This window comes from Anolis carolinensis, chromosome 1 (genome assembly GCF_035594765.1).
Source record: "Anolis carolinensis isolate JA03-04 chromosome 1, rAnoCar3.1.pri, whole genome shotgun sequence".
Classification (NCBI taxonomy): Eukaryota; Metazoa; Chordata; class Lepidosauria; order Squamata; family Dactyloidae; genus Anolis; species Anolis carolinensis.
Window position 1 is genome coordinate 159,468,889 of NC_085841.1, and position 140,865 is coordinate 159,609,753.

Below are 140,865 nucleotides of genomic sequence, written 5' to 3' on the forward strand. Positions count from 1 at the left end.
CTCTTCTCCCTTATTTGCATCTTTACATTTTTGCTCTTGTTTTTTGCACTGTTGTAGGATTTAACAATGAATATTTCATGTGGCAGGATACAAATATTTAAACTGAACAAAAATACATGAAAATTCAATGGAAAGGCCTCTTCCATTGCCAGATCTATTTCCCCCACCTTTCCCCAGAAAATTGTTGAATTGTCATATTTCCAGTTGTGAATTGCTGTCATGCCATCTTGTACACACCACTCATGTCATTTATTGGTGTGTCCTCTCCTTTAAAGTTCAGATTATAACTTGGAATGGAGTTGCTATCCTACTTACATGGAAGCCACCAGCCACAATTGTTACAGTTATAACTCCAAATGCACCCAGTACTTAAATGATGCCACATTTAAGAAATAACTATTTGCTTTACAACTTGTCAAACATAATAAAAATAATTTTCAATTATAATGTGTCTGAGTGCTATAAATCACTTGTCTGTAGTACAAAATACATTGTTATCCCACCACCTTATTGTTGTTTCAACAACTACATGAGACCGCAGCGACAGGACAAAATACAACACAAGCTAACACTTAAACCACAAGATGATGTTTTTCCTTAATTATTTAGTTAGGCCACCTTGAATATGAAAATAATGCACACATTTCTGTTATGCTGCAAAAAAAATTAGATTAACTCTCATGACATTTTAATCACAGTGCAACTAAGTTATACTCTTGCTATTGGAAGTAAAAAAAAATCTGAATGCATAACCAGTTATTTGGAGCTATGTTTCCTAAAGATTTGAAAATGTTAATATGAGTGAATAAGAGTACAATACAACCCCTGTGTCTGTAGGGAATATGTTCTAACAGAGAAACACATGATATCTCAAACCATGGACAATAGAGAATCCTATATTTTAACTATACTTAGGCTATTTTAACTATACTCCAGTGGCTCAGTGTGTTAAAGCACTGAGCTACTGAACTTGCAGACCAAAAGGTCCCAGGTTCAAACCTGGAGTGAGCGCCTTCTGTTAGCTCCAGCTTCTGCCAACCTAGCATGCAAATGTGAGTAGATCAATAGGTACCGCTCCGGGGGGAAGGTAACGGCACTCCGTGCATTCATGCCAGCCACATGACCTGGAGATGTCTATAGACAACGCTGGCTCTTCGGCTTAGAAATGGACATGAGCACCAACCCGCAGAGTCGGACACGACTGGACTTAACGTCAGGGGAAACCTTTAGCTTTACCTAGGCTGGAAGTATAAAATTGAATCATACTGGAAGACTTAGAAGGGCCCACATATTCTTCCAGGGGGAATATTTTTGAAAATTATATTGTTGAAAATGGGACCCCAAAATGATGAACCCTAGAGTCCATGGCTCCATAGAGATTGATAGGGGAGCCACCATTTACCACATTCCTATTTTCCAGCCATTTTTCATTACCCCCTCAAATCCCTCCTTAAATTTGCATAAGTACCATACACAGCTCAGACCTCATGGAATGGCCACACATTAGTTTGCATAATCCCTTCATAATACCCTGATATGACATACCAAACACATAAAGGGCTTAAAAGGGCTTTCCTGATATGGTCTGATTCTATTCTTGGGAATGTTTCCTCACCTCTACTGTCAAATCTGACCCCATCCTTGAAGGCTCTGTTGAATTTGCCAATACCTTGAGCACCCTTTTTGTTTATTTGGATGAAACATTGTTTTGACCAAATTGAAAACATCAAACCCCATTTAAACCTATTATCTCTAGCCTAGCCACATTCCTTTCAACCCACACCATTCTCCTAGGTGGCACAAAAAACACACACAAGCCTTCAAATATAACAGTGACATTTTCTTAAAGTTACCTCAAACAACACATCCCAGCCAACCAGCTTGCAGGTCCTCGCCTGCCATGACCTGGACCAATTGACATTTAGGGTGGGAGGAATCCTTGGTTTCAAAATGCTGTTAAAGTCTTATAAATATTTTCACATGTTTGCATTGAGATATGTCAGTCTTTGGAACACAGACTCTGCTGACATCCACATTAGTCAAGGTGAATAAATAACTCTGATTTTGCTTTCAATCCATCTGTGTCTCATTTGATCCTTCGGTAGTTTGACACTCTGGGCCCTGAACCCAAGATTTTAGTGGAGCTGAAATCACAGACAGAGCCGGTCCAACAATGAGGCGAATTAAGCGGTCGCTTCAGGCGCAAAACATATGGGGGCGCAGTCGAGATGGCTGTTTCTGTTGATTTCTTGTAAAACATGATGTTTTGGTGCTTAATTTGTAAAACCTTAATGTAATTTGATATTTAATAGGCTTTTCCTTAATCCCTCCTTATTATCCAACATTTTCGCTTATCCAACACTTTTTTTCAGTGATTGGTTTGGGGGGGGTGCCAAAATTCTGTTTGCCTACACTTGAAAAATACCTAGGGCCGGCTCTGATCACAGAACAAGTAGGTCAGTGAAAGCATAGATATTGAATCTGTGTATATGGGGGTTATTTCCAAGTGAAATCAGCAACAGTTAATAATTCATGAACTTTATTTCAGGCTAACTGTCTTTAAAAAAACTTGTATTGTTGTGATGACTCATGGGCCTTGTAGTCCTGTTCCTAGTACTATTGTGGCAGACGAAGAGGAAAACATGGGGTTTTCGCCGGTTCAGCAAGAGCCGGAGTCCCTTCACCTGCAGGATGTTGATGTTTGCCCTCAAGAATTCAGCCAAACAGGCCTTGGGCAGAACTCCCCTCCGTTTCCCAGGAAGGAATCTTATTCCAGAGAAAGGGGAGTCAGAGAAGCCCAACGGAGGAGTTTACGCATCGCTGCCAAACAAATGGCTGATTAGGCCTGCTTCCCTTGGGAAATTCTAAGGAGTCACATATCTGGACAGAGTTGGGTTTCGCTTCTCATTCTCTAGGGAAAGAGTTCTGTTGGCGGGAAAACGAGACCCAATATAGGTGTTTGGCGCGAGGGATTCTTTGCGGAGTCAATTGATCAGCTTCAGGAGAGAGATCGTGTGTGGACTTCGTAATCCCAGTTCCTTGCTTCCCGGATCGAGTTTCAAGCCTTGCCCAGCCTTGCTGTTTTAACCACGAACCCTGCTCCATGCTTCACGTTTTGCCTTGTCTCCAGTCACGGACCTAGCCAAGAATCAAGTTTATTTCCAGCCTTGTTGTCAAGTTTCAATGGACTTCTAAGACTCTAACATTTCCCCACACTATTGCTTGGCAAAAGTGTGTGTTTCGGTCAAGTGGATTAAAACTTTGAACTCTAATATCATTTATTGGACAATACATTTTTGGACTATATTTGACCTCTTTTGAAAGGTCTGTTTCTGAACTATATTCTTCACTTGTTTTTATTGATTTTATATATTTCTTTAATAAAGATATTAGATAGAGACTGGCCTCTGTGTAAGGTTATTGGTGCCCAGCTGCCAGGGTTCTGACAATTGTCCCCATCACATAAATAAATCTGATAAACCCTTTGTTGATTACACTGTTACTAGGTGGAAAAAGAGTAGCTTTGCAACAAAAAAAGTATAATCGCCTGCCACATTTATGAGGGTTTGGTTCTGGAATCCACCATGGATGATCACACCCTATATTATTGAATGGCAGGAGTGTGAACACACACACTTTACCATGTTTCATCACTGTCATTTACTAAGGTAGGGTGTGATGATCCATTGTCAGTGTAAATTGTGGGTCCAGAGCCTGTAGCTCCAGAAGGCCCACCATATTGTAAGTGCTGCATTTGTGGAAAGCAGAAGAAATGTAAGATTTAGGAAGCTCGTAGGAAATGTTTTAGGGCCTTTGGAAGTTTCTTTCCTTTGCTGTTTCTACAAACTTCACAATGAGAACCTTTACCCAGCCATTTTCATTGCCTCTATGATATGCCACCCAACATTCCTGATAAAATCTTAACATTTTTAAGGGATTTTTTTTCTATTTTTAATCTTCTTCCAAAGGTTGTGAAAGATTTTTAATCTAAAGAGCATTGGAATCAAAGTGGAGATTTTAAGTAAACTATTATTCACTTTAAATGATAACCAGCTTTTACTTCATGAATAACTCACTAAAATCTATACAATGCACACAAAAGGCAGCCAAAAATATGATAGCAAGAATGTGTGTGTGCATGTGTTTTATATATATATATATATATATATATATATATATATATATATATATATAAACAGGGAAATATGTAAAAGAGACACATCCTTTATTTTAGAAACTAATCCACAAGTGCTTTTACACAGACACTATAATCCAGTTTGGAAATGAATTTAAAAAACTGGTTTCACTGTAAAGTGCCTACACAAACACCCCAGGAACTGGTTCAAGGCTGGGATGGTGGCCACAATATCTTCTGACTGCAGATTGAAATCAGAGACGCACCCAGGAATTGCAGCATCCCTGGCAAGACAGTTTCCAGAAAATTCCTTAATCAGTTCACTGAGATGCACTGATACACATATCCATGTTTCTTCAGGATCAGAGCTCAACCATGACAGTGCACAGGAAATGAGAACAAAGAGGTGGAAAGCAAAAACTCTCGTAGGAATTAAGTGGTTTCCTCTTCAGGGGAATTTTTTTTTTTACAATGTTTCAGCACTAAGGTTGTCCTGAGAAGAACTCCACATTTTTCAATCTCAGTTTCAAGCCCTGCATGCGATATGCTCTAATGAGCTGCAGCACCTATCTAGCTTATTACAGACGTTGTGGTGAGTTTTTTAAAAACACTGTCTCTGGCTTGATCTGTGCTACAGCATGCATTGGGGGTCTGCATTTTGTGGACAACCCACCCTCGGCTAGCCTCAAGCTGCACTATATGGTTTGTGTAGATGCATCCTTAATATAGCAAAACTGGGTTTATTATATCTTCATGTACTTATATAATGCCACTAAGATACAGCTCCTTTCTAAATAAAAAAGAAGGCAATAATCTAAATTTCAATATAGGATAACAAAGAAAGCGGTAAGGAAAGGAGATTCCACCTGAACATTAGGAAAAACTTCCTCACAGTGAGGGCTGTTTGGCAGTGGAACTCTCTCCCCCAGACTGTGGTGGAGGCTCCTTCTTTGGAGGCTTTTAAGCAGAGTGTGCCGTCGCACCTGGGGCTGTAAACTCTTAGTGAAAGAGGCATGGACGTGACATCTTTCCCCAGGGGATTGCTTCTTGCCCTCCTTTAGGGAAACTGGAACTCCCAAGGACCAAAACACTGTAGTTAACTCAAAAACTGGGTTTATTCTTCACAAAGGGGGTAAAAGAAAATATACATTACAGTCTTTGATTGTTTAAGTCCATGAAGCTTGTCCAGATCCCTCTTTCTCTGGCTGTGAATGCCGGAGCAAACTCAGCCTCAGTCCAATGACCTATATCTGAAGACAAGAGTCTTCCTCTGTTGCCAAAGGACTGATGTGAAGGCGCTTGAGACTCCTCAACGTTGTTCAGGTTGGCCCTGAACATGAAGTGTGAGTCCCAAGGGTAAGAACCTCAGAATTGGTGCTGAGAGGTAACTTTTGAAGGGCTTTTTGAGCCAAGCCTCTCTTTCACGTCCATCCGATAGAGAACTTGCTGATGGAATGAAAAGGAGGAAACACAGTCCTACTCCAGGAAGAGGTGGAGCCAAACAGTTTAGCTGAGTGAGCAATATAACAGGTACAAACAACATTGATTGACAGATATAAATAACCAATCCAACTACATTTACAGGGTAAGGGCAAAATCAGACATGATACAACAATTCAAATCTTGAAACTTATAGTTTGACATATAGATGGCGCCACTCGCGCCGTCACACTCCCGGCCTAGATTTCCGGACTTTCGGAAATCTAAACAAAATGGAGTTAAATACCTTTAACTCTTATAACTTTAGACTGTATGTCTTCTGAAAATAACACAACCATGTCGCTAATAGGCCTGTCAAACAAAGAAACCTTTTCGTTAGAGATGACCTTAACCTGGGCCTTATGCACTCTATTGTCAGAGCTAGGATATAATTTTGACACAATACCCTTAGCCCATTGGTATCTAGGAGCATCTTTGTTTAAGTAACACCAAATCCCCAACCTTTACGATCATTAACAAACCAAAACCCATAGTTTCTTAGGGCAGACTGAGTAATTGACCTTCCTTGGTGTTTGACTTTTGTGTGGAAATGCTGTGTCAACAGCAGAGCTATGTGGCTATGGTGTGGCAAAATAAAAGGATTTTTAACACAGGATCTAATCTTTGCTCTTTTTAGTCTACCTCCAACCCTAAGGAGACCCTCATTGTCCAGGAAGGGGTTCAAGTCCTTTAAACAACTATTTTTGGGCAAGGATGCTTTTCTTTCTAGACAAGCTATTTCTTCTGAAAAACACTGTCTTTGAGTGGATCTCAGGATGACCGTTGAGGCTTTCGAAAGATCTTGGGGCTGAATTGCACCACTGTTTTTTGTAGTGATGTAATGTATGAGCCTGGCAATGGCTGCCTGAAGTCTAGTCCATTTTGAAAATCTTTCAAACTTGGCTGGATTTAAACCTTGTCTTGATAAGTCTTGGCCATCGATGGTAGATTTGCAGGACTGAATTTCTGGCAACTCAGTGTCTTTGAGCACGGAGATGCTTTCTGGAAAGGAAGGATTTTGAAGACATTTGGGTCCAGTGATCCAGGATGACTTGGACAACTTTGCGGCTGATGTTCCTCGGGACGTCACATCTGCCGGATTTTCTGAAGTGGATATGTAATGCCACTGCTCTTCTCCCTCTGCACACACGCTGGCTGGTTCAGCGTAGTTGCTTCTGAAGAGGTCTTCCACAAACTGGGTGATCTGGGTCTTTACCTTCGGATCCTTTAGCGTCCTTCTTCTTAAGGACAGGAGACGATGAAGGGCAACATCTCTGTTGTTGGGTAGAGATGGTCTTTCCAGCTTGAAAGGTAAAGGTGCTATCCAATTACCTTCAGAGACTTGAGTGACTTGGCTGTTCATCATCTCAAGGAACTTCTGTTCATTTTTAGAGAAGGCTGTTTGCTCATCTCTCTCTGTGACTTCAAAGATGGAAGAGTAATCGGGCATTACTCCCTGGCAGCAAACTGAGATGTGGCTGGCACATCCTTGCATTAGTGAAGGCCTTTTAGTGACAGGCTGGAACATCTTGTTCAGGCAGACTGGGCCTAACACCGTCCATCCTAAAGGCAACTGCTGGGCCATGGGTGATCCCTTAGGACCTTCAATCTGGTTGCTAACACGGAACAGTGTAGGACAATTTGCACCGATAAGCATTACGATGTCTGTTTCTAAGTCCAAAGCTGGAATTAGGTCTTGAATACCTTTGAGATGAGGATGGGCTTGTACCACCTCCTTCGTGGCTATCTGTTCTTTGTTCCTGGGAATCAGGCTGCATTCTATAAGGTCAGGAAGATCGTATCTGACCTTTTGTCCGACAGGCGAGATTTTGAACTTTGTTGCAACTCTGCCATTCATCTTATTCTTTCCAGAACAAGTGGATATGGTGTATTCTATTGTCTCTGTATGAAGGTCGAACATGTCGAAGAACTCTGGGGTTGCAAGAGATGCGTCACTTTGGGCATCCAAGGTGACGTAGACCCTTTTCTTATCCCACGGCTGCTTGTCTGGATACACCTCTGCCAGGCAGATTGGGTGGCAAATCCTGGGCTTGTGGCTATTTTGACAAAGCTTGGTGCAGGCAACCGCAGGAGCCTTGAGGGCTACCTGAGGTTCTGTAGGCTTTTGGTTTTCTTTGGTTTCTTCTTTGGTAGGAGAATTTGACTTTGCTTTGAATTGAGGGGAATCGAAGTTGTGCATTGCAGAGCAATGCTTGATGCTGTTGCAGTGTTGGCATTTAACCTTTTCTTTGCAGTCTTTGGAGAAGTGAATAGTGGCGCCGCAGCATCTAAAGCACACCTTGGCCTTTTGAACTATTTGGAGTCGTTCTTTGTAAGGCTTCTTTGCGAACTCTCTGCATTCAGCTAGGCTGTGTGGCCTTTGATGAATGGGACAGGATATGGTGTTGTTGCTGACTGGTTGAGCAGAAGCTGCAGGAGTTGCGTCTGTCATCTTGACACTCAGGTTCCTTCTAAGATCTTTGCCCTGGGCTTTGTCTTCTTTGGAGGTCTTTTCAGGCTTTAGGTCTTGGTACAAAGCGAGAAGACCTGTTTGAGGGTCATTCCTCTCACGGGCTGCTCTAGTGACGAAATCCACCAAAAAGGTGAAGGGCGGGTATACATTTGCATTCTCCTCTTTGTACTTGAACACCTGTTTCCCCCAAGCTTCTCGAAGAGGAAAAGGAAGTTTGCAGAGGATGGCACTCTGCGACGTGTGCTGGTCCAGACATGCTAAACCTGGCAGCTCTGGATTTCCTTTGGCTGAAGCTAGCTCTAGTAAAAGATCACTAAAGTCCCAAAGCTGTTTGCAATCTTTCATCTTCAGTGATGGGAACCTGTTGAGTTGATCCATGAGGGATGCTTCTATCTCAGTGCTCGCACCGAAGCGCTGGTCCAAGCGAGACCACGCTGTGGACAAAGCTCTTTGGGGGTCTGCTACATGAGCAGCATAAAGTCTTTTTACTTGCTCAGCTGAGCTGGGTCCAAGCCACGCCATAAGAAGGGACAGTCCTTCATCCGCTTCTAGCTTGAAATCTCGAATGGCCGTCATGAAGGTGATTTTCCACAGAAGGTAGTCATCTGGTCAGTCAGTGAATTTCTGGACGCCTTTGTCTCTGATGTCTCTTCTTGGATTTCTCAAGAGGGAACCCAATTGAGACTCCAGTGTGTAAGGGTACATCTGAGGAGTGTGATGTGGCCCGACGAAGTCAATGTTCTTCGGTTGAACACATCTTGTCTCGATGGTAGGCGATGCTGGGTTCAGCAGATTGCTGGCAGGCAGCACCTCTGAAGCCTTCATCTTCAGCAATGGGAGAATTGACTTGGTATGCAGGGATGAATGTGGTGGTTCACTCCCGGCCATGCCTTGCCAATCTGAATGGACATCTGGATGTTGTTGAAAGACGTCATCCTTTCGTTCCCAAGTAGACAGGTGGTATCTCTGAGGCCTAAGTAGAGGGATGGACTCTGACAGAGATGATGGCACTCTCCCGGCCGTGCTTTGCTGTACTTCTGAGGAATGGGCAGGCCTTGAAGTTGCGAACACTGGAACAGGTGAGCAATCTTCAAGGTGGCGAAAGGAGATATGACTCTGCACTACAGGTGATTCCAGTTGCAGATGTGCTGAAACCTTTGCTGTAGGCTCTTGTGTTGGCAGGAAACTAAGGTTTTCTTGGGTTAGTTCCTGTGATAGGGCTTTGGCTAGAACGTTAGCTCTGACTATCTTTTGTGCTGTGTCTCTTTTTACTTGAAGCAGATCTAGATCCCATTGCAGCTCATCTTGCTTGGCTTCAGCCATTGCAAGCTCTATTTCTCTCTGGGCCCTGGCCTGTGCTAGAAGCAGTTTCTGCTTGGTTTTAGCCTGTTGAAGGAGGAGTTCCTCTTCATTGAAGGAAAGGTCTTGCTTAGCCATTTCTGCAGACGCCTGTGCTTCTAAAACCTCTTTTCTAATTTTCAAACGGACAGCCTCTCTGTTGTAGTGGGCTGCTTTGGAAGAAGTACTGATGAATGAATGTATGGATTGGGAGGAACTGCTATGCCTAGATGAATGCTTGGATTTATGGCTAGCATCATTAGATGGAATCTTGAGCAGACTAGATCTAAGGCTTACACATGGGGAGCCTTGAACCCTTTCTTCTGCACCTTTGAATAAGGAACTGGGCTCTGGTTCAGATAGAACCGCGCTGTAACGCCTCCTCTCTTCTTGTAGGCTAAAAGAAATTTCCTTAGCCCTATCTAAAGACTCTGGAGTGTTAATTTTTTTCAGTACATAGATTATTTCTTCTGCAATAGCACTCCCATAATTGAAGGCCTTTACAAATTCTTGCCTAAGAATTTCCTTTTCCTTTGGGCAAAAGGATGCCTTTATTGCATCAGCTATGGTTGGCAGGTTTTGCCAAGCTCTGTTAAACCTCGGCCTAAGCTGGCCTTCCTGCTGCAAAAGGCAGAGCATTGTTTTCTCTGTGAGGTGCCTTTCTCTGACTGGGTGGGGAGATTTGACCCTTGTTTGCAAAATCTCATTGCTATGACTTGACATTCTGTAATTCAAAAGGAAACTTATCCCAAGTTTCAAACAGTACAAAATGCAATACTATATAACTATACAATTAAAGGCACACAAAAGGGCAATGCAATACTTTAAACAAGACAATTAAAACAGCTGCTTAACTGAGAAGTTAAGCCTGGGCTTTCATAAACTTGCAGCAGGCTCTGAAGAAATGGCAGGAACTGCAGAAGGTTGGAAATTTATTGCTTTGCAAACTGAGTTCTGGAAGAGGCTTGGTTGAGCTGTAAAGGCTGGCTTCTGGAGAAATGTATCTGCTTTGCAAAAAGCTTGATCTTGTGCAGTTGAAGAGCTGAATGTAGCAATTAGCTGGCTAGCTTGGGAAACAGAAAAGGCGGGAAAGTTAGCAAATGTTTCAATTTTGCAAAGGCTAGGCTTCTAGCAAAATGTATCCACTTTGCAGAAGGCTTGAACTTGCTGCAGCTACAAGAGCTGAATGTAGCAATTTGCTGGTGGCTTGAGATGCAAAAAGAGCGGGAAAGCTTGCAAATGTCTCAATTTTGTGAAGGCTGGGCTTCCTTCTGGAGGCAAAGGCAGGCTTCTTTTGACTTCTTTATCTTTAGGAGACTATGGGCTTGGCAAATTCAAGGCCCTTCCTGGCTCCTTCTTTTCCCTTCTTAGCACTTCTGGAAGGCTTCTTTCAGCACTTCTGGAAAAGAAGGCTCCTCTCTCAGTACTTCTGGAAAAGAAGGCTTCTCTCAGCACTGTGCCGTCGCGCCTGGGGCTGTAAACTCTTAGTGAAAGAGGCATGGACGTGACATCTTTCCCCAGGGGATTGCTTCTTGCCCTCCTTTAGGGAAACTGGAACTCCCAAGGACCAAAACACTGTAGTTAACTCAAAAACTGGGTTTATTCTTCACAAAGGGGGTAAAAGAAAATATACATTACAGTCTTTGATTGTTTAAGTCCATGAAGCTTGTCCAGATCCCTCTTTCTCTGGCTGTGAATGCTGGAGCAAACTCAGCCTCAGTCCAGTGACCTATATCTGAAGACAAGAGTCTTCCTCTGTTGCCAAAGAACTGATGTGAAGGCGCTTGAGACTCCTCAACGTTGTTCAGGTTGGCCCTGAACATGAAGTGTGAGTCCCAAGGGTAAGAACCTCAGAATTGGTGCTGAGAGGTAACTTTTGAAGGGCTTTTTGAGCCAAGCCTCTCTTTCACGTCCATCCGATAGAGAACTTGCTGATGGAATGAAAAGGAGGAAACACAGTCCTACTCCAGGAAGAGGTGGAGCCAAACAGTTTAGCTGAGTGAGCAATATAACAGGTACAAACAACATTGATTGACAGATATAAATAACCAATCCAACTACATTTACAGGGTAAGGGCAAAATCAGACATGATACAACAATTCAAATCTTGAAACTTATAGTTTGACATATAGATGGCGCCACTCGCGCCGTCACACAGAGGCTGGATGACCATCTGCCGGGGGTGCTTTGAATGCAATTTTCCTGCTTCTTTGCAGGGGATTGAACTGGATGGCCCATGAGGTCTCTTCCAACTCTATGATCCTATGAAAGTAGAAAAAAATAGGGAAGTAAACTCATAGGTGCATAGGGAATGGGACTTGAGCCAAAGGCTTCACAAAAACCATATATACTTGTGTATAAGTTGGCTTCATGTATAAATCGAGGGCAGGTTTGGGGGCCAAAATTATGGATTTTAATATGACCCATGGATAGGTCAAGGGTCATTCCACAGAGAAAGGGAAGCATCAATACTGCGTCAGAGGGCCAGCCACCCTTGGCCACCACCACCATGTTCCTATCCAGGCATTCAAAAATACCAGAAGTGGCCCTGTGGTAGAGCCTGTAGAGGTGATCAGTACTTTCTTTAGGTCAGTGGTTCTCAACCTACCTAATGCCACAACCCCTTAATGTTGTGGTGACCCTCAACCATAAAATTATTTTCATTGCTACAGTAGAGTCTCACTTATCCAACACTCGCTTATCCAACGTTCTGGATTATCCAACGCATTTTTGTAGTCAATATTTGCAATACATCGTGATATTTTGGTGCTAAATTCGTAAATACAGTAATTACTACATGGCATTACTGCATATTGAACTACTTTTTCTGTCAAATTTGTTGTATAACATGATGTTTTGGTGCTTAATTTGTAAAATCATAACCTAATTTGATGTTTAATAGGCTTTTCCTTAATGCCTCTTTATTATCCAACATATTCGCTTATCCAACATTCTGCTGGCCCGTTTATGTTGGATAAGTGAGACTCTACTGTACTTCATAAATGTAATTTTGCTACTGTTACAAATCGTAATGTAAATATCAGATATGCAGGATGTATTTTCATTCAATGGACCAAATTTGGCACAAATACCCGATACATCGATGGAGTTGGGGGCGGGATTGATGTTGTCATTTGGGAGTTGTAGTTGCTGGGATTTATATTTCAGCTACAATCAAAGAGCATTCTGAAATGTGATGCGGTGGTGAAAAAAGCCTATGGGATTTTGGCATGCATAAATAGGGAAGTCATGCTCCCCCTCTATTCTGCCTTGGTCAGACCACACCTGGAATACTGTGTCCAATTCGGGGCACCACAGTTGAAGGGAGATGTTGACAAGCTGGAATGTGTCCAGAGGAGGGCGACTAAAATGATTAAGGGTCTGGAGAACAAGCCCTATGAGGAGCAACTTAAAGAGCTCGGCATGTTTAACCTGCAGCGGAGACATGATAGCCATGTACAAATACGTGAGGGGAAGTCATAGTTTTGGAGTTGTAGTTCACGTACATCCAGAGAGCACTGTGGACCCAAACAATGATGGATCTGGACCAAACTTGGCACAAATACTCAATATGCCCAAATGTGAAGACTTGTGGAATTTGGGGAAAATAGACCTTGACATTTGGGAGTTGTAGTTGCTGGGATTTATAGTTCACCTACGATCAAAGGCCATTCTTAATCCCACCAACAATAGAATTAGGCCAAACCTCCCACACAGAACCCCCCTGAAAGAGAGAGATCTTCAGCCTTCTCTGCCAAAGGGGTTTCTAAGACCATCAGAAATATGTGTTTACTTATGATCTTTGGCAATGACACCCCCCTTGCAACTCCCCCCCCCCCCCCGGGTTCTCTTAGGACAAGCTAAATTATTGCTTTTTGCTATTCTATTTGTAAAAAGTTAAGATTTATTTATTTCGTGTCAAAAGCATTGTACAACAAATACATTTCAAATAATGGAAATAAAAAAAAGAAATCACAAGCAGCTAAATAGTTTTGGACCAAAAGCAGGCAACAGCAACCGCATTGTCTGTAGCTTTAAACAACTCCTCCTCCGTACATGAAGCAGGGCATTGTGGGCAAGCATACATATGCTGAGTTGTTTGTTCAGCTCCACAGTCACACAAGGTGGAGGATTCCTCCAGGTAGTGCCACCTTGCCAAGTTGTCTTTTGATCTGCCCACTCCACTTCTGAGTCTGTTCAGGGACTTCCAAGTTGCCCATTCTTGGTTTGCCCCTGGAGGAAGACCCTCTTGGGGGGCCATCCAGTTAGAATTGCCAGGTTTAGCTGCCCAGAGGGACACCCTTGCTGTTGCTGGAGGAACATCAAGAGGAGTGGTGGTTCTCATGAAGCCCTTCCTTGATTTGAGTCTGGTGGGAGGAGGCTGATAGCCATGCAGTGGGTGGCTTTCACAATGTTCGACCTTTTTTCTCTCACCGTTAGCAGCAACTTCCCGTCGCACGTCAGGAGGGGCAATGCCAGCTAACTTGTAGAGTTAAGATAGACTGCTTAGATTGGCCAGTGGCTAAATCAAACCAGTTTTGGGATGTCAATTTCTTAGACTGAAATGTCTAGATGTATACATGTGTATACACAGTAAATAGGTTTTGAGCAAAGATTTGAAAGAAAAGCCAGGTCTTGTTTGATGTATGAAGAAGGACATACCTGGAGTCTAGCAGACCTCTCTGGCAAAAGCATTTGCCAAAGTTGGAGCCAATAGCAAGAAAGCCCTGCTTGGGCTAGACATGTATCAGTCTTCATTATTGTCCATAATACAAATACCACGAGCACAGAGTTAAGTACAATTCCATGTGTACAATTGGTTTTTCATAATAAATGTGCAGCTGCCAGATGTCAAATTGTGAAACTGTTTCTTGGTTTGGGACTCCTTGTTTTTTAAAAAGAAGAAAGTTACATGGAAATACTGCGTCCAACTACTTTGAACAGAATCTGACACAATAAAATCCTCTAAACAATTATTAATCCAAGACATGAAATTCACATTGGTTCCCCAGCCCTTGGACCATGCAGTCAGGAAAACATTTCCAGTCACCTGCTGTGGTTTGGAGGAAGGCTGTGCACCAATTTTTCTTTTGGCAGCCACAGTGAAACGGAAGGGCAGGAAGAGCCAAACCAAAAAGACATCCTGCTTTTGGTTTTTGCCACAGATTTCCTGAAGGATATCCTCCTCTTTCAAAGATACGCACACTGTCTTCTATGGGATGCTGCTCCATATGTGTGGTGTTTCACATGGTCTGCAATAGAGCAGACCACTACGTTCTAGAAAGCCTCACTTTTAGCTGTATATTCAGCTGTATATCCAGGCAATAGCTATTGATCCTTTTAAAAAAAAACTTGACACATTAACTACCACTGAGGGTGCTGGTATGGGGAAGACCCATATTTGAACAGCTTTTCAAGACTTCCTTATGTTAACATCACAAATGGTACTATTCAGGTCACTGTAAATATCCTAGTAATCATTTCCTCTCCTAATTACTGAAGAAACTAACAGGGAGTCTAAACCTCAGGGTGATATTTCTCTCTCTCTCTCTCTCTCTCTCTCGTCTTTTTTCGTAGAATTAATTCATACAGGTTTTTAAAATACAGTTGATCTTTTTTAATAGCAACACAGCTGAAGCATAAACACTGACTACCTGTAGCTGAAAATAGTACATGAACACAAAAACCCAATGTTTTAAGTTTCTGCCCTAACCAGGAAAATTAGTATGTGCCACTATTGCTGATTTTAGCAAGAAACCCAAGTGAAAGGTCTAAAAATATCATTGCATTTTAATTCCAAAATAGGCTGTTTGCTGAATACATACAATTTAGCTCTTCCAGCTGGTATATTATGCTAGTGGTCCACACACATCCATCTGGATGCTGTGGGGGGAAAAGGGACCCGCGATGAAACACTTGAGAAGCTGTGGGTGGTTCCCCAAACATGAGGCATATACATAAGTATGCATAACATGGGAAACACTTCTCTCCTTGAGCATGAGCTTGGCTTGGGAACTTTTTCTTAGTAGCTAGGAGGGTTTTTGGTTCCTTCTCCTCTTTCTTTGTTAACAAATGTCACTTTCAGAAGTCAAGAAACTCCCTCACAAACCACGGAGAGTTAAGATTAAATTTCACTTACTTCTAGTAAATAAAAAGATTTTAAATTTTGCATGATATATTTGTGTGATTGATCAAACCTCCCATCCTATTATGTGGTAATGCAAGTGATAAGGATCTCCCCTTTTGGGTAAGAATTATAGGAGTAAATAGCTGAGAGGCATTGTGGAAGTCATCAAGTCTCGTCCTCCAGACTGAAACTTATTTCCTTTGGAGACTCCCGCATGTGTTTCATTTGTTTTCTTTTGCTGTGCTCAAATGTAAAGGGTTAGAGAACTAGGCATTCCTTTCCTGCCCCACCATAACCCAGAGAATGTGACAGGGAATTTTACAGAGCTCCTGCAGCACCCATCCATCCATGGCTAACTCTGGAAGAGCCCACATCTCCTTGACTTTTGCATGGTAGATTCCTGATAATGCTCAATCTTATGAGAGTTTTCAAATAGTACATTCTTCAATATGGTACCTTGCCTTTTTCTTGCAAGACTCATTTTTATATGAGTTACAAAGTGTTGATTTCCTAGGAGATCTCTTACAGAAAAACAAAATTGACAATTACAATAAGATAGATAATATGAAACACACCATGCAGCAATGTTACCATAAGAGGAGAAAATTCAGTACATTCCCTTCTTGCAACATATTAATGGCTTTATCACATGAATTTGCTATTCCACTACAATCATGTTATCATTGATAGTGGAGACATATCACATTAAGCACTCTTGATGTCACACCTTCTCTTATTAGTGCAATTAGTGCATGTTTTCTCTTCAGCCAAACAAAAGGAGTAAAGTATTTTCCTTAACATTAATATGATTTCATGATAAATAATATTATTAACCAATAAGTGTAATTAATTGAAATTTCCCTTCTTTGGTGTTTCTAGGAGTTTATAAATACTAGCGTAAAGCATAGGTCTTCACAGACAGCTGGAAAAAAGTAGGAAGTCATGGATCCACAGGCAGTGAATTCAAGCAGATGTGTCAAATAGTTTCAATAGCCGCCTTAAGTCCCCCCCCGGGGTGGAGAAAGGCGGGATAGAAATGAAGTAAATAAATAAACAAATAAATAGCTCAGTCATCTCACCCACCTGCTCCACTCTGTATTTAATGTACTTCTCAGGGTTCTTGGTGAAAGGCACATTACCATTCCTGCTCAGGAAGGAAATTTTCCTTTTTTATAATATGATTTATTTTTAAAATAGTTTAATCATTAATTATACCTTTTCTTTGAAAGTGAGGTGTGAAAAACCTATCTGTGACCTGAAGACATTTAGCCTGTTTTAATTTTGGCACTTACCTACTGCCAAGTTGTGTGGGTCTGGTGTAGGCTCTTTTTGGAATAAACACTCAGTGACAACTCTGAGGTTACCTCTGCAACGTCATAAGTAGCTTAAGGACATTTGGGCTGGGAAAGTTTGTTCTCATTCAGGGATTGGGTGAGACAAGTGACAATAGGGAATACTCCTTTGGGCTCACTAAGGTTGGGATCTTGGGAAGGGAAATGGAAAGGAAAACAGGTTGCTGGGCATCATCATCATCATCAGGCAATGTTGACAAGAGCCAATTCATACATTGCTGTTGTGGTGTGGTCTGGTTAATACTTCCATACCCCATCATTAAAAGATGTGCACAGAAACCCTTGTGGATTGAGCAAATGACGTGGCTATCACCTACATCAGCAGCAGCACTCTGGGCAGGAGGGAGAGGGTCACAAAATACTTGCTAGAGCAGCAGCCCGGTCATCTGCCTATACCTGGTTGCTCCTGTTCACTGAAATGATCAATGCAATATGGGATTCTTGCTGGGCAGTGTGGCTGCTCTCTTTAAAATGCTTTACAAGGCTAAAATGCCCCATTTGGGTTTTGGTTTTGGTTTTTTGCTGCTCCCCTGCTCCCCACCCAATTCCTATCATGTCTATTATAGAACACTTGTTGTTTATACAATGGTCTAGATGCTTAGAGCAGGGGTAGATCTTTATGACATTCCAAATATCTTTTGTGCCACCCCTTCCATACTCCTTCTCCATTTACTTCTGGCTAGTTTGCCAAAACAGAGAGAAAATGTAGGAAAAGTCCATGTGATGATGTCCTAATTGAATTTTGTCAGATTTGTTCTTCCCAGACAGATTTTTAAATGACCAAACAGATGACTGTATACATGGAGCACATCTATACTGGCCACTAAGTCAGGGGGAAATCGCAGAGGACAAAGCAATTTTAAGATGTAGGTGATTACATCTGGATTACATCTAGGAACCCTGGAACCAGGTGGAGGCCTGGATAATGCTTATATACACCACAGAGTTGGCTTTAACCTGGTTCAGAATCCACAGGCTCCTCATTTTCACAGACATGGAGGATTCCGGGGTTTTTGCCCAACTCCACCCCAAATGGGCATGTATGGAGGACAGAGCACCTGTCCCTAAAGTACTTTCACTGTGTGATATGGTTTACATCAAAGCATGCTGATGCACATTGTGGATTCTATTTTGGAGTCTCTTCTATCTTTGCTTATCCCAGTTTAAAGCCTTTAATATGGATTGCTGTGCATGTTTGTGGTATATGTCATTTAGAATACCAGTCTCAAGTTACCTTCAAACAGTATTAAGTAGTCAATGTAGAGGTGCCCATAAACATCATATGATAGCTGATAGAAAAATCAAATTGACTAAATTTGGTGTTTTTGAAGCATCAAACAATTTTAAAAAACGGGTTAACATTTAAAACTAACCTTTTTATTTTCAGAAGTTAATACCTCTTTCTAATTTTGCTTTTATCCAGTCTTGTTTGGACTGTAATCATTGCTTTTTATTTAAATTAGGTTTTATTTTCTAAGCTTGTTGCCACATATATGTGGAAGCATGTCCTAGATGAATGAAAACAGCCTGTTATCGAAAGCTTTCATGTCAGGATCCTATTATTGGGTAGAATGATGCAAGCATCAAAGGCTGATTTGGGTCATAATCAAAAGACTGAAATTGTTTAGTTGGTTAATTTATTATTACTCTGTTTTTATTCTTTTGAAGGAAAAGAAGCACTTGTGGGATGTTTGCCCTGCATCACAGTAGAATTTCATTGGATATGAGTAGCATGCCTAGTTTTGGCTATCATTTAAAACTTTCTGACAAACAGGTATTTGGTCAGATGTTGCCCTTATCTGCTCACTGTTATGTCTAAAATAATGCTGTAAAAAGGGGGAAGCCTAGAGCAAACCAAGCGTAAACTTTCCCTAGAATCCAAGATGACTCAACTGAAGCTGTCATACCTGGACCACATCTTGAGAAGTCTGGGCTCACTAGAAAATACTGTAAAGCAGTGATTCTCAACCTGGGGTCCCCAGATGTTTTTGGCCTTCAACTCCCAGAAATCCTAGCAGCTGGTAAACTGACTGGGATTTCTGGGAGTTGTAGGCCAAAAGCATCTGGGGACCCCAGGCTGAAAACCACTGCTGTAATGCTTGATAAGAGAAAAGGCAGTAGGAAAAGATGAAGCACACATTCCAGATGGATAAAATCATTCTTGGGAGCCATGGCCCTAAGGACCTCATCAGATGGGTGGTTTTCCCGATCTCTTAATGCTGCCAGCACTTAATGCTGCTGGGACAAAGTCTGCCGGAGCCCATTAAATGATGCAGCACCACTTCCAGTGGGGCTCCATGACAGCAGCGTGCACAGAACTGGAGCCCTGAGGAGTCAGATGACTATCACAACTCCTCATAGAAGAAGCTGGGGACAGCATGGAAGGAAGCCAGGGGAAGCATCATGGGATGGCAGCCCATGACTCACACCATGCCATGGTTTCCCCCATTGTCCCCCACTGTCCCCCCAGCTTCTGAACCTCCATGTGATGAGGTCCTCAGTCTGCAAGACTTGCACAGGGCTATGGAGGATAGCATGGCCTGGGGTCCCTCATTCATGGGGTTGCCATAAATCAGAGTTGGCTTGACAGTTGTTAAGAGCAACAACACATCATAGAAGGGCTTAGTAGCCTAGAAACATCTCAAACATGCCCGGCATAAGTTAGCTGACTTCACAAACAGTATATAAAAAACTGTGTAACAGTTAATGATTCACAGTTTGGAACACAAATTATCATGCTCCGCAATCTCTTATGATGATGGTCTTCCACGCAGACTTATACACACTTTTTCTTCTCCATTGCTTTCTTTATAATTATACTTTAGAAATTCAACATAAAAATAAATGTATTAATTTAATATACATACTGTCTAAAGGACAGATCAACTAAGTGTTGGCTAATCTGCTAGGCCAAATAATAATAATTTAAAAATAAAAATTGTGCTGCTATTTTTGGCACTTGTGTGGGACCAGGTGGCCCATCTGGCCTGATTCACTTGGCCAGTTTTCCTTTCCATCTGGGAATTGTGACCCTCTTGCTTCCCGACTAATTGTATCACATTATCTTCTTTTTGTTTGCAATTTTCCTCTCCTCAAAAGGTTGCAAAAATCTCATGCGCTGTGTTAGAAAGTCTCAATTAACCTCTAACCTTGCTTTAATGCATGCAGCTTGGGTTATTTCTCACACCCAACCGTGGGCCCATTAACACGTTGTCATAAAACAAAAACTGTTTTGACGGGGCTGTAATTGTCGCTAAGTGATGCCGGACAAAGGGGCTCTTGTCCCTCCCCTAAATGGACAGTGTAAGCAGCTAAGGGGACCATTGTCATGGAACTGGTTGGGGCGAGAGGAGTTCTGTTGGAGGCAACTTGCAGCCCATGGCTTGTATCTCTTTAAGCACTTAAGGAACCCAGCTTTCTCGAGCTGTGAGATGATGAAGGCAACCATATTTTCAGTGACACGATGCTAATCTGACAACGCTGCATAAAGCATGAGTGACAACTCCCAGGGAGAACCACAGAAAGATTTTCCCTCTGCACTCCAAATATAATTAGTTTATGTTAGCTGCAAAAGGCCAGAGGTTAGAGAAGGCCAGGGCCCTTTTTGTTTTTAGGCAAGATAGTGAAATAATTGCTTGACGCTCAGATCTGCAGGTGCTTTATGAAACTCATTTGGACTTGGCAGCCTGCAGTGAAAGCTGATTTCCTCCCAAAAGTGCAGGATTCCATCTGACAGGGCCTATTTGCTAGGACAAGGGTGATGGCTCATTCATGCCACTCATCATTAAAGTACCTGTTACAGTCAACACTTTCCTCTGTAACTTTTTCAAATGGTTGCAAAGAGTTCTGTCCCGCTTACACTCCATATTTCAAAAACAAGTCTTTCAATTGAGAGAATGAAGAGAAACCTGGTTGAGGTACCACTTCAGAACAAATGGAAGAGAGGGCCAGGAAGATTTTTTTCTAAAGATTTCTAAAAACAACAACAGCACTCCAGTTACTGCTTCTTTTTTTGTTTTCCCAGAGATACTACCCCACCTAGTGATACTTTCTAGGAATGATTGAGGGAGCAGACTTATTTGCAGATAATAAGAACACCTTCTCTGGTTCTACAACCACATATATATATAAAACACCTTAAATTTGACTGGAATATAAATTCCAGGATATGCTACAGTTACAAAATGAATTACATTTCTTTTAGATAGTTTCTCCCACATCTGACAACATTTCAGAAATGAAAACTGTGACACATAAGGCCAAACAAGGTCAGAGTATATCCAAGATGGACAAAATAACTAATGAGGAAAAACACACAAACATGGAGAGGCTGCAACAGTTTGTTTTTTCCCAAGCTTGCTTGGAAAGACAAGACTTCAAGCAATTCTATACAGACACTACAATCAAGTTTGGAAGTGGATTAAAACAAATTCATTTTTCCATATGGCAACAACTCAAACACTCCAGGTACCAGTTGGATGCAAGGACAGTTGCCACAGTATCTGCTGATTGTAAATCAGAATGAGCTCCATGAACCACAGTGTCCATGGTGGGACAGCCATGGGAAAATGCGGACTTTTTTTCTCTTAAGCAGGCTACTGAAATGCACAAATATTCCCCAGATGATCAGAATATATCATAGAAACCGGAGTCCTCTTTCATTTATCTCTTTCCCTAAAATGTAGCCCTTCCAGAATCAAAGCTTTCAACCAGAGACCTTCCTTAACAAATGCCTTTAGATGACTTGAACATTCAATCAAACCTTGCTTCAGATAATATCCCTGCAAAGAGTGGTGCCTTTTTAGTAATGGCATTCCCATTATAAAATACAGGAAAAATTCATTACTGCCCCCCTTCCTGGTTTTAGAAAATCGACAAAGATTTTGTTAATATATCGAGACATACATAGTTGCAATTATTTACATTATTCACCTGGGTTAATTTGCAAATATTTATAGATTTCTTACATCCAAGCACAATCAGCTCTCTGTCATGGAGCCAGATCCCAGGGCTGAATTTCCAAGCCCTGAATCTGACTTCATAACATAAAACAACCCTGCGAGCACCTGGCGGGAGAAGATAAAATGAGCCTGGGAACTCAGAGTTAAAAGTATAAACAATTATAATTGCTGTAGTGTGTGGGAATAGAAATCATGGTAGAAATGTGATCCCGAAGGTGGGGTTTGATGATGATATTTGCGTGTGATATTACGTTGCATCAGAAGTGATAAAATTAGATGTATGTAAACATTAGGTCATTCTCGACTTTTCCAAAGTCATGTATTCTTCAATAAAGATTGAATTTGAGAGCAGCTATCTTTGATCTGCGTTCAGACTGATCCTTTGAAGTGAGCCTGACATTAAAGTCGAGAATCCATTTCTCACCCTCCTGCGGAATTCGCAGTGAAGTGATAATGAGTGAAGAAGGAGATCAAAGCCCAAATGGGGCAGAGAGGCCTTTGCAAGGGGCCCGGCCGAAGAGAGAAGAAACGCTGCAAGCCATAGCTTCCTCTACGGGGTACCCCAGGCCGAACGGCGTGACCCAGAGAATTCCCAGGGGAGGAAGAGGCGTCTCTGCGGCTGCAGAAACCAGTTGGGGATCTGGAGGAAGTATGCCGGAGACCGTGGCCCTGCGGTTATCCATCCTGGAAACTAATTTATCCAGGCTGTCGGAAACCGTGGGGAGATTGGTGCCATTATTGGAAGAGAATCTCCAAAAGGAGCCCAGCCGATATGGCGCCGAGAGAGAACCAAGTAAAGAAGGAGATTGGAGCCAGAGGGGCCAGCGAGCGTCAACGCAGAGTCCCGTGGCGGCAAGGGACGAGGGAGATGAGGAATACTGGCGGGAGCTGGAGTTCCGGGACAGAATGGCGCGAGAAGTGGAGCGTCAGCGAGCCCTGGGAACTCTGAGGCCGCCATCTCCAACAGAGCTCCCAACCCCCCGAATGGGCGTCGGGGTGGAAAGGCCACTGGGGCCAGGGATCGGGTCCAGTGGATTGGCAGACGAAGGCGGAGAGGAGCGGGGGATCCAGGAAGAGGAGGAGGATGTGCCGTACGACGAGGAAAGGCGAGATGAGGGGGCTACAGCAAGGCCAGTATGCGGATGGGCGGAAGAGCCGACAGCGGCGGCAGACTTTCGGGAGCCGCGCAGAATGACCACCGGAGTGGGGCGCGGCGTGTTCCAAGGAGCCGCCCGAGGAAACCTGATGCAACCCTTCCCCATGCCTCCCAGACAGCATCAACGGGCTGCAGAATGGATGCCTAGAAGGGAAGATCTCAAACTAGAATACGGAGGGGAATCAGATGAACTGAACTTTTTTCTAATTAGCATCAGAGGATACATGGAAGACAATGCACACACATTCCCCTCCGAGGCAAGCAGGGTTCGAGCCATCGGCAACACACTAAAGCGAGGAGCAGCCAGCTGGTATGTGCAGCTTCATGCCAGACGCGACCCATGCCTGAGGTCAGTGCCCCGCTTCCTCGCCGCACTGGAAAACCGGTTCAGAGACCGGCTAGAGCAATTGAGGGCTCGAGACCAGCTGAAAGGAATAAAGCAGAGGGACAAAACAGTGCCCGAGTACGCAGAGGAATTCCTTCACCTCGCGGAAAGGGTACCAGAATGGTCTGAAGTGACCAAAGTGGAATTATTTAAAGAGGGACTACGCCCCGAGATTTTCAGCTGGGCAGCGCACAGAGACGACCCCGAAACGCTCCAGGGATGGATTCAACTAGCGGGGCGCGTCGAATCCACCCTGGCCCAAGTAAAGCGCTTCAGGAGCGGCAGCGGCCAGCAAAGACCGGTGGCGAGGGGTCGAGGAGAAACGAGGAAGCAGGAAAGACCCGGAGGGAGGCCGGGGATTCCCTCCAGAGGAGACGACAACAAACCTAAACCGGGATGCTTTGTATGTGGGAAGACGGGCCATCGAGCAGCAGAATGCTGGGCCCGGAAGGGGGAGCCGCCAAAAGCCCCAAAGCCCAAGCCAGCAACCGGGAGGCGCGCGGAAGAGGAGGTGCAGGCCCCAGAATCTTCAGAAAAACTGGTGAGTCGGGACAACCGCATGATAGTAGTGCCAATCTGCCTCTCAGGGCTAGAAAATTGGGCCACCTGCAAGGCATTTGTGGATTGTGGGTGTTCTAGAAATATTATAACCCCGGAGTTAGCAGGAGCGCTGAAATGCCAGCAGATGGCGCTTGACTCCCCAATCGCATTTTCGCAGCTAGATGGATCAGTCGCTGCTGGGGAAGTATCTACAAAGGAAATACGGGGAATCCCATGTAAAATAGGCAAATGGGAAGGAAGAATATCCTTTGTGATAGCCCCTATTGCCACATACCACGTAATATTAGGGATACCATGGCTCGAACAGGCAAATCCTGAAGTAGATTGGAGAGGAAAAAGCCTAGCATTCAAAGAACAGCAGATGCAATGGGAGATAAGCAAAATTGCAGAAGAGGAGGACGAGGAAGATGAAGCAGGGGAAATAGACCCACAGCTATTGCCACCTGAATACAGAGACTTTGTGGATGTTTTCAATCAGAAAGAGGCCAGTAAATTGCCTCCCAAAAGGAATATAGAAGTAGAAATTGAAATAACCCCAGGAGCAAACTTACCCAAACCAAAAGTGTATCCCATGTCTGTGCAGGAGAAGGAGGAATTGAGGAAATACATTGATAAAAACCTGGCGCGAGGCTTCATTAAGCCATCCAATTCTCCTCTCGGGGCCCCAGTGTTATTTAGGAGAAAGAAAGACAACTCCCTAAGATTGTGCATTGATTATCGAAATTTAAACGCAATTACTAAGGACAATAAATACCCTATGCCCTTAGTCAAGGATTTAATTACCGTATTGAAGAAAGGGAGCATATTTACTAAACTGGATTTAATTGAAGCGTATCATAAATTAAAGATCAAACCGGAGGATACTTGGAAAACTGCATTTTCCTGCGCATTCGGCCATTTTGAATACGAAATTTTGCCTTTCGGGTTAAAAAACGGAGGCGGCTGCTTTATGCAGCTTATAAATGAAATACTACACCCGTTATTGTACAGAGGGGTATTCATATTTCTTGATGATATCTTGATTGTAACTGAAGATAAGGAAAAGCACGTAAAATTGGTCCGGGAAGTTTTGCAGAGACTAAGAGAAGCAAAGCTGTACGCAAAACTGTCCAAATGTGAATTCAATAAAACTCAAATTGACTTTCTGGGGTATCGGATATCTCCAGAAGGGTTAGCTATGGATCCAGCTAAAGTAGCAGATGTGAAAGAATGGGGAGTGCCTCAAACAAGGAGGCAATTACAATCATTTCTGGGGTTTGCAAATTTTTACAGACCCTTCATAAAAGGTTTCGCGCAAATAACCGCACCCCTTACAGAACTTTTAAAAACAAAAGGGAAAGGGGAGACAGCAAAAGTGAAAGCTCCTGGCGCCAAACTGAGTTGGACGCCAGAATGCCAAAAGGCATTCGAAACCTTAAAAGAATGCTTCACTGAAGGACCCATCCTAAAACACCCCGATATCAGGAGCCCTTTCATAATCCATTGCGATGCCTCAGACTGTGCGTATGGGGCAGTACTATTGCAAAAAGATCAAAATGGGAACTTAAAACCCTGTGGATATTTGTCACGGAAGTTCAGCGAAACTGAAAAAAGTTGGCCAATATGGGAAAAAGAGGCATTAGCCATATTAAAAGCCTTAGAATGCTGGCGACACTTCCTCGAAGGAAGCGGAATCCCATTTGAAATTTGGTCTGACCATAAGAACCTACAGTATTTAAAGTCTCCTAGAAAATTGTCCCCCAAACAAATTAGATGGGCGCAATACTTCAGCAGATTCGATTTCCAATTAAAGTTTTTTCAAGGGAAGCAGAACGTCTTGGCAGATGCTCTTTCACGCATGCCTCAACACGAAGGCATAACCACAGCAAAAGAGGGGACAATATTCTCTGACAAACAATGGGGCTTAGCTGTCAGGACAAGAGCACAAACCCAAAAGGAGGACACGGCTTTTGTTGAACTCGGCGGGGAAGAAAACTGGGGAAATGAACTGAAACAGTCTTATGAAGGAGATCAATGGATCGCGTCCAACGCAGAAAAGGGGGAACAGAAGGGGGGATTTTGGTTTGTAAACAAGAAACTGTATATCCCAGCAATATTAAGGATTAAGATTCTGCATCGTTTTCACAACAACCAGAGCGCTGGTCATACAGGAATTACAAAAACAACAAAGGCAATAGTAAAACATTGTTGGTGGCCAGGAATGAGGAAGGACATAAAGAATCATGTTGTTCAATGTGATGATTGTGCCAGAAATAAATCGGGAGGAGGGAAGCCTATGGGATTGTTACAAACAGTAGCGGAACCTACCAGACCTTGGGAATGTGTAGCTATGGACTTTGTGGGAGAACTGCCGGTTAGCAAAGGACATCGTTATATTTGGACAGTATTAGACCTGTTTTCTAAACAGGCCCACTTTATAGCGCTGACGAAACTACCATCGGCTGAGAAACTAGCTGAATTGTACATAAATCATATTTACAAACTACATGGATGTCCCAGTAGAGTAGTCAGTGACAGAGGAGTACAGTTCACAGCAAAATTTTGGGAAAAATTCTTGGAAATGCTAGGAGCAGAAAGGAGTCTAAGTTCTGCTTTTCACCCCATGACAAACGGGGCGGTAGAACGTACTCAGCAAACGCTTGGGCAGTTCCTTCGAATGTACTCTAACATGAGACAAAATGACTGGTCTAGGTGGTTGGCTTTTGCGGAACTAGCCTTTAATTCAACTATACATTCAGCAACAAATAAAACCCCCTTTGAAGTAGTTTACGGGTATGAAATACAGCCTTTACCCCAGTTGCCAAGGTGGACAGAAATGAGGAAACAGAGGCAGGGAAGTGGAAAACGCAAATGCTAGAATGTTGGAGTCAAGTGACTGCATCCTTAAAGGAAGCACACAAAAAGTATAAAGCGTTCGCAGACAGAAAGAGGGTGGAAGGCGATAAATTAAATAAAGGAGATCTAGTGTGGTTAAGTACCCAAAACATCAAATTGGGGCTACCTTCAAGAAAACTGGGCCCCAAATATATTGGACCATTCAGAATACAGGGTGTTATCAATGAAGTGACTTTCCAGTTGGCATTGCCAAAAAGTTTAGGGAAAATACACCCAGTATTCCATCGCAGCTTACTGAAAAAGTATATGGGGACTTTGGACAAAATGGACACATAGAGTTATTGTTTGATTTGTTTCAGAACTATGATGAAAGAAGAACCGAAGAGGAGGACGAAGAAAACGAGGGCGCCATGTCATGGAGCCAGATCCCAGGGCTGAATTTCCAAGCCCTGAATCTGACTTCATAACATAAAACAACCCTGCGAGCACCTGGCGGGAGAAGATAAAATGAGCCTGGGAACTCAGAGTTAAAAGTATAAACAATTATAATTGCTGTAGTGTGTGGGAATAGAAATCATGGTAGAAATGTGATCCCGAAGGTGGGGTTTGATGATGATATTTGCGTGTGATATTACGTTGCATCAGAAGTGATAAAATTAGATGTATGTAAACATTAGGTCATTCTCGACTTTTCCAAAGTCATGTATTCTTCAATAAAGATTGAATTTGAGAGCAGCTATCTTTGATCTGCGTTCAGACTGATCCTTTGAAGTGAGCCTGACATTTGTGGTTTTCAGTTTTATAGATTTGATTAATATATTTTCTCTTAAAATCTCCAGATCCTCCAGCATGACTCAATGGTCACCCTCCTCCATAGAGACATGGTGTAGAACCTAAAGATTCCTAGAGGAATAGTTGATCAGGCAAAATAACTAGTGTTTTTTTAAATGTGCATGTTTTACACTTTTGACAGAGTCCTGTGCCCCTAATCCCAGCAAATGTGGAGGGATGTAGTTCAAAAGAGTAGTGGGACTTACCAACCAACATCATCTGGTAGGCTGCATTTTGCCCACTCTTGCAATAGAATATAAACACAGCTGTAGATTAAATTACTTGCAATTTAAGTAGAGTGAGATTTGTGCAAATACCATCAAGTAAATGCTGAATTACCATTCAGATGTTGACTAATCTGGTCTCTTCTGGTTATAGCTAGCAACTGGTCTGAAAGTCAAGGAACAGGATATAGAACTTGGGAGCTGCCACTAGAAACGACTGTTTGTTGGTGGCCACAGGCTTGACAGATGGCGTGGCTGCCAAAAAGAAACAAGATCTCAAAGAGCAGGAAGGAAAATAAGGAAGAAGGTAGACTTCAAAAAAACAAAAACCTTGACCATAAAGCTAAAGAACAGCACCATGAGCTTAACCTAGAAGCAAAATGCCATAAAGATCAGGTAATGTTTTGATTTCCGATTCTGTGTTTGTGACTTCTGCATGTGAATTTCACAATGTTTTTATTCTATAATTTATGACTTCTTTTACAACCTTTGGATTCCTTGTTTGTTCAGCCTGGATAAAACCTAGGTGAATTATGCATATCTCTCAATAGAATAAAAGTCAGTGTTTGTTTTTATGTGTATGTTTTTATGTTTGTTTTGTATGTATGTTTGTTTGTATGTATTCTCCAAGGTGGCACGAACCTTCAGAGAGCACTGTAACACCCACCAACAATGGATCTGGACCAGACTTGGCACACAGACCCACCCACCCCAATGACAAACAGAATGTACTGGAGGGGCTAGGGGCAAATGGACCCTAGATTCTAAAAGTTATAGTTCACCAACTATAGCACTCTGAACCCAGCCAACAATTGGTCTGGACCAAACTTGGTACATACACCCTACATGGCCAACTTTGAATTCTGGTGGGGTATGAAGGTGGGGGTTGATCTTGAATTCTGGGATTTGTAGTTCACCTACACTCAGAGAGTACTGTGAACCCAACTGATGATCAATCTAGACAGATACCTAATGTGGCCAACTTCGAATGCTTCTGGGGTTTGATGGGGGTGATCCATGAACCTGAAAATAGTAATTCACTAGCAATCAAATAACATTGTAAACCTAACCAACTATGGATCTCGACCAAATTTGACACACGGACCCAATATGGCCAACTTTAAACACTGGTGGGGTTGGGGGGGGGGGGGGGTTGACACAGTAATTTGGAAATTGTAGTTCCTTTGCGTTCAAAGAAGACTGTGAACCCATCCAATGATGCATCTGGACCAATCTGGCAAACAGACTCAGCATGGCTAACTTTTAATACCACTGGGGCTTGGGGATAATTGACCTTGGATTCTGGGAGTTGTAGTTCACCTGCATCCAGAGAGCACTTTGAACACAGCCAACAATGTGGTCAACTTTGAATACAGGTGGGGTTGGGGTGAGGTTGACCCACAAATTTGGAAATTGTAGTTCACCTGCAATCGAAGAACTCTGTGAACCCAATCAATAATGGATCTGGACTAAACTTGGCACACATACCCAACATGGCCAACTTTGAATTCTGGCAGGGCTTATGGGGAAATTGACCTTGGGTTATGGGATTTGTAGTGCAGAGAGCATTGTGAACTCAACCAATGATGGAGTTGAACCAAACTTGGCACAGAGTCCCAACATGGCCAACTTTGAATACTGGAGGGGCTTGCGGAGAATTGACCTATGATTTTGGGAGTTGTAATTCACCCACAACCATGTCTTTTTTTCTAAGGGATGCATTCATAAAAAGCAAAAACAAAATTTTTCTAATGAATAGCATTACAAATTACTTAGCCCAAGCATTGCCGGGTACCTAAGCTAGTATTAAATAAAATAATTACATAAAACCAACTCTTATCTCTCCCTTCTTTTCTTCAGTCATTTGATGTATTTGTGTCATCTAACCTCTATAACTCGACCCAGAAAAACAGAAGCAGAAGTAAACAGGGCAGCCTAGTCTTCAACGCAGCAGGTACTAAGGATGTATTCTGAATTCCTTGTCACATTTCATCTCCGTCCCTTTACACATTTTTGGCATATGCTGTATGTCTACACAGTACCTCCTGTTTCAAGTGAGACTTCAGCTTTTACAATTTTTCTCCACTAAAATAATCACATTAATTACAGGAACACTTGTACCTCTTTCGTAAAATATCCATTTTTGTTGGCCGAGTGGAGAGAACCTAGGAAGCCTAGTGTGAAAAACAGGCAATGAAGTGTGGAAGGAAGTGTATACCGCAAATTTCCTATGCATTTGTACTGGTATATTTCATTGCATTCTTTGAAATGCTGTTTCTATGTCCCCATGTTTGTATGGAAAAATGTTTTGCAAAATGACACCTAAATGCCAGTGTTCTCCCCATTTGGAATGTAAATACTTGTGTATTACATCTTTTAATGCAAGGACAGAACATTACAGTATTTGCTCTCCACAAACAATCCTCCATCGAATTCTTCCCACATTCAGACATTCCAAAGTGGTGCAGAGGAATTGTTTCACATAGAAAAAAATATCTTTAGAATAAAAAGTGTTTCCTCCATAGGAAAAAATGGTTGTTGGATTTTGTTTTGTTTTTACAGAAAAAGAGTGGTTACACAGGAAATGAAAAAATAATATTCTACTCAGAATAATTCATCAGCAACACTTTTGGGATGTTCAAATATGGTGATAAACTGCTTAATATTTGCACTGATGTACTACTCTTCTCAATGGGATTTCCCAACTCTCAGAAACCCAACTTTTTAGTTTAGGAAATAAAGGATTCTCTTAAAATCCTCATCTTTTTATTTATTTTCCTATAATTATTTCAGATGTCACACAGTCCTTGAGTATCACATAAATACAAAGTCATTTTTTCTCATCCTGTCATCTTCTTTCTATAGTCTCACCATTATCCTGAACGAACAAAACATATATACAGAGAAAATAAGATAAGGATACTCTAGAGAATGCAATGGTTGAGGATATGTAAAAGAAAAGGAGAAAAGCAGCAAGACAAATAATCTGAGTGTTCCAAGGAATGCCACTTTAAAATGAGTTCTCCTGCAAAGTCAAAGAGAGTGAGTGAGGAAGACAGAGTGCAAAGCCTACATGTAAGAAACAGAAATAAAAACAGATCAAGAATCTAAGAGACTACAAATGTTTAAACCAGGGGTCCTCAAACTTTTAAAGCAGAGGGCCAGTCCACAATCCTTCAGACTGTGGAGGGGCAGAAATATCATTTGGGGGGAAAAACGAACAAATTCCTATGCACACTGCACATGTCTTATTTGTAGTGCAAAACAACAACAATGAAAGAACAATACAATATTTAAAAATGAAAATAATTTTAACTAACATAAACCTATCAGGATTTCAATAGGAAGTGTGGGCCTGCTTCTGGCTAATGAGATAGTCAGGTTAATTAGGGTTGTTGTTGTTGTTGTGTGTCTTCAAGTCATTTCAGACTTTGGGTGAGCCTAAGTCCAAAATTATTTATTTATTCATTTACTACATTTATTTACTACATTTATATCCCACCCTTCTCACCCTGAAGGGAACTCAGAGAAGCTGTATGTACATACAATATATTATATTATTAGCATAGCACAATATTAGCATTATACTATATTGAACTATACCACTATACTGTAATATTATATGTAATATTTAACATATAATTAATATTATTATATGATATTATTGTTAGTATTGTATTGTATAAAATGATAATATTATTATCAATATTATATATATATACAATATATTATATTATTAAAACTGATATAAAAATATTATATTGTAAATGAGGGCGGGGCCAAGGTAAATTACCTTGGAGGGGCGCATCCGGCCCCCGGGCCTTAGTTTGGGGACCCTTGGTTTAAACCATGCCCAGCATTTCTGGCACACATACCCCCTTTCTAATTGGGCAGGGACAGAGACTGGTAACGGTTGTATGGAACTGCAATTACCAGTCCACAGGTCCGTAGCCAGAAAAAAAAATTTCCCCATGATAAGTTTCCCTGAGAGCCACTAAAAGACAGGAATGACTTGAAGGCACACCTTAACAAAAGATCATTATGGCTCAGGAGATGAAGAAGACTCATTAAGAGATGTGTAGTCTGTACATTATTATACCGTACATGTTTGGCTGCCCAATCGTAACAACCATGTTGGGGAAGTAAACATTTGATCTGGGCTACCCATTCTTACATTGAACTGCCAGGAGGCTCTGTCTTTCCCTTTATTTTTTTCTTTATTTTGAAGGAATAAAATTAACTAGCAAATATTTGAGAGTCAACTGTCTGCATGAATGCCTTCTTCATTTCCTCTGTGTATGTGTGTCTTCAGATGGCATGTCAACCTATGGTGATCCCATGGATTTCAAAATATTTTCTTTGGTAAGGAATACTTAGAGGTATTTTTTTCCAACTGAAATACAACCTACATGCCATGGAATTCATTGGCAATGTCCCATCCAAGTGATAACCAGGACTGATTCTTTTTAACTTCCAAGATCAGACAGGGTTTGGTTGCTTTAGGGCAGGCATGGGCAAACTTCAGCCTTCTAGGTGTTTTGGACTTCAACTCCCAGAAATCCCAGTCAGCTTACTGGCTGTTAGGAATTGTAGAAGACCAAAACACCTGAAGGACCGAAGTTTGCCTATGCCTGCTTTAGGTTATTTGGGAGAGTCAACTGTCTACATGAATGCCTATTTTATTTTCTCCATACAGCTATATTACTTTGTTATATACCTGAGCTATGATTCAAGGGTTGAACAGGAGGTTAAGGCACTCCCCAGTGGTTGCTGAATATACTCCAAGAAAATAGAGGTCTCAATCTGTCTACTAAGTTGACATAAAGCAAGATACTCTCCTGGGGTGTGCAAATAACTCAATGTACACACTGGTTCGGCAAACATAGAATCACTAACTCCATGCTAAACACGATCAGGAGACTGTTTGTTTGGTTTCCAGATCACAGTGATGGAGTTTGGCCTAGACAAACACAAAACACCACTCTTCTGTGTTGCATTCTCTATAGGAAGGGAATCCCCTCTCCCACATAACAAGTGGCAAGGATATACCAAGTACCTATGTGTAAAATGAAACTCTTGTTTAATTCACCCTGCCTGCCATTTGTTAGCACGTGCAACATAAATCATTAGAAATCAAATTGAAATTCAGCCTTTGGTCCTCTCTGCTAGCTTTTTAATATAAAAAGGGTAAAATAGCATAAATAGGTTAAAAATAAGTGTTTCTTGAGAGCTAGAGAACAAGTCAGGCAAAAATGCATGCATTTAATGGTAGCTGGAACAAGGGCAACAGAAAATTGTAAGATTAGACAAAGTCTGGCTCAGTTTTATTGTCAATTACTATTAATGTTGGAAAATGTCATTGAAATTGTACCATTGTCATCTTTTTGCTGACACTGCAATGGTATATGTATGGTCTCAAAGCCCAACTAATTTAATGGTGGTGGTGGTGGTGGTGGTGGTTGTTTACATTCAAGTCATTTCTGAGTTTTGACGATCCTAGGCCAAGCCTAAGCCACTCCACATAGGACTTAGCTTCCAGACCATTGACCATTTTGGTCTCTCTTCTCTGGACACATTCCAGCTTTTCAATAACTTTCTTGAATTGCAGTTCCCAGAACTGAACACAGGATTATTCCAGGAGAAGTCTGTTCAATGCAGAACCGAGTGGCACTATTACTTCCCTTGATCTAGATACTATGCTCCTATGGATGCAGCCTAGAATCACACTGGCTTTTTTTATCTGCTGCATCAACCTGTTGACTCATGTTAAGCTAAATCTTTTTCCTGCATACTGTTTTCAAGCAATGTGTCGACCATCCTTTCTCTATTTCATTTTTCTGCCTAAGTGTATTACCTTACCTTTCTGATGAAATTCTCTTTGTTAGTTTTGACCAAGCTCTATGTTACTGCCCACCCCTCCCCCCCACCCCAGTCTCCTCTCCTGAGTGCACACCTATCTTTCCTCCGGTCTCCGCTCCTCCTCTCCCGAGCATGTGCCTGTCCTGAGCATGTGCCTGTCTTCTGTCCTTACAGCTATTCTCCTGGGCACAAGTCTGTCTCTCTGCCTTTCCTTAAAGATCTCATGTATAAAAAGGGATCACAAATCAAGTAACCTTAACAAGTCACTTTTTAAAAAAATCAGATCTTGCATAATTATGCAAGTTTATAACCTCCGTTCCAACAGAGAAACAGAAAAACACCTGTCTGTTCCTATGGAGCTGCACAATTCTGACATTTTAAAAAAGCAAAAAGAAAAAGAAAAAGGGAAAGGGAAATAATAATGTGAAAATTTATTTATCGTGTCAGAAGCGAACCAAGGGTACAAGTTGTAATGTATTTTAAAACACAAAGTTTTTTTTAAAAAACAACACAACAACAACAACAACAACAACAACAACAACATGCTAAATGTCCTTTGACCAGTAGCTGGCCACTTGGAGTGCCTCTGATGTTACAATAAGAAGGTCTTCCATTGTGTATGTGGCAGGACTCAGGCTGCACTGCAGTAGGTGGTCTGTGGTTTGCTCCTTTCCACACTTTGTGGCCCCATTTCCTAAGGTTGGCTCTGCATCTTGTGGTGCCAGAGTGCAGTCTGTTCAGCACCTCTCAAGTTGCCCAGTCTTCTGTATGCCCAGGAGGGAGTTTCTCATCCAGTGACAGCCACTGATTAAGGTTCTGGGCTTTAGCCTGCCACTTTTGGACTCTCGTTTGCTGAGGTGTTCCTGCGAGTATCTCTGTAGATCTTAGAAAACTATTTCTTGATTTAAAGCATTGGCATGCCAGCTGATACCTGAACAGGGGATGGGTCGAAGATAATCAATGCCTTGGTCCTTTCATTGCTGGCTGCTACTTCCCAGCAGATGTCCGGTGGTGGAATGCTGTCTAAACAGTATAATTTCTCCAGTGGTGTGAGGAGTAGGCATCCTGTGAAAATGCGGCATGTCTCATTAAAAGCCACATCCACTGCTTTAACATGGAGAAATGTATTCCACACTGGACATGCATATTCATCAGCAAAGTAGCAAAGCGCAAGGACAGATGTCTTCACTGTGTCTGGTTGTGATCCCCAGGTTATGCCAGTCAGCTTTCATACGATGTTATTTCTAGTACCCATTTTTGCTTGATAGTCTACCAGAGCTTCTTGTATGTCAGGGCATAGTCCAGGGAAACTCCCAAGTATTTTGGTGTGGTGCAATGCTCCAGTGGGATTCCTTCCCAGGTAATCCTCAGAGCTCGAGATGCTTGTCTGTTCTTAAGGTGAAAAGCACATGTCTGAGTTTTAGATGGATTACGGATCAGCTAGTTTTCCCTGTAATATGCAGTAAGAGTACCTAAAGCTTCAGAGAGTTTCTGTTCAACCATTTCAAAGCTCCCTGCTTGGGTGGTGATGGCACGATTGTCAGCATAGATGAAACTCTCTGTGCCTTCTGGCAATGGCTAGTCATTTGTGTAGATGTTAAACATTGATGGAGCAAGCACGCTCCACTGAGGGAGGCCGTTCTTCTGTTTTCACCCTCTGCTTCTCTGACCCTGGAATTCAACCAAAAGGCTCCTGTTTTTGTAGTAGATTTCCTATGAAGCAGGTGAGGTGGTAGTCCTTTGTGATATTATACATTTTTTTCAGGAGAAGCCGATGATTTACAGTGTTGTAAGCTGCTGGCAGGTCTATGAAGACAGCTCCTGTAATCTGCTGCCTTTCAAAACCATCTTCTATGTGCTGGTTCAACACTTATGACGTGCAGCTTTTGCCTTTCCAAAAACCAGCTTGCTATGGAATCACACATGGGTCTATTTTTTCCATAATTCTAATGTGAAAATGAAAAACATGGTTGGCTTTACTCAGGTGACCTTATTCATTTATTTATTTATTTACAGCATTTATATTCCGCCCTTCTCACCCCAAAGGGGACGCAGGGCGGATCACATTATACACACATAGGGCAAACAATCAATGCCCATAAACACATCAAACAGAGACCGAGACAGACAGACGCAGAGGCAATTTAACCTTCTGAGGGGATGTTCGATTCTGGCCACAGGGGGGAGCAGCTGCTTCATCATCCACTCTGATGGCACTTCCTCATTCCAGGTCATAAATTAGTTAAACTTGCCTCCCTACTTTTTTTATAAGTGGTACCTTATTTCCTACTTGATAGATGCAACTATCTTTCGGGTTGCTAGGTCAGCAACGAGCAGGGGCTATTTTTTATTTTTAATTGACGGGTGCTCACCCCGTTACGGGGTGGCCTCGAACTCATGACCTCATGGTCAGAGTGATTTATTGCAGCTGCTCAACAGCCTGCGCCATAGCCGGGCCCCTGCCCATGGAAGTGTACAGATTCAATGAAGAAGAAGCAATTAATAGGAAAATATTGCCTCTAAAACATACCTTGAGGGATACAACACTGGTACAGCTGATAAGGTACATAAAGGAGTACAATCCCAGCTGCGCCTCTGAGGTATGCCGGGGAGGGGGGGGGTGGAGCTACAGGTGAAGATGCTACAGGCCCCAAAATCTTTGCATAGGAGGATCTACTGGTTGCAGATTAAACAGGTAATGTATCATGTGATCATACCTGAAGACTCATATGCAATGAGTATCGGAAATGGGTTATTTCTCTTGTAATAAGGTCCGTTAATTAGCACAGGGATAGAACCCTGTTGGCACCCCCGGTGGTGCAGAAGGTTAAACTGCTGAGCTGCTGAACTTGCTGACCTAAAGATTGGCAATTCGAATCTCAGGAATGGTGTGAGCTTCTGCTATTAGCCCCAGCTTCTGCTAACAGTACGAAAACATGCAAATGTGAGTAAATCAATAGGTGAAGCTTTGGCGGGAAGGCAACGATACTCCATATGGTCATGCCGACCACATGACCTAGGAGGCATCTATGGACAATGCCAGCTCTTCAGCTTAGAAATGGAGATGAGTACAAACTCATAGAGTTGGACAAAACTAGACTTAATGTCGGGGAAAACCTTTACTAGAACCCAGTAGTCACTTCTCTCCAGGATAAAGAGAAGCCATTGGTAAACATTCTTTAGGTTAGTCAGTTAACCAGTTTCCAAGGCCCCATTTGACTAGTTTATTTGCAAGAATGCCATGGGGGACCATGTCAAAAGCCTTACTGAAACGTAGATATAAAACTTGTAACTCTATCGAGGGGGGGGGAAGGGCTCATCTGGCAAAAACTGTTTTTAAGAAACCATAACTATTTTTTTGAGTATGGCATTCCTTTCTAAGTGCTTACAGATTTTCTGTTTAATAATCTGCTCTAGAATCTTTCTTGGTATTTATGTCAGACTGGCTGGGTGGTAGTTATATGAGTCCTCTTCTTCCATCTTTTTGAACATGGGGACAACACTTACCTTCCAGTCTGCTGGAACATCTCCTGTTTTCCAGAAATCTCTAGCTTCTCCAGCATGACTGAAAAAGTTGACTACAGAGACACACTATAGGATCTAGAGATTAGTAGGGGTAACATTTTAAATCAAATCTGTAAATAATCCAATTTGCAAGTGTCAAAACTGCAAATGTTGAGGGATGTGGAGAACTCAGGTTCAATGCTGATAGTGAGATCCAAATGTGAACTCTTTTGTGTTGCATAGAGAAAACCTTATGGAGAGCAGGGAAAAACGTTCTTTCTTCTTTTCTGATACCTCCCTCCAACACAGACACCCCATCCGCAGACCTTAAAAAGTGCTATCAATCTCCAATTCTTAGGAGGTATGGAACAAAGACCAAGAGTACTGCTCTTAGATCCTGCAAATACATGGCAGCATTTTGTTAGAGTTCCTATTTTAGAATCTATTTAGAAAGATTTCCCACAGAAATGACTTCATTCAAATGGGTTATGTTTTTCCTGTTGGTAGAATAAATTGTTCTGTCTCACTGAAATAGTTAAGTCATCAGATGCAAAGCCATTGCTGTTTGCCTGATGGCCGTGGCATTAAAGGCATCTGTTGTATCTGTTGCCATCTTGTGGACCACAGTGACAGGAGTTTGAAATTTGGTCTCCTGTAATCTGCCCCATCTATCTCTCCAAAGCTAAAATGTCACCCATTCCTTTAGCTTGTCATCATGACCCTATAGCCATTATTTTCTGTTGCATTTGTCTAACACCTACTTAAGCCATAAAGCATTTGCCATACATTTGAAACAAAGTTTGGTAAACTTCACATCTTGACAAAATTTACAATAAACATAGAGCTTTTTTGAGCTCAATGCTTCAATCTCTCTGGTTTACTCTAGCAATGCAATTTTCCTACATATTCCAGTCTCCCTCTGTATGGCGATACCATTCCTCTTTTTTCCCTTCCCATCTTTTCATACCACAATTCTACTAAGCACAACATAATGCCTGTAATTATAGTATTCTTGAAAAGAAAAAACCCATTGATGAGCAGATGCATTGCACATTAAAATGTTCCTGATTCTGACTGAACACTGATTCTTTTTGAGTCAACTCCCCCTCATATCTCTGTGTCTGGAAAGCTCTGATGTCAATTTCAGATACATCCTCATTGCTTACTTAAACAGACATCTGGAAACAGACAATATCCCACTGTGAAATGGAACAAATATATTAACTATGAGAGCAATGACTTTTCACAGAAGCAATAAAGTTGCACAGACGTAGCTGACAATCCTAAGGCAATACTACTGGAGGCCACAGGACTTCAGTGCGGAAAAGGATGTGGGGAGCTGTGTCTCACTAATAGCTGTGGGAAGTTAAAATAAAGAGGGTTTAATTGTTTGACAATTAATTTCCACCCCAAATCTTGAATGTTAGTGGCTTGGCATGCACACTCGAGGTTGATCATGACAGCACAGCCATATTTATGCAAGGGCTGTGTATTCAGCAGGAGTTGCAACCTAAGAAATGTCTATGTCAGAAATGACAGTAACTCCTGACATTATTCAACAAAGGCAATGCTGGCTAAAACCACTAGGATTCACAGTCCAGTATCAGCTATGAATTCCATCTATGGTGTGCATAGTTACTCGGCTAAGAAGTAACTTGAAAAGAACAGCACTTTAGATATTATTTGTGGTTTGTCTTAGAACCACAGAATAATAGAGTTGGAAGAGACCACATGGGTGAGCCTTCTAGTGCAACCCCCGGCCATGCAAGAAAAGCATAATCAAAGTACTCCAGACCCTGTTCAAAATCCTCCAAGGAAGGAGCTTCCACCTATTCTTCTTCTGAAGCTGAGAGTATGTGACTTGCCCAAGGTCACTCAGTGAATTTCCTTGGCTGAAGGGAGATCCAAATCCTGGTCGCCAGAACCATAATCCAATGCTCAAATCACTACATCACAATGGCTCTCTGCTTAAGGCACAAGAGACATTTTTTTTCTTTACAAACAGGAATTAAATCCTTCAGCTTCCCAGAGCTGCCTGCTTCTACCTTTAGTTAGCCTGTGAATATATATGATCGCTTTAGGGCAAATTTGATACATAAATCAATAATAATAATAAATAAAACTTTATTTATACCCCGCCACCATCTCCCCGTGGGGACTCGGGGCGGCTTACATGGGGCAGAGGCCCAAACAACATAAGGACAAAATATAAGCAACATAATACAATCACAATATAAAACAGATAAAACAATAATGCAATATATCAATTAAAACAACAATACAGGATAAAAAATTACATTAAAAACACATAAAAGGCAAGACCGTAATAAATACAGGATAGATTATTAAAAACCCTCTGGGGCTGATTAATTAATGACTGTATCTCTGAAGGCCTGCTGAAACAATCCTTTCAGGAAATATACCTTTAAAAAAAGAAATACAGGTTGAGTATCCCTTATCCAAAATGCTTCGGACACGAAGTGTTCTGTACTTTGGATTATTATTTTTTGGAATGGTTGCATATAAAGTATCTTGGAGATCAGACCCAAATCTAAACATGGAATTTGGTCATGTTTCATTAACACCTTGTACGTATCATATGAAGGTAATTTTATACACCACATTTTAAATAATTGTTTGCATGAAACAAAGTTTGTTTACATTAAAGCATCAGAAAGCAAAGATGCCACTCTCTCAATTTATGCGGACAATTCTGGACAATTTTGATTTTGGAATTCCAGATATAGATATAGATAATACTATGTGTTAAAAAGTGAAAATGTTTATGCAATTTTCTGAAAACAAGTGAACAGTTTGATGTGTGAATGGAACCAAACAGACTTACCAATGAATACATACAAACATGGGCCAAAAACAGAACCATTAAATATTAAATATTGGGTAGAAATTACATGGTTAAAATGTCATGTGAGAAAGGTCACTAATATTTGTTCTTGATGTATGAAAAAGTGATCAAAGTAAAAACTTACACAACAACTCCTAGAAGTTACAAGATTTAGGAGGGTTCCACCAACTTTGGGTATTTCAGATATCCAACTGTTAGCTTAATAAGAAATAACCTAATAATACACTTTCAACATACTTCTGTTATACACTGGGTCACTGAAGAACAATAAGCTGTCTCCAAGCAAACTATCTACAGTCCACATATCCAGGAATGAACATAGAACTATCCCAAAAGTGAAAAAACAATGAATAGAAAAACCTATTTTCTTTTAACCTAAAATAACACCTCTATAGGAATATATAGGTCCTCCAGTAGAACCCCACGGTCAATCACTGTCAAAAGCTGACCATGGGGCTGTAATGGAGTACTTAGACCTATGGATTCATAGGGATATCACATTACTCAAATCCATGAATAACCAAATCTCCAAAAGTTAAACCCCATAAATGCAGAGAGGCAGTTGTACAATCTGTACAAGGTACACTCAGCAAAGGAATAAATACATTCAAATCCATATGAATAGTCTCAAACAATCCTAATACAATCCTAATAGGACCCATAACTATGGAAAAACATTTTCTTTTATAAAAACTTATATTCTGGCCAAGACATGAACATTTTACCTTGTTCTTCAAGTTCATTAACCGTGAAAATCTTTTTAAAACACATTTGCCTTTTCAAGCCCCCCCCCCCCCCCCCGCCGCCACTTTTTAAAAACCTACTTCCCACAGAATTTATGGCCTGGAATGCGAAAATAAAATAAGAATAAATCCTTTTAATGTTGAAATAATCACGGATTTAATAATAGCCTGTAAAGTGATTTGCCTTTAACAACATCCTTTACTTTAAAAAGTCATTAGCCAAGCATGTCTAGCTTGGATGAACACTGAATGAATTGGATTAGTTATCTAGGGTAGTACGCACATGCTAACAAATTATATCCCAGAAGGGGCAATGTAGAAATGAATTGTGGAATTCTTGTCAAATTCACATTGTTTCCTGGCACTGCTGCAAGTCACTCAATTAGACACCTTCCAAGGTCTTTGCTGGCCTCAATGTAGCTAATTGCTTCTGTTCTGTGGACCGTGATTCATCACACAGATGTCTAAGAACTTCCAGCGACTATGCCGTAATAAAATCAATACATGAGCCACTCAGACCAAATATTCTTTCCAACAGGATATCATTTACTCATTTGCTGCTCCCACCCCTCTTATATGATTAATCCAGAGTAAGGAAGATCTCCTGAATCACTCGTGACATGGCAGCCACTGTTACTTGGCTGCTCAGACAAGAGTGAGTTTGTATGAATGTGGCCTTTTTTCCTTCATCTCCAGGTGCAGTGGTGTTCACACTTGAGCCCAACAGCAAAAAGGCTTTCTTCTTTCTTCCTTTTTTAATTTCCAAGTCTTTGGAGTATTATAATCTATTTTACAGTTCTTGAATTTGTCTGTGTTCTAATGGCAAGCATATCTGAAACACAAGTATGAGGAAACACACGTTTTTTCAACAGGCAATAACTGTGGGAATACAATATGCAATTTCACCTTTACTCAATGCCAATCCAACTGGCAGTGGAGGCAGAGATCCACAATGTTCTCAGCGAATATTAGTGCTGTTGATCAGCAACAGAGCAAAAGGACAAGAACGTGAAGACAGTCACTGGTAGATTTGAGATGTAGAGCACTGGTGCACACCATGCAGCCTTCCACAGGTTCCTAGACTACCTATGCTGCCTAGGTTTGCTGGGGATTGAAATCCAGTATCTTTTGAAGGACCACATTTTCCCCATTCCTATTGTAAAACACATGGTGTAGTGATTATGAGCCAATGGTGAAATTATCCAGTGTTTTTGAGTCTAGGAGAGCTTAAACCTCAAAAACTCCAGACCAAAGAGACATACTGCATTTACATGTCACCCAAAGTGAATGCAGAAGAGTAAAACAAATAGGTTTACAGTGTAGGATTTGCTTGTGCTTTGATACTGTTGCATAAAGTTATCCATCAATCCATCCAGCATTTTGCTTGTATTCTAAAACAGCAAAAAGAACAACATATTAAAGGACCTGCCTTTCCCAGAGCTACGCGAAGAAGCGGCTTCCTGCTCATCAAGAAGATACAGGCCAAAATCTTACAGATCTCAGACCAAATATTCTTCTAGTCTAGCATCCTGTCACTACAAACTGCCAGATGATTCAAGAAAGTCCATAAGGTGAACTACCGTGCCCTAGCACTGGCCCTAAACTAGAGTTGTCAGATTCCCAGGTTTGGACTTGAATTTTCATGAATCATCTCCAGGTAGGAGACAAGGGTAAAGATTATCTAGTTTTGGTGGGCTCAGAAGCAGGCAAGGCAAAAGAGCTGTGTGCAAATCTCCAACTCAACTAGAAGAGCAGTGACTTCCTACAATGTTCAAGGTTTAATTGATTTATTCTTGTAATTTGCTACAGGTCTTTGTAGTAACTATATAATTATAGGTTTGTTTTCTTCAATCCCATCTAATCGTTGGGGTGCCAGCAGGGCTCATTCTCTGCACTGCTATCTATACATCCAGTTTCTGAGTAGAAGCAAGCAAAGGAAGGAACTGGCAAAACCACCTCTGAGTCTTTTTTGCCTAATCCCCCCCCCCATAAGTTGACAAACAACTTGAAAGCACATACATTGGGGGTGGGTCCATTCATTTCCAGGCCTTTTGGATGAGATAATAATAATAATTATTATTATTATTTATTTATTTATTTATTTATATACCGCCCTGTCTCCCAGAAGGGACTCAGGGTGGTTTACAACAAAGATACAGCCATACAATACATAACAATATAAAAACACATTATTACACAAAAAATAAAATTTACATTAAAATAACCATCAGTAAAATCACAGCAGCTTCCAATTGGGGTCAATAATGCCATAGGTAACATAGACCCTGATTAGGAAAAGATGAGACTGTACAGTATATTTCATGCCAAGTCGGTGGAATAGCCAGAATGGAATTCATTCAAATACCTGCTGAAACCACCAGGTTTTGAGCTCCTTACGAAAAATATGTAGAGTAGGGGCCAGCCTAATCTCCTTAGGAAGAGCATTCCAGAGCCGGGGAGCCACTACTGAGAAGGCCTGCTCCCTCGTCCCCACCAACCTTGCTTGGGATGATGGTGGGAGCGAGAGGAGGGCCTCCCCAGCAGATCTCAAGGACCGCACCGGTTCATAGGGGGAGAGGCGATCACGGAGATAGGCAGGGCCCGAGCCGTTTAGGGCTTTATAGGTCAAGACCTGCACCTTGAATTGGGCCTGGCAAGTTATCAGCAGCCAGTGGAACTGCTTTAATAGGGGCATTGTGCACCAGCCCCAGTTAGAAACCTGGCTGCCGACCTTTGATGAATTAATATTTCATCTGAATGTCAAGTAGGAACTACAAGTACGTAATCATGTGAACTGTTGCTTTAGTTTAAAAGCATGTAGCCACATTTCTTCTATCAGCACAGCATCTCACCAGAACGACAAATATGTAAAAGTCATTTTACAAGTTAATGTTTATTCCAATAGCAATGATTTGAGGAACTTTACAGTAGCTTTGGTCTGGAAATTACAGCTTTTCTAAAAGATTTCTCTTGTTTCAGCCAGCTAAGTGATTGCCTTTCCCCAGTGAACTACTTTTCAAGTTACCAGGAGCAACTTCTGGATTTGCTATTCTTCCGTAGTACAGGTGCAGAAGAAGAAAAAGAGAGAGAGAAAATGTGGTATAGTTATACAACCAACATTTGCAATTTCAGCATGTCTGCTATAAAATCAATGAACAATGACATTGCCAGAGAAAAGAAAGGGATGGTGTCTGTTTCTGTTTACTATAATATCATGGAAGTTTTTTGTAAACTCACATTTTTGTTTATAATCCTTAAGAGCAGTGCAAGATAGCCTGATACATATGATTATATGTATGCTTAATGAATTGATGAAAGCTACAATGCATAAATTCTATGCTACATGGAGAGATCCCTAAAAAAACAGTTTAGGCTTGGGAAGTACAAGCAAGAAGTCTGTATGATCTTCTTAAAATACCCAAACACACACACCAGAAGTCTTCCACCTACTCCCCCTTGTTTGAAATGTGCTAAATGAATTAAATGACAGACTAAATAGCCTTAAGACTGACTTTTCAAATAGCTTAACAAGTGTCTTACTAAATCACAAGAGTCTGCCCTTGACTATGCATCTATTTTTGTTGAACGTGACATTTTCCATTCACAGCTCAAAGCCTGAGTGTAACCCATAGGAAAACTATACGGCATCTCTCCAGACAGCTCTATCTAGACTTATAAACTATGTCCTGTGAACACTTGTCAAGACCAGATTCCTCTATCAAAGTATCTGAATTAAAAAGGGTGGGGTGAGGGGATTCAAAAAGCAGATTGATGTAATCAATGTCAGGTCATACATCTTACCAGCAACCTTTCATAGATCAAATTTAAGATTCATGTATCTTAGCATGTTTCCCACCTGTTGGAATATTTGGTATTTATGTTAAACAGAGAGGAAGAAGCCATTACAATTAAATTTATAGTAGAAAACAGAACAATTGCTTTGATGCTCCAGTGAAGTAAAACAAAAAGTTATGTTTATTTTCTCCAGAAATCCATCCAAGAACAAGAAAGGAAATAAATGAGAAGAATTAAGCTGCATTTGGTCACAAAAGCCCATAACATTGCCTCTCACGTGTGGAGGCAAGCCAGCAACCATCACTGGGTTTAGAACAACCTACTTTCTCAGACAAGAGGAAGAAAGAAAACAATCTTCCTAGGAGAGAGGACCTTAACATGCGAAAAGGTATCAAAAAGGGCTCATGCATAGAGAACCAAGAGACAAAACTCCAGGACTATCTAGCTCTTTATTGCCCACTCCCACTTTTCAGCTGATATGTGTGTTCATACCCATTTACTGCCACCACCACATAAATTATTATTAATAATGAAAGAATGTCAGTCTCTAGGTTGTATCATCAATAAACAAGCAGATATAAAGGACATGTATGTAGGCACCATATTGTTCTTACCCTTCCACATATTAAATATAAGACATGGGTGATAATAGTGATCCCATTTCCCAAAAAGCCTTTTTTTTTTTTGCTTGGGAAAATAGAGAGAAGTTAATGAGGAGGAATGGATTGTGATAAGAGTGGAGTTCCAGTTGAACCGAAATTTAAGTTGATCCCGGCTTGATGGAGTTTGGTGGAATATTTATAGTAGAATTTCCATAGAAGAAATGGTTTTTTCCTATACCAAAATACTTTGGAAATACTATGTTATATTTATCCACAATATAATAAGCTGGATTTCTGATAGATACTAGGAAATGTCTGGCTGGTACACGGGTTGTACATATCATGTGTCATCGAGATAACGCTGAAGTGAATGAAATGATCATATATGTTGGCACCACTGAAATGGAAAAATATAGTAATGGAGGCACAAAATACAACTTTAGGTTGCTGGGTAGACTTGAAAGCCGAGACTTTCAAGACAGCTTTCTTCAACATGCTACTTATTTCATTCATCAGCCTTGCTAGAAAAAATAAAACCAAGGAGTTCCAGCACATGGGTGAAACAAGCAAGTTTACATTGCTAGGAACCGGGAATACAAAATGGTCTATTGTCCTCATGTCCTACCTGTAGACTTCCCCAGCCAAATAACTGATGACTGTGTGAAGAAAATGTTGGACTAGGTAGGCCTTTGGTCTGATCTGTTATGGCTTGGTTTAATTGTTAGGAGTAACAGATTAATTACATCGTAACAAGTGTAGTTTACTACCCCACCTCTTTTTTGAAAGCAAAATAAAGTTATTTTGAGACTAAGACCACAAGTGTTTTCACATCCCCAAATGCAGCATGGAAAAAAATATGTCGCTGTAAAGTTCCTTCTATCTGTGTATGCATTACTTTTACATTTTTGGAGTAGGGGGGCGATGATCTTGGTTAATATTTTCACATTTTCTTCCTTATTTTAATTACTTTTCCACAAACGTCATGTCTGCAGAAAGGCCCTGCCAGACTGTTCTTAGAATATTTTAAGTCTTCTCGTGCCAAATGTAATATGTTAAATGTGTCTAAACATGTCTTCTATCTCAGCCCAATTTACCGCTGAGCTAAACAACAATAAATGTGCACAGAAACACTCTGTTGGCTGGTAAAGAAGCTGCTTAAGAAATACTCACCTTGATTGTTCATCAAATCTTTAAAAGTCTAATCATTTTTCACCAAAGAAGATTAGTTAATTCTAGAGCAGGTTTCATAAAATCCAATCTACACGTTATATTCCATGGAATAAAAATTATTTCCAGCCATCCCTGAATTGCTCTTACAAATTTGGCATTCTGTCCTGATTGTCATGGTGCCATGTTTTTACTGTCTTTAACCACCTGCCATACCAAACGAGCTAACAGAAGTTAAAGTGTTAGGGTGGTCTGTCATAAAGTAAATGTTATTCTTCAATAATGTTCTAAAAATTCATCCTTATAAATCAGAAAGGTGTTCACTAATGAGTCCTGGTGTGTTAGTTGGTCTAATAAAGTTTTTTCCTTGTTAGCTTACACAAGTTTTAAAAATTGAATCATGCTCAACATTATATTCAGCTACTCCTGCACATTTCAGAGGCAAATTAAATCCAATATAATTACACTAAACTAAATATCAAGTGAATGCTACTGGAAGTCTCCTCAAGGACTCTTGTATGGTGGACTGCACCACTGAATGTTTGAAGTAGCTTTCTACCAAGCCAAGTCATTAGTCCATCCATTTGTGCAGTCTGCTCCGGTTGGCAGCAACTTTCTGGGATCTTAGCATCCAAAAGTTATGAATATATATCCTTGTAAATGGATTTACTGGGACCTGAGACATTTAACCTCCTGCCCTCAAAGAACTATTCATTCCTTGATAAAGATGATAGGGGAAAAAATCCTACCTCTAATGCATGGAACACTGAGCTAAGAATTTTCCCAGTATGGTAAGGATTCCATAGAAAATTCCCACTTCTTGCTTATTATACTGTGTATGCTATAATACAGGTTGCATTTGGACATCACTCTGAGCCAGAGTGGTAGTATATGCGGTGGGCCCCTGGTTTCAAGACCTTTTGTGGATACCAAAATCCATGGATTCTCAAATCCCATTATAACCAATGGTGTACTAAAATGATTGTGTAGTTTCTACGCATTGTTGTTACAGCTTTATAGTGGAAAAAAAACCCTACTAGGTAGAAAATCACCTTGTTTGAGATGTGGTGCTGGAGAAGAGTTCCAATCCTGTGGATTGTTAGGAAGACAGCTAATTGGGCCCTATAACAAATCTGACCTGAACTCTTTCTAGAAGTCAAGATGACTAAACAGAGTCTGTTATACTTCAGCTATATCATGAGAAAAGAAGACTAACTAGAAAAGATCACAAAGCTTGGCAAAGTAGAAGGCAATGGGAAAAGAAGACGACGGCATTATAGTTGAATAGACTCAATCAGGGAAGCAACAGTCCTGAGTCTGCAAGACCTTAGCAGGGCTATTGCACATAGAGTGATTCATTCATAAGTTGAACACACACAACATGCCTACAATAGATGTCGCTGATGCCAAAATTGCTGCCGAAACAGCTTGATTACTTCATAACTGAAAATATTTCTGAAAACTCCTTGAACATGCATTCAGCAGCCCTAAAACAGTTTTCCCCATTTTCTAAAAATGACTGTTTCAATTTGAGTTGTAGATTGGATGGCCATGAGTTTGTGATGACATTATCCAACGGTAAGTTTTTTTCATTAATCACTGGGGATGTTCCAATGTAGCAAGCCTCATGTGATAATGTCCTCAGTGTTTGCTTTTTGGAATTGTTTGGGATTTTTTTGAACTGTACTTATTGCTTCCCTGGTTGCGTAACCTATGGATACAGAGGGACAACTCTACTGGCCAACTGCTCCTGCTATAAATGGGATTACATGATAAACCTTGGTTTGGTTTGGTTTTGATTTGCTTTTACAGTAACCTCTCAATTGTTTCTTAAGAAACAAGAGCAAGAACCCAAAAGCAAACCATGATATTTGGTTTCCTCTTCCCTCAAGATAATGGTGGAGAAAAAGAGCAAAGACACATTAAACATGCCACATCTAACATACTGGTACACTACTGGTCATGTTGATGATATGCAAAGGCCAAATTTCTTGTGATGTGAAAACTAAGACATACAACCACATCAGACAGGGTGAATTCAGAAAACTAGGATGCTTTCACCCCATTTAGAGGGCAGAGCCCCATGCCAGACATCACATGACATTGTGTGAATTCTGGCAGAGGCCCTACCCCCATCTGGGTTGAAAGTGTCACCAGACACTCTCACCCCAACACGTGAAACTTCCCGTGTTGTGCTGGCTCCAATGGATCCAGCATATGGGGCCTTGCCGGAAGGGTGACGCTTTCCCCATTTAATGGGGAAAGCTTCACCAAGAGGGAGCTGCATGCGGGGTGACAGATTTGCCTCACTGCTCCCTTTCCTCCCAGATGTGTCCCACTTCACCTAGCCTTTATTATGAGGCCCCTAATATCAAGAAGTTGTGTGAATAATATCATACTTCTCTGTTTGAGAAAATAGCCTTGATACTTCAATATTTCAAAAGGAGATGAATAAAACATGAATTCCCAAATAATTTAAATTCAAGAAATAGCATACACTTGACACACTAACCTGCCTGATCTTTGTTTACCTTTTTTTTTAACCCTCCAGGCTTGGCAATCAAAATCACATGTCTGGATGATAACCTGGTTAATCAGCTTTCCTCGCATTTAAGATATCATGTCAGTGTTATTACAGTTATTATTTAATTATTTCTTAACTTTTGTATTGCTCTTTTTAAACTGCATCATATGGATAGATGTTAGCTGCCTTGAGTCCCCATGGGGAGAAAGGTAGAATATAAATAAAGATGATGATGATGATGATGATGATGATGTCTCAACTGCTATCAAATGGCCAACTGTTTTTCAAAAGGGAAGTACACCCTCTTAAGTGATAGAGTTCCCTTTTTTAAGTGTTCAAGTAGGAGAAGGGGGAATAGAAAGATAATGCAGATAACTATCACCATCTGTTGCAATTGCACAATTCACATTAAATATTAGGGGCAAATAAGAAAAAAAAATTCTTGAACATTACATAATAAAAATAAACATCACAGAAGTCCTTACAATACATGAGAATCTTTGAAACACCATTTGTTATAGCTCTCATGTTTGTCGTGGTCCGCCTAAATAAAGTCTGCTCAGTTTGGGTTCAGGATTAAAAGGCCTTGACATGTAGTGAAAACAAATGCCTGCACTCTAACGGGCCCAGTTATACGAACTTAGCACCCATTTGCTGAGAAGCTCCATTGATGCTGTGAACTGTTCCATGAAATATGCTTTTGGAGCAGTGGAAGCCACCCTGAAAGAGAACAACTACTGTGAAAGATACAGAATGTTCTTTGTGTTGCAAGCGCTGGGTTTCCCCATCAGCCCTCCTTTTCAAATGGGGTTTTTCAACCAAGAACAAACAAAGCATGATCAAAAGCTGCTGCTGAGGCTTTTTTGTGCAAAGTGTCAGCAGACAAGGCATGAATCTCACAAATCTCTTGATCTGTGCAGGAAGAGAACATCAACATTGGCTAAGGAAGGCAATAGCAAGGAGAAAAAATTAAGATGAAGATATGTTTCCAGTTCTCAGTAGAGTTGTGCACGAATGCTGTTTCTCTGGTACCTGCAGCACATCCAGCACATCCTTCGAGAGCACAAAATGGAAAGGGCCGTCCCAGTACGAAAACCCACCTGCAACTCTTAAAGCAAGCAGGAACCCAGCTCCTCCTCTGTTTTTCGGCATCACAGTTTGATCTTTTTTATCAAATAAAACCCTCATTCCCTGAAAACTACTACCAGGATATCCTTGCTGCCGGCTACTGGCCCGCTCCAGCGTTGTGGGGCCTTAGAGCCGCTGCCCCTTCTTCTCTCCATTCTTGGGGGGCCTTGTTACCAGCTGCTGGCTCACCCTAGCGCCTTGGCGCTTTTGGGGCTTGGAGCTGCTGTCCTCCCTGCGATTAGCTCATCTCAGGAAGTCGTGGCTACCTACTGGATCTTTCTACTAAGACTCAACAAGGTGCCTGTGTCAACTGCTGCAGTGGCAACATTGCACCTGAGGCCATACAGCAGTGTAAAAGAACCTTTCTTTTGTTGCCATCACGGGCGTGGGTGCATGTTGGAGGGCCCACACTGCTACCTTTGCTGTGCCGGAGAACTTTCAACAGGCCTTGCCGGATCAGGAGGCCTGCTCTTACCATCACATTGAAGGGTGGGCAAAAGTTCTTGCAAGATGGCGGCCGGAACAGAGGTTTGACTCGGAGGTGCATGAGGTTTTTCTATCAACTCGGAGGTTGACTACTATCAAACCTTAAACAATATCTGCCAGACCACTAGTCTGCCTTTTTACATCACACGGCCTGTTATTTTGAGAGGCCACCTTTACAGACATCACCATCTTGATTAGCACAGCAGAGGACCTGAGAAGATCTCGCTAGTCTCAAAGGCAACAGGGAGAAGCATTCGGGTCCTGGTTTTGCATCCTCGCCATACAAGGAGGGAACTAAATTTCCATCGGTTGATCCCTGACTGCTGTTGTGACTATTCCTGCTTTAGTTCCTGGGAGGCTCTCCTATCTGCTGTTGCTATGCCTCCTTGGATAGACCTAGCCCAAGATCAGGGATAAAAAGAGCTATTGTTGTCTTCGGGGATCATATTTAATTCTTAGATTTTATTTTCTTATCGTATTTTAATTTTGGTCTGATTTTATAGGATTTTATTTTAGTGGTTAGAGCCTAGGGACTGTTCAGGCCCAGAGAAATAGAGTATAGTCATTTAAATACCCAGGCTTCGAGTATATTACCTTGGTTGGTTTTTTGGTTGGCACGGTCCCTCTGGGATGGTTCTGTTTACGTTAGAGTGCTGCGTGTGTATATTCCACGGGCCTTCCCTCATATCTGGACCATTGTGGGACTTTCTGTGCCTACTCCACCACAGAAGAGGCTTATGGAGTGGATTCATACTTGGATTGATGGATTACTATTCACCTCACTCGAACACTATACTCTCAAATATGTGTGACCTATTAGGTCAATCCATGAGTCTTCTTTTCCATCATTTGAAAACGTTGAATCAAAAACTAGATTATTTAGTTGAGGGTATAGCTCAAAACACAACTGTGTTATCTGATAAATTTTGCCATCAGGAGGATAGGGTTGAGGAATTTTTGGACCAGATACCCTCCTGGCATGGGGGGGGGGGATGAGACTTTAATTGATCTTGGAAGGAGAGCAGGTGTGGAAATTGATAGCTACACTGGGGACTGGGAAAAGAGGAAATCATATGGTAAAAATATAGCCCAAGATTGTAGGGATACATTAAACAGGCTGAACTTCGAGGATAAGCCCTGAAAAGAGGAGATTCGGAATCTTAATAGCCAACAAAGGCAGATGCACCACCACAAAAGGAAGCCACATTACAGAGTCTTCCAATCTAATAAACTAGCCTTTGATGTATTGGACATACAATTAAATAGAGATAGGTGGAAAACACCTAACCAGGTCAAACGGTTCATTGCACAAATTCTCTTCTTGTATCCCTCTGAAATTAAAATCAATTCCATCACCTCGTTATCTAAAAATAATAACAACAATGCTTGGCGGTTGCTGATTACATTCGATGATGCTATTATGTCTAAAAGCATATACGCACTCAAGCCCAGGTTATGTAAATGGGGTATTTCAGTAAGAAGAGTTTTTCAAGATATTGTCATCCACCCACTAGTACCTGGACTGAGAGGAACTGCCCAAAGAAATAGCTGTCAAAAAATCAATTGAGACCCTCAATCCCAGCATCTCAGGCTCACAAAAACGAGCTAACTTGTAAATGGAGACCCCACATTGCCGAAAATCCAGAAAGAGCCCCAAATGACAATTCCAGTCTGCCCTCCTCTCTTAGCCTACACCCCTTCTGGAGATGAATTTATCCCACAAAGCTCCGCCCAAGGAGGACTCCCCCCTCCTCCTCCAGCACTAGCTATACATTGACTATCCTCTCCTCCAAGTTTAAATGAGACCATCCAGGGACATAATGTTTTCCGGAGCCGGGGGTCCACCATTGAGACTGTACTGGTGAGGTAGAGATGTGATCGAACACACCAACTCAGGGAGAAGCGCAACAGATTTCTTGCGAGCCTGAAGCGAGATAGGTTAGAGAGCCAGCATGACAGTCACCCTGGGTTTAAGGTCCTGCTGTTAAATGCTAGGTCTGTGAATGGTAAAACAGCTGCCATTCAGGACTTAATCCTGGATGAAGTAGCAGACCTAGCATGCATTACTGAGACCTGGCTGGATGAGCTGGTGGGGGGGGGGGGGGGTAAACCTTACCTAGCTCTGTCCACCAGCTTTCGGAGTGCATCAGCAGGCCAAACCTGGGGGGCAGGGAGGCGGGGTTGCGGTGGTCTAACGCGATTCCATCGTTCTGACCAGGTGCCCTGTTCTGCAATTTTCAGGATTCAAATGTGTCCATCTGAAAGTGGGTAACCGGGACATTCTGGGGCTTCTACTTGTGTACCGACTACCCCGCGACACAGTAGTCTCCCTGCCAGAGCTTGCGAGGGTGATCTCTGACATGGTGTTGGAGTCTCAGCAGCTTATTGTGCTGGGAGACTTCAACATCCACGCGGAGGCCGCCCTGTCTGGCGCAGCTCTGGATTTCATGGCTGCCATGACGACCATGGGATTGTCCCAAGTGATATCAGGGCCCACCCATGTAGTTGGCCACACTTTGGACCTAGTCTTTGTTGCAGACGGGGGGAAATATCGGTGTGGAAAAGCAAAAAATTCTTCCATTGTCATGGACTGATCATCACCTGATCAGCTTCAGACTTACTGTAACCTCTAACTTCCGCAGGGGTGGTGGGCCCATTAAGTTGGTCCACCCCAGGAGACTTATGGACCCGGATGGATTCCTGATGTCTCTTGAGGATTTTCCTGCCATGCTGGCTGACGATCCTGTCGATGTCCTGGTAGATCTCTATAACACGGAGGTCTCTAGGGCAATAGACACGATGGCCCCTGAGCGTCCCCTCTTGTCGCATCGGTCCAAACCAGCCTCCTGGTTTACTGGGGAGCTGGCAATGATGAAGCATACAAGGCGGGGGCTAGAGAGCCGTTGGCAGAGGACTCGAAGTGTATCCGACTGAACATGGGCTAAAGCCTCTCTTAAGGCATACTCCGTGGCAATGCGCGCAGCCAGAAATATTTTCTCAACTGCACGCATTGCGTCTACAACTAATAGACCAAGAGAGTTGTTTCAGGTGGTCAGGGAGCTCCTCCATCCCTCTGAGGGGGAGGGGCCTTCTGATCACCTGACAACCCGATGTGGCGAGTTTGCACATCATTTTGCAGACAAAGTCGCTCAAATTCCCTCTGACTTGGACGCTGACATTAGTGCAGAACCAGGGGATGCAACTGAGGCACCTGTCTGTCAGATTTTATTGGATTCGTTCCAACTTGTCCAGCCTGATGACATTGACAAGGTTCTTGGATCAGTGAGGGCGACCACTTGTATCCTAGATCCTTGCCCATCTTGGCTTATCAAACTTACTGGTGGGGGGCTGGCTAATTGGTTTACTGGTATCATTAATGCCTCTTTACAGCAAGGGCATGTTCCACCTTGCCTTAAAAAGGCAATTGTAAGGCCCATATTAAAGAAGGCGATTTTAGATTCATTATTATTGAACAACTACCGGCCAATCTCCAACCTCCCATTTTTGGGCAAGGTCCTGGAGAGTGGTTGCTTCTCAGCTCCAGGAATTCTTGGATGAGACCGATTATCTAGATTCATCACAGTCTGGCTTCAGGCCTGGTCATGGGACTGAAACGGCTTTGGTCGCCTTGGTGGATGACCTCTGCAGAGAACTAGATAGGGGGAGTGCATCCCTTCTGGTTGTCCTAGACATCTCAGCGCCTTTGGATACCATCGACCATGGTATCCGTCTGGGTCAGCTCTCGGGAATGGGTCTTGGGGGCATTGCTTTGCAGTGGCTCCACTCCTTCCTGGGGGATCATACCCAGATGGTGAAGCTGGGGGACACCTGCTCGGACCCCTGGCCTTTGACCTGTGGGATCCCACAAGGTTCCATTCTCTCCCCCATGCTTTTCAACATCTACATGAAACCGCAGGGTGAGGTCATCCGGGGTTTTGGAGTTTGGTGTCATCTTTACGCAGATGACACCCAACTCTACTACTCTTTTCCACCAAACTCCAAGGAAGCCGCTCAGACCCTAAACCGGTGCCTGGCAGCTGTGTCGAACTGGATGAGGGCTAACAAGTTGAAGCTTAATCCAGACAAGACAGATGCCCTCCTGGTCAGTCGTGGGACCAATCGGGTTATTGGGTGGCAACCTGTGCTCGACGGGGTTACACTCCCCCGAAGGCGCAGGTCCGCAGTCTGGGGGTCCTCCTGGATTCATCTCTGGCACTTGATGCCCAAGTGTCAACGGTGGCCGGGAGGGCCTTTGCACATTTAAAACTTGTGCGCCAGCTGCAACCATACCTCGAGAAGTCTGACTTGGCCATGGTGGTCCATGCCTTAGTTACATCCAGACTGGATTACTGCAATGCTCTCTATGTGGGGCTGCCCCTGAAGACAGCCTGGAAACTCAAAGATCCCTATAACGGGAGCCGGCTATAGGGAGAACACAATGCCCCTATAAAAGCAGCTCCACTGGTTGCCAATAAACTGCCGGGCCCAATTCAAGGTGCAGGTTTTGACCTATAAAGCCCTATATGGCTCAGGCCCTATCTATCTCTGTGATCGCATCTCCCCCTATGAGCCAGTGCGGACCTTGAGATCATCTGGGGAGGCTCTTCTTGCGTGTCACAGCCCAGGCTGCAGAGCACCAATAACCATGCGCAGAGACCAGATTCTATCTAATATCTTTATTAAAGAATTATATAAAGTCAATAAAAACAAGTGAAGAATATAGTTCAGAAGCAGACCTTTCAGGAAAGGCCAAATATAGTCCAGGAAAATATTGTCCAATATAAGATATTAGAGTTCAAAGTTATAATCCATTAACCGAAACACACACTTTGCCAAGCAATAGTGTGGGGAGATGACAAGGTCTTTTAGTCCATTGAAGCTTGACAACAAGGCTGGATCATGAGCTTGATTCTTGGCTGGATCAAAGACTTGAAACGTGGCAACTTGAAGCATGAAACAAGGTCCGTGGCAAAACGTGAGACAAGGCAAGACTTGAAACTAGATCCGGGAAGCAGGGAACAAGGAGTACGAAGTCCACACACGATCTCTCTCTCAAGCTGATCAATTGACTCCGCAAGGTTCCCCTTGCGGCAAAACCCCTATATAGGGTCTTGTTTTCCCGCCAACAGAACACTTTCCCTGGAGAACAAGAAGCGAAACCCAACTCTGTCCAGATGCATGACTCCTTAGAATTTCCCAAGGGAAGCAGACTTAATCAGCTAGTTGTTTGGCAGCGATTCTGAGACTCCGGCGATTAGCCTCCCTGACTCCTCTATCTCTATTATAATTGTCCTTTCGGGAAAACGGGGGAGAATTCTGCCCAAAGCTTGTTTGGGTAACTTCCTGAGGACAAACATCCTCCAGGTGGAGAGGCTCCGTTTCAAACTGAACCGGTGGAAATCCCATGTTTTCCTCCTCGTCTGCCTCAATAGCACTAGGAACGGGACTACAAGGCCCATGAGACATCACATCGCGCTCCCACCACCGTCTCAAGTGTGGCTGGTGGGGATGAGGGAACGAGCCTTCTCAGCAGTGGCCCCCTGGCTCTGGAATGCATTGCCAAAAGAGATCAGGCAATCCCCTACATTATTCAATTTCCGTAAGGAACTGAAGACCTGGTGGTGTCGGCAGGTTTTTCAGTAATTACATTGGAATACCGCTGATTTCTGGTCCTGAATATATTGGACAAGATTTCTCTAACTTAAAATGATACATTTTAATATATTGGGTTTATGGTTCCCATCCCCTTGATCAGGTAATGTAAGTGTTTTTTATTTCTATAATTGTATTTTTACTTTGCTTAATAATGTGTTATTATGTTTGTTATGTAATGTTTGTGTTGTTTTTATGATTGGAAACTGCCCTGAGTCCCATCCGGGAGATAGGGCGGTATATAAATAAAGTTTTCTTTTTTTATTATTATTACCAGTTACCTCTCCTTTAGAGTAGAAAGTAGGAACAGCTTTAAGGAAGCATTAAACCCAAAGCAGAAAGGAAATTGAAGCATCCCAGGAATAAAGAGGGGTTTTTTAAAGGAAACTTAGGGAGGATAAGGAGCTCATCACTCTTCCTTACCTGGAAGTGGGAAACCTCCTTAATATGCTTTGGAAAGTGTGTGAGGTATGCAGGCCCATGAGAGTGAAGTTGTCTGCCTGCAGTGCCTCTCCTCTAGAATAAGAAACAGTTTTAAGAACTTGCCTCCTTTAAATGCCTTAGAAAGTATGTGTGGCATGCAGGCCTGGGAGAGAAAGCATGGGCACCTGCCAGACTGCAGTACCTCTCCTCTAAAATAGAAGATAGGAACTTGCCTCCTTAAAGCATGTGCCTGCCTGCAGCTGAGCACCTCTCCTCTAGAATAGAGCTTAAATGCCTAAAATGATGGGAAGAGGAGCCAGGAAAGCCCCCCCCCCCAATAATGGCCTGATAGAAAACGGATCTTTTGGCACCCCAGAGTGAAAACAGTTATCTGCCCTCCCAATTTCAGGAGGCTCCCAAAAAACAGATTGGGGCCCCCAACAAAAGCCGGGACATGAAACAGGTCAAGGTTTACTCCACATAGGCCTGGCCCAACACGGCACGCTGGCCACGCCCCCGCGTTGGGCACCACCTTCCCAGGGGCGCTATTGAGCCCCTGGGAGGCGGGGCCACACCTGGCGGAGGCGGGGCCGTGTGACGCGGAGGCGTGGCCAGGTCTGGCCCCGCCTCCTGTGGGGCGTGCATGGCGCAGCCAGGCTGCGTGTGGTGGCAGTCTTTCCAGGCCTGGAAGGACTCCCGCCTCACGCAGCCTGGCTGCCCAGCCAGGGCGCACCCCGCGGGAGGCGGGACCGGCCACGCCTCCCACGGCACGCGCCCGCTGCAGCGGGAGTCCTTTCAGGCTGCGGCCTGGAAGAACTCCTGCCACAGCTTGGCTGCGCCAGGGCGCGCCCCGCCTCCCGTGCCGCGCACCCTGGCCCTGCCTCACACGCCGCCCGCGCCGCAGGAGGCGTGGCCGTCCGGCATGGGAGGCGGGGTTAGGGCGTGGGAGGCGGGGCCAGTCCTGGCCACGCCTCCTGCGGCGCAGGGGAGGGGGCGCAAAAAAATATTTGCATACCCCTTTAAATTTCCTCGGGCCGGTCCTGACTCCACAAGCACAACCCTAGTTCTTAGTAATAAATCTGGGAACCATAATGGGAATGGGCAAGAATTTGCCAAAGGGCCCTGAACTTCAGAGCTTTGAAGTGTGAGGGAGTGGAACTCTCTGCCCCGGAGTGTGGTGGAGGCTCCTTCTTTGGAAGCTTTTAAGCAGAGGCTGGATGGCCATCTGTCAGGGGTGCTTTGAATGAGATTTTCCTGCTTCTTGACAGGAGGTTGGACAGGATGGTCCATGAGGTCTCTTCCAATTCTATGATTTTATGATTCTATGATTTCAAGAATTATTTATATTTTCCTATACATAAAAACGAAATGTTTCCAAATGTAGAGAACACATACTAAGGGTGCATCTAGACCAGGGGTCCCCAAACTAAGGCCCGGGGGCCTGATGCGGCCCTCCAAGGTCATTTACCTGGCCCTCGCCCTCAGTTTTAGACTTAGGCTTGAAATGACTTGAAGGCACACAACAATCCTAATTAACTTGACTATCTCATTGGCCAGATGCAGGCCCACGCTTTCCATTGAAATCCCGATAGGTTTATGTTGGTTAATTAAAAAAAAAAGTATTGTTCTTTCTTCGTTGTTGTTGTTGTTGTTTTTGCACTACAAATAAGACATGTGCAGTGTGCATAGGAATTTGTTTGTATTTTTTTAAAATGATAATTTGGCCCCTCAACAGTCTGAGGACCATCAACCGGCCCTCCACTTAAAAAGTTTGAAGACCCCTGATCTAGACTGATTAAAAAGATCCTAAAGGTCCAAAATTTGTTCCTGTTCTTTCTGATTTTATTTTGTTTATGAGTATTTTCTATCATCTTTCAGTACAATCAGAGACATTTTAACCCAGTATAAAATCAGAAGACAGCCAGCATAATGTAGCTGTTTGAGCATCTGACTACAACTCTGGAGACCAGGATTTGAACCCATGGTGTGATCTTGGTCACATCACACACTCTCAGTCTTGGACGAAGGGAATGGGAAACCTCTTTTGAAGAAATTTTACCAAAAAAACCTGGGAGTTTTGCTTTAGGGTTGCCATAAGTTAAAAAGAACCTGAAGGTACACAACAAAAATAAATTGAAACAAAACTTGAGACTTTTCAATCAGTCTGGATTGAAAAGTAAAGGTTTTTGAAATCAATCCTGTAATATGTCATTCATTCATTGGGATACTGTAAAAGATATATCAGAAACTGCCATTGAGTTTGGGGTATGCTGATCATTTCCAGCTAGGCATTGGCTCCCGATTCATTTCTGGGGTCAGTTCAAAATGCTGTTTTCAACCTAGGAAGCCCTTAATGACTTGGGACCAGGATACCTAAAATGACCGCATTTTAACAAAAGAATATCCTGGCCATGATAAAGGCAACCCAGAAAAAGTGCTTTCTTGGGGCTGGCACTCCAACTGAGCATGCTCTCTCCATAGAGTCTTCCCAAATGTCACTGAATGCCAAGATACTTGCTTCTTTCTTTAGTCTCCATTGATATGGCAAACTTGAACATCCCTACCTGTTGCTTTACTTGAGCCTCTTTTACTCATTGCCTTATTCCTGAATTGTAAGCACATTTGGATGCCATAGTTTTTCCAAGAGAACCAGTGTGGTGTATTAGTTTCAGTATTGGACCATGATTCTGAAGATCAGGGTTCAAATCCCCAAGTCATGCTATCTCAGCCTCAGAGGAAGGCAGTAGCAAACCTCTTCTGAACAAATCTTGCCAGGAAGATGTTTTACTAAGTTTACCTTTGAGCTGCCATAGGCCTGAAACTACTTGAATGTACACAACAATATTTTATTCCAGAGTAAATTCTGTCAATATAATTAGAAACTTCTTAAAAGTGACCACTGGATGTTGCAGCCAAAGATTGAAAGATCTGCTACTGATACTGACATTGGTCTCCTCCAAACCACAGTGCAGCAAAAGCTGGATATTAGAAATAGCTATTCGGTCAGTTACTGTATGCTGAACTCTAAAGAAAGTAGCAGTGGTTGCTTATCTGAACCTTTGCTTGAATCCCAGAGGTTACCAGGATGTAAAGAAAACATAGCAGATGGAGGCTTTTGGAAACAGAGAGTTATTCAGCTTTACCTTCAGCACAGTAATATTGCTGAATTTTCTAGTAAAAAGGTTTCAGTATAAACTGTTACATCCCCGAAAAAAGAGTGTGGTCTCCAATGGAATTAAACTGGCAAAATAAAAGAGGTAATGTCAGATCTGCTTAAAGCAGCTACTGGGCTTTACCCGCTTAGTTGCCCATATGACATCATTGACAACCAATACGAAGCCTCCGCCACTCTCCTGCATTCCAGAGCCATTTCATAATCTAAGCACTCCACACAGTTCCCCAAAGCAAACATTGACCTTAGGTAGAGTTGCTTGAAAGTGTGTTAGAAAAACATTTGAAGTTTGTGACTGTCCGTCAGGATCTGAACCTGGCATTTCTGCCAGAAATTTCATTTGGAAAAGCTTGACTTGGATTAACATGGCAGTGCTTTTAGACATCCTAAGTGACCCATCCAAATTCAATTTTGGCCATTTGTTACAGCTGCTAAAATGGTGCAGGGTGTTGTGATGTGGAAAAACTGTCACAAAAATAAAGCAGTTGCCCTTGCAAGAAGATGAGAAAGCACAATGCTTCCGAGTTTCGTTTTTAAGAACAGAAAGGGCATCATTGGACAGTTCTTCTGATGTGTATTATTAATTTCCATTAATAATGAACATGCCCATTGAGCTGAAAATTTCTGCAAAATAGCACCTGTCTGTTCTTTTTCCTTCTGAATTTCTCCCCTTTTTTCATTACATTCACTTCTTGAGTTTTGTGAGAAAGCCTGTTCTAGTCAAACACAGTTTAATAAAACCTGATAGCCGATGGACATACTTAACCATTTGGCAAGTGAGGGAGGTGATAAAATCACATTATGGAAATAGGTCATCATGTAAATGTAGAAACCGGAAATGATTGAATTGTCAACCAGAAGTAACACCAATATACAGCCTTGACGACTGGCTTGCTATCCCACTGGACTATTCATTTTTCATACATCAATTCTCATATTATTATTATTTTCTTTTCCTAATCCTCTAGAAAGATTACTGTACTAGTTCCCCGTGTGCTAAAAAACCTATTTATAAGAAATATTATTTTATTGGAAAGCAAGGGTAGCATTTGATACAGGTTGAATTTCCCTTATCCAAAGTGCCTGGGGCCAAAGTATTTAGGATTACACACACACACACACACACACACACACATACACACGGAAGTATCATTAGAGATTGTACCTAAATCTAAATATGAAATCTATTTATGTTTCATATAAACATCATATCTTTAAAGTAGTTTTGTATATGAAACAATGCTTTTGTACACTGAACTATCAGAAAGCAAGCCGTGTTAAGGGAGCCAGATTTTATTGTTTCTGGAGACACCCATGTGGAAGACTCTGGAATTCTGAACAAAGTATGCTCAATGTCTATTACTGTTTCATATTCTATGAAACAATCACATACCAGTAGAGGGCCCTATTTTGGTATGAGTCACAAACAGATTTCGCAGCATATATACTGTGCTGTGTTATACTATCAAACTGACACTGGCAAACAGCCTATTAAGAAACCATAATGAAAATCTAGAGGAAAGAAGTTCAGGAGTGATAGTTCCACTCCATAGGGATCCCCTCAATTCATGAAGTCCAACTTCTTGTTTTTATGACACAGAGAAAAGCAAGTGATGGAAAATAAGAATACCCTTTTGCTTAAATGCAAAACAAACATAACGAGAAACAATGTATTCAGCAATTATTGTTACTCCTTGGAAGAATAACTGTGGAGAATAGTAAAGGCAAAAGGCAAATATGAAAACATTGGCCCTAAAATAATTCTGCTCCCCATTAAATTTTGCTTCAGTCTCCAAGCTGAACACTGCAGTTGAGCCTTTGGAAATACAGTTTAGACAACTCAAGAAAAGGAACATGCAAAGTTACCACAAAATGAGAACCCAAAGTTTATGAAGTTCCTAAGCCTGAATAATTTTTAATATTTCACTCTCTGCAACATTGGAAGGAAAAATATTTGTGCTGCCTGCCATTAAAAAATACAAGAAAACCATTTGATATATGTAGAGAAGCAATTCCTAAGAACATGTAAGCACCTCTTTGTGTGATTGATATGTGTGTGACCAAGGATTTTGAAGTTGCAGTGTGGACAACTGCCATGTTTGTCACTCTCCTGAGTTGTATCCACAGTATAGAATGAATGCAGTTTCACCCCACTTTAATTGTTATGGCTCAATGCTACAGAATCATGGTAGTTTTGGCTTTATAAGGTCTTTAGCCTTCTCTTCCAAAGAGTGCAAGTGACTCACCAAACTACAAATCCCAACATTGAGCCACAGCAATGTTAAACTGCATTCATTCTACAATGTAGATCAGTGGTTCTCAACCTGTGGGTCTCCAGGTGTTTTGGCCTACAACTCCCAGAAATCCCAGCCAGTTTAACAGCTGTTAGGATTTCTGGGAGCTGAAGGCCAAAATACCTGGGGACCCACAGGTTGAGAACCACTGTTGTAGATATATTCCCTCTCACATACACAGACTAATCCAAACAACTTTCAGCTGATTCCTTGTTGCCTAAAATGGCTCAGGTTAGTGGAGGAAACCTTGGCATCAAAAAAAAAAAAAGAGGGCGGAGGCATTTTTTAATTTTAAAAAATCTATGGGAGAGGCTGCAACTAGAGGGATGCAGTCCTCCAAGATCCTACAGAGGATAAATGTGATCACACAAACCCAGGCAGTTGTCCTACGCTGTGGCCCATTCACAGTACTTATTTATAGCATCTTGATTTTGCTTTAACTGCTAGACCTGCATCCCATGGAATACTGGGATTTGTAGTTTGATGATGCCATCAAAGAGCTCCTCTGTTGAGAATCCTAAAAGCCATTCATCCCTAAATAGCTACTCTATGATTCCATAAGACAAAAATTGAATAATCATATTATAACTGCATTCTGTGAACAGTCCAAATGTCTTCAAATCTGATCTGGCTCAAAATAATTTTTCCTTTGCTTTCAAGTCTTAGCTTTTCTCCTGTTTCCTTGTACCTGCCATACTATTCCTGTGAAAAACATGTTTTCTTGGATACAAAGAGGGATCTTAAGAACAGCAGAGAATGATTCTTTGAAAATCAAATAGAATCCCGAAAAATTGTTTTGCTTCCAGACATATGTGGATGTACAAGCCTTCAGTGCTATCAGAAATGGCATTAACAAATGAATGCAGCTGGTATGGCTTAAAGGCAATACTGTAAATTGTGCAGACAAACTATCTTGGCCCAGAACATTCTTCAGAAAGTTTCAAAATGTTACAAAAATGCACAGTAGCAGCATTGGTTGTTTCATATGAAGCCTATTCAGCTGTTTGTATGAATGTATTTTCATGAACAACTGATCTTTCCTGTAGAAAAAAGATGTCATGCTAAAAGGGTGTCAAAATGGCCTGGCTGCATAGATTGCTGGAATAATGGAACAGTTGCATTTGGCTGAAAATCTCACTTTGGAAAATTGTGAAGACTTGTCAGCCAAATGGCTCTTAATTAGCTCAAGATAAGGTCCCCATATAGGCCCAAGATGTCGGAATATCTGGAGTTTACTTCACAGAGACTGGGATATGACCTCAAAAGCAACTCCTTGGGTTTAGCAGTTTACTTCCACACTCTTCCAGCTTGTTCTTCATTATTTTACAAGCAAATCATAAAAAGCATCAGAGTGCACCACTTTTGCAGTCAGGCCTCCATATTTATGGGTTTAACTTTTGCAGGTTTGTTTATTCACATATTTTATTAATACGTTCTCTCTGGGAATGTCTGCGTCCTCCAGAGTGATTCTATGGTCAACTTCCACAAGATGCTTACCTTAGAGGCATGGGGGAGGACCTAGAAATTTTGAGAAAGAACACTTCTTTATGAATCTCCAGGTCTTACAGCACAAATGTCTTTTCTTCTCATGATTTGTCCAAACTGTAACAGCCCCAGCTTAATTGTCTTGGCTTCTTGTGAACATACAGGCCTGATTTGCTCTAACACCCATTTATTTGTCTTTTTGGCAGTCCATGGTATCCATATAATTTTCCTCAAGAAGCACATTTCAATTTTAGAACATAAACATTTATTTATAGCAGTGTTAGGGAATCATGAGGCCCTCCAGATGTTCTTGGAATGAACTCCTATCAGCCAAAGTATGAGAGCCAAAAAGTGGGGAATGCTGAGAATTGCAGTCCAACAAAACATAGAGGGCTCAATAACCCCACCTTATCCAGAATTTTGAAATTTGAAATAGTTCAAAATCTGATATTGTCCACATGGGTGACTGAGGTAGAAATACCTTCGTTTCTGATGGTTCAGTGCGCACAAACCTGATGTAATGTGCAATGCAATTAAAATATTGTATATAAAAGGGCACCCAGGCTGTGTCCTTAGGGTGCACATAAAATATAAATGGATCTTGTGTTTAGATGTGGGTCCCATTTCCAAGCTATACAATTATATATGTATGTACAAATGCAAGTATTCCAAAATGTGAAAACAAAATCCTAAAACATGTCAGGTCCAAAGCATTTTGGACATGGGACACTCAATCACTACTGAAAACTCACAGATGGCAGCATGGCTCCAAAATGGGTCTTTTGTGTTTTGGTGCTAAGCTCAGAAGCCTTCCTGACAAATTTTCCAAAATCTTTTACAGTCAGAAGAAAGCCTGCAGGTATCTTTTTAACTCCGAACATAATTTAATGTCAAAATCATGAATGAAGAACAACAGATAACCTGATGAAACAAATGGCACACAGGATGGCTTTGTAATATTCACCAATCATTCACTAATCAATATCTATGTGTGAAAATGTATGGGAACTTTTGGATTTCATGTAACTATTAGTCAATTTTTCATATATTTTCAAGAAATGTTGCTCCTTCCCTACTTACAGAACCACTTTAACACAGCTTACTTCAAAGAACAGCTTACTTCTGTACTTGCTAGAACATTTCATCAGGTTTTAAGTTTTGGCTTTGAGTAAGACACCATAAAATATTGAATTATTTTCTTCTGCAGTTATTCCTTTGTCAATCATCTTGTATATTTCAGATGATTGTTGTATTTCATGAACCATGTTTTGTTTAGCTTCATCTCTGTGGCACTCTCCTCAAGCATCTTCTGAAACACTGCAGAATCCATGATGGTGTCAATACTGGCAAGTAATCCAGGTCCTGAGGCAGCAAAAGAGGTCGAAACCATCACATTCACCCCACAAAACTTGGCAAGTGGCATAACATTCTTTTAGGCCCCTTCTACACGGCTGTATAAAACCACATTATCTTTTTTGAACTAGATTGTATAGTAGTGTAGATTAAGGGTCCTTCCACACAGCCACATAAATCAGAATATAAAGGCAGATAATCCACAAATTCTGCTTTGAACTTGGTTATCTGAGTCCACACTGCTATATAATCCAGCTCAATGTGGATTCTGTACAGCTGTGTGGAAGGGGCAGGTTAAAGCAGATAATATGGATTTTCTGCTTTGATAGCCGGAATTATCTGAGTGTAGGAGGGGCCTTAATCCAACTCAGTATTTTGTTTCCTACCAAATATAATGTTCATGGTTGACACCAATAAGTTCTACCTTTGAGTTCTCTATTCAGAGAATATTCTTTCAAAAGATAGGGATTTTGGACTCATCGCACTTATCAATTCTCCTACAGTGATATCATAAAATGTCTGGCAGTAAACTGGCGGAATCCCTGGTTTATAGAAATAGGTTTGCAGCCCATTTTAGACTACTTAATGGCAATATCTACTTTTTTTGAGGCACTCAGATGTCTTTGTATCGTGGTCTGAGGTGTTCCCACATAACCTTGTGGTGAACCCAAAACTCACAAGGTTTTGCATTCCCTTATGTGGTGGGGCCTGCCAATTTAATTATTTTTGCACCTGGTCTTAATTAGTTCTTTAATTGGGCAACTGCAAACATGGGTTCACTTATTTCTGGACCCATCCTGACTCTCGTACCTCTTAAATATGTGTTGTATGTGTAATTAATTTTATACTATATGAAACTGGTCAATTCAAATCTCACTGGACATTTAGGGAAAAAACTTGTATTTGATGCAGTACAATCTCCACATCTTTGCTGTTTTGCTTTCAAACTTGTACATCTAAGAAGCATGTTCTTCCTTTTAAAAATGAGAATACTGGGACAGATCAAAAATAACAGTTCATCTATCATGGTTGAGAAGCAAATCTTGACAAGAAAACATTTACTTTGCTTTGGGTTTTTTGACCACTTATATCAAAAAGCCAAAGACAGCTCCTCTCATCTTGGTGCAGCAGAGAAACAATTTACTGTACAGATGTTCTAAATTTGAGAGTTTTATAAACTTAACGAGAATGGGAAAAATCAGCATATGGGTGCAATCTCTTGTGATGCATCTATGTGTTTCCAGCCAATGAAAAGTAGCACTCTGCAAGAAAAGCAACAGTCACGCTGGGAGATCCTTAGAGGCAGAGCAATGATTTGATCTGAAATGCTGAAAAAGCTACCAATGTGTGTCTAGAAGAAGAGGGGGGCTTTCTTCACTTTTGCAAGGAGGAGGATTGTATCAAGACAAATGTGCTAACATTTCTAACAAAGAACGGTTGTTTCAGTTGAGGCTGCCTCAGTATAGAATTGCCCCCTCTTGCCAGGGAAGCTCACCAGAAAGCTTGAAATGGTTGTTCCTATGTTCAAAGAACCACCACAAAACCTAAACTTAGATTTTTCTGGCTCCATTGCTATAAAATGATAGTCACTTAAAATTATAACTAAAGCTATGCCACATGAAGAAAACAGTATCTTTTATACTATCATCCTGCACCTCTGCAAACAGCACTCTTCCTCTCCTGAAAAGTTTTGCCAGTACAACCAAAGTACTGCCTTTGGAAAGCTGAGATACAGAAAGTCACACTTTCTTTTAGGGGATCTGTAACTTTTTATGCTGGAAGATGGCCCTCAAACCCATTTCCCCACCTTAAAAGAGTACAATAGAATATATATGTTTTTTCTGTATTTCTAAGTATTATCAAGATATTTCTAACATCAGTACCATTTAATTGTTCCCCTTCCTTCATCCTCATGCCTTGGAGCAGTTCACCACACAAGGAAACAGAACGAGCCATCATGTTTTTAATGCCTAAAAACTAAAAATGAATGTGCATGCAGAGGTGGGCAAGCACCAACATAGTTTCTCTTTTGCAAGCTTTTACTCTGTTACTGATGGTGTAATACATTATCTTAGAATTTATCCACTATTTGGAAAACTAGCAGCATTTCCTGAGATATTCTTAGAATTGTTATCCCCCCCCCCCCACCAAAAAAACCTCATTTGCCATTTTGGCATGAATTTCCCAGATTGTTCTTTCTAATTTCTCTTGAAAAAGAATAATAAAACAGGATTAACTCGATTATTCATTCTAATTTTTTGACACAGAGTTGTGAGCTGAAAATGCATTGGAACAATTGTACCTTTACACTTACTAAGGTTACTTCACCCAAGCTTTCGATCATTTTCTGTCCACTTTTGACTGTACCCGACTCTGTGTCTTTAATGATAAATAAAAAGTGCCATTAGTAGCAGATTTTCTCAACAGGGAAGTGTTGGTGACGGGAGAGTTTAATAGGGTAAAATTCTGGGTCAGGCTGCTATTAAAGCTCACTTATAAAAGGTACAAACCCTATACTAAAAAACACCACATAGCAGAAGGGGTCTAGTAACAGTATGGCATACTCATTTGATCATTAGACTATGTCTCCATCTACACTGCCATATAATGCCATTTGAAATTGCATTATATGGTCAATGTACAGCCATATAATGCAGTTTAACTACATTAAACTACATTATATGAGTATACACTGATCACATAATGCAGTTTCACACTGTGTACATGTGGCCCGTGACTCTGGAGAACAGAGTTTGAATTCTCCACTCAGCCATGAAAACTTAGTGAGCGACTTTGGGCAAGTCCCACACTCTTAGCCTCAAAAATACTTCTCATGATAAGGTCACATTAGTGTCACCATAATTCAAAAGGCAGAATTTAGAATGACATGAAGGCTTACAGCAATAAAAGGGCAAAAGCTTTAGAACCTGACCTTTTTGAAACTTTCTGAATTTCGCGGAGAGCCAGTTCACATCGTTTCCATTTAACAGATAGGTAACGGCTGCAACTTTTCCCAAGTCTGCGGATCTTGTGATGGGAAAACTGTACTTCTTATATCTCTTTCAGTCATATTGTTCTTGAAATCCCATTCTAGAGCCCCCATAAGAAAGAAACTATTTCACAGGAGCAGCAAGACAACAGAAAAATAAGAAAGGGGTTCTCTTTCTCAAAAAGTGACCTGATAAGTTTTACAGAAAACAAACAATAATGTGAATTATTTATTCTGGTGAAAAATGTGAAAAGCTGAATGGCATTGTGACTAGTTGTCAAAACAGTCCTGAAAGACAAAGTAGACTGTTATTATTCTTGGTTAATACCAAAAACATCCACACAGTTTTGAGGTGCTAGACTGGATTCTGTGATGCTACCTTCAATACATGTATGAATGAAGAGCTTCCTAACCTCCTCATCTCCTTTTTGCATCCTCACTTGACTACTGAAGGGATGTTCTGGAGGGTCAGGGCCACTTCCCAAGCAACATAGGATGCTAACAGAGGAAGAGGCTAAAGACAGCTAACAGAGGAAGAGGCTAAAGACAGCTAACAGAAGAAAATCTTCCTTTTCCTTTGTAGGTGTAAGGCTTCTCAGCTCCAGCTGTGTTGCCGTGGGTTAGTCTTCTTAGGAAAAATACACCTTTTATTTATTTCGTGTCAAAGGCATTGCATAATAAATAAGTTTAAAAGTGATAAAATAAAGGAAAAATACACCAAGACACACAATGAGTAAAGATACCATACGACTTTATTGTTTGGAATACAAGAGTCTACTCTACTGCCCATCTATATAGGCCCTAGCTACAGTGTTATAAATCATTCTTAGAGTTCTGGTGCCTGGAGATTGCCCATTCTCACATTCCAGAGTCCCTTTCTCCCCACCTCAGGGCAATTGAGTTTTATGGCTGGTTCATATTCCTGTCCTCCCTTTTGGCCCATGGCCATGTGTTCTGTGTCACCACTCTGTGTCCGGAGACGGCATGAGATGGGTATCATGATAGTAGGGCATTTCCAGACATGACTAGAATGTGGGCAAAAATGGGTTAAACTAACTCATTTTTGCCCATGTTGTAGTCCCCACCCCCTCTCACAACCCAAAGATTGCCCTCCTGGTAGTGGCTGGATTCCCTCTCTGGCATCCAGCCACTCTCCAGCCCCCCATTCCCTCCCCCAAAGGTTACCCCATAGGCTTGCCAGGCACTGAGGGCCTCTCCAGAGAGCTTTGGAGTAGTTTCAGAATGACGCTGAAGGGGGGGGGGGATTCCACCTCCTTCCCCTCCCTCCAGCATTATTTTGAAGAACTCCACAGTTCTCTGGAGAGGCCCTCCCTGGAGAGGCAAGCCTGTGGGGTAAGTTGTGGGGGAGGGAATGAGGGGCTGAGAGGGGAGCAGGGCTGCCATCCTGCTCTCTGGGGCTTTTGGAAGTCCGAAGTAGCAAGATGGCTGTGTCTCCACAGGACCATCAACCCATTAGATCCAGGCCTTTCAGGAAGGTCTGGATCTAATGTGGTTCCGAATTAATTCATTTTTACCAGAGGCGTTGTTTGGATGCCTCCAGTAAAAACAGAGACAGGTCTTGGTTTTTGAGCCTGACTGGATGGGCCCGCAGTTTCCACGAGACTGAGTTCTCCATCACAGTTGTAATTTCCAACCAGGATTTGTGGTTTCTGGAATATGGCATGTAATGATCAAAACATTTTGTCCATTGAAATCAGTACGACATAAATTACTATGATGGCATGTATTTATTAATGCAAAAGGATCATGTAGCATTTTAGAGAAAACCAAATTGGTAGCAAAAGGTGTGACTACTTTCTCAGGTGCATAGAGTGAAATATCTAAGAGCCGTAGATGTCTATAGGCAGATGGTTTGTGTAAATAGCCATAGAAATGCAAAACTGGAAGGGATGATGATGATGATGATGATGATGATGATGATGATGATGATGATGCAACAAGTTCAGTTTTAATTATGGTCATTTGGGGACAAAAGCAGGAGTAAAGATGTTAGAAAAGCCAAGATAACCATATGAATGCTGAAGACAAGTTACTAGAATATAATATGATGCTGGCTGGGAAACAGAAGTGAGATGTGATAAACTAGCCAGAACAGCCTTCACAAGGCTGGGGTGCATAATATGTATAGTGTGCCAGGAAACCACTGTCTCTGTTTAACTCAATGTTAATGGATTGTAGTTCGTGGATAGATTCCAGTTCCACTCTTTCTGTTTCCTTTACAGTTGCTTTTTTGTTTAAGGACAACTTTTCTGAGGTCCAAGATGGAATGTCAAGGAAGAGTGAAGTGTTCTGTGACTAGTTTTTTATTGTGTATTCCCATTCTGAAGATCTGGGATATTTGCCCAATGTGTTTCCTAAGTAATAAGTAGGTAGTCTCTTCCTTTGACCACAGACAAGGATTCTGCTTTTGGACAGCGATGAGAAATACGAGTATCCAGAGGAAATAATAGCAATTGGACTTTTTTCTGCTAAGGGAATACACATTTTGTTCACTACGAGGAATTAAGTTGCCCCTTCTTCTTGCAATGTCTACTCAACCCAATTACCTAGAGAGCATTTAATTTCCAGTTCCATGTGGAAACTATTGACAGTGGCTGGATCTTTATGGGGAAATGTGAATTATGCCTCTTCTTTGGAACAGAGATGCTGCATAAAAGAATATTGCAGCAAGTGCATCAACCCACATAAGTCAAGTGCTATCTTGGGAACTTGATCTTCCCTTGTAAATCCCAAATTGGAAAAAACAATAAAGTTAAAAAGAAATGTCGCATCATTGTGTTCCTTAAATGTCACAGTAATTTCAGTAAGTGCATCTTGGCAAAAGGAAGCTCACATCATTAGCTCCTTTCCTAGTTGCTTTTTTCTTTTGTTCCACATGGCCAGACATGACAGGACAACAAATAGACCTTCCATCTGTATGCATTTATTAGTGGATTTTACCATCTGAGATCAAGGGAAAGGGGCTCATCACAAGGTCTGCAAAAGCCCACATCTGTGGATTTTACTACCTTCCTTTTAGAACAAGGGTAACTAACAAAGAGTTTAAGAAGTATGCTCATAAGATCTAATTATAATAATTTGACATTTTAGATAGAGGTCATTTGACTGTTAATATAAACAGTTGGCAAACATTTGTAGAACACTGCTAATTCACCCCACAGTATCTTCAATTAAGGATCTTCTAAAGCACTTATGTTCAATTATTATGAAAGAGGAAAGGAAGTTTCTATATGAGATGAATGATAGGAGAATGAGATAGTACCCATCTGGGTCTCAGTGGCCACCCAGGTCCATACCTCAATTAAACAGTAAACATCAGGACAAGCAAAATAAAATCTGTGAGTAATATGAACTTTTTCATGGCTGTCCAATATTATTTATCTGTTCAGTTTGCTGTAAGCTCCCACCTTGTAGCAGAATGAGGATGTGCAGGTTGGAGGGAAGAAAGAAACACTCATTAGGTAGGATGCAATACTACAGATCACCCCTACTATAAGTAAATAGTAGGAAAACTAAACTAGACATTCAGGACATAGTATATTGGCAGCAAACCTCATATGCAAGGGATAACATTCAAATGCTGTCCTTCATAATTTAGTGATTTCTTGGTATCAGCTGGGACCCATGTGGATATCAAAATCTGAGGATGCTCAAGCTGCATGATATACAATGTAGTTGTAAAATGGAAAAATCAAGTTTTATTTTTTACATTTTTGATATTTTCTAACCATGGATGCTTGAATTTCTATCCATGGAGGCACAGGGGACTGTATCAGATAGAGGTGAACGAACTCTGACTCATAAGATGTAATTAGAGTACAATTCTCAACACTCCTCAGCATTGGCTATGACAATTAAGAATGGCAATCTACCTATCATTGTCTCAGGGGCATTGGTTAGCAGCAGGCTGTCCGATACCTTGATCCAGGACCTACGTATGGCTGCCAGCCCTGTTTTTAGTTGTAACCAAAAAACAAGTTGTGGTCTTTGGTTATCCCAACATCAAGTGTGAGACTGTTTTTTATGACAGCAGGTGGTGGTGGTCCCCCTTGCCTATGCAACTTAGAGAACACAGCAGTGATAAGAACAAGTAGCTTTTCAATGACCCAAGGTCGCTTCATTTCATATACACCTATCTTATTCTAGGATGTAAACTGATATAGTTAACAACTTTTCCCCTTCTTCTCTTCTCATCTTCTTATTATTCTAAGTTAGCTTAGCACCTTTAAACAACTTTCTTATCTTTAATGGTAAGGAATGGTAACAATAAGGAAAGTTAAGGTCTTTCTTGCTCCATATTTTTCCTTAGCTTTGATTTTTATTTTTAGCTACTGGTATCTTTACACCTTAATTATTATTGCTTGCTATTGCATGCACTATCACACAATCAAATATCATAATTCAAGAAAAGTGATGTTAGATTACACCAAAGTCCTGTGTAGTGCAACATTCTGTTTTTTTACAAAAGCTAAATTGATGTTGGTGGGAAGCCCATGGTAATGTAACACATTCAACATCATCCTTAGAAACTGGCATTCATATCCCTTCCTCTGGTACCAAATATGGTGCATAGCCATCACAACCAGTAGCCAATGAGAACCTTGCTCCTCCAGATAGAACTTTACATAGGTAAAGGTAAAGGTTTTCCCCTGACGTTAAGTCCAGTTATGTCTGACTCTGGGGGTTGGTGCTCATCTTCATTTCTAAGCTGAAGAGCCGCCGTTGTCTGTAGACACCTCCAAGATCATGTGGCCAGCATGACTGCATGGAGTGACTGCATACTCACACATATTGAGTCATCCATGGCTGAATTTTGACACAATTTTAGGAAGCTTGCCCACTCACACTAAGGGTTGTGTGTTTCAGTAACATAGCCTAGAACCTCTTTATATCCATGCTTCCTTCTTCTAAGACCTCTATTCACTCAATTGTCCCTTTGGCTTCCATAGTGTAAAGATTATGTTCTCTATTCCCCATGTTATTTTCTTTGGTTGTTATAACTCTTATCTCCTGGCATTCATAGGGACCATTTCCACAATTGTTGCTGTCAATTTTTTTATGTATTTTGTCTTACTCCTCAGAACTTTTGGCACATAAAATGGGTTAATGAGCCACAAGGAGAGGTGAGTAAGAAATATTATTATTATTATTATTATTATTATTATTATTATTATTATCCCACATTATGCAGTCAGTTTGGAGTGGGTGTGGGCAGATGGACTGTCCGCATATCCTAGTGCTATTATCCCCTTTACTCTGCACTCTGTAGCACAGAGATAAGGGAGTGATTGGGCTCATATTGCCCTCCCATCAGTGTGGTAGCTGGCCACAGAGTTGGAAATTATTTGAAGGCACTCAAATAATAATTAAAAGGCCTGTATTTTTGTTTTCTGTGTATGTAGGCACCTAATCTTTCTCTGCACATAAGAAATAATATTAGGCAGTGTAATAATCCACTTTAAAACTCCTAGCAAATTATGATTTAGACAATGCACATATTCGGGGATGGCCAGCCATCCCACGTCCTTTCCCTCACTTTCCACCTCTTTCACCATTTTCTTTCAGTTTTCTCATGCTGACAAGATGGTTTCCCATGAACCACCACCAGAAGATTCTGTTTTGCCAGCATTCTAAGACAAATAGAAATCTCAGGGGAAGGGGGGAATGGGATAAAGTTCTATGGTCAATTTCCTGCACATTTTAGCCATACAATCAGACTGGAGCACCAATAAATCCTAGAGATACCATATTCATCAAGTCCATGAATAATCATATCCACAAAAGTGAAACTTACAAATGTGTAATCCTAGGCTATGCAGAGCAATTTAGTCCATTTTTCTATAAAAACTCACATGCTATCTGCACATATGATATTCCTATGGGACCAGCTTTTAAAAATGCATTTGAGCTTCAGCTCAATTTTACTTGCATAATCCCATGTCCACATTGCTATAGTCGTCAATGGAAAAGTAGAGACCATAGCTCAGCAGAAGAGTACAGCACATGCTTTGCATGAAGAAAATGGCAGTTTTCTTCACTGTTCAGCTGATCCACTTTCAGTGAGAATACAGGGAACAAGGGATTATCCCAGAGCAGATAGAATGAATCATCTTGATGAGAATCACTGAGGAAGTACAGGCTTTGATCCAGCTCCCAGCTAGCAGAGTGTGATATATAGGGAGAGGGGGGGTTGTATGTTGCTTCGTGTCCTAGTTCCATCAACCACAGATTGTGCTTATGTGTGAGCCCTGAAGAACTCCACAAATGTCAATGCAGTCTTCTAGTCCATCCAAAAGTTGTTTTTGGAAGTAGGTGTGATGTCTCAGAGACCCTCGAGTCACGACCCCGCAGCCATTATAGATCAGACTGAAGAGGATATGGGTTTTTTTTTCCAACTCAGCAAGATTCTGTTCCCTTCCAGATGTTCCCTGTTGACAGTTTGGGTCCAAAGCTAATTACAAAAGCCCTTGAAACAGAGCCTGGTTCCCCGGAAAGTGTTCCTTTTGATAGGAAATCGTTTCTCAAAACACACCGCTCTGAGAAGGAGATTCGGAGACGAAGCGTGAGATTAGCAGAGAGTGAGGACGCTAATTAAACCAATTCCCTTGGGAGTTTTCATGGAGGGTTGCATCTGGCAAAGTTGTTGTCTTCAGTCCATTTCCCTTGGGAGAATGTGAACCCAGGCACCTGGTTTGGGGAAGATTTGAAGTCCCATAAAAGTTCTGGGCACAGGCTAGCCATCGCGGTGTCAACGTGTCAGTTGGAAAGTTAACATTGACTCTAGTTCCTGCGGCGTGCTACTCTTGAGTAGACCGGGCGTTGCGTCTCATCTCCCTGTCAAGTCTGGACTGCATTTCAGATCCACCACGACCAACCTTGCCTTGTTTCCTTGCCTTGTCTTGCTATCCCTGTCTTGGACTTTGAACCTGGAACTCTTGTGAAAGACCTTGCTTTATTCCCCACTCAAACTGCTTGGAAGTTTGAGTGTGTTTCGGTTATTGGATTTGAAAATTTGAACTCTAATACTGGACATTAAACTTTATATTACTGGACTATATTTGACCTATCCTAAAAGGACTATTGCTGGACTATATACTCTGCTTATTTTTGTTTGGTTCTTTTATTGCTTTAATAAAGATATTAGATTGTTTATTGGCCTCCGTGTTGGTTTCCAGTGCTCACGCAGCTTAGAGGCGTCACAGTAGGTAATAAGAAATCTTCTTTCTTGAGACCCTAGAAAGCTACTGCCAATCAAAGTCAGTACTACAAAGCAGGCCTGCACAATCAAGGGCCCTCCAGCTGTTTTGGCCTCCAACTAGGCAGCTTGTCCAATGGCCAGGACTTCTGGGAGTTAGAGGCAAAAACAGCTGGAGGACTGCAGGTTGTGCAGGCCTGCTACAAAGCATGATGGATAAAGTGTAAGGCAGCCATATTCAAAGAAATGTCTGAGCATGATATGGCTCTTGAAATTTACATTATTCTTTCTGCTTTACTACCCATGCAGTTCTTAGGAATGATGTTCTGGACTTCAGAAAAAGGCTCTACCATGCTCAATTCTGTAAGAATAAGAGCATTCCACCTGCATTGCTGGCAGATGGCTTACAGTTGTCACACAACTTCAGACCGACCACTAGCTCCTTCAAATAGTATAAATAGAGGTCTGATAGTATAAATAGAGGTCTGGTAAACATGCAGCAAACAAAAATGCAACCCTAAGCCAAACATCTGCTGAGTGCAGGCCACTTCGTTGCTCTTAACCTAAGCAATGCTTTCTGTTAATCATTAGTGGACTTATTGATTTTAGATGTGTATCACAGCACTATAATTTTGTCAGGGAGTAGACCACATAAGTTGTTCTTTTTCTGGTTGTTTCATTTTGTCTTATTCCAAAAGTCCACAAATTGATGACCGGGACAAAAAGCATAATTGACATCATCTGTGGGAAATATTTCATAAAACAACAGGTCCAGATGTAGGATTAAAGCCATGTGGTAGTAAAATACCACACTGAAAAGCAAAAAGAGGAAGAAAAAAGGAAAGGAATCCAGGTTCCCTGGTTTTGTATTTTGGGGGCTTTCTCTCTCTGTGTGTGTATGTGTCTGTGTGTGTGCTCGCATGTTACAAAAACAGATGTGCTATTCCACTAGTCTGCTTGTTTTTCAATATTTTTCTAAAAAATTCCAAATAATGTCATTTTCCCACAATTGCACTGGAAGAGATCCTAAATTGGTTGCAGGTGGTGACTTACACTTCACAATCTGAACTCTCACAGTCTTTGAAAGGAAAATAAATGAAAGATCTGGGGGGAAAGTATATGGAACGTTTTTTAAAGTAGTGAAGACTATACAAACATGTCTGCTTGTTATTTATACAGCACCTTCAGGCATACTACCACATCTATAAGGCACTGCTTCCTCTTCTTGGGAAGTTTTTCTTCCCCTTTGAATGGGGACTGGAATGGGTTTCTCACTAAAATGCAAAGAGCATATTCCCTTGAAGCCATAAGAGTGTCCAAACCTTTCAACCTTCTAAAGCAGAAAATGATGTACAGAAGCAGTGATGAGCTTCTCTCACACAACTAATGATGACAGCAACCCTCTCTTCACATTGCATGGAACTGCTACATCTTATCCTAAGGAAGAAGGTAGACTCTATCTGCCAAAGGTATCCTCATCCTAGAAAAGCATTCAGTTGCTGCAATGAAAGTAGAAACACTGGCTCCACTCAAACCAGTTCAACAAGAGGGGTGGTTTAACTGGAAGAAGGGCATGAGAATAAGGACTTTAATGCACAAGCCCACTATTCCATGGCCGTTGCATTATGATTGATAGTGAATATATAGCAGGTTGAGCACCCTCAATATTCAGTTGTGAAATTGCATTGATTTGACAATTTGACAATTCGTAGTCCCCATCATACCTCCATATACCCTCATAATACTTCCTCCTATACTACCACTATTCAATTTTTTATTTTATAGTGAGCACTTTCACAATTCCAGCTTTGAAAAAGGTATATATAAATATAAAATATAAAATAAACAGAAAACAGATAATTTGAGAATGGCAAAGGAGAATCTTACCCCTAAAATCATTTTATTGACAGCATCCCAGCACAGAAGTAGAATGGACCCATTACATCCTCACTATTTTACCCACTCTAAACACCTTTGAAGAAGCATACGAGAAGCTCGGTCTCTCATTGAACATCGAGAAAACGAAAATGCTCTTCCTGCAGTCATCAGCCAACCTCTCTGCAATGCCAGGAATACAGCTTAATGGTGTAACCTTAGAAAATGTCGACCATTTCCGCTACCTTGGCAGCCACCTCTCCACAAAAGTCAACATTGACGCTGAAATGCAACACTGCCTGAGCTCTGTGAGTGCAACATTTCTCCAAATGAAAGAGAGTGTTTGAGGATCGGGACATCCGTAGGGACACCAAGGTGCTTGTTTATAAAGCTATTGTCCTCCCAACCCTGCTATACACCTGCAAAACATGGACTGTCTACAGACGTCACATTCAACTCCTGGAAAGATTCCATCAACGTTACCTCTGAAAAATCCTGCATATCTCTTGGGAAGACAGGCAGACAAATGTCAGTGTGCTGGAAAAAGCTAAGACTACCAGCATTGAAGTGATGCTCCTACGCCATCAACTCCACTGGAATGGCCACATTGTCCGAATGCCTGATCACCATCTCCCAAAGCAATTACAGTAGAGTCTCACTTATCCAACGTTCTGGATTATCCAACACATTTTTGTAGTCAATGTTTTCAAAACATCATGATACTTTGGTGCTAAATTCATAAATACAGTAATTACTACATAGCATTACTGCGTATTGAACTACTTTTTCTGTCAAATTTGTTGTATAACATGATGTTTTGGTGCTTAATTTGTAAAATCATAACCTAATTGGATGTTTAATAGGCTTTTCCTTAATCCTTCCTTATTATCCAACATATTCACTTATCCAACGTTCTGCTGGCCCGTTTATGTTGGATAAGTGAGACTCTACTGTACTATACTCCCAACTCAAGAACGGCAAACGTAGTGTTTGTGGACAGGAAAAAAGATTTAAAGATGGGCTCAAAGCCAACCTTAAAACCTGTGGCATAGACACTGAAAACTGGGAAGCCCTGACCTTGAGTGCTCTAATTCGAAGTCAGCTGTTACCAACAGTGCTGCAGAATTTGAAGAGGGACAAATCGAGGGCTCAAGGGAGAAACGTACCAAGAGGAAGGCACGTAAGCCAATCCTGACCAGGACCACCTTCCATCTGGCAATCGATGTCTTCACTGCGGAAGAACATGTGAGTCAAGAATAGGTCTCCAAGGCCACTTATGCATCCACCACCAAGACACTACACTTGGAGGACCATCATCTTCGAGCCACGAGGGATCACCTAAGTAAGTTTATCCATCAGTTCCTGAGAGTGGAATGTGATATAGACTATCAACCAAAGTGATGGTCTAGCTGCAATGGCAGCCTGCCTACCTTATGCGATAAAGTCGTAAGCCTCGAAGGGCTGCCCTACATTGGTGTGTCCATCAATGAACACTTCCTTCCCAAGATTGTTGGGAAGTGTTCACATTGGATATGATGGCTAGGGCTGCACCGACTAAAACAATCAAAGGTCTGGAGAACAAGCCCTATGAGGAGCGGCTTAAAGAACTGGGCATGTTTAGCCTGCAGAAGAGAAGGCTAAGAGGAGACATGATAGCCATGTACAAATATGTGAGGGGAAGTCATAGGGAGGAGGGAGAAAGCTTGTTTTCTGCTGCCCCGCAGACTAGGACGCGGAACAATGGCTTCAAACTACAGAAAAGGAGATTTCACCTGAACATCAGGAAGAAATTCCTCACTGTGAGGGCTGTTCAGCAGTGGAACTCTCTCCCCCGGGCTGTGGTGGAGGCTCCTTCTTTGGAGGCTTTTAAACAGAGGCTGGATGGCCATCTGTCGGGGGTGCTTTGAATGTGATTTCCTGCTTCTTGGCAGGGGGTTGGAGTGGATGGCCCAGGAGATCTCTTCCAACTCTACTATTCTATGATTCTATGATTCCCATCTATAGAATCTGGAAGGTCATGGGATTTCCACATTCCTTGACTTAGGTGCTATGCCAGGGCTATCCCAGCACTTTGATATTTCAAGTACTATATCTGAGAGCTAGGGACAATATCTTGTGTTTTCACATGGGGCAGGCTCTAATAGTGGGGCTTATATCACCCAGATAAATAAGTTTTACCTGAATCCACCTGGTGCTTGTTTGGACCATAATTTGGACTGGAATCTAATCTTTTTTTCTTTTTCTTTGCAAAACAAGTTTCTAGTTTTGCTGAAACAAGCTGAAATATGAGGGAAAATGTGGAAACACTCTTTTGTATTTTTTTTCTGAAAGAAGGAATTTCTGTCTCAAAACTTCAGGCATGAGGGAAATCAGAACAGGTGAGTGGAAGGCTACACCATTTTATTACACCACTGTATACAGTGAAACTTGAGCATCCACAAACTTAACTTTACAGACATATATGAGTATACAGGGTAGTTAAGATTTTACTGACTAATCAAATATGAGATCCCTTGGCTATATTAGTTCATCATAGGGTTGGGCCCAAAACATTTTGCCTCTGAGGTAGAGCATTATGGTTCCAGGCCAGGTCAAAGTAGATTGTATCCAAAGTTAACAAATGAGGTAGAAAGTTCCACAAGCCCATCACTCCATTTATAGTAAATATTCAACAATAACATGTAAAATAATGAATGCATTGCTCTCCTTCTAAAATACCCACAGGTGTACTACCATGCTGTGTCCAATGCTGAGACTGGCCTTAATTTGTAGCTGATATGTTTCTTATTTCTGTGACGTCTGTTATGATTGAATCACTTATAGGCTTATAATAGCACCAACACAAAAAAACTATCCGACAGATCAATATCCACACAAGATATTAAAGAGTTTGGCTAAATCAGAAAGAAGACATTTCCATTATAGTGGTTCACCAATGAGTAAAGTACATGGAAGCTTGATCCACACTTACAGTTTCTGCAAAGAAGTTCTAGTGAATACAGTAGGGCCTCTTTTGAAATACATCAGTGTCAAATTGAATTTCTTAATGCCTTTAATTTCGCCATCATTTTGGCGATCTTTATTAGAAACGTACATGATTTTAAAATAATGCTTCAAAGATTATAGGATCCCTTACTCCATCATGCCTATATGGACATGACATTGAATTAATCATTTAAAAATATTTGTAGCCATCTGTAATTCGAAAAAGCCTTCAGAAATGGTAATTTGCACTGCACAAGTACAGCAGGGCTGCATTAGTGAAGGGTAAACATCTGTGGTACAGTACAAATACTTTTGAGTGGCGTGTATTCTAAATTTAGGAAGCACCACACTAAAATCAATACCACAATATAGTGTCTGTTTGCTTTTTCATGGGGCCCACTATATTAAATGTCAAATGAACAAAATGTGATACAACACAGGATGCATACACTTTTGTTGTATGCGTGTTTTCAGAAGTCAAACTCCCCACCCCCCCCCCCCCCCCGTCCCCGTCCCTCACCTCCAACAGTTGAAAGTTACATTCATTTCAGAAAAGTTTCCATTCTTCAGGGCAGGAAAAGAACTGTGACTATCTCAAAGCAAGCCACTAATATTACAATAAATTTCCAAATGTGAACCAGGCGAAAATGGTACATTGGGCATCCTACCACCTCTTCACACAGCACTTTTGGGCCGTGCCATTGTACCGGTAATGACCAGTGAAAAAGAAGGCATGCAGGGCAGCTCATGGCACCCCACATACCCTTCCTCCTTACCCCATCACATGGTGAGGACGAGAAAGGTGCATTGGCAACACAGGACAACACATGTTGCCCCATCGCCCTTTCCCCATCATACGGGGGGAAAGAGGGAAAAGTGAGGGTAGCTCCAACAGAGCTACCCAAAATGCACTTTCCTCCTCCATAGTGGGAGAGGAAGCTACTTTCAGCATCCCCCCCCCCACACACTTTGGGAGAAATGTGGGCAGGGCCTGCTGTGTGTCATTTGATGGTGCATGGCAGGCCCCGTCCTTGCCATGAAACAAAGCAGCAAAATGGGGTAAAAATGGCCCATGTTAAGAGGTCCCTAGTTGTGTTTCCAGATTCTAAGCTGCAGTGCTAAAAAGTGATATTAAAGATTTGTGCTGAGAGGAGGCAGAAAGAAAAGGCATGCTTAGCCTTTCCTCCCACCTTCTTATGGAGTTCTAGCAACTCTCTTAGCTCAACACACATCTGGAATCCTGGCCCAATCATTAGGCTAAGCAGAGTTGCTACCTCAGGGAACAGAATTGGAGTTGTCATGATAGCATTAATTATTTGATTTGCTTTTTTGTGGCAAGTCTGGAGAAAAGGTGCTGATAGGATTTTCTGCTTCATGTATCAAAATAACTTGAGGCATTTCTACACTGACCACTCATCCTGGGGCTGATCTAGCATGATGAATACTAGATCAGTCCTGGGATAGTTTAGACCGCTAGTCCTTCTTGCCACTGAGAAGGCAGAAAAAAGTCCTGAATGCTGGTGCTGAATCTGGTTTGATGCTATCAGGAGGCTTCCTTTGCCATTTCCTCCTGTTCCCACATCACAGCCAGCAAGCACAATATGTGTGATGCCTCATGGGCCTTGTAGTCCTGTTCCTAATGCCATCGAGGCTGATGAAGACGAAAACATGGGGTTTTCGCCGGTTCAACAAGAGCCGGAGTCTTTTCACCTGCCGGATGTTGATGTTTGTACCCAAGAATTCAGTAAAACAGACCTTGGACATTCCTCGCCTCCGTTCCCTAGGAGAGAATCCTATTCTAGAGACAGAGGAGTCAGGGAACAGAATCGCAGGAGTTTACGGATTGCCGCCAAACAACAGGCTGATTAGACCTGCTTCCCTTGGGAAATTCTAAGGAGTCTTGCATCTGGACAAAGTTGGGTTTCGCTTCCCGTTCTCTAGGGAAAGAGGTTGTTGGCGGGAAAACAAGACCCAATATAGGTGCCTGACGCGGGAGAATCTTTGCGGAGTCAACAGAGCAGCTTCAGGAGTAAGATTGTGTGTGGACTTCGTAACCCCAGTTCCTTGCTTCCCGGATTAAGTATTTCAAGACTTGCCTCGCCTTGCTTTTAACCACGGACCTTGTTCTAAGAATCTCTGTTTGCCTTGTATCCAGCCTTGTATCTAGCCTTGTATCCAGCCTTGTTTCCAGCCTTGTTTCCAGCCTTGTTGTCAAGCTACCTTGGACTCCTAAGACTCAGACATTTCCCCACACTATTGCTTGGCAATAGTGTGTGTTTCGGTATTGGATAAAAACTTTGAACTCTAATATCATATATTGGACAATACATTTTTGGACTATATTTGACCTCATTTGAAAGGTCTGCTTCTGAACTATATTCTTCACTTGTTTTTATTGCCTTTATTCATTTCCTTAATAAAGATATTAGATAGAGATTGGCCTCCGTGTATGGTTCTTGGTGCCCTGCTGCCAGGGGTCTGACAATATGGGTCATGCTGATCGCTCATTGCTTGTAGTGACGTTGCCCTGAGCACCAGAGCAACAAGCGAATGAGCAGAGGAGAGGGGATGAATTGCCTGCTCTTCTCTCAGTTCCCTTCTCTGGTTGCTTTGTCACTCATAATTAAAAAATGACAACTCAGCTTCCTTTTTTCATTGACGATGGGACCAACTACATTTAAGTGTTCAGAAACCAAACAAATTTTCATATGAATACAAAAGCCACTGAGACACCTTCCACATTGCCCCTATATCCCAGGATCTGATCCCACATTATATTCTTATCCTAGATTATCTGGCAGTGGAGACTCATATAATTCAGTTTAAAGCAGATAATCTGGGATCAGATCCTGGGATATAGGGCAGTTTAGAAGGGGCCTAAGACACTATTTTTTTTAAAAAAAAATGATTAATTGAAATTATGTATTTTAGAAACCAAACAAGATACTCATACAACAAAAACCACTGAGACACATAAAAAATTCTGTATGTTTTTTTTAGACTGGTTACTTATGTTGCTACTAGAGGTTTACAATAGGCTTTTTCTAAGTAACAGGGAGGATCAGAACCTTTTATGTTACAGCTACCACAAGTTAATTGGATTATCAACTTCTGCATAAAACAAATCACTAAGTTTGTAAGCTTTGAGTTTTGCATTTTGGCTTAGCTTGATGGCTCGTTGAGAGCTGAAGAAGCTGTTGCTGGGAGTGGTTACTCAGTGTCCTGAGGCTGAAGACTGAAACAGTTTGAAGTGCTGCTTATTTATGGAAGATATGAACATTCTACTAATAACAAAGTAGAGAGACTGTATTGTTTGCAGTGTGTTTGCATGTCATTGTTTAAAGAAGGCTCACCGGAGATATTGTTTGTTATACATTGGTGAGAACAACTCTTCTGTTTTGCTTTGTGTTTTTGTGCTATAGTGAATAGAACTAAATTTTCTTTTCTACTTTAATGCAACAGACTCATGTGTATTTTTTTGAGATTTTATCACACTAAAAGGGGCTGAGATATTCTGTGGGCTGCTATCACTATCCTGACACCTTGTTTCTTCCCCCACACATCAACAATATGTTCCTAATACCTCTCTCCTTGCAAAGCATGCAACCATCAAATGGCTACAGAACAGGTGTGGAAAGATAATGCCAGTTCTTAAAGCTAAAACTGCTGCTCATTCTCATTATTTTGCCACATTGAATCTTAACCCAAATCTTAAAAGAGTTTCCCTTTGTTTGTTTTTTCCCCTCTTAGGACATTGCACAAATTTTTCTTAGAAAAAACCCTCAAATAGCATTGTATGTTATTTTTAAATGTATTACTTTTTGAAAAAAAATGCTGTGAAGTCTTACCTTACATGTTACTTTACACCTTTATATCTTTACATCAAGATTAATTTTATACACCCTTTCTCTCCCTCCCTGCTTTATAACTCAGCCCTGAGTTTAAATAGTCCATTAAGTTGCTGCTTCTCTGCAGAATTCCCTCCTGGATTTCTAACACTTTAGATATCCCACACCACCAAGACCGACAAGTTCATTAAGTTGTGGTCAAATGAGAGATTTCCCTGTCAGACTCCATGTCACGCACACCTTCAGTCTTCACACAACACAGCAGCAATAGGTCAGACAGGCAGGGCATCCATAAGGAACAGTCTGTCTGCTTCCCAAACATGATTGTGACAGGTTCTTCAGCACTTGCACATGAGCTCGATTGCTTACTGAGTGAATATATTGCAGTGTACAATCTATAGGGAATGATTGTTGACCTGCTACAAAGTGAATTTTTTTTACTCATATATGTATGTTAATTGATTTAACCAATGTACTGCACATACACTTTTATATTACTATTTGGACTGATGAGGGCTTAAAAATGACCATATAAAACCCTTGGAATAGCTGTCTCACTATCGGCTTTATGGCTTATGCTTCAGAAGATTTGGATATAGGCATGAATCAAATATTGTTATGCTTTGGTTCAAGGAATTGTAGTACAGTAAAGTCTCACTTATCCAACATAAACGGGCCGGCAGAATGTTGGATAAGTGAATATGTTGGATAATAAGGAGGCATTAAGGAAAAGCCTATTAAACATCAAATTAGGTTATGATTTTACAAATTAAGCACCAAAACATCATGTTATACAACAAATTTGACAGAAAAAGTAGTTCAATATGCAGTAATGCTACGTAGTAATTACTGTATTTACAAATTTAGCACCAAAATATCACGATGTATTGAAAACATTGACTACAAAAAGGCATCGGATAATCCAGAACGTTGGATAAGCGAGTGTTGGATAAGTGAGACTCTATTGTATATGGATTTTGACACAGCATTTTCAATGCATGTAATTGCAGATATTTCTCTATAAATATATGCGAAGATTGATTCATTTACTGTACATGGTTAATGTAAATACATTATCATCTTAAACAAATTGTGGGATAACATAACCTAAAACTTCAACAGATACCAATTTTTGACCATTTACAGTTTTGTTATGTTTTCCCGCCATTTCCCTCAATTTGGTGATAGGCTGAACTGGGAAGTAGATGTATGTATCTTCCACTCAAAGTCAGTAAAACCTGGAACTAAGTTTATATCACAAAATTGCTATTCCACTGCACTCCCACTATTATTGATAATGGATACATCCTATTTATTTATTTACTTTGTTTTATATCCCTCCCTCTCGGGCTCATTGAGGGACTCAGAGCAGCTAACAGTTGGCAACAATTCGATGCCATTCTATGTAAAAACAAAAATTCAAAATACATGACACATAATAAATACATAAAATTTTCAACTAAAACATCCTAGGATGAAGACCTTTGATATTTCACTTCTCTTCATTCACACAGATTCATAGATCCATATGTTCTATTTTAATATTTTCAGAATGATATTGCAATTTCAGCTCCAAAAATTTGAATAAATAGAAAACAGCCAATTTGGGAATAGTGAGGGGAAATGGAAAGAGGAGAATCCTATCACCAGATGTCCCTTTACTCCTGGCATGCAGGCACAGAAGAAAATTGAACCCACAAAACTTAGGTAGGTGATAGGAATGTTGTGGGATTGTGGGCTATTGATGGATTTTTCCATCAATAACAAGGGCTGGGAGAAGGCAGACTAGTAGCAGGATGCACGTGCATCCCTAACCAGTTTTATGTTGTATGTCTATGTGTTAAGTATTTTGATATGGCCGATGGGCTAATCAATAAGACGTGTTGTCAATCTTCTCATATCAAAGGAGCATTTTTTTCTGAGAGACAGGAATTCCCATTTTTAGGCAACTAAAAGCAATTTGAAACTATGTTCAAAGTGTTTCCAGGTGATACAGTAATCCAAATGTACTTCAGTGATTAGTTTGGATACTGTAGCATGGCATGAACTGCTTTACTTCCCCATGGCCAAAGTACGAATCATTTTACTTCCCACCACCACACTGAGAGGACCTCCAGCTGCAAAGGCATAGCTTTACTTTTTGCTGTGTACACGTCCTTTTTTATTTTATTTTATTTAACAAAGCTGTGCATTGTGCTGATAATTCCAGCACTGATAAAGATTTCCCCTTTTGATTAGGCATTTCCAAGCTGTTTGCTAACTTTCTTCTGTTCTTCAACAAATGTTCCAGCAATTTGTTAAATGTGAACAGCTATAAACTCCAGCCTGAGTAGGTTTGGCAATGAGAAGTAGACCTCTCCCTTGCAGAATACATAAAACAGAGAAAGGCTAGCACTTAAGAAACAGATTTGTGCAAAAAGAAAAGTGGCAATTGTGACATATTCCAGCTCAAACCTAGATGGACATTCAATACTATACCTTGTGTCATCATGTCCTTAATCTTACCAAGAACAATTGAAACTTCTATTTTGTACATGGACATGGTCATTCTTATACATATATTTAAACTTCACAGTACTTGCCTTCAATCCATTTTATGGCAATCCCATGAATTCCATAGGATTTTGTCAGGTAAGGAACATGCAGAGATGTTCAACAACACATGCAGAGATGGTTTTGCCCGTTTCTTCCTCGGAAATATGGCCCACAATACCTGGTATTCCTTGGTAGTCTCTCATTCAGATACTTAACCACAATTGACCCTGATTGTTTAGGTATTTTGTGGTTGTATGGTTTCAAGCCATTTCTGACTTCTGGCAACCCTAAAATACTGTTTTCCTGAATTTCTCGAACTGGACTTTAGTCCATAAACACTTATACATTTCTCATGAAAGAAGACTCTGACTGGCATCTGCCAAAGCCTTAGAGTAATTTCCCCTCATTTTAATTCCCACAACAGCTAGAAGGCCACAGAGTGTTAGCCAGAGCTATTCAGCCTTTGTCCATTTTGACCCTTTCTATCACATAACAAGAATTTCAAAATGATGTTAAGTGCCTGACCTCTCTTTTCATGGGTTAAAAAGTCTGACTGGGTTGCTGCACTAAGGCTAATTAATTGCATGTCTACTTGACAGAAGACATGAAAAATCTGGCATGAAAGATAGCTGGTGTTTGCTAAAAGAGAATGTAAATAAGATCACATTCTCCCCTGAAGACATTTTCTTAGGGCATATTTAAGGGCATTATTAACTAAACACTTCTGAGACATTTGCAGCCTCAGCACTATTCACAGTTGAGGATATTTCCTTAGGTTGGCAATCATGTACCATGAAACCATGCCCATGTATTAACAGATACCCAATAAAAAGTACCCCCAGTGTTGCTTCTTAGAACATTAGATCTATCACACAATAAGGGGTAGTAGACCTGTTTAGATGGTTGGCTGGCAGAGCTACCTGTTGAAGATTAAGTACTCTGCCTTAAGTATAGAATGAGATTTTTTTTTTAAGGGGGGTAGGTAGGAATGCCCTGGCTACAATATTTTGTCACATTCAAACCAGTCTACAAACTTTTGGTACACACTAAAACCAGCAGGTTGTAAACTGGGAAGATTACATCAACTAATGTTAGCAACTATATTGACTCCCAATGTAATGTGCTGGCCTCAGTCTTTAGGGACTTTATTGCACAAGCCACTATCCTGTAGCATTAGCACAAGACATGCTTTTGCCTCACTCAAAGGACCTGAAGCCCAAAACACTTGGAAGATGAAAGTTTGAGAAACACTTCTTTAAATGACCCATCCACAACAATCAATTAAAGCCACAAATCTAACTAGAAAGGTTTTTGCCTGTTAGGGGATCGTGAGCAGGGACAGAAATTGCTTTCTAAGGGAGAAATTTCCACAGCCTGGAAATAACCACCATGAAGGTCTTTTCATATCTCCTCACCAAACATATATTTGACTTGGCTGAAAGCAACAGAAAACCTTCCTCAAAGGATGCTGAAACCTGAGCAGGCTTGTATAGGCCAGATCTGGTCACAACTTTGATCTGTTGTTAGAAACTAGTGTTAGATTGTGGAGTGTTCCCTGGCTCTTAACTTGATCAAGTCCAGTTATAGAAATCCCCTTAATCAACTGTGACACAGTTCTTATCTCCCAAAAGTAAACCTATTCTCAAATACATTTAGACATTTATTTCTTGAAATAAATTAACCTTATACATGAACATTTTTTACAAAATACCTAGAGGGATTAATAGATGTTTTAAGAAGATTTCAGAGGAAATCTAACCAGAACTGGGCATACACAGATGTAACATGGATTGCATGTTGATTAATTTGACCACCTATAGTATCAGCTATTTCCTTCCTTTGATCTTGATCTACTAATGCACCAGAAATAATCATAAGGATGCTAATTTCAGTTGCTTAAAATACAGCTATCTCAGTGGAAACACTCTTGCCATTGAGAAGATTACATTACAACTCAGAATAGCGAAGAGCAAAAATTCATTTTCAAAATAAGATGAAAATAAAATTGATTGATTTCTGCCATTTATTAAACAAGAGAGCCGCTGTAATGTAGTGGTTTAAGCATTGGAGTATGATTCTGGAGACCAGGGTTCAAAATCCTCACTCAACCATGAAAAATCACTGGGTGACTTTGGGCACATCCTCTGAGCTTCAGACAAAGGCAAAAGCTCTTCTGAACAAATCTTGCCAAGATAACCCTGTGATAAATTCACCTTCAAGTCATCTCTGACTTACATTGATCCTAAGGCAAATATGTCACAGGGTTGTCTTGGCACGTTTTGTCTATCAATGTATTATATTATTTTATACTCTTATAAAATAATAAAATGTATACTATTATAGTTCAGATGGTTTACAAAACAAGATTTTTTTAAAGAATAAAGATAAAGGAACATCAAGAAATTACCAATCAGAGTGGCCAAAGAGCATAACTAGGAAGTCCTAGGTATGAATCGAGTTTCTACCAGGAGCTAAGTAGGCAACCTTAAGCCAAGGAACTATTCAACCTGAACATTTGAAAGAAGCCATGAAATTCTTATTATTAAGTAGTTACATCTGTCAAAGGGGAGGGGGTTGAAGTCTTTATGAAGAGCAAAGAAAGAAAAAACTGCCTTACCTGCCAAGCTTCAGAATAACCATTGGAAAAGCTTACTGAGGCTTTTGCTGCTGTTGTTGTTGTGTGCCTCACCTAGCCTGTCAGACCTATCCCCATGGCAGCTTGAAGATAGCTCTGGAGAGTTCCCACCTTTGCTGATGTCAATAAAGGCACCGGACTATAGTCAGAAGCTCTCTGGAGTTTTATGACCAGCTCTCACAGTGACAACAACAATGCAGCCCTGATCTGTACTGCAGACCCCTCTCTTTGCACTGTGAAGCACAGGGAAAATGGAATGGTAGCACTGGGCCATGTGGATAGTGGACCAGTTTGAATTAGAGTCAGTCCAGCTGTCCACAGTAACCCTGGAATGTGGGGCATCTTTGGAGCTTTGCCCAAACTCCAGTGCATCCCTTGGTTTCTTGTAATATGGGGTAAAGCAGAATTGACACAACATTATGAACCAGAAGTCCCTAGACACTTTCTGGTCATCCAGGAACACCATCTGATCAACACCAGGGTATACAGTCAATGTAGACAACTCCTAAGTTAACTGATATTAATACTTTCATTGATAGTTAGGTAGACTGCAAACTTCTTAATAGCATCTTTCATAATGTGGAATGAAGTAATGTGCAAAAGAAGCCAAGGCAGAAAACTTTACTGTTGTGCGGTAAATATGTAGATCAGGAAAGGAAAGAGTACAGAGGCAAGGGCCATAGCAATTGGACAAAGCTCAGAAGGGTCTAATGCCAATGATATATCAGCTCAGCTCACCTACTCAGAGATGTTTTTAAGTAGAGGAGATGACCCTCATCAGAGAATGTTTCTGTCTGTGGTTCCATCAATCTAGACTTGAAAGTTGTGAAAATGGTTTCTTGATGGTTTGGACAGCAGTATTACAATTTATAACTCCATCTTCATTTTAATCCATACTTGTGGAAAGAGTGTGGCATCAACCTGAAAGGGAAAAAAAGTTCCTCCTTAAATGCTTTTTAAAATTTCCATTGCAAGGGTAGCAAGACATTTCACATACTCAACAGTGTCAGAGTTTTATATCATTTCTTAAGTGAAAATGGGTAAGTGATTGTAAGGATCATGACCAATCACTGTATGGCCAGCAACAATCAAGCCACCTGCTAGAGATGGAGTACTACTAATAGAGACTAAGTACATTATGTTACTCGAGGTTGGAGACTGTTTGAACTTTGAATGTTGAGCTGGAGTTGCTCGAGCTGATTTGTCCAAGTTGGAGTTGCCGTTGTTGCTGCAACGTCTGAAGAACAAGACTGTGGCATCTTGCTGAAGATAAGGACTTTATTGTTTACAAATCATCGTGTGGAAGCAGATGAATAATTCAAGGACTCTGTTGTATTTGTAAATATATTTATATAAACCTTTCCTTTGTTGAAGAGACAGTTTGTTTTGGGTATTCTCCTTAACCAGAGGGCAAAGCTTCTGAAGAAAGGGGGTTGCAAATTTAGAACCCCAATTGATGGGCGCGACAAACAGTGGGCACATTGACACTATCAACATGCATATTTGGCTCTACCAGTTGCAATAATAAGTTTTCAAGAGGGCAAACATATCAGACTGAAAAAGTACATATTTAATTCATGTGCAAGTTTATGAAAATTAGATCAAGCAAAATATTTGATGAAAGAAGCAGATGGAAGAAATGTTCCTGATCATACAGATATCATGAGATTTTCTCATTAGTTGTATTATTTAACAAAAAAAAATCTCTGAATACCAACCAAACATACATGTAGCCCAAAGGTAGATGAAAGAGGCAGTCTGGGGAGGTAATAATTTTCACTAATTATTATGTATTTGAAACTTAATGTAGAAATACTATGGTTATAAAATGTGTTTTTACCTCTGTATCACTATTAATATTTCCAATAGGCAAAAGACTCCCAAAGGAAAGACTGCTGTGACACCTTAAGGCTACCCCTTTTGTGGGCCACAGACCACTTCCTCAAATATATGAATGTGTGGCAGTAGAACATCATGTTTATTTTTGACTCATTTGTTACCATCAATCTGATGAGGTGGCAGCCTTGGTTTGTAAAATGCAAGAAATGTGTTTCAAAGATGAGACATACATAATATACAGTCACACCCACTTGGGACAGGGCTTTTGATGGTCTTCTATTTGGGTTTGGCTTCAACTTTCACTGCACTCAAACTACCAAGTCCAGAACAATGGGTGTGCCTTGGTGACAGCTTGTCCACATAACATTAATCTGTGTTGAATATGCCCTTCCATAGGAGTTCGATTCTTTTTCACAGTAGTTTTTCAAATGGAAACATTTGCTAACATTTGAATTCTAATTAAAAATAACAACTTGAGTGGCTTTCAGTGAAATTCTGTGTTCCAAGTACATGGCTTTCCACACTTCAGAATTTAGATGAAAGCTCTTGTACCTTAGACACATGCTGCTAGCAGGATTTTAATGCTGGCTTATCAGCAGGAATATGATCACTTAGAATCCTAACCAGTGTTTTTATATTAGTACAATTGGCCCTCCATATCCATAGATTCTGTATCTATGGATGCAATCATCCACAACATCCACAACTTGCAATTTTTTTAAGTTCCAAAATGCAAACCTTGATTTTGACATTTTATCTAAGGGGCACTACATCCCTTTGCCATTGTATATAATGGGACTTGAGATCCATGGATTTCAATAACCATAGGGGGCCCGGGAATTAAACCCCAGCAGATACCAAGAACCCACTGTACTGTAACACCTGATCAACAGAAAACCATACACACAAGTAGATATAAATGAAACTGGTATGATATTATAAGCCACTCACTTCCCTCTCCTAAAAGATTTTTAAGACCAGCAGTAAACACTAGTTCTCCATAGTTCCCACATTTAGACGATTTTTAATAAGACAAGATGAGTTGAGAGCAGCACTATTATCTATTCCTTTAGGGAATAATATTTTATGATGCTGGCAAAGAGACTGATGAAAAAGTAATAGCCCATGGGCCTCAAATTAATACCTAATTGTTTATTTTCCATTTCCTCCAGTACAGTCATGCTTCATTAGGAGAGAAACTTTGCTTTTATCACTCTCCCCAAATTATACACTTAGCAAAGCCTCAGCAAGGGGATTTTGCCACTCATAGCTATAGCTGACAAAGTGCTAGAAGTTTTCTACTTAGATTATAACACTGACTAATCCACAAATATTATAAGTGAATTCCTTTAAATATTTGCAGATGGCATCACAGTTATTTGAGTTACTTTCACAGATAGAGGTCCCAAAGATACAAGGAGGTTGCTGAAACTCTTCTCTCCTTGGAAAGGGGACATTCTTCATTATTATGATTCATGTAGTCTTTGCATGTATATGGTTTGCTAACTGACATTAAAAAAACCCATTGGAAACCAAGACTGGAAAGAATACCAGTCTGCCAAGAGGGCATGCTGACACTTCTTCCATTGCCTGTAAATCCTTTCGGATTTCAATGGTGGGCAACAAATTACAGGCATAACTAAGGTCATCTGCACAAACTTAAGATCTTGGATGTCCATTATTTAGTTATGTGTGTGTATTTTTTAGAGCAAATATTCCAACCCAACATTTCGGCATGAAACTGGGCAAATAGAAACTATCAAGTCTTATGAATTAAATAAGTGTTCATATACAGAACAATTTGTTTTTGAGCAAGGTACTTCACTTTCAGTCAAGCAGTCCCCAGTGGTGCAATGGGTTAAACGCTTGTGCCAGCAGTTCGAAACCAGGGACTGGGGTGAGCTCCTGTCTGACAGCTCCAGCTTCCCATACAGGGACATGAGAGAAGCCTCCCACAGGTTAGTAAAACATCAAACATCCAGGTGTCTCCTGGGCCTTGCAGACAGCCAATTCTCTCAAACCATAAGTGATTTGCAGATTCTCAAGTTGCTCCTGACACACACAAAAAAAAAACCATTCAGTCAGAACATGACACAGAAGATAATCAACACCTAAATCTTAAAGACTAAAGATACAGATGTCTTGGTGTATATATACGTATGTGTAGGTGTGTGGGTTTTTTTTTTCTCCAAAAATGATATTGGGTTAACAGTCTGGGAAAGATTTCTGCTTGAGAGCTGCTGCCAGTGAAAGCATACAATCCTAAATGTGCCAATGGGGTAAGCCTGTTAGTATATAAGGCAGCTTAATGAGAGCCAGCACTACTATTAGGCAGAATGCGGCAATTAATTCAATTGGCAGGTGCCAGAAGTGTAAAGTGGCAGATTCTCCTGTTCCTGAGCTTCCTCAACATTCCCCTCCTTTGGAAAACAGGTTTGTAAGTGCCACACAGCTTCTCATTCTCCTACTAAATTGGTCTGCTGTCATCTTGTGAAGTGGAGGACAATGTCTCTTTTGTGTGTTGAAAGAAGGCTGAAATGCCCATTGTGACGGCGCGAGTGGCGCCATCTATATGTTGGAACTATAAGTTTCAAGATTTGAATTGTTGTATCATGCCTGATTTTGCCCTTACCCTGTAAATGTAGTTGGATTGGTTATTTATATCTGTCAATCAATGTTGTTTGTACCTGTTATATTGCTCACTCAGCAAAACTGTTTGGCTCCACCTCTTCCTGGAGTAGGACTGTATTTCCTCCTTTTCATTCCATCAGCAAGTTCTCTATCGGATGGACGTGAAAGAGAGGCTTGGCTCAAAAAGCCCTTCAAAAGTTACCTCTCAGCACCAATTCTGAGGTTCTTACCCTTGGGACTCACACTTCATGTTCAGGGCCAACCTGAACAACGTTGAGGAGTCTCAAGCGCCTTCACATCAGTCCTTTGGCAACAGAGGAAGACTCTTGTCTTCAGATATAGGTCATTGGACTGAGGCTGAGTTTGCTCCGGCATTCACAGCCAGAGAAAGAGGGATCTAGAAGGCTCCATGGACTTAAACAATCAAAGACTGTAATGTATATTTTCTTTTACCCCCTTTGTGAACAATAAACCCAGTTTTTGAGTTAACTACAGTGTTTTGGTCCTTGGGAGTTCCAGTTTCCCTAAAGGAGGGCAAGAAGCAATCCCCTGGGGAAAGATGTCACGTCCATGCCTCTTTCACTAAGAGTTTACAGCCCCAGGCGCGACGGCACACCCATCAACTCCACTTCTAGATATATGATGATGTGGGGACAGCCATCTTGATTTTTGCCAGGGTTCTGAGCTTCAAATCTTCTCTTAAACAGACGAGTCTAGCTGAGCTTTGCAAAACATTATTTTGTAAATGATGTATCAATAGCTGTACATCCTAAGCAAACATTCAGCAACAAAAGCCAGTCTCCACAATTACAGTCTATGTACTCATATGCCCAATACATATCTGGTTTGATTTGGATCCTGCTATTCATGACTTATTACAGCTCAGATAAACATGTTTCACATACCAAAGTTATCACCACAATGTGTTAGAAATCAGAACAGAAACTGCTAGGTAACTTGGATCTCTCTCTCTCTCTCTCTCTCTCTCTCCCCCCCCCCCCCAAAAGTGCCAGGAGATACTTACCAGATGTATCCTCAGTGTGCTCCTGATGTATACATAAGAGATGCAGCTGGGACACATTTCTCTCCAACAATGAGTAGCAGGTATTTTATACAATTCAGACATGTGTAATTATATGTTTCCTTCAGTTGCTCATTCTTAAACATCAAATTATATTAAGATTTTGAGTAATGTATTTTTTTTATTTAAAAATCCTGAATGTTTCGTCATAATGAGAACAAGTATTTGGAAATGTTTGGCTCTTATTGGCTCTGACCTTTTTGTGATTTTCTTGTTTTGATTTCATCAATGAGTGATGCTGCCCTTTTGGAGCACATACCAACCACTAACCACGCTGGATGGAGCTTCTGGCAGTTGCAGGTCAAAACATCTGGAAGATTAGAAAACCAAAAAAAAAAATCAGGACCTATAACATCTACAATTGAGATGTATTGTAACCTGAGTCTGGAAACAAATATGAAAAAAAAACACTTAAATTGCTCAATTAGCTTATCACATCGTGCTTTTAGTCAGGAAGTAGTTTTTGACCACTTGGAGAACATAGTAATCATTTTCCACTCTACAGCCATGTCTGCCTCATTTGTTTTTTAAACCTCCACAGCCTCTTCTTTTTAACTTTAAAAAAAATTGTGCATCATCACTAATAGGTAACACTCTTTCTACACTCCTTAGGATAGGATAGTTCATGTACCACTACCACATTCTCACTTTAGTAAAAGGTCACAGTAGTTCTCCTATATTATAGCATTACTATCCCCCTAAAGTGATGCTTCCCAGAGCAAGAGCAAAGCCAGAAGAAGACTAAACATGGCTCATTGCTTTGTAAGAACCCAGCGCCCGATCCTATACTTTACTGCCACTGTGTGGCAAAACAGGAGACTGGGTTATGAATATCGTATTTTCCTGCAGATGCAACAGAACCTCATATGAATGAGACCACAACTAAATGTGAAAGCAACTGTGGTTTTGGGGACACCTGGAGCTGCATTCTGTGCAGCCAGCTTCTTGTTTGAATTACCTCTTCTGTTCCTAACCATGCACATTGTCACCAAACTAATGGCTGCATTAATATGTCATGATAATCCATGATGCTTTAGAATTCTGCTTTATCATGAATGAGGCAATGAAACTGGTACTCAATCACTTCTGCTGCAAGGTGGAGGGGCTCAACTATCTTCAGACCTTCTATATGTGCTCTATTTATTTGACCATGACCAAGGCAAAGATACAACTCATAATTTCTTCTTGGCTCATGCTCCTGATTTGTCAGTGGAAAGACAAACCAGAGTTTAATAAGCAGACTATGGAGAGAGGGACTGTGATTTTTGAACCACTCCCACTTGCAGCTGGATCACACACATGATGTCTTTTACCCAATGAACCAGAATGCTGGCTTATTATGACACATCAATGAGGTCAATATGTTATCACTTGTTATACAATTATTGCCACTATGAAACTAGAAATAAGTAATAATACAACCAGAAAAACAAGAAAGAGGTAGAATAAATCTAGCAATTTCTCTGTTAGGCATTTTTCTCTGGTTGAAGCAGGGAGAAATGCTTATGGTTGAACCCATAAGCTTCTGGTCAAAGTTTATGGGTTCAGTACCGAGGCAAGCTCATTATATGGAGCTCCATCCAACATTTCACCTATGTGTTCTGTTGAAGCACTTCCCATTCTCTAATCCTGTAATTGTCTGTGCATTCCCCCTGCCCCCACAGAATCCCTTAATCTTCCAAAGGAGATTCATAGCAGAGAGCTGCACAAAACAGAAGACTCTACTCTACTGATGGGTGCCATTGCCTACATGAATGGAAATAACTTGATTCCAGTGGTTGCATTGTGTTCTACCATCTTGAAAATAAATAAGATCACACTAGAAATATTGTTCTTCTTACATGTTCAAGGTTCTCTTAGCTGTGATACTAAAGTTGAATAAATGATGCTGTACTAATTAACTATAATTTTAAAATTAAATCAATTGAAAACTGCTAGGCAACAATCCTTGACAAAAAGAGAATATAACAGTCACTGCACACCAAATTGTGATCTTTTTTAAAAAAATGTGTGTAAGATAACAGAAAAACTTCCATGATTGTGGTCACAGAAGCTTTTAATTCCATTTGCCCAGCAGCTCTTCCCAGATGGTTTGACTATTTTGGTTTCCCATGCTCTAGCATCTCTATTTTTGATCTCCTGCCTCAAATGTCTTGTGGTTGAACCACATTTTCCTTCTCTCTTGATTTTTTGGGTTTTGTTTTTTAAAAAATTTGGACAAACCCGTTCAGATCAACACATGAATATGGCTCAGGCCAAGGAAAGAGACCTGCTGTAATGACACATCACAACAACAAACACACATGGATAAGAAAATGTGGTTTAGCTAGTCAGGAAGAAGCTTGAGGCTGGAATGTTTAACCGATGGTAGGAATGGAGCCCAACCCCAGACTGAGCAAAGACTCCTCAAACTATACAAGCTGATGTAGCAACACAGCAAGCCAGGCGATTTCCTTTATTGAAATAACTGTATGAGCATAATTTCAGCCAAAGTTTGAAAATGGTGCTTTGGGGTACTTCGGCTTTTAGCAGAACCATGCTTGGCTGTAGGATTCTGGAAGCTGTAATCCTGGAGTTCTAATTTGATTAAGTATTGCAAATAATTTAAATTATATTCAACTGAGAGAGGGGGTAACCATCCAAGTTAATGATGAAAGAGAATGGAAGCTGAAGTCCAACAATACCTGGAAAGTCAACAATCTTCACCCATTCTATGGGGGTGGGGGCGGAGGAAGCAGGGAGGGAGGCAAGCAGGCAAGAAAAAAGGAAAAGAACCCCTGGATGGCATTGAGTGATGAGGTACCAAAATTATACCTGCATTGTAGCTCACCATCTCAGTCACTAAACCATAGTGGGAAAAGCTTGGAATACATGTCCTAGCAACCTCCATGGGACTTTTGCTTGTGCCAGAATGAGTGTTGTAGGGATGTACAACAACATGGATTCTTTTCAATATCATTTTAATCTCCTCTTCTATTAGCAGGAGAATGATATAGCCATTCAAAGAAATTTGGCAGATGATTTTTAAAGGATCTCTGCATTCACATCTCCTTTCAACAGAAACAAAATTAGCACAAAGGAAAACATCTTAGGATGAGATAAGAGGAACCAATGAGGGAAAATGAGGGGAATGGAAATTGGAATGGGCAACACATTTTTTTTAAATATATGCAATGGAGCATACCTGTGGTCACTGAGAGGCCTTGGGTATACATTGTGCTTGTATGGCTGCCAGAAAAGGCTTCATTTTTTTTCTATAAAAAATATAGAACTGATTTTCTCAGTATTTCTAGTCTTTCTTGTATTGCAGCGGATTCCTTTTCTGAATGCTTCAGCTTGCTGGACATCTGCCTCCATTTCACTTTCCCAAATACACGGTGTAACAAACCAAGAATGGACAATAGAAGCCTATAGGACAAATGCCCCTCTACCTCAACTTTGATGAGTTTCTGGCTCATTTTTTGCAATGCAACAATGCACTTCATATTACACTGTTTGAAATCATAAGCTTGAAAGAGGAATGCATTTAAATTAATCAAACAAAATGCTGACTTTAACTCTCAATGATAATTTCAATGACTTTTGTGAGCCTGGAGTCCCCAGAGGACAAGTTAAAGCAAACATGTCACTGATACCATATGCCATAGATAAACTCGACACTGAGAAACCCTTGCCACCACTTTACTTTGTGGTATTCACAAATATCGACACATCCTCCATGAGTTCGTTGTAGAGCTCCATCCCATTCCATCATGAAACAGTGAACAGGGCTGCCAAAACTGTTGAGAGATATTTACAATAGGCCTCAGAAGCCCACAATGTTAGTCTATAGCGATGTCAGCACAAAAGTGATATTCAAGCCAGAAAGCCTGGCCAAAGACAAATCTGTTCCAATTCCACAATGGACCGCAGAAAGTGCTATTTACACAACATGCACCATGCCAATGAGTACACTTGAAGATATCACATCCAGGAATCCTTCTGTGGGCAAAGAAGATCCAACAGCCAGCCACTAAGGGTAGCATAATCACGTCATCAGCTAACACAAATATATGGGTGGACACATCAAACACCGGTCTTCATGGCACCATTTTCCATAAACTAAATTCAATATGTAAAAGAATTCTCCTGTTGTCACTGATTACATTTGAAGGGCTCCAGAGAATTGACCATGGACTTATTGCATATAATGATAACAGCTACACTTTCAAGTTGCATCAAGACCAAAAACATGGGTATGTAGTATAAACAGTGGATTTCTATCATTATAAATGCAAAGGGCAAACAGTAAAATGTTTAAGAAGATTTTTCAAAAATGTATCTCACTGATGGCAGAATGAGATTCTGGTTTCCTTCCTTTGAAAAAGGACAAAAATAAGAAGGATGCATCACATGAACCACAAAAAGATGACATAGTGTCATACAGTATCCATATATTGTTCATATGTGTGTGTATTATAATTTGTCTTTTGTTTTGTTTTTTTTTCCCTTTGGTTGTTTGTCCCTGTATTATTTGTTTTTAATTCAATGTATATGGAAACTGGGGCAGAAATATAAGTAGTAAAAGGCAGCGGGAGATATGGTGACAGCAGGTCACATGTTTTTATAGAGGAAGGAGAAAAACGTGATTAATACCTATCTCAGCTTCCAGTCACCCTACCAGCCTGGGAAACTTGAAAAGTGAACCAGGCAACCCACCAAACCTCACCTTGCTTTTAAATATGTCAGGATAGTTAAGAATAAGACATTTATCATCTCATCAAAGTTGAAGTGTCTGACTTGGCATGCTTCACTAAAACCTGGATGAGAAATGATAGTGAGAAATGGTAGCCAGTTCCTTTCCCTTTTTGCCATGGAGCCCGTTGCATGATGCACATCTACTTCCGGAGGGGCTTTGTGGCAAAAGGGAAGAGGAACTGGTGTACCCCCGCCACCATGACAACACAGGAGGCTTCTCATGTTGCATTTGCACCAATGGAAGGAAGCTGGACAGCAGATGATTTCCCCGTGTGATGGGGCCAAAGGTAACTTAGGAGATGCAGGTCCTGGAACGATGGGTTCTCCAAGCTCCTGCCGGGACCCCACAGTTTCCGTACGATGCGTGGATAATCCCGACGTTAATGTGATAAGGCCCTAAATCTGAAACAGTTTGTCTGTTCTCTGTGAACACTATCTGCATTATTCAGAATGTATTTATTGTTATTCTAACTGGTATTGTTGTTGTTGTTAATTCAACTATTTGAAATCTTGTAGCTAGGAAACATGTTGTTTAAATATTGAACTCACTTGAAAGAGATTGACAAATGCATCTTAGAATTGATTTCACTATCTAACCCTTAAACATATTGAAGTGTTAATAATTTGGTGGTTTCTTTTTCAGCAATGTCCATGTCTTGGCTGCATTCCTCACTTTCTCAAAGCAGTTTCATGAATTACACTACAGGGCATGATAACGTTTTGAGGAAAGAGGGAGGAAGACTTGTGTTGTCTTGTAAGATTTGCTGTGGAAGCAAAAGAACAATTCTTCGAACAATGACTCACACCATGAGTTTATCTAGCTCGAGGTCAACAGTTTTGCCACAAGAGGTGGACAATATCTGGGGATGGGGTAAGCTGGCACCAACATCAAATGTGCTACACTAACAAACCCCCCCCCCCAGTATTTCCCTTTTTTTTTTGTTTGAAAGGTATACATTGCCCACATTCCTTATATGCAAGCCTATGTATGCTTCCAGTTGACTTCTGGGAGCACAGATCTATTTCATTTATTTGTCAGAAAGAAAAAAAAAACTTTGCTTTAAAAGGAAGTTAGGAAAATGCAGATCATTCACCAGCCCCTTTTTGGCAGGGGTCCATGCCTGTTCTGCTCTACACCAACAGGTAGCCTACCAATGTGGATGCTCTCATCTGAGCATGCTAAGGACTGAACCTGTAATCTTCTGCATTAAAAGCATCCATTTTGCTATTAAGTGATGACCTGTCCACAGACACAACCCACAACAATACTCTCCACCTCCAGTGTAACACTGTTGCTCTCCTATCCTTCATGCACAAACTCATGTCCCACAGGTGAACAGCCCCTTTTTAGAGGAAATTGCAGTTTTATTTTGTGAAAGCACTGGCTATTCATTTATAGTTATCAAGTCTCTCAAACCTATAATAATATACAAACTAGTCAAGATGTACATTTTGTAATAGTACAAAATGCTAATGTCTTTTAATATATACATCAATACTGGAAAACACAACATTGGATTCTGTTCTATACAGCCAGTTCTTAACCACAGAAAAAATGAAAAGGGCAATATCTTTACTGACACAATTGTGTTGATTCATTCATTCTGACCAAGTATGCATCACAAATCTAATCAAGTCTACATTTACTGAATGGCTGATAACCAGGAAAGGGAGAATATTAACCTATGTATCTAAAAACAATTCATAGATCATAAATGTTAACAAATTAATAATAATATTCAAATCTTTTAAGGAAAATAATCCATATTTAGTGGCTAAAGAAAAATGAGATGCGCTATAGTCTCCAATACTAACCTAAAATAATGATCTTTTGGATAGTCTCCCATTGTCCATCTACTCTTAAGAGGCTATTTCTGATCCACAATATCAATTTTTCCTATGTTGAATATGCATGAATACTTGTTTACACGGCTTAAAGGAGATGGGGTAATTGAGGAAATGAAAGGAAGGGAAAGTTAAAAGTAGTCATATATTCCTGGATGATGTACAGAACACACAAACCAGCAAATTAAGACAAGAACATTATTGTGTCTTAAATAACAAAATAAGCATAACGGGATCTTCCAGGCCACACCCAGCTATAACTATTGCCACCTAATGACAAAACTATATAATGACACTATCCATACACACAGAATTTCCAAAATGAATTGTAAAACCTTATTGAACAACAGGTAGAGCAAGCTGTAACATATAGCTAAGACATAGGAACATTATGAAATGCCATAGGAGAGATGCATTTGCTCGCCACAACTACCAAACTTTATTGGAAAAATGTATGTTTCTACTAAACATATGCACAAAATTGGTTCTTACCATTTCTTCCATGTCTTTCGTGTCTTCCGTTTATTCGGAAGCACGAAACAGGAAGTCCCCTCCCTACACGAAAGTCACGAAGCCTGCTTTCATGTGGAGATGAAATTTCATGTGTTCATGTTTCTTCTCTTTCTCCTCCTCCCTCCCTCCCTTCCTTCCTCGTACACATAATGCCCGCATTCACTCACGGGAGTTGCGGCCAGGCAGCCCCACATCCAGACCTCAGCATCAGAGCAGATGGAACCACCTCCCCTCCCTCCTTTCTAGGTGTGTATGTGACTGTGCGGGTGTGACGCCCCTGACTGCGAAAGCACTGGAAACCAAATACACCGAGGCCAATAAACAATCTAATATCTTTATTAAGGAATTAAGGAATTAAAATGAAAACAAGTAGAAAATATAGTCCATCAATAGACCTTTCAGGAAAGGTCAAATATAGTCCAGTAATATATTGTCCAATATATAATATTAGAGTTTAAAGTTGTAATCCAAAAAACCGAAACGCACTCAAACTTCCAAGCAGTTTGAGTGGGGAAAACGTCCAAGTCTTTCACTAGAGTTCAGAACAAGTCCAAAGGCAAGAAACTGAAAACAAGGCTGGATACACGGCGCGACAAAACAAGACTGGATTCACGGCAAGACAAGTCAAGGAACACGGCTTGGCAAGGCACAAAAAGGCTGGAAGGCAGTGGACTTAACGCAGTCCACACTTGGCTGGAAACGAAGTTATTCTTCCAAACTCACACGTTGACTCCGCAAGGACTAGCCAGTGTGGGGAACTTTTAAAGAACTTCAAATCATCCTGCAAAGCAGGTGTCCAATGCTCCTTTTCCCAAGGGAAAAGAACTGAAACAACATCTTCAGCCAGATGCGATCCTCCCTAAGAACTCTCAGGGGAAACGAGCTAATTAACGCTCTGTCTAGCCGCTAATCGGGCGCTTTTTCGTGTTTGTGCTTTCTCTGAGCGGCTAGCCTCCCAAAATTCCCTTCTCGCAAAGGGGGGAGAGGTGCTGGGAATAGGCGCCTGTTCAAGGTCCTTTTTAATGAGCTCCGGGCTAGAATTGTCAACAAAAGGCATCTGGAAAGGAACAGCCTCTTGCTGAAACGGCAGAAATCCCATTTCCTCATCACTTTGATCCATAATGGTCATGACCCAGGGGCCCATGGGACATCACAGCGGGACTCGTCTGCAGGCAGGCATTGAGAGGCGTGCATGTGCTTTCCAGGCCTGCTTGCACCCTGCCATACACACACACTCTCTTTCCAGGGAGAGTGTGTGTGACATGGGGAATGCAGGCAGGCCTGGAAAGCTTGTGCATGCCTCTCAGTGCCTGCCTACAGCTGAGCACCTGCACATTCACACACCACACCTCACACACATGCTCCACCACCCACCACATTCTCTGAGTTGAAAGGAGTGAGGGGCAATGGTTCCTTCCTGCTTGCTTGCTGAGGTCTGGATGTGGGGCTGCCTAGCCATGAATCCCGTGAGTGAATGTGGGGCATTGCAAACTCAAGGGAGGAAGGGAGGGAGAGAGGGAGGAGGAGGAAGAAGAGAAGAAGCACAGTGCCTGCCAGGCAGCCGAACGCCTCAGGAAGGAGAGCCAGTGGGTGGGAAGCCCCCCACCCCATAATGGGCCAATTTTCGTACCCCAAAACAAAACAACTGAAAACAACCTTCCCAATTTCAGGAAGCAATGAAAGCCAGAAACAAAACGGGATAAGCTTCTACCTGAATGCATGCCACTAGTTTCTACTATGATTTAATAAATTGAGGCTTTATCTTGTATCATAGGACAGCCATTGAGGAAATGCAAAGAACAAGATAGTTCCTACCTAAAGTCTTTACCTGTCCATAGTAAAGGAGAAAAAAAAGACATCCTTCATCATTCAGGAGAGATAATTCAATACAGCAGATTATGAACTTTGAGCAAGAAAACAACAAATTAACACATGGAAAAAATCTTGGAGTCATAAGCAATGATTCAACTGTTCTCTTGAGCCTGCAGGTACAATGATGATGAAAAACAGAACTGTGAGACGTAGGAGCATTTGGGGGGGGCATTGCCTTATTCATACAAATTTCACAAGGATTACATAGGTTTATGATCCATCAATAGCATATCTATAACAATGAAATCATTTCAAAACTCTTTTCATTTGACAGTGTGAAACGAAGTATGGGTGATCATTTCTCATGTCAGGAATTGTTTTCAGATTTAACAACTAATCATCCATCTACAAAGCAAATCCCACAAGACTTCTGGAGTATGAGTGAATTTTCTTCTCCGTGACATGCATTGATAGGTTCTTTTAGGCAATTAAATTATCTTTTGAGTTTGTCCAGAACTCTACTTTGTTAATTGTTCTTTGCTCCAATACTCTGAAAGAGATAACAACCTTGTAGTGAATCAATGTATGCACAATCTTCTAACCTTCTATGGCTACATTCTTTTTGAAACCCTTGCAAGAGCATCTGTAACTCAAAGGGTTAAAACCACAAAAGTACAGTTCCTACCCGGAGGCACTGTTTTAATTATAGGTTCTATGGTAGACATAAGGTTGATGAGAAACTATTGAGAATCTGCCATCAACCCATGAGATGGTTATTTGGGGTTTTGTTTTGTTTTTGGTTACTTCTAACCAGTTCCAGAACAAATCAAAATGAACCAAACACCAGTCAAAGGCTACAGATTCCGCAGCTTTTTTCCAGAATAATTTTGATAAACGGTGTTTATGTCATCCATTTTTAGCTGTAATTTGCAACAATGCAAGCCATAGAATATGGAGGATCACAACCAAGTAGAAACCTTATTGTTCAGAAAACACGTAAGAAATTTGCTGGTTTCACCCCCACCTTTTATCCATGTGTAAGGGGATTCTATTAGTGAGATTATGGTCTGGCTCTATCCTGTGCCGATAAAGTTTGTAACCAACTGGCACAGCTTGGGAAGTTACTTTTAGAAGAACAATTATTGTGTGATTTTAGCTCTGCTTAAACAGCAGGTTCGGCCCCAGAATGCCAAGCTGCCGAAGGACCAGATAAGCCATATAAGAGCTGAAGGCAGAATCAGAGGCTTTATTTTCAATGGCCAGAGAGGATGCCAGCAGAGATAGACCTCCAAAGAACTGACATACTGCAATTGCAAATACAAAGTATTTATTTTTTCATTTGAAAGGTATTTAAGGAACCGGAGCCAGCTCCTGATTGTTTCAGAAACTGTCCAGATAGGATCCATGTCCTGTGTGGCTCAGGATTCTGTCTGATGTCATTGCTGGTTGGCTCTTCATAGTGGCAAGTATCAGTCCGTTTATTGATCTGTCTCCAAGATGGAAATGGTCATTAACATCTCTGCCCCATCCTCTGTTCAGATATTAGTCAGTAAACCAATGCCTTAAATCAAGAAATAGCTGCATAAATTTTTCAGAGATACTCACAGGAACACCTCAGTAAGCGAGAGTCCAAAAGTGGCAGGTTAAAACCCAGAACCTTAATCATTGGCTGATACAAGATGAAAAACTGACTCCTGGGCACACAGAAGACTGGGTGACTTGAAAAGTGCTGGACAGAGTGTGCTCTGGCACCATGAGATGCAGAGCCAACCTTAAGAAACGTGGCTACGAAGTGGAGACGATGACATTTGAATGTGGAGAGGAGCAAATCACAGACCACCTACTATAATGTAGTCTGAGCTCTGCCACATGCACAATGGAGGACCTTTTCACAGCAATACCAGAGGCACTCCAAGTGGCCAGCTACTGGTCAAAGGAAATTTAGTATAATGCCAAGCTTTTAATTTTGTTTGTGGTTTTTGTATGTATTATATCTGTATTGTCAATTCACTTCTGCCAAGCTTTTAACTTTGTGGTTTTTGTATATATTATAACTGTATTCTCAATTCGCTTCTGACACGATAAATAAATAAATAAATCTGAGACTACTAAGTGCATGAGAAATAAATATTTTAAATATTACAACCCAAGCTTAAAAAGGCCAGTGCCAGCATAACTCCAATAAAAACTGTATGGGATATTTTGCTTCATAGAAATATATGCAGTGTCAGTGTGGAAGGTTTTGCTGAGCTAAGCAATAGTATAACATTTTCCTGACAACCATTTGCTTTGACGGAAGTACGAATACCAAAAATATTTGCAGCCACAGTCATTCCAGGAATTTAGAGAAGTTAGCATTACACAGACTATTAACTTCTTTGGCATCTATAGACATACTTTACGTTGTCATCTTTCTTTGACTCTGAAAACAACTTAAACAACTGTCTCCATGATTGTTGCCAAGATGTCAACATTGAATAACCACCTCTGTTTTTACCCCCTATTTCAGGGATGAATGGTTTTGCGGGTTTTTTCCTTTCAGAACTGACTAGAAGCCATGAAAGAGAGAATTTAGGGAGACGCAATCCCTCCAAAAGAGAACGTTCCTCACTGCAAACAATAGGCAAGGTGGGCAAGCAGATAGATTCTGTTTCTACTTTGTCAAATCATTTGCGCTATCAGTCAGCCAAGTGATCGATATCAACAAATTGATCACAGATGCTTTAGATATAGGCTAAACACTGGTTCATTGCTTATTTTGACAGATCACTCAAAGGATATATCAGATCATAAAACATTACTTTTAAAAGGTAATTAATGGCCATTGTAATTGTCATGTCCCCTAAGTAGTTCCCCCCCCACACACACACACACACAATTTTGTAAAAGTAACATCTATCAATTCCATTTTTTAAAAGAAATACAGCTACTTTCACTTTTCATGAAAAGCATCTGAATTCTCCAAATCATTGAACTACATCAAAAAAATAAATGGACAAAACCAAAATGAACTATCTATCTACACATACATACATATCCATATACACAATCAGAGGTTGATTTTAAATGTTTATTTCTTTTTAAAAATACCTTCTTGCTAATTTTTAAAAATTAAGGAAATTTCTGGTCTTGTTGTCACCTTCCTACATTAAGAAATAGTCAATTTAGACATGAGCCAAGGATAAGCAAGCTAAATCAGAGCTGAATCCAAACCTTTCCCAGCCTAGGAATTCTGGGAATTATCTAAAACTACCCTCACCCTGATTTACATTTGTGCTGGCATGTTGCTATGCCCTTGGGCTGACTACAATTTGGATTTGGTATAACTTAGATGCCCTTTCTGATGCCAGACTTTAACCAGTAGAACAGATTTACCATCAAACTCTACTTGTTATTGAACCACCGTATTCACCTCCCAAATAAATGCGGACCTTTAAGAGACATCATGTGAATTTATATGATTTTTCCTTTTTATTTTTCAACTTTTCTGTTTCACCAAAGTTATGTTACTGCAAAGTGGCTCAAAGCCTCGGAAGGACCCAGCAGCAGCTGTATCCTATGCTTTATTAAACAAAACTCTTTAATAAATGTTCTACATGAGATTTCTGTGTATGTTGTGGAGTGAAAAAATGGGATAACAACAGCAGCAGCAGCAGCAGCAACAACAACAACAACAACAACAACAACAACATAAAGTTAAATCAAATATATTTGCACCTGCCCAGCATTTGTCTTCTTCAGAACTGGATATGAAGTCAATCATGGACACATCTGTATACCCATGTCTTTGTCCATCTTTGTCCATTTTGTGCCCTTCACAGGGCATCCCTGCAAGGGACTAGACCTTTAAACTCTCCAATAGTTAGCTGTTCTTCTTCCCAATATGGGGAACTCCTCCTTTCACCTGTGATGAAAGGGAAACCCTGGCCAATCCCTGTGTGGATCCATAGCCTGCGTCATGTGATAGGTTCCATGGGACAGTTTCAGCAACATGGAAAAATGGGGAGAGGACACAAAGAAGACTGTGTCTGATATGGTCCCATGTCTACATTATGCTCCATAGTGGTCCTGAAATAACCATGACAACATGCACCAGGCTGAAAGCTGACACTATTGTGACACCATGTCCATGTCCAGATAGTCCATCTGGGCACGGATTCCATCAGGCCCTCTGATCTGTCTCCTTCTACTTGTCTTGCCACAGTCACTAATCACTGGACGCTGAGAACTTGGCAAGCGCTTGGCTATTGTGGTAGCATCTGCTGAGATCATAGCCATTAGAAAAGGGGAAAGGGGTAGAGTGACCACACCAGATGCAACCACAACATTCAGGTTCTTGCAGGGAGTTCTGATGTAAGGATGATCCATCCCCTTGCCTACACTGATCAGTACAGAGGAAGAGTGATGGTGATGAGGTCTTTGTGTAGACAATAGACTGGGCTGGATGGAATCTAATCCAACTGTGCACACAGTTATGAACCCTAAGGACACTCTGGAGTTTACTGAAAACCATGAAATATCCCCCAACTTGGCTTATTGTAGAGCAAAGTTGAATTAAGGGCACAAGGGTCCAGACTCTTATTCACAGTCATGTGTTGTGAAGACTGTTATCCTTAGTGAGCATACTTTTTAAATTATGTAGACACAGCCCAATTTTAGATAAAATTTCTGTTGTTTCCAGTCCTATGAATTCAAAGACATTAGGCATTGTACCCAATCACAGTGGCGGTGGCAGAGCCGGCCCAAGGTATTTTTCAAGTGTAGGCAAACAAATTTTGGCGCCCCCCCCCCCCAAACCAATCACTGAAAAATAAAAGTGTTGGATAAGCTAAAATGTTTGATAATAAGGAGGGATTAAGGAAAAGCCTATTAAACATCAAATTACATTAAGATTTTACAAATTAAGCACTAAAACATCATGTTTTACAACAAATCAACAGAAAAAGCAGTTCAATAACTTGCGGAGGCAGGCCGCAGGAGACAGGAGTTGCCTCGATGGCGCCCCCAACAAGATGGCGCCACAGGCAACTGCCTAGTTGGCCTGGTGGTTGAACCGCCTCTGGGCGGTGGCATTAGTCCTCATGCAATTCAGCAGAATCTTTGCTAATTTAATGGAGCAGCACACATTCCTGGTCTTGATGTGGGGATATCCAGTGACTGCAGTGGCCTATCCAGTAACATATTTCAGCTGCTTGGTAGGACTTCAGGACACAAGAATACTTATTCTGGGCTTAGGAGAATGAAATGTTTGGACTAAACTCTCCCCCAAAGATAGCTCCATGTAGAAACAGTGCCTGAAAGTTTCCATAGGTGACTAGATTGCTAAATCCTGAATCTCATTGATTTTTCTGCCCTGTTTTATTGAGGAATGAGCTCTTTTTTATTTACACAAAGTCTGTTTCAGAACGCCTCTAAAGAAACACCAATGTGCCTGTACAGTGCAATTTGTGAGCATCTGCTTTGGGAAGATTTTTGCTGACGAGGCAGACTGTTTGGTGGGGATGTGGTTCACCGGAACAATCCACAATGTTACCCATAAACTGCCATCGACTGATAATTGTTATCCATGAAAATATGCAACTAGTTTTTGTTTTGCTTTTTAAAAAGAAGAAGTAGTGAAGAAAGGAAATGAGAAAAATGCTTTCAAGCTAAAACACCAAAATAATATACCCACGTATGTGTCTACAAAAGAAAAAAATTCTTTGGCATGCTTCATTTACTTTTTGCAACCAGTTGTGAACCACAAAGCATTTTGATTGTGTTTTGAGATCTGAGGAGCACATATGGCTTGCTGCTGGCATTTCTCAATGGGAAGGTTTTCAAATGGTTTATAAATGTTAAAATCTGTAGAACCACTTTATATATAAGATTTGTGCCTCCTCTTTCTCTCACACACACCACACACATCATCCCAAATGCACCATCAACCTTTGAAAAATAACACAGAAGAGTTCTCATTCACAAGTAATATAATGTTTCCAACAAGGCTCAAATGAATATTACCTCTGACAAAATATCATGAACTAGCAAGCCTGTTTGGTATTTGTTAACCGCTTTGACCAAACCCATCAAAACCTTGTTTGTTCATGTCAAATAAAATAGCTCATTTTAGCGGTTAACCCTACTGCCTCATCCCTTGCAATTTTGGGAGGTGAGGTGGGGGACTGTCTGATGCATAAACCTTTTAGGAATGTCTCGGATTTTTAAAGTTGATTGTGATAGTTTTTCTTAACCATTTACTGGTTGTCACAAAAATATTGACTGGGGATTTTTTACTTCATTGTGGAGCAATGAAACTCCTAAGTTACAGCTGTACAAATGTATTCCGTAAGTTTTAGTTCATGGTGGATCATTCCTAGTAGCCCTTATGAACCAAGTATCTGGGATATGTAAGAAATTCAAAACTTTTAATTGCAATATGAACTAACATGATATGTCCTCCTAGGCCCCTTCCACACACAAAATCCCACATTATCTGCTTTAAACTGGAATATTTGGCAGATAACCCAGTTCAAAGCAGATATTGTGGGATTTTCTGCCTTGATATTCTAGGTTATAAGAGTGTGTAGAAGGCCTCCTAGACTAATATGTGGATTCAAAAGTAATTTAATAATTATTCTTCAGATTTGACAATATCCTGTTATTTGGCTATTGTTAACTGCCATCAAGGTGACTTCAACATATAGTGACTCTATGACTGAGAACACATCCAGAAAGCTCTTAGAAGTGGGAGCTCGTGGGGCATCCAGTTGACACCCCATGTAAATGTGAATGCATTTAGCCCAAAGCAGGAAAATGCTGCTTTGTGCTGAATGCATTCACGTTTATGTAAGCCGTCATCTGGACGCCCCACTTGAAGAGGTGAGAGCTCCTGCTTCTAAGGGGCTGTTTGGGTGTTCAGTCCTAAAATAACCCAAATACAGAAAAGTTTTTCAATCTTTGTCTCAAACTTTGTTTTATTAAAAAAAATTGAACACTTTGCATGTATTTTCCCATGGAGTGTGCATTATATATGCTATGACACAATGGCAATGTATTACCAATACATAAGTCAGTAAGCAAACTTTCTGAAATACCATAACAGTAACAAGCAATGAAATGTTAGGTGGCCACAGTAATGAGGACAATTTCATTTTTAAAAGACACATTTCAATATGTGATGAATAACAACATTTACATCAAATATCAAATACTGAAACCCGTTATCAAATGTTAAATAAAAACTATTAGTCACTGCCAATATTTCCCACTGAATGAGCTGTCAGGGCAAAGCAGTCAAAACTAGGAAACAAAGCAGGATTTTTCAGGGCTTTCTTAAAATACACAATTGAATGATATTTGAAGTTATGGTAGCGCTTTCAAACCAAGTAATTTTTACCAGATTGTGGAAAGTTAGAATCCAGAGAATTTGTGTAATACATTCTGCAGAATGTTCAGAACAGCCAATTCATGCTGCTTTCTATACTTTAGTGCCTGTAATGGATGCTTGCTGCTAATGCAGTAGGAGACTGGGGACCTTTTCACACTACATCAAAGATGACAAACTCATTTTCACCAAGGGGCACATCAGACTTCTGGTTGTCTTCAAAGGGCTGGTTGTAATTGTAAGACTGTACAAATGTAACTATGTCATCCAGGCATTGAAAGCCTTGCAGGCCACATAAAATGACATGGCAGGCCGGATCCAGTCCGCAGACCTTGCATTTGAAACATATGCATTACACCTTTATATCACAATAATTCCAATTGTGATGATGCCATACAATTGCCATGGCATCGTCTTACAAAATCTCAGAGTTCATAAAGGGAGAAAATAAAGATCTTTCACTGAAAACTCTAAGTGCTCACCCCTAAACTATCAATCCCAGGATTTCACAGGATCAAATCACAACAGTTGGCATGAAATGTACCACTATAACTGTCTAGTATAAAAGAACCCTGTGTATGCATGCAGAGAGAGAACAGAGAGACACAAGAAAAATAATATTGATTCCTATAGCATCATACAGAATGCTATTTTTATCCCAGAGATTTATGGGGGCCCCAACTATTTTTAAAAGGGAGGAAAGAGTTATGCCCCCAGAACACTCAAAAGAAAGGAGTGCTATTTTGGGGAGTCCCCTACTTTTAGGTCCAACAGAGCATTTTTAGAAATCTAGAAGTATCTTCTATTTACCTCCGGTTTTGGAAGCAGGGAGAACAGAAATATTGAGGCATCAGGGATCTGCATGTTATTGAGAAATGCCTTCAGAAACTCTGTCTTTGTCTATACAAGCTTTACCGTTATTATTCAGTCCTTACCAAACAGGATAGAAAAGTTTCTCATTGACTGTTGCTAGCATTCTGAAAAATTACAAGCAGCTTCCAAAAAAACTAATTTTCTTCAAAGATGTCATGTATTTTGAGCCAACATGATTATCTTTGTATTTGTCAAAGTTGGTAGTTCTATGAATCTAACACAGTTGAAGATGAACTGAGACATGTCGTGTTTTTCATGTCAAAAGCAGTACTTTTCTGAATTATGCTCCAATCTGAAATACTAGTCTTAAGCCATGTCAGTGATTCCCAAACATTAGTCCTCCTAGTGATCAGCTCTCAGGAGCTCCAGATGACTTGGCCAATAGTTAGGAATTCTGGGAGATGAAGTCTAAAGCATCTGGAGGACCATTGTTTGGAAACCATTGTAGAGTGTTGACAAATTCCTGGTAAATCATAAAAGACTGTTTTACAATGTGTATAGTGCCTTGAAAAGTAAGCAAAGATTACAGAATGTTTCAAATTTAAGAAATAATAGAGATTATGCTGATGGATGATGTCCAAATGTAAGAAATAAATAACCATAGCTAGAAACACATGGTGACATTCCAGAAATCATTACAGAAAAGGATATATGGTTGTAATTTCAAATCATGTTATTTTATGGATTCTATGAAGTGGTCCATGAAGGTCAAAGTTGTTTTAATATCCACACCCAAGTCCCCCTCATTGTAATGAATACAGATAACCCATGGAAACTCATAACACTGTGAAAACAGAAACGAATATCCAATTTAGGAAGAACATTGTTAGTTTGGAAAAAGTAGGACTATTATATTTGTTTTACACACAGGTTTGCAAAATGGAAATCTTAGTAGGTTCTGCAAAAGTAAACTTTAGCGAGGTACCGCAAACCACAAAACCAAGATTCAGGGAATTGCTTGTCTTTTGAGGCTTTGTTGAAAAATTTGGCCAGACAATAAATCAGCTGAAAAAGTTCATATGAAATGGCAAGAGGCTAATTCTCCTACTCCCTTCTATCCTTGTTGCCTTTGTACAACATTTGGAAGTTATCAACCACAGCCCTAAAATATGTTCAGAAAGCCTGTTCCTGAAAACCTGTTGTCAGTATTTCAAGCATTCTTAATAGCTAAAGCTCGGCAGTAGGAATGTAGTGTGAATCACCCTTAGTTTATCCTGCACATATTGTTGATGGGTAAATACCCCTGTTCAATCTGCCTGAGTCTTTTTAAGCCTTCTTTCGCATGATCTGTTCCACCGTTTGTAACTTGGAGCATTAAGAAAGGACTGATTGTCCAACTTTGTATATGCAAAAAGGTGTGTTTCCTGTATCTTACCACTCCTTAGATATGTGGCAATGAAAAAACACTGACAACATCCATAGCTATGAATAATTTAAAAATTATTTATTTATTTCGTGTCAAAAGCATTTCACGACAAATACATTTCAAAATGATGGGGGGGAAAAAGAAAATCACAAGCAACTAAATAGTTTTGGACCAAAAGCGGGCAACAGCAACCGCATTGTCCGTAGCTTTAAACAACTCCTCCTCCGTACATGAGGCAGGGCATTGTGGGCAAGCATACATATGCGGAGTTGTTTGTTCTGCTCCACAGTCACACAAGGTGGAGGATTCCTCCAGGTAGTGCCATCTTGCCAGATTGTCTTTTGATCTGCCCACTCCGCTTCTCAGTCTATTTAGGGACTTCCAAGTTGCCCATTCCTGGTTTGCCCCTGGAGGAAGACCCTCGTGGGGGGCCATCCAGTTAGAATTGCCAGGTTTAGCTGCCCAGAGGGACACCCTTGCTGCTGCTGGAGGAACATCAAGAGGAGTGGTGGTTCTCATGAAGCCCTTCCTTGATTTGAGTCTAGTGGGAGGAGGCTGATAGTCATGCAGTGGGTGGCTTTCACAATGTTCGACCTTTTTTCTCTCGCAGTTAGCAGCGACTTCCCATCGCACGTCAGGAGGGGCACGGAAAGAGCCTCCCCGAAGATTGAGTAAATTCAGTCAGGCGTCCCCTGGGCAACGTTTCTTGTAAGCGGCCGATCTTTCCAAACCCAAAAGCATTGGATGAATGGATGAATACCAAAGGTCTTTATCAAGACCACTGCTAACGATTATGTCTATTTATTAATAGAAGGTTTGTCACTTGCTAAGGAAGAACTATTAGCCAAAATGTCTGAGGACATTTCGTGTGACATCTTATGTATACAGGAAACACACAGAGACATCACAATGAGAAGACCAAAAATTCTTGGAATGCAACTGGCAGTGGAACGACCTCACAGGCAATATAGCAGTGCCATTTTTGTACGATCTGGTGTAGCAATCTCTGCAACTTCCTTCACAGAAGTGAACAACATTAAAAAATTATATAGGTTGAGCATCCTTTACTCCGAATTCTTAAATACTCCAGAATTCAAAATTGTCCACATGGGTGGTGAGAGAGTGATACTTTGCTTTCCAAAGGTTCAATATACACAAACTTTTTTCATAAACAAAATCATTAAAAATATTGTGTTTAAAATGACCTTCAGACTGTGTGTATAAGATGCATATGAAACATAAATGAATTTTGGGTTTAGACTTGGATACCATCTCCATCGGAGCCCCCAGTGGTACAGCAGATTAAACCACTTAGCTGTTGTACTTGCTGACTGAAAGGTTGGCAGTTTGAATCCAGGGAGCAGAGTGAGCTCTCACTGTTAGCCCCAGCTTCTGCCAACCTAGCAGTTTGAAAACATGTAAATGTGAATAGATCAATAGGTACTGCTCTGGCGGGAAGGTAATGGCGCTCCATGCAGTCATGCTGGCCACATGAACTTGGAGGTCTCTATGGACAACTCTGACTCTTCAGCTTAGAAATGGAGATGAGCACCAACCCACAGAGTTAGACACGACTAGACTCAATGTCAGGGGGAAACCTTTACCTTTACCTTCCATTTCCATGATACGTTATGTATATGCAAATATTCCAAAATCTGAAAAAAATATGAAATCCAAAACACTTTTGGTTCCAAGTATTGTGGGACAACAATTACTCTTCCTACTTTTTATCCCTAGGTGCTGCCCCAATCTTCCTATTTTCCCCTGCATCCTGCTCCAATCATTATCTCGCCTACTATTTACACCAGGCCATACCCCAATTACCTCTTGCTGTTGCTGCTGTTGCTGCTGCTGCTGCTGCTGCTGCTGCAATAATAATAATAATAATAATAATAATAATAATAATAATAATAATAATATTACCCTCCTTTTTCCAGCTCAAGGCGGTGTACAACGTGGTTAAAACAGAGAGATAAAACAGCACTATTAAAATACATATGACAAGATACATACAGGAAAATGCCAGTTAAAATTACCAATAAAATACAGGTTAAATTTCACAAGTCAAAATTGACTGGGTAGGCCTGTCAGCCTGACAGCTGATTTAGATGTTGAATCTCTTTCAGCAAGTCATTCCACAGTCTTGGGGCAGTCAATGACAAGGTCCTCTGGGTGACGGTCGCCAGATGGGTTCTGGCTGGTTGGAGTAGCTGCCCCCAGGAGCACCTAAGTGTCCTAAAGGCAGGAGATCCTGTAGGTAATCTGGATTCAAACCATGTAGGACTTTAATGATCAAAACCAATCCTTTGCTCTTTGCCTGAAAACTAATTGGCAGCCAGTGGAGTGACTTTACTATAGGGATGATATGCTCACTCCTGGATGTTCCTGTAACCAATCTGGCTGCCATGTTTTGAACTAATTGAAGTTTCCAAACTTGGTGCAGAGATAATCCAATGTAAAGCACATTGCACAAATCCAACTTTGAGGTTACCAATGTGTACAGTCATCATTAGGTCTTCCAAATCTAGAAAGGGGTGCAGCTGACGATTAGCTGAACCTGGTAGTAAGCACTCGTGATGGTTGCATCTCCCTGGGCTGAGATTTGGAGAAATGGATTCAGGAACACTCCCACACTGTGAACACCATCTTTTGGGGGGAGTGTAACCCAATTGGAGGGGCTTCAGATGCACCTAGAATTATTCTGGAACTTTGTCTTTGATTTGTGTTTTCTTGTTGTTGATATTTTTGACCTGCCAAGTTTTCAGGAAAGAATAGTGAAACCTGCTCAGTTCTGCAAACCTTTCATGAAATGGTCTCATGAAAGATTATGGCTGAAGGGGATGGAGGCATCAGACGGTGGTCATTTCCCTCTGTCTTGCTTTAGCTTTTGTAATGATGCTGTGAAACAAGCCCTTAATATGCTTTTCCATGTTGTTTTTAGGAACTATCACAGTTTTATTTATGGAGCTTTTAAAGATTCCATGCACCATGGCCATTACTTATGAAGCAATCTTTAAAGGCCAAGTCCTGGCTGACACTGATGGCAAATCACAGTCTTGTAAAGACTGAAGAACTCTTTTAAAATTGTGGGTGCACGTGAGTGCTGAGATTAGCAACTGCACAAACAACTCCTGTCTGTAGCTGAGAAGCCAATTAATGGTGAAACAGCTATGGAGTTTATGCCTTGTGCCAAAGGACTGTGATTTCAGTCCAGATGCATTGGCTTTAATTACTTGTTCATCTCAGTGCAAAAGGAGTCTTGAGGGTGGGAGGCAGGCAGCTCAAGCTATTAAGATTTGAGCTTTGGCAGAGCCTTCAGGACTTCCATTAGTTAGTCAAATTATGGGATAGATTGTTCTCAGAACAGCTGTTCTTGTTAAAAAAAAGGTCCTCTTTAATAAGTAAACAAGGGGTCATGCTAAAGGAAACTTCTCAATTTGTTCCATATCTACTTGCTTGGTAAAGGAACAAGTTAACCAAAGAAGTGCGGGATCCCACCCCTGTGACTTGCACAAAGACATTGTCTGGAAAAACTAACAGGAAATTATGAATCCTAGGCTACAGTCTAAAGCAGAGTTTTCCAAACATATCAGGTTGGTGACACACTTTTTAGACATGCACCTTTTTGTGACACGGTAATTCAATTTTACTAGCAAGTCAGGGATTAGGCCAAAAACGTACGGACATACATAAAGTGTAATCATAAAATTTATGGGGGTATAACATATTTCATGACAATTTTTATTTAAAATATATTATTTGTACAATAATATATATATTTTTACATTCCACAGCCAACACACTAATGTGTCATAACACACAATTTGGAAACTCTGGTCTAAAGAATTTCCCAGCTGCTTTTGAGCAGGGCTTTGTGGTGATTTGGTTGCTCAAGTGCCCAAGTTACTATAGGGTCATGAGAGGGAGCTTCATGTTTTCCTTGTAAAACTATTGTCTATGTGGAGGAAAAATGAATGGATACAAGGCAATGTATAATCCTTCTCATTTCCTGCTACTATATTCCCACAGAATAAGGGTTGAACCTGATATCTTGAGGAGAATCAGGTATGAGGGTGAGTTAAACTCCTCTCTCTTTAAGTTGCTGATCCTCCCTTATAAGTGTCCCCTGCCCTTTCATTTCCCATGATCTTGTTAAATATAGTGTTGGGATCAGATGGCTTCCAAGGTAGCATCACAGGCAGCTTTTCATTTGAAGCTTTTTGGGAGCAAGGTCTTGGGTTCACCCGCAGAAATGACAATTGGCATTACCTTAAGTATTTGTCTTACGTTTTAACAAAGTATTGCTTCTTGTCATATTCTCTTATCAATAGTTTTTAGTCATGCCTTGAGACTGCTACAGTCAATATTTTGCTTGCTGATGGCTTAAGACAGTGGTTCTCAACCTGTGGGCCCCCAGGTGTTTTGACCTACAACTCCCAGAAATCCCAGCTAGTTTACCAGCTGTTACAATTTCTAGGAGTTGAAGACCAAAACATCTGGGGACCCACAGGTTGAGAACTACTGACTTAGGAGTTTATGACACAAGACAGACAAATTGCAGTTACAGCAGGACAACAGCATCTTTGCCTTGGACTTACCACATGTTGCTCTTATCCCACCACTCTCTCAAAGGAAAGTGCTTCTTTGACAAACTTAATAATCCATTAATGACTTGGAGGCTTTTAAGCAGAGGCTGGATGGCCATCTGTCGGGGGTGCTTTGAATGCGATTTCCTGCTTCTTAGCAGGGGGTTGGACTAGATGGCCCATGTGGTCTCTTCCAACTCTACTATTCTATGATTCTATGATTCTATGATTCTATGATTGTAAAAGAAACATCTCCCAAGGGTTTCCCACTGATCATGTAAAAGGTTCAAAGCAAAGATGCTGTTATCCTGCTTTATGTGATAAACTCCTAAGCTAAGGTGATGCACTCAGGCTGTGCTATTTTGAATATAGAGATCATATTTCCTTCTCTGAGAGCATTCTCTGGGTAAAGTGAGAAACCCGTTAAAAAGGAGAGCAAACCCATTAAAAAGGAGAGCAAAGAACTTGACACTAAAACCTGGGTAGCAGTCTGAAAGGTATACAGATTACCTTCATGCTACACAATTAAAGTGTTACAGTTCCATTTTAGCTACTATGGTTCCATCCCAAGGAATCCTGGAAGTTACAGTTTCAGGAGGGAAATTTTGAATTGTCAGCCAGAGAGGTCCTCTGCTGTCTCCATCCAACCAACAAATCCCAGCATTCCAAAGGAGATCATCGTGGCAGTTAAAGCGAAATAATAGCTGTAGTATGAATGGCCCCTGGTTAGAATTTTGTCCCCTGTAGTGAGATGTGTGACGGCGCGAGTGGCGCCATCTATATGTTGAACTATAAGTTGCAAAATTTGAATTGTTGTATCATGCCTGATTTTGCCCTTACCCTGTAAATGTAGTTGGATTGGTTATTTATATCTGTCAATCAATGTTGTTTGTACCTGTTATATTGCTCACTCAGCAAAACTGTTTGGCTCCACCTCTTCCTGGAGTAGGACTGTGTTTCCTCCTTTTCATTCCATCAGCAAGTTCTCTATCGGATGGACGTGAAAGAGAGGCTTGTCTCAAAAAGCCCTTCAAAAGTTACCTCTCAGCACCAATTCTGAGGTTCTTACCCTTGAGACTCACACTTCATGTTCAGGGCCAACCTGAACAACGTTGAGGAGTCTCAAGCGCCTTCACATCAGTCCTTTGGCAACAGAGGAAGACTCTTGTCTTCAGATATAGGTCATTGGACTGAGGCTGAGTTTGCTCCGGCATTCACAGCCAGAGAAAGAGGGATCTGGACAAGCTTCATGGACTTAAACAATCAAAGACTGTTATGTATATTTTCTTTTACCCCCTTTGTGAACAATAATCCCAGTTTTTGAGTTAACTTCAGTGTTTTGGTCCTTGGGAGTTCCAGTTTCCCTAAAGGAGGGCAAGAAGCAATCCCCTGGGGAAAGATGTCATGTCCATGCCTCTTTCACTAAGAGTACAGCCCCAGGCGCGACGGCACAGTGCTGAGAGGACCCTTCTTTTCCAGCAGTGCTGAGAGAAGCCTTCTTTTCCAGGAGTGCTGAGAGAAGCCTTCTTTTCCAGAACTGCTGAAAGAAGCCTTCCAGAAGTGCTAAGAAGGGAAAAGAAGGAGTGAAAGGGCCTTAAATTTGCCAAGCCCATAGTCTCCTAAAGATAAAGAAGTCAAAGGAAGCCCAGCCTTCAAAAAATTGAGACATTTACAAGCTTTCCTGCTCTTTTGCATCTCAAGCCCCCAGCAAATTGATACATCCAGCTCTTGCAGCTGCAGCAAGTTCAAGCCTTCTGCAAAGTGGATACATTTTGCTAGAAGCCTAGCCTTTGCAAAATTGAGACATTTGCTAGGTTTCCCGCCTTTTTTTTGCATCTCAAACTAGCCAGCTAATCGCTACATCCAGCTCTTGCAACTGCACAAGATCAAGCTTTTTGCAAAGTAGATACATTTCTCCAGAAGCCAACCTTTACAGCTCAACCAAGCCTCTTCCAGAACCCAGTTTGCAAAGCAATAAATTTCCAACCTTCTGCAGTTCCTGCCATTTCTTCAGAGCCTGCTGCAAGTTTATGAAAGCCCAGGCTTAGCTTCCCAGTTAAGCAGCTGTTTTAATTGTCTTGTTTAAAGTATTGCATTGCCCTTTTGTGTGCCTTTAGTTGTATAGTTATATAGTATTGCATTTTGTACTGTTTGAAACTTGGGATAAGTTTCCTTTTGAATTTCATAATGGCAAGTCATAGCAATGGGATTTTGCAAACAAGGGTCAAATCCCCCCTTGTAGAAGGTGCAGAAGAAAGGGTTCAAGGCTCCCCATGTGTAAGCCTTAGATCCAGTCTGCTCAAGATTCCATCTAATGATGCTAGCCTTAAATCCAAGTATTCATCTAGGCGTAGCAGTTCCTCCCAATCCACACACTCATTCATCAGTACTTCTTCCAAAGCAGCCCACTACAACAGAGAGGCTGTCCGTTTGAAAATTAGAAAAGAGGTTTTAGAAGCACAGGCATCTACAGAAATGGCTAAGCAAGACCTTGCCTTCAATGAAGAGGAACTCCTCCTTCAACAGGCTAAAGCCAAGCAGAAACTGCTTCTAGCTCTGCCTAGGGCCCAGCAAGAAGCTGATCTAGCGCAGGCTAGGGCCCAACAAGAAGCTGACCTAGCACAGGCCAGGGCCCAGAGAGAAATAGAGCTTGCAATGGCTGAAGCCAAGCAAGATGAGCTGCAACGGGATCTAGATCTGCTTCAAGTAAAAAGAGACACAGCACAAAAGGTAGTCAGAGCTAACGTTCTAGCCAAAGCCCTATCACAGGAACTAACCCAAGAAAACTTTAGTTTCCTGCCAACACAAGAGCCTACAGCAAAGGTTTCAGCACATCTGCAACCTGTAGTGCAGAGTCATATCTCCTTTCACCACCTTGAAAATCGCTCACCTGTTCCAGTGTTCGCAACTTCAAGGCCAGCCCATTCCTCAGAAGTACAGCAAAGCACGGCCGGGAGAGTGCCATCATCTCTGTCAGAGTCCATCCCTGCACTTAGGCCTCAGAGATACCACCTGTCTACTTGGGAACGAAAGGATGACATCTTTCAACAACATCCAGATGTCCATCCACATTGGCAAGGCATGGCCGGGAGTGAACCACCACATTCATCCCTGCATACCAAGTCAATTCTCCCATCGCTGAAGATGAAGGCTTCAGAGGTGCTGCCTGCCAGCAATCTGCTGAACCCAGCATCGCCTACCATTGCGACAAGATGTGTTCAACCGAAGAACATTGACTTCGTCGGGCCACATCACACTCCTCAGATGTACCCTTACACACTGGAGTCTCAATTGGGTTCCCTCTTGAGAAATCCAAGAAGAGACATCAGAGACAAAGGCGTCCAGAAATTCACTGACCGACCGGATGAGTACCTTCTGTGGAAAATCACCTTCATGAGGGCCATTCGAGATTTCAAGCTAGAAGCAGATGAAGAACTGTCCCTTCTTATGGCGTGGCTTGGACCAGCGCTTCGGTGCGAGCACTGAGATAGAAGCATCCCTCATGGATCGACTCAACAGGTTCCCATCACTGAAGATGAAAGATTGCAAACAGCTTTGGGACTTTAGTGATCTTTTACTAGAGCTAGCTTCAGCCAAAGGAAATCCAGAGCTGCCAGGTTTAGCATATCTGGACCAGCACACGTCGCAGAGTGCCATCCTCTGCAAACTTCCTTTTCCTCTTCGAGAAGCTTGGGGGAAACAGGTGTTCAAGTACAAAGAGGAGAATGCAAATGTATACCCGCCCTTCACCTTTTTGGTGGATTTCGTCACTAGAGCAGCCCGTGAGAGGAATGACCCTCAAACAGGTCTTCTCGCTTTGTACCAAGACCTAAAGCCTGAAAAGACCTCCAAAGAAGACAAAGCCCAGGGCAAAGATCTTAGAAGGAACCTGAGTGTCAAGATGACAGACGCAACTTCTGCAACTTCTGCTCAACCAGTCAGCAACAACACCATATCCTGTCCCATTCATCAAAGGCCACACAGCCTAGCTGAATGCAGAGAGTTCGCAAAGAAGCCTTACAAAGAACGACTCCAAATAATTCAAAAGGCCGAGGTGTGCTTTAGATGCTGCGGCGCCACTATTCACTTCTCCAAAGACTGCAAAGAAAAGGTTAAATGCCAACACTGCAACAGCATCAAGCATTGCTCTGCAATGCACAACTTTGATTCCCCTCAATTCAAAGCAAAGTCAAATTCTCCTGCCAAAGAAGAAACCAAAGAAGACCAAAAGCCTACAGAACCTTAGGTAGCCCTCAAGGCTCCTGCGGTTGCCTGCACCAAGCTTTGTCAAAATAGCCACAAGCCAAGGATTTGCCACCCAATCTGCCTGGCAGAGGTGTATCCAGACAAGCAGCCGTGGAATAAGAAAAGGGTCTACGTCGCCTTGGATGCCCAAAGTGACGCATCTCTTGCAACCCCAGAGTTCTTCGACATTTTCAACCTTCATACCGAGACAATAGATTACACCATATCCACTTGTTCTGGAAAGAATAAGATGAATGGCAGAGTTGCAACAAAGTTCAAAATCTCGCCTGTTGGACAAAAGGTCAGGTACGATCTTCCTAACCTTATAGAATGCAGCCTGATTCCCAGGAACAAAGAACAGATAGCCACGAAGGAGGTGGTACAAGCCCATCCTCATCTCAAAGGTATTCAAGATCTAATTCCAGCTTTGGACTTGGAAACAGACATCGTCATGCTTATTGGTGCAGATTGTCCCACACTGTTCCGTGATAGCAACCAGATTGAAGGTCCTAAGGAATCACCCATGGTCCAGCAGTTGCCTTTAGGATGGACGGTGTTAGGCCCAGTCTGCCTGAACAAGATGTTCCAGCCTGTCACTAAAAGGCCTTCACTAATGCAAGGATGTGCCAGCCACATCTCAGTTTGCTGCCAGGGAGTAATGCCCGATTACTCTTCCATCATCGAAGTCACAGAGAGAGATGAGCAAACAGCCTTCTCTAAAAATGAATAGAAGTTCCTTGAGATGATGAACAGCCAAGTCACTCAAGTCTCTGAAGGTAATTGGATAGCACCTTTACCTTTCAAGCCAGAAAGACCATCTCTACCCAACAACAGAGATGTTGCCCTTCATCGTCTCCTGTCCTTAAGAAGAAGGATGCTAAAGGATCCGAAGGTAAAGACCCAGATCACCCAGTTTGTGGAAGACCTCTTCAGAAGCAACTACGCTGAACCAGCCAGCGTGTGTGCGGAGGGAGAAGAGCAGTGGCATTACATATCCACTTCAGAAAATCCGGCAGATGTGACATCCCGAGGAACATCAGCCGCAAAGTTGTCCAAGTCATCCTGGATCACTGGACCTAAATGTCTTCAAAATCCTTCCTTTCCAGAAAGCATTTCCGTGCTCAAAGACACTGAGTTGCCAGAAATTCAGTCCTGCAAATCTACCATCGATGGCCAAGACTTATCAAGGCAAGGTTTAAATCCAGCCAAGTTTGAAAGATTTTCAAAATGGACTAGACTTCAGGCAGCCATTGCCAGGCTCATACATTACATCACTACAAAAAACAGTGGTGCAATTCAGCCCCAAGATCTTTCAAAAGCCTCAACAGTCATCCTGAGATCCACTCAAAGACAGTGTTTTTTAGAAGAAATAGCTTGTCTAGAAAGAAAAGCTTCCTTGCCCAAAAATAGTTGTTTAAAGGACTTGAACCCCTTCCTGGACAATGAGGGTCTCCTTAGGGTTGGAGGTAGACTAAAAAGAGCAAAGATTAGATCCTGTGTTAAAAATCCTTTTATTTTGCCACACCATAGCCACATAGCTCTGCTGTTGACACAGCATTTCCACACAAAAGTCAAACACCAAGGAAGGTCAATTACTCAGTCTGCCCTAAGAAACTATGGGTTTTGGATTGTTAGGTGCCAACGTAAAGGTTGGGGATTTGGTGTTACTTAAACAAAAGATGCTCCTAGATACCAATGGGCTAAGGGTATTGTGTCAAAATTATATCCTAGCTCTGACAATAGAGTGCGTAAGGCCCAGGTTAAGGTCGTCTCTAACGAAAAGGTTTCTTTGTTTGACAGGCCTATTAGCGACATGGTTGTGTTATTTTCAGAAGACATACAGTCTTAAAGTTATTAGAGTTAAAGGTATTTAACTCCATTTTGTTTAGATTTCCGAAAGTCCGGAAATCTAGGCCGGGAGTGTGACGGCGCGAGTGGCGCCATCTATATGTTGAACTATAAGTTGCAAAATTTGAATTGTTGTATCATGCCTGATTTTGCCCTTACCCTGTAAATGTAGTTGGATTGGTTATTTATATCTGTCAATCAATGTTGTTTGTACCTGTTATATTGCTCACTCAGCAAAACTGTTTGGCTCCACCTCTTCCTGGAGTAGGACTGTGTTTCCTCCTTTTCATTCCATCAGCAAGTTCTCTATCGGATGAACGTGAAAGAGAGGCTTGTCTCAAAAAGCCCTTCAAAAGTTACCTCTCAGCACCAATTCTGAGGTTCTTACCCTTGGGACTCACACTTCATGTTCAGGGCCAACCTGAACAACGTTGAGGAGTCTCAAGCGCCTTCACATCAGTCCTTTGGCAACAGAGGAAGACTCTTGTCTTCAGATATAGGTCATTGGACTGAGGCTGAGTTTGCTCCAGCATTCACAGCCAGAGAAAGAGGGATCTGGACAAGCTTCATGGACTTAAACAATCAAAGACTGTTATGTATATTTTCTTTTACCCCCTTTGTGAACAATAAACCCAGTTTTTGAGTTAACTTCAGTGTTTTGGTCCTTGGGAGTTCCAGTTTCCCTAAAGGAGGGCAAGAAGCAATCCCCTGGGGAAAGATGTCACGTCCATGCCTCTTTCACTAAGAGTACAGCCCCAGGCGCGACGGCACAAGATGCATTACATGTTTGTTCAAATCAAAGTCTCTTTTTTCAAATACACATTTATACATGTAATGTAGACTATGCAAATAGTATTCAAAATGGTATCATATTTTTCATGCCATGTTCAGAAGACACCCCACTTTCAAAGGACATTTGGATTGTATCTAGAGGTAATTGTTCTCACAGCTGTTGATTTGAGCATCTCTCTTTTTCATTTTGCTTGCTTGCTTGTTTTGGTTTGCCCTTCTTAATGGCTACTTCTCCTTAATATTGTCCATCCCTCTGTAGGAGAGTTGATGCAAAAACACCAACAACATATAAATATTTTGGGTTGATGTGAGTTTTCCGGGCTGTATGGCCATGTTCCAGAAGCATTCTCTCCTATCATTTCACCCACATCTATGCATAAATATTTTAATGAGTAAAACAAGAAACTGTAGTGAAAGATGACATATATAGAACTTCCCATTCCAAGAATAATAGATTTTGGAAGCTGATGATAACTTAAAGAAAATTCAGATGGATTTCACAAATGTCACGGAAAATATTGATAAGTAAATACATTGTCCAAGGTTTATGCTTTCTGGACACAGTGAAAAATAAAAACCTTGCTTAGAGCGTGAAAAATGCAAATTTCTTTAGTCCCAGAAACTGCTGGGTGGTCTTGATCAAGAACATTTGCTAAGCATTATGGAAACCCTTTGGCGATGGATTAATACTTGTTGGCAGCAATAAAAGATTAGGTACAAGAAGCAGTTACATCCTCTTCTGTGAAATGTTTCTTCTTTTAAAGAGAGCAGAGTCCGATAGTGACATGAGCCTAATGGTACTTATTGCCGCTAATGTGCGCTTCTTAAAGTCAGGCTTTATATCCCAAGTCTTCTTAACAGGCAGCAGAGGCAGGGGAAGGAGATGTTGTGTGCATTTGTGTGTCTTTTCAGTCTGGGCAGCTGCCTATCCTTTTTATAAGAAGACTCTTGATGGTTCAACTCCCTAAATTACCCATTTGCTAGAGAAACCTTGATTCAAGATATGACGTCTCCCTATTTGGACAGTAATTGTGTCAAAATAGAAGATCAAAATCCATTATCCCAAGTAAATCGGCCAATTTCATGTAGTTTAGGGATAAAAAATATCAACTATTTAGACCTCATGTGTATGAATATTTTCTACAGTTTTCTCCCCAGTGAAAGAAAAAAAAAACCCTTATTTGTGTAGTTATTGGCTGGTATCCACACATCCTAAAGTGTTTTGGGAAATTATACAGTGCAGAAATACCTTTTGAGAAAAAGGAAAAAAGAGAGCTATTTCTGTACATCTCCCCTCCACTGTTTCCAGAAACCCACATGGGGTTTTTTATGTGTATAAAATTAGTGTTTCTTATGTGAAACATGTGGATTTCTAGAAACATTGCATTTTTGTTTGGTGGGGGTGCTAAGTGCAACATTGTTTGGAGTTTTTGCATATTTTGGCATACCTTTTTTTTAAAAAAGAACACACAAAATTACATTTTCATGCAGAAAAAAAAATATGTGCTTTCTTGCAGAATAATTCCCCCAATGTTTCAGGATGTGTGAATACCAGGTAAAAACTGCTAAAAATTCTCAACTCTGTGTCATTCTCTCCAAACAAGAATTTGGACCCCCTTTTTTTCACCAGGAAAGGAATCATGATGAATATTCTTTCCATCCCTAATGTAGTTTTGTTCATAATGCTCTTTTGTGCTGCCTGTAACTTTTTAAAAATTACTGTATTTTTTTCAATTCTAAGAGGTCCTCCCCCCCCCCCCAAAGTAGGGTGCACCTTAGAATCATGGGAGCCTATGTATGTATGTACGTACGTATGTATGTATGTATGTATTCTGTTGGTGGTACTGAAATTAGTGCATGTCCTACAATTTGTGGCACCTTAGAACTGAAGATAGGTGATACTATTACACATCACTGGTGGCTTCCATGTCAGTAAAATGATCAGTCTCCTCCAGGTTCTTATCTAAACTTTAAAGTAGCTTTCTGAATGGCTTGATCTGATTGATAATTGGATTAATTATCAGAATAGGATTAATACCCCAGATAGCTCCTTTAATGTTAAGATTAAAATGTGGAACCATCATCCCAATGGTATGGCATCTATCAAGCATTTTGGTAAACAATCACACACCACTTTGCATCAAAAAAGCAAACTAATGTATAGCATTAAACAAATGCAACTCCCTCAGCCACATCACAATAATAATAATAATAATAATAATAATAATAATAATAATAATAATAAGAAGAAGAAGAAGAAGAAGAAGAAGAAGAAGAAGAAGAAGAAGAACAAGAACAAGAACAAGAACTACTGCTGGTATTATAAATTGGACACAGGCGGAACTGGACAATTTGGACAGAAAAACAAAAAAAAAACTCATGACCATTCATCATTCACTGCATCCTCGCAGTGATGTTGACCAGCTATATCTGCCTAGAAGATCTGGTGGCAGAGGACTGGAACACAACACACCAGATATCACAGTTGTGGAAAAGAAAAACGTTTGGATTATTTATGTCGTCATTCCAGGTGAGAGTCGCATTGATGAAAAACAAGAGGAAAAACAGCCTCTATCAGGACCTCAAGATTGAACTTCAAAGACTCTGGCAGAAACCAGTACAGGTGGTCCCGGTGGTGATTGGCACACTGGGTGCCGTGCCAAGAGATCTCAGCCAGCATTTGGAAACAATAGACATTGACAAAATAAAATCTGTCAACTGCAAAAGGCACCCTAGTGGGATCTGCATGCATCATCCGAAAATACATCACACAGTCCTAGACACTTGGGAAGTGTTCGACTTGTGATTTTGTGAAACGAAATCCAGCACATCTATCTTGTTTGCTGTGTCATACAATGTCATTGTGTCAATAATAAGCTTATTCTTATAACCCACCACCAACTCGAGGAGGCTTACACAAGGCACAGGGTGCCTAAAAGCAGAACATGAAATAAACACAGTGTAAAATATGATAGAATAAAAACATACAAGCATATAAACAACATGAAACTCAAAATAAAACAGGGCTCATCTATCAATGGCGATAGCTAATGAAAACAGGGCCAGGCTGTAAACAATAGGGCAAGGGAACAACAACAACAAAAAAGCAGAAAATGAAATGTTAAGTTAAGGCATAGGGTATTTTTTGAAGTTAACCCTGTCATTTCATGTGTGCATATTGCTATTTGGGAATACAATTTTGCTGAAATTGGTTAAATTGTTTATTTTTGGTTGTTTAACATATCCCATATTTTTTCTGCCTATGAGGCCAAATTTTATATAAAAGGAAATAACACCCATGCACACATCTATTTTGTTAAATTAGATGTGTCTGTACATATGGTATATGCAGATGGGGTACAGGAAGGTAGTTAAAAACCAGTTGGTTGTTGGGGTTTATGAAGAATCTCATGCTTCAGAGAATGAGGAAGGGGATTTTGTGGGGTCTCCGGAGAGAGTTATGGGGGATGGAAGTGGCATGAAGAGATGTCTTAGTGAATCTCTTGGGAGTTTTCAGGAGGTTAGAGAAAGCAAAATCTGTTCCCATGAGAATCTGCCAGAGTTTGCTCCTGAGAGGAATGTGGGGGAGTGTGAGTCTATTACTAGGTTGGAGGGGCTACAGTTGCACTGCGAGAATGTGAAAAAAAGACAGATTTTGCTTTTCCCAGTGGCTTCAAGATAAGCAGCAAAAACGTAGGTGCACAAGGAGTAATACCATGGGAGGGAACTGAGGCTTTTAAGTGGGCTTCAAGCACACAGCTGTTTGTGAGAACAATGTTGCCTTCCAGATTTTTTTTTTAGTGTCAGGAGCAACCGGAGTTGCTTCTGGAGTGAGAGAATTGGCTGTCTGCAAGGACGTTGCCCAGGGGATGCCCGGATGTTTTGATGTTTTACCATCCTTGTGGGAGGCTTCTCTCATGTCCCCGCATGGAGCTGGAGCCGATAGAGGGAGCTCATCCGCGCTCTCCCCGGGTGGGATTCAAACCTGGCAACCTTCAGGTCAGCAACCCAACCTTCAAGTCACAAGGCTTTTATCCCCTAGGCCACCGGAGGCTCCACTGCCAGGTGGATACAATTCTTAAGTTCTATGGCCTTGCTCCAAGTGTTCAACTGTCTGGATTGGATGTCTTGTTCATGTTTTCTTGGTTAAGTTTCAAGTTTCTGGATTTTAATTCCTGTTCCGATCTTCATTGTTTTCGGTCTGGATTATGCTCTGTTTTGTTCTCAAGTTGTGGAAATCATTTTGATCAAGTGTATGGATTTTGCCTTGTTTCCCTGTATCACCTCAAAGTACAATTCCAAGTTTTTGCATGTCTGTGATTTGATTAATGAAACTGAATGTCACCTGTACTCAGCAACTGTGGAGTTTCTGGATTTGTCTTTTGATTGTACTTTTTACTGTGCTTTTTCTTATCTTTTATGTTTTTTCTTAATAAACTTTACTTAATGGATTCTCTCATCCCTGTGTGGTGTCTGGGTTAAAAAGTGTCCCACGGCTGGGACACAACATTAGTTGAACCCCCTTGGCTAGAATTTCTGTAGCTGCCAGAATCCAGCTGCAGCACAGACAGAAAGAGAATTCCCTTAAATAAGGTTCATATAAACATGTTAAACAGCAGACATCTGGATCATCTCACTATCTTTCACATCACTGAGCAGAGGAAGGACTAGAGCAAATATGGGGTGGTATAACTTCTCATGAAAACAACCCAGTGTTTTGTAAATAACAACTGGGCAAGAGTTGCAAATACTTTTAACAGATATCCACCCATTCTTTAAACTCCTTCTTGATGTCCTCCACCCCATCCTTAATCCAACTTGTATTTCTGCTAGGTTTGGCACTTCATCAGACATTGGTTGTTTTAGCAATAGATGCAATACTTGCTACTGGAGAATGCATGGTACAGCTCTTTCTGTTCAGCATGCTTGTGCTGACATAAAAACAACAACAATTTTTGTGTACCATTGAAATTTCAAGAGCTGTTTCACAGTACACAATTATAGCACTGAGAAGTCGGAATGCTCTTCTCTCTAACTGCAGATCCCAGGATTCCATTAGATGTTGTCATTGCTCTTAACGGGGAAACTAGCACAAAAAATGTGGGGTGAAAATGGGCCCCCAAGTCTTACTTTTGGCTTTCTATTCCTCGTGGTATCCCTTGAAGTAAGGTTGGGCCAACCTCAGTTGTCTAATGCATTGAAATGACCCCTAAGCAGTTACAATGACAGTCACAGTCTATCTCTTTGTAACACACACACACCACTATTTCCCACATACAGATACAGAGATTTTCTGAGAACTTTCCAACAAGGAGAGCATTTGGCTAGTCATTTGGAGCTTAAGAATCTAGGTGTACTCATACATAGGATCATAGAGAGTTTCCGTTGTGGGTGGCTCTTAGGCATGCAAGCTCTTTTAAAAATAGAAGGTATCTTGACTGTCTCACAATTCTCTCACACATGCTAAATGCACAATGGTTTTACACTCTTGCTTTCAAGAATAAGACACCCAATACCTGATATCCATAGCTCTTCTCCACTCCTGCCACTAGTTATCTATCTAGCTTTGTGTTGGTGCTAGTATGGTTCACTGTGGGAGAGCTTCAGATTCTGTCATTGGCAGGCTGAATTCCCTCTGTAGTGATGTTTTTAAAGGGGGGTTATGATTATTTCATCTTCATTTGGGAATGGATAGATCTGTCAGATTCTTTCCCAAACTGCAAGTCCATTCCATGCCACTCTCATGCAGTTTTTTTTTTTAAAAAAGAAAATTCATATGAATTTTTGCATGCTTTTTTCATAAATGGGCACATTAGAAGACACTTGTCCCACTAATCAAACCATATTTGCATGTTTTAGAAATGTATGCATTTGTTTTTTGCATTTTTTCCAAATGTCTGCATCTCCCTAAAAATATTTCTTTTTCTTTTGTATAATGCATCAGAAGCCTGACTGTGTATAGATGTCCGGCTGTAAATTGTGCTCACTTCAATCCAAACGGCAAAGTAAAGATAAATCCATTTTTAGAAAATAAATAAATAATGGAATTAAGTTCTTGTTCATTATTATCATGCTGTCAACAAGCCCTTACAGCAAGGATTCATAAGAAGGAAAGAAATGCAGAACTGAAGTTTTTACATTCCAAAAAGCTAATCTTCCTTCACATGACGTGGATTGACTACAAAAAGGCCTTTGACTCACATTTATTATTATTATTATTATTATTATTATTATTATTATTACTATTATTATTTGAAAAATCTGTTTTAGGAACCCAATTTCCCTTATACATAAATTATATGCAAAACAAACAATGTTTTAAAAGAAAAGCGCTACTACACATTTTGTAGTACCAGTAATCCACACTATGCCTTGGGCATCTTCCAGAATTTCAATGAGGAGTCTTTTCCAGATCTCCAGTGAATATGAGACTTTCTGCAACCAAAGAAATTGACTTATATTTCTGAAGGCCTTCTGTAGAATGGGGAAAGCATATATATTATCACATGAAATGTACAACTGAGAATTTTGGGCTTCATAAATTGCTGTTCAGTGAAACTCCCCAGCCTAGGCCAGGAAGCTTACCAAGTGTGAAACTGAGCTAGACTAAAAATACATCAGAGCACAGTAAAAAATCTCAAATGGTTCCCTTTCCTTGGTCCAACAAGGATGGAACATACAGAACAGCAGGCAACCTTACTTCAAAGGCCAGATCAATACTCTGACATAGTTGAAAAGTGGCCATAGGGAACAGTATTCATTTTCTGATCCTCACATCAAGCTCAGCTACCAAACAGTGTTGAAGCAAAATTTAGCCAGAACAAAGACATGCTTCTTTAGCTGGAATGTCAGCATCAAATTCTGGTGACCATCAGCAAAAGCTGAGCAACAATTTGGAATACACAGACTGAGGCAGGGGATTCTTATTTTGATTTGGAATGTCAGTTTTGGTGTAATGAGTTATTTATTCAACAGAATAAGGAAGTGATCAGGAGCCAAATTTCACTGAAGAGCTGAAACTGTCACCACACAAAAGATGAAGCCTGTTTACAGTACGGGAGAGTTCTGTTTCATGGGGTGATAAAGCTGAAATACTGGATGACATGTTACAATGAAACAAGTCTGGCAATGTGTGAAACATCAACAGCATGAAAGAGGAGCAGACAAGACAACATTACAAAAAAGGAATTTTTACTGAACACAAGACCTTTGTACTTTGGTATAAAGTCACCAGCAGGGAATTTTGTATGTACTCATGCTTTATTTAGCATGTTTCCAAACAAGACCGACCTCATCATATGGGGTTAGATTTGGCGGCAAATGCCGATCTAGCCCCGATCACCCATGGAGTTGGACACCTCGGATCAAACAATGTCATGCCGGATTCGTGAATGCAGAGGGGTGGAACGGGCATGCTGCCCACTGGAGGCTTCCATGTTGCCCTATCTATGGGGGGAAGTTGCGTGTACCATGTGATTGCCCTCCTGGTGATGTGGGTGATGTAGGCAATGCGAGGCATGGGGCGCAGGATTCCCCACGCCTCACGGCAAAGCAGCACAGTGCCTCCTTCTGATGCTGGCTGTTTAATGAGGTGGTTTATCATGCAATCTTCCTGCCTTGCTCAGTGAATGTGAGGATAGATCCAGATGATAATCTCTTCAACCAGTAACCATACCACATTTCCCCAACTCCTCTTTTTATTCTTTCTTCTTTTTAGAGGGAAAAGAGGAAATGAAGTCAGGGATTTGCTGATAGCACTAGGAGACTATTATCATATCTATATAAATGCTTAGATTCTCAAACTGAGCCTTGGCTAGATTTCCACATCTCATCCTCAACACACTGCCTTAAAAAAGGAAGGAGGTTCCAAAGTATGCAAAGGTCCATATTCCCAATATTATACATCAGAACAACTCCCCGTTTCATGTCTGAATTAATCTTCACTTTGAGAGACAGTTTAGAAAGTGCTAGGGAAGAGGGGAATAAGGCCTCAGGGAGGAGAAGTAAGATGTGGAAATCTTTCAGTTTCCAGCTTTTAATATATGGAAATGGAAACATGGGAAACAGATGCTTGGCCAGTTCTTCAGAGAGTGAGCAAGGGACATATAAACCTGACTTATTTCAAGCAGACATCATTCCTGCTCTGGTCACTTAGGAGACTTTAAATGTAGATGCTAGGGAAGATTGGATTCAGAATTATGTACATGTGCCCTACTATAGGCTATGCCTTTTAGACTGGACTAAGAGTTCTAGATAGAATTGTGTATGCCCTGCCTACTTTTACTTCCAGGAAATGTGCTTGCCATGAGGAGTGAGAAGGGAGCACTGCAATGAAGATCCATTGAAATTGTATCTTCATTGTTCTCATCAAATTCTAAGATATGGCAGAATATTGTTTATTTGTTCATTTATTCTATTATATGTCACTTAATATATTGGGGCAAGGCAAGGTGGAATGATGTAAAAAATAATGCTCAAGGCACTTCCCAAACTGAACAGCATAATAAACAGCCAGGAGAATCAGAAATAGATTTTAGGACTGGGAAGAATCTAAAAGAGTCTAAAAGAAAGAGGTTTAATGACAGTAGAGAAGTAAAACCATTCTGGGTTTTATATTGAACTCTGAAAGGAGCTGACCAAAGTGTGCAAAGCTATCCCCCAAATAGATTCAGTTCTTTTGCTAACTCTATTGAAATTTGGAAGAAACCTCAAAGGACATGGTTCACTATCATAGAGTCACTAGAACAACTTTGCTACAAAGACATCTTTGGCTTTATGTTCCATGAGGTCTAGAGAGGGCAGGATGCTTGTTCTGTGTTGCCCAAGATAGCAAGCCTAGATCTCATAGATTCCTTGTCTGATATCCTCAAGAGAGATTTCTTCAGCTTCGGGTTGCCTGCATTGAACTAGGTAACTGTATCTGCTCAATTCTTATCAATTTATGAAAATTGAGTAGCAACCATTATCATGCTAGTGTTTCCATATCTCAGCCAATTGTTGGACCATTCCAAAAATGTGTGTTGCCTTAGATAAAATTGGAAATGCTTCTATTTGTGTAATTTGTTCTGTATTTTGCTCTTTTTGTGCAAGTGTCACAACAGGATCAGCATGTTCACAAGTAATAGTACAAAAAATAACAAGAGAAATTGTTGAAGGCAGGCTTTAGGGAGTCAACAGAGAGTAATGCAAATATTGGATTTTGAAGAGGGTGGCAGAAAGAATTGTCAATAAGAAGTTCAAGGTCAAGTACACAAACTGATATCTTCCTTGTATATACAACAAAGTGCCAGCCAAAGAGAAGATAACAAACACATTGCTCCCTTTCATGAATCCTGAGATCACTGTTCCACATTGTTTACTGCAGTGACATGAACGGCGAATATGGCCTCCAACATCTTTTGCTGGTTCCCCAAGAAATCCCCTAATCTCTCAGTTCCTTCCCCTATTTAAAAAATTCCTGGATAATGTTTACATATTTACAAAATGACTAGAAACTTGACCCTAAACTTGGCCGTTTGCTTTTTCCTTCACACACAACCTACCAAATCCCCTCCTGCACATCCCCATAAAACTGGCCTGAACCCAAAATTGGAAGTGATACTGCATCACCTCAGGACTGGTAGCAATACATGGGTGCTAGGGTTATGCGGGGGGGGGGGGGGAGTACCCACCACTATCACAAACGCCCATCATAGGCTTCATAGTCAGTTTTGACTTACATGATTTACATAAATGCTGTGTCATCATAGCTAACTTTTATTCTCTCTTGTAAGAAAACAGCAAGACCTTAGACTCTTGTATTTCAAACTGAACAGAACAAGCTATCTCAGCATTTCATTATGAATTCTACATTCCATAGTACATGCCTTCCCTGTAACACAGGAGACATAAAATAAACCCACACGGCAGCTTCCATTTAAAACAAATCTCTGGTGTTAGAAATGGAATTAAGTGAATAGGACTCTTAATTCTGCAAATTTTGCTACCTTCCTGTACTGATCACCTTTCTTCCTATAGTGTTTCCCTTGCAGAATTCCAATTTCTTCTGGAAACAAGAAAGCAAACAATAAGGACATTTGAATGGAATCTTGGTCAGTTCATTTTCAATTTGAAGTAATGCATAGTTGAATTTGTTTGCACTGTAAACGTTTGGCTAGTAAAAAGAGCTTTGTTTTGCATACCCATTTTCATTCAACAGCCAAAAATCACAGCAGACTTCACAAAGAGAACTCTTTGAGTGAGCCATGTGCTCAGCAGTGTGCTTCAACTATTATGTCCCAATGTAAAGTGAACTATGAATTTTAATCCCATTCCCAAGTCAGCTACTTTGCCTTGCTGATACAATGCATACCACATGCTATAATGACTGAGGCCCCTTCTACACTGCCATATAACCCAGATTATCAAAGAAGATAATCCACATTATTTGCTCTGAACTGGATTATATAAGTCTACACTGCCATATAATCCAGTTCAAAGCAAATAAAATGGGGGCCTGAGCCCCCCCTCCCCATGACAGAGATTATTGGTTTTATAATAACCTACCTGCACTTTGAAAGAGCAACAATGAGACACAACATAGCCTTTATGAACATAGGAAGTTGCCTACAACTTCATGAGACCTTTAATCCAACTGTTCCAACTACTCAGGTATAGAAAGATCCACAAAGGGATTCGGCTGGCCATTGTGGAAGAGTATACAATGGCCATCCAGCCCAACCCCCTGCTTTGCAGGAATACACCATCAAACACTCCTCTCAGATGGCTATCCATCTTCTTTAGAAATTTGCAGAGAAGGAGACTTTACCACACTCCGTGGCTGCAACGTATTTCACTACTGAACAGCTCTTACCATCAGGAAATTTTTCCTAATATTCAGCTGGATTTTTTTCCCTACAGGTTAGATCCATTGCTCCATGTCCTAGTCTTGTCTAGAACAAAAGAAAACAAGCTTGTACTATCTTCTTTATGACATTTAAAAAATATATTGAAACATGGCTATCATGTCACCTCTTCTCCAAGCTAAACATGCCCAGGCACCTCTGCTTGAAGGTCTATTGTGAGGAAGAGTTCATCATTCCCCTAGTCAATTGTTTCTCAGCTAGCATAGAGTTAGTTCTCCTAAAATTTTTGGTTGTTTGTGTAAACTTAAAACTGATTTATCCTGCCACACAGAAAATAGCTCAATCTTACCAAGTGTAAAAAATACTGAAAATCTCTTTGTAACCAAACCCAAAAATTCTTTCAGTACTCATCTTTTTCATTTTCAACATAGCTGATTGCTACTATTTGATATAATTCATGTTCTATGTCTCCATGTTTATATCTTAAACTTGTTATTTTACCCATATAACCTCCTTTTAATAATGCGATATGGGGAAATAATTGTGCTACTTTCCATCTCCATTGAGTAGGCCAGCATGCTATATGAGTTTATGCTTCGTGATTTCTGTTATATGCAAAGACTCCTTCCATGTGTTTTCTTTTTTTTTAATTAAATTTTATTGGTATATATGAAAATTAAATACAACGAAAGAGTGAGAACAATGTTTGTTTATAGAAAGTGAAAAAAAAGAAAATTTTAAAATCTACTTTGAAGAGAAAAAAGAAAAAGAAGAAGTGTAGGAATGGGAAAGAAGCATAAAGAAAAGGATAAGTAAGGGAAAGAAAGAATTTTTTTAAAAAAACAAAACCAAAAAAAAACCCATACATATATATATATATATATATATATATATATATAGACTTCCATCTTCGCCTTTGCGTTTCCAGTTCTATAGTAAGAAAAGAGGATGAAAAATAAAAATAAATAAATCAACCTCTTTTTGGAAATAGTAAGGACAAACCCAAAAAAGAATGTTGTCCTTTATCTTGGCTGAGTCAATGATTCTTTACTTTTTCATAAAATACTAAGAAAAGAGACACAAAAGAAATTGTCCTTCTGTTCTTTAATTGATATCCTTCAACTTCTTTTCCTTTCAAATTCTTCTACTTTAGACCAGTCTGTGTATTTTATCGGGTTACCTGTATTTTTCTTTAGAAAAAAAGTTAATTTATCCATGTGTTTTCTGAAATTGGGACCTCAACAGTGTTGAGGTTCAAGAGTGAAATAGAATTGGTCTGGAGTGAATCCATGAAGGTGTGGATATGGGGGCCCCCTTTTCCATTGGCTAAGACGCGCGAGCTCCCCAGATCACTCCTCCTTCCTCCTGATGTCAGGGACTCCCTGGACCAATCAGCAAGGAGTCAGATGGGTGGGTGGGAGCAGGAAATTCAAAAAGCAAAAGTATAAAATGTGTATTTTTCTGTGTAATGGCATGCCGGTTCCTTTTGCAACTTATTGCGACCATCATCCTGGACCAGAATAAACTCAGTGACCTCTGCTTCAAACTTGGTGAGCCTTTTATTGGGAATAGGGAAACTTTATTTGCTTCTCGCAAGCTCACCAGGTGTTGCACAATCCTCCTTCTTGGTCTAGCGCGGGTCTCCATTTCCAGTGAGACCACCAAATTTTTGATCTCATCAAGAGCAAGTGGTGTATGCTGCCACCATGGCAACATGGGAGCCTTCCCATGTTGCCTTACCAGCAATGGAAGGGAATCCAGTTGGCGACACTTCTCCCATGGGATGGGGGCAAAGGCATATCACATGATGTGGAGCATGGAGCCACAGGTTTTCCACACCCACCCCCTGCTGAGAGCCTATGGGTTTGCCACAATGTGTGGTGAATCCATGGGCCTTTGTGATGAGGTCCATTCACTCTCAGTCTCACTGTTAACTATCGATATGATAAATAGATAGATAGATGATCTCACTTGAGATTCAAAGTGGCTTACTGTATAAATAAAACAGAATGCCTAAAACAATGCAAAATATGTTTTCTTTAAAAGTGTTTCCCCATCCACAAAATAGTATAGTCAAATGGTTTTTAAACATTACAATTAAAACAATTAAAATCTTGAATACAAATGGCAAAGTAGAGCAGCACACCAAGCTGAATATCACTCCACCTTGGTCTAACAAGGCTGAAGAGTTGTTTAAACAAGGAGGTCTTTGCCTGCTGTGAAAGGACAATAGAGATGGAGAAGATCCAACATGCCTCAGTGAGGAGTTCCTATGTCTTCACCAATCAATCCTGGGAGATGGTGGGATGGAGAGAAAGCCCTCCTACAATGATCATAAGTCTTGGGGAGGCTCATATGTGGAAATATATAGGCTTTCAAATAGCAATATAGGGTTTTGTAGGTCAGAACCAGCACTTTGAATTGTGCCTGGAAACAGAATGGCAACCATTGAAACTGTTTTAGCGAGGGACTTATATGTTCCCTAAAACAACCCCAGTCAGCAGTCTAGCAGCCCCAGACAACAGTATCTCCACTGATTACCATTAATCAAGCACAAACCTTGGTTTTCTCTTTGACTTAAGTTAAATATACATAAATAAATCTATGTAGCTATTACACTTATATAAGAAAAATACTACATCACTGACCTGTCACTTACAAATCACCATAAATAAAAAGTTTGGACAGATATTATAGAATCCCATATTTCATCATTCAAAAAACCCAGGAAAGATTATTCATTCCTGGACAAATCTGCTTTGCTTTAGTCTAGCCTTTATATAACAAGCCAATGTCATCATTATTGCCTTATCCAGGTTAACGTTATTCTAATTTTTGACAGGCTATAATCTTTCCTTAAAATAAACCTATATAAATTTCTGCTGCTGTATGGATATTGCTAATTCCATGTAAGCTTTTTCAACATATTTCTTTACACATGAACGTTATCACTGCTGAATTCTACCTATATCAATGTTTTATCTACAATTTAACTGAGCATGTTCGGTTTGATAATCTCATCTGAATGGGGGCAACCACTTTTTGCTTGGCATGAAAAACGCTAAAGATTTAGGGGTTTGCAATGGCATCATACCAACGTTTTGCTTATTAGGTTGCAAGAAAATAAATCTCTTCCATTTCACTATATTTCCTTTCCCATTCTGCCTAACAGCAAACAGTCAAGTTGAGCATGGTTGTCCATATAATTATGCTATGGGAAGAAGAAGAAGAAACTGGCTTTGTACAATCATTCTTATTTTTAAAGAAAGTTCAAATCCTACCATGATTTAAAGGTTATGTACCTCTAAGAGTATTTTTTAAAAGGATCTATAAGGGAAAGCTAACCTGATGTTGTTTTTCAAGTCAAAAAGTATGACCTTTACAGGATGCGGCACTAAGCCAAGCATCTGTCCTATTTTTTGAGCAATGTTGCACTGAATGTATTCAGGAGCTCAGACAGTCAGGCACAGTGGTTCCCTATTCATCTTCACTTCATACTGTCCATCTGGTTGTCTTCCATAAATACTGTAAAAGTATTTGTTCTAATTCTTAAATTAGATGGGATGCCCCCATATTTTAAACTCAGCAAAAGAACATAATATTGAGCAGGGTTTAAGTAGTGAACATTAGCCTTCATAACTCATGATCATAGTAGCTGGTGATTTTGAGAGTTGAAATCCAAAAACATTACTTCAACAAATTCTGCAAAGAACCCATCAAGAGGAACTTCTTAACCATGTTGCTTTCCTGCCATTTTTCTGACTTATTCAATTCTTTTTCCTGTATCTTTCCCCCTGCAGTCTGGTGGTGATGTTGAACAGAAAAATATGGTGGGAGAGGGCAAAAGTAAACAGACCATTCCACACCATCAAAATTATAGCAAGATAGAGCTGTTGCCTTGGTTCTCTGGAATTCAAAACGATCTTAACAGATTAGAGGGCTGGGCCAAAACTAATGAACTTCAACAGGGACAAATGCAAGGTACTCAGGCAGAAAAAAATGAAATGTAACTATACAAAATGGGGGACAGCTGGCTCGATAGCAGAACGTGTGAAAAAGATTTTGAAGTCCTCATGGACAACAAGTTAAATATGAGCCAACAATGTCATGCGGCAGCTAAAAAAGTCAATGGGATTTTGGCCTGCATAAATAGGAGTATAGTGTGTAGATCCAGGGAAGTCATGCTACCCCTCTATTCTGCCTTGGTCAGACCACACCTGGAATATTGTGTCCAATTCTGGGCACCACAATTGAAGGGAGATGTTGACAAGCTAGAATATGTCCAGAGGAGGGTGACTAAAATGATCAAGGTTCTGGAGAATAAGCCCTATGAGGAGCAGCTTAAAGAAATGGGCATGTTTAGCCTGCAGAAGAGAAGGCTGAGAGGAGACATGATGATGGCCATGTATAAACATGTGAGGGGAAGTCATAGGGAGGAGGGAGCAAGCTTGTTTTCTGCTGCCCTGCAGACTAGGAAGTGGAACAACGGCTTCAAACTACAGGAAAGGAGATTCTACCCTGCCTTCTTATTTTCTTCCTTTCTCTTCCCTTCTTTCTCTTTCTTTCCTCTCATTCCCTCTTACCTTTTCCATTTCTTTTTTTTCTCTTCTTTCCTTTCCTTCTTTTTCTTTCTTTCTTTCCCTTCTTCCTCTCTTCCCCTCATACATGTCACTTTTCTTTCCCAGTGAAATCCCAGACAGCCACTTCACCTAGCAACAGGCTCATAGAATAGTAGAGTTGGAAGAGACCTCATGGGCCATCCAGTCCAACCCCCTGCCAAGAAGCAGGCAATCCCTTATTCAGCAATGGCCACTCCAGTGACATCCCTGAGGGCCACTTCACCTAGCAACAGTTTTTGTGGAGCAAAGAGAGAAACATATATACACACTTTGACTTCCATATATATATAGATATAGATATTCTCTGGAGGGGAGGAAGAATGGAAGAAACCAGTCTGAATTATTATAAGGTTGAAAGGTTAATGATGTGGTGTTGAGTCATGTATGAAAGCATACTCGTACACAGAGGAGTGAAGGCTAGGACAAACTGGTAACTACTCTTACATTTTCCTTATGCCAAAAATATCATCATCAAGGATTCCTTCAGATTATCTTGGTCAGGGGGTACCAAACATAAGCAGACAACCAAGCATACACTACAAGGTCAAGTCCTTATCACACTACAGAATTATAGCATTGTGGTTCCACTTTAATTGTCATGGTTTCATTCCATGGAATCCAGGGTCTGGTGGTTTGATGAAGTGCCAGAGTTCTGTGGTTGAGAATTCTAAACGTCCATTCCCACCCTGCAATCCCCGGGATTCCTTAGGATGAAACTTTCACAGCTGATGTGGAATATAACTGTGTAGTGTGATAAAGTCCTAAGATGTCTTGCCTAGTTGTAAGACATTCTAAATTGAAAGCTTCAAATGCTTGTAGAATATGTGGTCTTATAAACCAGGATTCATTCCAGAACTCATGTGTTTGATTACTC

The 140,865-nt window shown here is 40.9% G+C and overlaps 1 protein-coding gene across 1 annotated transcript; it reads right to left on the bottom strand.

The window, feature by feature from the left end:
- Positions 1-5,231: 5,231 nt before the first annotated feature.
- On the bottom strand, positions 5,232-121,688 carry LOC134292468 (uncharacterized). Its single transcript, XM_062957494.1, has 2 exons — positions 121,490-121,688; positions 5,232-8,161 (listed from the first exon to the last, which is right to left on the bottom strand). Exons 1-2 carry the CDS (start codon positions 121,611-121,613, stop codon positions 6,054-6,056), a joined length of 2,232 nt encoding a protein of 743 aa, XP_062813564.1. The 5' UTR covers positions 121,614-121,688; the 3' UTR covers positions 5,232-6,053.
- Positions 121,689-140,865: the final 19,177 nt, after the last annotated feature.

Bases quoted from the DNA above. Each gene is read 5' to 3' on its own strand.
- LOC134292468 (XM_062957494.1), bottom strand. From the start codon at position 121,613: ATGAATGGGACAGGATATGGTGTTGTTGCTGACTGGTTGAGCAGAAGT. The intron at 8,162-121,489 runs GTCTTTTCAGGC...ACCCTCAAACAG, and splicing joins GGGCTTTGTCTTCTTTGGAG to GTCTTCTCGCTTTGTACCAA.